This window comes from Mauremys reevesii, linkage group 2, assembly GCF_016161935.1.
Source record: "Mauremys reevesii isolate NIE-2019 linkage group 2, ASM1616193v1, whole genome shotgun sequence".
Taxonomy (NCBI): Eukaryota; Metazoa; Chordata; order Testudines; family Geoemydidae; genus Mauremys; species Mauremys reevesii.
In genome coordinates this window covers 75438461-75569992 of record NC_052624.1, presented here as the reverse complement: position 1 = coordinate 75569992, position 131532 = coordinate 75438461, and the positions used below count along the sequence as shown (strand labels likewise).

General features: G+C 42.7%; 3 protein-coding genes across 4 annotated transcripts; 1 reads left to right on the top strand and 2 right to left on the bottom strand.

The window, feature by feature from the left end:
* The first annotated feature begins 7084 nt into the window (after window positions 1-7084).
* CMTM6 (CKLF like MARVEL transmembrane domain containing 6) lies at window positions 7085-29382 on the top strand. Its single transcript, XM_039527004.1, has 4 exons — window positions 7085-7429; window positions 23392-23568; window positions 26038-26136; window positions 27939-29382. The coding sequence occupies exons 1-4, from the start codon at window positions 7313-7315 to the stop codon at window positions 28083-28085; spliced, it is 540 nt and encodes a 179-aa protein (XP_039382938.1). The 5' UTR covers window positions 7085-7312; the 3' UTR covers window positions 28086-29382.
* A 9344-nt stretch (window positions 29383-38726) lies between these two features.
* Window positions 38727-72685, bottom strand: CMTM7 (CKLF like MARVEL transmembrane domain containing 7). 2 transcript variants are annotated; one of them, XM_039524886.1, is made up of 5 exons: window positions 72247-72668; window positions 48992-49165; window positions 43970-44068; window positions 42624-42705; window positions 38727-42301 (listed from the first exon to the last, which is right to left on the bottom strand). In XM_039524886.1, the coding sequence occupies exons 1-5, from the start codon at window positions 72394-72396 to the stop codon at window positions 42288-42290; spliced, it is 519 nt and encodes a 172-aa protein (XP_039380820.1). In that variant the 5' UTR covers window positions 72397-72668; the 3' UTR covers window positions 38727-42287. The 2 variants fall into 2 exon arrangements, with proteins under 2 accessions (XP_039380820.1, XP_039380819.1); XM_039524885.1 differs by lacking the exon at window positions 42624-42705 and having other exon boundaries at window positions 72247-72685.
* A 5080-nt stretch (window positions 72686-77765) lies between these two features.
* Window positions 77766-127487, bottom strand: CMTM8 (CKLF like MARVEL transmembrane domain containing 8). The gene is made up of 4 exons (XM_039521799.1): window positions 126919-127487; window positions 93178-93351; window positions 82597-82713; window positions 77766-78258 (listed from the first exon to the last, which is right to left on the bottom strand). Exons 1-4 carry the CDS (start codon window positions 127078-127080, stop codon window positions 78175-78177), a joined length of 537 nt encoding a protein of 178 aa, XP_039377733.1. The 5' UTR covers window positions 127081-127487; the 3' UTR covers window positions 77766-78174.
* Between the last annotated feature and the right edge of the window lie 4045 nt (window positions 127488-131532).

Sequence of the window (131532 nt, the reverse complement as noted above, 5' to 3'; positions counted from 1 at the left end):
GGCCTAGACCCTCTGAAGGATTCATAGGAAAAAGTGGATCTTTAGTGGAAGGGAGAAAATTAGAAAGTTTTAAATAGCACTTTTAAAAAAAGTACTTTTCCATTGCTCTAAGCACAGTACAAGCATTTACAAATGTATACCATAAACTCTTATCAAATTCCTCCCTAGGAATATTACTGCAGCAACAAGCAAATGGACTAGCTAGTGCACTGGCCTTTTCCAAGTCTTGTAGGATTCATTGGGACAATGTTTTTCTGAAAGTCTCACAAGCTGCTTGTAAATTCTGGGAATCAGCTAAAGGGTCCCTTTATTTCCAAGCAACACTTATCCAAACAGATATCCTGGATCTTCCTAAGGAGGACTTTGGACCAAGGTATGGTTCAGAGAGAGCCGCTAGTTTTGCTTGTGACCTCTGAGCCACAGGCAAGTATCCATATTAATTTTTACTTCACTGTTCTTTCGAGTACATGTCCCTATGGGTGCTCTCCCAAAATATGTGCATATGCCAATGCATGCTGAAAAGTAATATCCAGGGGCCTGTGCCTGCACAGAGTAATGCCTTATGCTCTGAATAAGGGGATAAAGGAAGGCACAAGCTTGCCACCGCTTATTCCTTATCTGCTGTTAGCTATATTCAGCTTCCTCCTTTCACCTCATAAAAGCCATTATCTATTTTGTTGTTTGTTTTGCTGAAGCTTGGTAGCTCCTATTCTTGGACCTTTATTAGTGCTGGGGCACAATTTGTTATGTCTAAAACCTTGGAATTTAATCTCTGCTAGACTTGCCACAAGTCTTTTTCCCCACAGTGAGGGGCACTCTAGTTGCCTGCACTGTTTGAGAGACTCTCATCCCCTCAAGGTGAAAAGTCTGGCAGAGGGTCAAATGCAGGTCCAAAAAAGACAGGGAGACTAGACTAAAACTCCTATTTAATTATATGTGCTTGTGTTCCAGAGAGGTCTGCTTCCTCCCCTCTCACCCATGTATGTTAACCTCAATGTTGCAGGCCCCTCTGGTCACTGTTTCAGCTTTGTGGCTACTGAGACAGACTTCAAAGAAAAAGTACATCTCCCAAACCTGAGAAATTAAGAAAAGGGATAGGTCAATCCATAAGATTCATTCAGGAGAATTAGTGCTCCAACTGAATCCAGTACAGGTGTTGGGACCATGTAAGAAGCCCCATATGAATAAGCCCTCTGCCACCAGACCCATCTATCTCAGCAGAACCATCTGATCCCTTGCTGCACTGTAGTACACACAGGCTACCATGTGCCTCAGTACTGGTCTCTTACCTCATCTCTGAAATGAGACAAGACCCTGCAGCTCCTCAGTACTGCAGCAGTCTCCATCCCACCATTCAACATTTCCACTTCCAGTACCAACCCAAGCCTCAACCTTAGGCTATCAAAACCCTCTGCTGCCTGCTAGATTTCTGTCTTCGGAGGATCTTATTTCTGATTAGCCTGAGTCTCCATTATTACAGAGATCTATCAAAGCCCCCTCACCAGTACCATCCAGACAGTTACAAGTTAAAACTTATCTAAGTCTTCAACCTTTGGTACTGATGATGATACCTGAGCGCCCCTCTTGCTCCTTCCCCCCCAGCTTAGCTCAGGAGATGATTTATCAGACTCAAAGATTTTTGTACACAAATCCATCCTGGTACTGTACCACCACATTCCCATGAGTCCCTCTAATGAAGAGGACTCTAGGGGACCTACCAAACATTGTAGGCCAAGATAGTATGACCTTTCACCTATTCTCATTGGGGTTACTGGGACCCTGGGGGCCATTTCAATGATCTATTCTACAGGATAAGAAAGGACTACCAGCACCAACTGGTACTGTACCATTCATGGATACCAACTGACCATCTCCCATTACTGCACGCTTCTTCGGTACCAGATGATACACAAGAGAAACAAGAACCTCAGCCCAAGGAGATCTTACATCCTTCAGTCAGGTCCTCTTCATCCCCGGATAAGGGTGTAACACCACCAATGCCCTCCTGTGCTGATGATTTCAAGACCTTCGAGCACATCATGAAGCGGTTGGTAAGCTCTCTCCATTAGAAGAAATCCAAGAGTCACAACTCTTAGGTGGATATTTTGAATATCAATCCACAAGGGAAGATTGGTCTGTTAATGAGGCGTTGCTAGTTCTTGCACATACCCTGTAGCAAACACCAGCTCCAGTTCTACCCACCTGTAAAAAGTCAGGCAAGAAGTACTATATCCCACTAAAAAGAATGTAAGACTTCTTTTCCCACCCCAGCCCTAATTCCCTAGTGGTGAAGGTAGCCAACAAAAGAAGCCATCAGGCTCAGTCTAGATCTCCAATGAACAATGAACCCAAGTGGCTGGATTTACTGGGCAAAACAAGCTATTTGTCAGCTGTTCTTCAATTTTGTATTGCTAACTATAAGGCCTTGATGGCAAAATACAACTTTACCACATACTCAAAATTTACACATTTTATTTACCACCTCCCACAAGTCCAAAGAGAGCAATGTCAGTCCATCTTGGATGGGCAGTTAATCTCAAAAAGCTCCCTCCAAACTGACCTAGATGCCACCAACACAGCCTCCAGATACATGGCCGCAGCTGTGATTATGAGCGTGTCCTGGCTCAAGTTCTCTGGTCTTCCAATAGAGATGCTTGACAGATCCAAGCTCTTCAGTGAGTATACGGAATCCTCTCTCAACACACTCAAGGATTCCAGGGCAACATTGCAGTCACTGGGGATTTACATGCCTGCAACAAAAAGGCAGTTTAGTAGAACCCAAACTGCTCAAAGTTCCAGGCCATTCCAGTACCATCATCACTTCTTTTCTAAGCTCCATGAATTATTCAAGAGAAGAGCCAAACAGGAAAAAAAGGGGATCAACCACTCCTACTTCTACTCAATCAGCCCCTCCTTCTAAGGGCTTGTCTTCACTACTGCACTAAATTGGTGCCGCTGCCATCAATGCTCTTGCATCTGTTTTCGGTTCCTCCATAGAACATCTGGTTCAGTGATGGCCTTCACACTTATCTTTTAACACACACATTTCTCATTCACACACAAAACACATCAAGTTGCAATGCAAAAGAAAAACAATCATTGCATTCTTTTACTTATTTTAAAATGCTAAACCTACAACAAAGTGGTGATCCTAAAAGGTCTGTTACTGCCTTGAAATCAGCCCAGATACAGATTCTGACTGATGCATCTCTACCAATGGCACATTAGACCATTCCTTTCTGCTGTTCAAAAAGGGTGGCTGGCAGGATATGGTCAAATCGTACATAAATACATTTAATACATGATACATTTTTATCTTATTCTTTATCCTTCATTCTAAATTATACAAAATACAAACATAAAATCCTACTACTACACATCCAACTATAAGATAAGAGATTGAAACAGAGATCTTTTCTATTTCATTGTCCAACATATCAAGAAGAGTGAGACACAGACTTGTTCAAATTGCCAGAAAAGATTTTCTAACAAAAAGCAAGGAAGAAAAAATGTTCATCGCCCTGGGGGGGGGGGGGAGAAGGAAAAAGAGAAAAGTGAGTCATTCTAGATAGAAACCTGCCACCAAATTTTAAATATACAAAGGAATAAATAAATGATCCAGCACACTGTGAATCCATCTCCTGAGCAGGTGTTTGATGTAATAATTATATACCCAATTTATTGGGGAGCAGGGAATCATGTTTGCCATAGCTTGCACTGGGAGAATATGGTTCTTTGTTTTTTTTCTAGTGCCTGATCAAATTAGCTTAATGAATCTGCCACAGCTGCTAGCTGCAGCAGTTAGGCACTCATCCTGCAGCTACTTAGGTTCAGAAGTAACTATATATATATATGAGTTAGAAGCCAGTTTATTGGACTGGGACTCAGGAGACTTGGATTCTAGTCCTGGCTCTGCTGGACTGCTAGGTGACCTTGGTTAAGTCACTTTACCTCTCTGTCTGTTTCCCTATTTGTAAACGAGGGGTAATGATACCTATCTCTTTTGTAATGTGCTTTGAGATCTATTGATGAAAAGCACAATGTAAGAGATGGGCACTATTGTTTAATGTTTGCCAGTCCCATTGACTTCTAGGTAGAACTATGTTTGCATGTAAACGTAAGTGCATAAACGTTTTTACTAGAGCAGGCCCTTCATTCAAAGGGTAGCAGCATGTGCTTTAAAATTCCACAGTCAGCCCAAGTGGGGTGGTTTAGCCTAAGATGCCCTTATATAACCAATACAGGGACAGTCTCCAGCTTGCTTTCTCTCTATATATGTTGTGTTTCCTCATTTTTCCTCCCCTCCGCTTGTATGGCTTTAGTGTGTTTTGCTCCTTGGAGCAAGGGTCATTCCTTCTTTTCTGCTTGGATAGCACCTAATACTTGTTTGTATTGTAGTGCCTAGGAGTCCCAGTCATGGATCAGGACCCCACTTGGCTAGGGGCTGTACAAACACAGAACAAAAAGATAGTCCCTGCCCCAAAGAACTTACAATCTAAGTATAAGGCAAGAGACAACAGATGGATACAGACAGAGAAGTACAAGGAAACATTGAGACAACACTGATCAGTGCAATGGGCAGTGGTCACAGCACACCAGCAGCCTAACCATTGTCAAGTGTTTTGTAGGCATCGCAGTGAAGAAGAGGTTTTTAGGCGAAATTTGAAGAACAATGAAGTGGCTTGGCAAATGTTTGCAGGATGTACCTCACAAACGTGAGAGGCAGCATAGGAAAAAGCATGAAGGTGCTTGTCTGAAAATTGAACAAGTGGACAAGCTGATATGATGGGCCAAGTGAAGGTGGGAGTTGACTTTTGTTTACTGAATGAGAGGTGGGCTTTGAAAGTGAAAACATGTAGCTTACATATTTGATATGACAGATGAGGGAGCCAGTGGAGGGATGCAAAGAGGGGAAACGGTCAAAGTGACGGGCTAGGAAAATGATTTTTGCAGCAGCATACATATGTATGTGAATGGGATAAGACTGCATTTGTCAAAGCCAGAGAAAAAGATGTAGTAACTGAGATGTGAGATGAGAACCTGGATGAGAGTATCTGGTGTGGGTGGATAGGAAAGGCCACATCCTAGAGATGTTATAGAGCAGGGATCTCAAATTAAATTTACCTTAGTGCCAGTGGGCCAATAATGTCACTGAAGATGGTGTTCAGAAAAGAAAATGTTTATATTGTATTTTTTATTTAAAATTTCTTAGAAATAATAAAACTGTCATACAACTTTATACAATTCTTCACCTGCCAGAGAGTTTTTAGTGTTTGCCAGACACCTGGCAACACTTCAGTTCTGTCAGTTTGCTGATGTTTGGCCTCTGATTGCTGCAATCCTGAACGTTTCAACTGTTCAAGGTGTGCATCAGATAGTTGTGTTTGGTATTTTGACTTGTTTGTATTCATTGTGGGAAAAAAGTGATGCTGCCTCCATGGCTGACTCTGCCCGGCAACTATTAATGCTGCCTCCATGGCTGATTGCCTGGCAATTAATGATGCTGCCTCCATGGCTGACTCTGCCTGGTGACTAGTGATGATTTCTCTGTCCTCCCCCGGCCAATGAGAGCTGTGGGGGGACCGTGCCTGCAGCAGACATTGCCTGCAGAGTGTCTGCCTGTATCTCTCCTCCGCCAGCTGCAATGGGGAGGTTCTCGTGCTGCAGATGGCCTGCAGGCCGGGACTTTGAGACCCCTGATATAGAGAAAGAATCTGCAGAATTTTGGTATAGCCTGGTTGTGAGAACCTAGAGAGAGGTCTGAGTCTAAGATGATACCCAGATTATTGATTTAAGTGACAGCCAAGATACTACTGTTGCCCACAGTGATCAAGCTTGCATTGGGGTGTGGATTAAAGAGTTCTGTTTTAGCTTTGTAGAGCTGGAGCTGAGGGTTAGATGTCAGGAGGAAGGTATCAAACAGCCTGGCTGAGATTTGTTTGGCTGGAGCCAGCTTGGAGTAGAGATCTGATTCACCCACCTAGAGATGGTAGTTGAATTTGTGTTTGTGGATGAGATTACCCATAGGTAACCCAGTGGAAATTGGTCCAATAAAATATATCCCTTCACCCATTTCTCTCGCTAATATCCTGGACTTCCAAGAGCTAAGCAGATCAAAGCAAACAGAGCTGTAAACTTCAAGACTTCTTATGAGAAATGGAAAGGGAGGTGGATATGTTTTTTTGCTGTTTTTTAAATTAAATAGGCAGCTAGTGTTGTTTTTTAAAATTATTATGAAGAACAAGTTGTTTGCCTGGACTGCTCAAGACCTGAATGCTTGTGTAGGAGGAACTCTTTGAGTTGGCTTCTTAAATACCTTCATGCTGTTTCACATCTGATACTCCTTGATGAAACATAGGAGCCTTGTCTTACAACAGGCTTATTCAAAGTGATACAAGCTACAAAAGTGAGATCTTGGAAGAGCATTGCTGTTTTCATAATGTGATAAAAATACGGTAGTGAAAAACAATAATTAATAGTAAATAGTGTGTGATAAGCATATCATAAAAACAAATTTTATATGTCCACGATCACTGCTTTTATAATTTTACTCAGATAAAGGAGAAAATCCCTGGCAATATTCATTTTTAGGAGGGGGTTTGTGAGACTTGACATTTTAGTGCCCGGGGTTCACAGGTTGTTAACGTTTGGGAACCACTGTTTTAGTTGGATCATTTCAGGTTGGTTTTCAGGAGATGTTTTTACCTGCCTGGTCTCTCGCTCCCTCCGGAGCGGGAACAACAAAGAGCACCACAAACAACCCCCCCAAAGTTGAAAGTATCTTCTTTCCTTATTGGCCCTTCCAGTCAGATGCCAACTAGGTTATTTGAGCTTCTTAACCCCTTCCAGGTGAAGTGAGTTAGCCCAGCTTCCCAGGAGGGATTTTATGTTACCGGTTTCTGTATGTTTATGACAACTCACTATGTCATCCGGCGAAGTGGGTAGTCACCCACGAAAGCTCATGCTCCAATACGTCTGTTAGTCTATAAGGTGCCACAAGACTCTTTGCTTCTTTTACAGCTCCAGACTAACTCGGCTACCCCGCTGATGCTTGATATGTAAAACTCATACTGGGGGAAACGCCCCTCAGCACAGGTCAGGGCGTCTGGGGGCAGGGGCACAGCGGGCTCCGCCTCTGGTTTCCCCGCAGCGGGGAGGGGAAGTCCGGGAGGCGGCGGGACCCCGGGCGCTGCCTGATTCGCGCGTTTCCCCCGGTGGCGGAGCGACGTTCCTGCGCCCCGGTGGCGCCTCAGCCCGGCCTTTGGGGTTCGCTCGGCCGCAGCTCGGGCTCCCGGAGCCTGCCCCGCCCGCCATGGACAACGGCAAAGTGTACAGCCCGACCACCGAGCCGCAGCGCCAGCCCGCCGCCTGCGGGTGCACCGCCACCCGGCTCAGCCGGCAGCGCCTGCTGCTCAAAGGGGCGCAAGTGGTGAGTGAGCCCCGGCCTGGGCGCCGGGCAGAGAGGAGCGGGCCCGGCTGCGGGCGGCGAGAAACTCGGGGTGTCGCAGCCCTGCCGGGGTGGTCCCGGGCGGCTGAGCGCCTCTCGCCCCGCGCCCGCCCCGCTGCAAGCGCGCAGCCCGGGGGGTGCGAGGGGTGGCCCTGCTCCGGTCCCGGGCGTGGCCCTGTTTACCGCTCGCGCCAGGCAGGGCCGGTGTGCGGCAGAGCGCGGCGCTGCGACTTGTCCGCCCTGCCCGGCTCCCGGCGCGGGGGTGGCTGGGCTCGGGTTGTTTCTCCAGTGAAGCCAGACGGCAGCTCCGCGGCAATGTCGGGGGAAAGCCTGGTGCTGCCCCAGCGCAGGGGGCTGGTCGGGTCCCTCGCAGCCCGGCATTGCTGGGGTTCCTCCCTGCCCTTGCTGTTGTCCCGACGTTTTCCTGGGCCCCTGCCCTGTGCTATGGCGTGGTTGGGCCTGGAGTAGAGGGGGGGTCTGCTGCGGGCAGTAGGGGTGACACGTCTGTTGACTGTACAGTGCGGGGTCACACAGCAAATAAGGGGTTAACAAACGTTAATTAAGGAACCCAAGATGGGGGCGGTAATCTCTTTTATTAGGCCAACTGCTGCTGGTGAGAGCAGCTTTCCAGCTTACACTGGGCTCTTCTTCGGGCCTCCGAAGTGAAGAGAGGAGCGCGCCGTGCAAGCTTGAAACCTGGTCTCACCAGCAGAAATCGGTCCAATAAAATATATCCCCTCACCCACCTTCTCTCTCTAATATCCTGAGACCAAGCGGCTACGCCAACACTGCATACAACCTTAATTAATGTTTCTTAACCTGTTGGCTTGCACAATGTCACTTTTCCCCGCCCCATTTACAGTCTTCCTGCCTTTCCACACCACTGCCCTGCTCTTTGTTATTCCTGCTTTGACACCATTCTCCATTTGTGCTCGGACATGAATGTTCAACTAGATTAGTGGATTTTTTTTGAAAATCAACTAATCTAGTTGAACATTCATTTGTTTCAAGTCCACTAAAACTAAGTTTGTTTTTATGGTGGCTTTTATTTGGCTGTTGATACAAGTCTGCTTTATGTTAGAGGCATAGAAATCCTGGCTATTTTGGTTAAGTTTATAATTCTCTGTGATAAACTAAGCTGTCTAAATAAAAAGAGGACAAAATTGAGTACAACACAAAATGAATGTTTCCAGCTGTCCCTTCTTTGTGTTGCATGTGTTTTATTTGGCAATGAATATTGTTGCTATAAGTATGAAGTTGTAAATGTAGTAGTTACTGTCTACATTTAATGTTTTTTTCTTTTTTCATTAGTGAGTTTTCTGTGTTTTTTTTTCCTGTCTGCTGTCTTTTACTGCCTCTTTTGATTTCCATTTTGTAGGCTATATCTATCATTGCACAAAATATCGGTGGTATATAAAAATGACCAATAACATGTTAACACAAAACTTTACTCTAATAAACAAATCTTAAAAATAATATCCTAGACTCCTAAACAAAATAGAAGTTAGTACAGATACTTCTTTTAGGTGTAGACACAGAGCCACCATTTACTTCAGAGAAAATTTAGCTTGATCTAAAAAGTCTTAACTGAATTTAAAAAGTGAAAAAAATAGGCTAAATCAAATGGTAAATATATAACTCTTGGTAATATTAAATAGTACATTTTCAACTTTTAAATGCCAGTATATTGGTGAACTGGCATTGTAATTGTAATATTGTTTCTGCAGACTCAAACTATTATTATTATGGAGACATGTTCACAGTACCAGTATGACACATCTATTTGGACAGTACAATCACAGACACTGACTGTTTAGAAGTTTGTGCTAGATTTAGCAAGTGATTTCAATTGGTTTTGTAGGTTCGAATAATAAGCAGGATCCAGAGCTCGCAGTCCACTGTGGCACTGCTATTTCTGGTCTTAGCATTTTAACTTAAAATTAAACCCGTCTGAACTCATGTGAAGGCCTTAACATTCTGTACCAGAGGCTACATTCCATTAATATAGGTGGTAGAAAATCTTGGTTGAACCTCATTATATCGTGGTGAGCTGTTGGAGTGTTACATAGTGGTTCACTCTACGTCATAAGAATCCTAAGTCTTCAAAGGAAGGGATACTATTCTGCTGGCTTTTTATGTATATTTTGTGTAATCTTTTGATCCTTATTCATAAATGTGGGAGGCTATAAATAATCTCTCTCAAATTTCTGGTTAATATATAGAGGAAAAAAGAAAATAGCACAGCATGGTTTGGATTTAGAGAAGACAGTGAAACCTAAATGGGAAAGGGACTCAGCTAGTTTTCCTGAAAGCTGAGTGGGTTTTAGTTTTAGTTCTGAAATGTCATAATCACAACAGCATCAGGTGATTTCTGCCCATTAATCAGGCACTGCCAAAAAGAGGATCATAACATTTTAAAACATGAGTCATTTTTAAAAAGAAAAAGAATATGCGCAGTAATGGTAAGGGAACACACACAACTTCAGAAAGTTATGGTTTAAATTTATTTTTAAACAATTCTCAAAGCCCTAAATTGCTTTATATAAATATTTTTGAAGGTAAATTTCTTTGATTTGTTTTATTTTTTTTGTTATAAAACATTTATTGATAGATAAAGTGAGCCTGCTGAGTATTACTGCTATGCAAACACCTTTGCTCATATAAATAATCCCAGTAATTTATATAGACTACTCATGTGCCTTCATAAAGACAATTACAGGTGCATCCCTCTTGGGCAACAGCTTTTCTGGTTGGGGGAAGAGAGAAACTACTAGAGCTGTTCATAAACAAAGACAAGAAAAGACTGCTGGACCCATGTGGGCACAAACTCGATATGTTCTTAAAGCTTTGGCAGTTTATGGCCTTATCCTGTCACTGTAGGGACACCAGAAGGGTGTAGGTAACCAAAGCCAGATTTCTGCTAAGCTCATCAGAGAGAGACTTTTTTTTTTTTTTTTTTTTTTTTTTAATCTTTAGAGCCCTGCAAATCTGTGGATATCTGCAGACCATGTTTGTGGATCAGATGCGGATACAATTTTTTTTTATCTGCGCAGGGCTCTACCTTGCTTCCTTCTCTCCCAAAATGCACAAGTCTTTGAGTTCTTGGTCCAGACACAAATTAAAAAAAAAAAAATCTTGTACATTACTGTGGATGAAATTCAGGTAGCTTTCTATGACTGACATGCCCTTGTCAAAGGAAAGCATATAAATGCTGTGTTTTACTTAAAAATTATTTGTGAAATAGTTTTATTCATTTTGGAAATCCAGGTAAATATGTTAGTGTAATCTCTGCTATCTGTTGTACAAATGTGGTCTAATGGATAGTGCAATGGGAGTTGGGAGAAGTGAGTTCTAATCCTGGCTTTACCATTGACCTACTGTGTGGCATTGGGCAGGTCGTATTACCTCTCTGTCTCTTATTCCCCTCCCACTCTTTTGTCTATGTTGTCTGTTCAGCTCTTTGGGGGTAGCAACTGCCTCTTACTATATTTTTTATAGTAAATAGCACGTTGGGTTGCTAGAGACTACTATTGTACAGATCATATGCAAAACAGCGATTAAAACTTCAGTACTGCAATCTTAAAATTGCAAACTAACTACCGCTTGTCTAGGGTGCTTTTTAAATAGGATGTTACATACAGCAAATCATCTGATTCCATTATATGTATGGTACAATATTCTCTAAAATACTATAAAGCCAACTGCAGAGAACTACTTTCCAGTTTTTAAGATCATGGCATGATATTCAGGATAGAGGGAACACTTTACTTATGACTTATAGTTGTTAGAGATAAATAATGATAGCATATTGCTGACTGCTGCTGCTGAAGCCTCTTTTTGAAACCACTTGTGTATCACATAAAAATGTACCTGCCAAAGAGATATTTGAGTTTTGCATGGAGTTCTTTTAATTTTGGTTAATTCAAAAGGAATTTAGTTTCAATCCAAAACTGGTTCAAATTCTGTAGAAAGTTGGATAGGAGAAGGCACATTGTGCCAAGACCTAGGGTTCTAAATTAATATCTAAAGCAGTAATACTTGTCATTTAAGTGGCAGATTTAAAAAGAAAAAGTATTGCATGCAGAAACCTTTGTGTATAATGCTAGACTGAAAAGGAAAGTTCTAATTTAAGCTTAAAGATCTGCTCTTGCTTCTGAACTATTCATTCACTGCACCAACCCTGCTTTTAAAGACTTGTGAAATCAGCAGAATCCTTTGAATATCAACCCTTGTATGCAATTTTAAACCAGAAGGTTTCTGTGGGGAAATGCCCCAATTGAGGCTCTAGACAACAGTGGTTAAACAGTTACAATTTCATAGGCAAGTATTTCACTTTGTTTAACTTTCCTTTTGTTTTCACAACTTTATTTTGTATGTTCACACCTATCTAACATTAAGGCTATGCCAGAAACTTGATAGAATTATACATAACTACTAAGAGTGTATGTAATGTTAGCATCAATAAGTGACTATCATTCAAGTGATAAAGGAAGGTGTTAATATCAGGTGGATGGTTCTGGACACACAACATGGGGATAATGGTTTAAAAGTGAGCTGCAATACTTTTTTGACCACAATACCCTCTGCTATGCAGTGAACAGGGTAGCAAACTGGCATTGTAGAGGAGGGACAGAACTTGGGTACATTCTCCCTAGTGGTCTTCGGACAGTGTAGAACAGAGGTTCTCAAAGTTATTTGATCACACCCCCCTTCTTTATATCTGTAGCAGTTTACACCCCGCCTCCTGCCAGACAAATATATATACACTGATTTTAAAAAAAAAAATCAACATGCAGCTCTCACTAAGTATTTAAAACAGTAAGGCATAAATGGCTGTCTGAATCAAAGTATATAGGCAATACATATCATGACACCCTTACTTATGTGCTGCTGCTGCTGGCGGCAGCATTGCCTTCGGAGCTGGGCGGTGGGAGTGTGGTGGCTGCTTGCTGGGTGCCCAGCTCTGAAGGCAGCACTGCTGCCAGCAGCTTCTCAAGCCCCTCCCACCCCCCCAATTTGAGAACCTCTGGTATAGAAGACTCTGCACAGTAAAGGCTCTGCAATTCTGGAAAGGAAGAGAAGCTAGGGAGCAGCCATTCTCTACATGTGGTTTACCCAGGAGTCTAAGATTTCAGAGTGCTAATTCAAACAAAAAATTACTGCTGGTTGAAAATCCTGAGGATGATTTTCTGTGCTTGTCTGGGAGGGACCCCATGGCAGCACTTTTTTTCTAAGGAGCTGTGGTCTCATGGAGAGTGGATAACTAGGGAAGTATAGTGCAGAGACATTTGTTCTCCAGAGGTACTTCCGCCCCAGTTAGCTTCTAAAGAGCTGTGTGGCTGTGAGGACCTCTGCAGGCTTTAAAGGCAGGGGACCCTCGACAATGATTCTGAGGAAACTGAAACGTGGAATCTCTTGTCCCCTACTGAGGAAAATCCATGTGTTTATATAGCACCTAGCGCCCTGGACTCTGACTGGGATTTTTAAGCTCTACCACACAACAAATAATGTAGGACAGATGGTGGCCCTCTGTAAATATGAGAAATAATTATTTGACATGTTAAATAGCTTTAACAGAGTACTATGAATATACAGAGTGAAAAATATACAATTAAAAAAGAACTACACCGCTACCTCAATATAACGCCACCCGATATAACACGAATTTGGATATAACGCAGTAAAGCAGTGCTCTGGGGGGTGGAGCTGCGCACTCCGGTGGATCAAAGCAAGTTCAATATAACACGGTTTCATCTATAACACGGTAAGATTTTTGGCTCCCAGGGACAGCATTATATCGAGGTACAGGTGTATTTAAAGTCAGTTCTTCCTTCCTCATTTTGCTAGTCAACTCCTGTGTTTTTGTTTTTCCCCTTGCAGCAGTTTAAGGAGCATAAAGAGCATTGTGAGTAGTTAACTGCACCTTCTACAGTGTGTTAGGTGCATGTTGGATTAATTATTGCAGATGAGTACAGTTAACAGAAATGCAGGAGAAAATACCAATTAAGAACAGAGCAATTAAGCATCTTCATAATTCCAGATAAAGAACTCAGTTGTGGGGGGAAAAGGACAGTACATTTTCTTTTAAATAAATTCCACCTAAAACTTTTATTAAGAAATTGAGATTGAAGAAATAGTTACATAAATTGGCAGCTGTGTTTTTTTTGTAATAGGAAAAGCATGGTTGACACATGTTGTCAAATTCCTGCATGTAGGAAAAACCACTTTACCTGAAGGAAGTCATATACGTGGTGATAACCTTTCCTCTTCACTGATTTTAAATTTAACTGTGGCATGTTCATTAACATGCAAGCAGTTGAATGATTTTCAAGGACAAAAGGATGGCTGTTAGTAAACATTCATGAGCCATTTGGTTTTGGATCAAACTGAGGAGCATCTACCATTGCTCCAGAGATAGCGTCATGGTTATTTGGGTTTCTGAGCTCTGTTCAAAATGGGTTTCTAGGAGTTATGTTGCTTCTTTTCTGCTCTACTTTTTCACTGGGTGGCAAAGGTGATTCATACTGAAACTCTTCACTGCTGATAAAGAGCAGAAATTATGAATGAAAATGAAAACATGTGACTCACATTTTCAATATGATTGTGATAAACATCATAATAAGGAAATGGAAAGTACCTGTAATGGCTATCTTTGCTTTTTAAATTAAAAAGCAAGGGCAAAAAAGCACATCCCCCATACATCCTCAGACAATGGATTTGAAATATTTTGGAGAAATCCATAGCAATCATCATTTTATGCAGACATTGATTTCTAAGCAATCTGCCTTATAGCAACTACAGGAGAAAAAGGAAGTGTGCTGAGAAATGGCCTTACTGTTTTTGTTTCTTAGCTGTAGTTCTTTTCACTCTTTAAGATGCATCCTATTTAATACTGTTGCGTATTCAATATAGAATATTAGTCTGAAATGTTGCCCTCTGGCACAGTTTAGATTGGGAAATTTACAGTTCACATGTGCTGAGCTGCTAATATTCGTATTAATGAAAAACTCAGGCCGAAAATTATTTTCCTTGACTAGGACCCACTATGTAGCACACGGGTCTCAAACTCAAATGACCACAAGGGCCACATGAGGATTAGTACATTGGCATGAGGGTGGCATTTACTAAGGTAATAATTGGAGATATACCAATCTCCTAGAACTGGAAGGGACCTCGAAAGGTCATCAAGTCCAGCCCCCTGCCTTCACTAGCAGGACCAATTTTTGCCCCAGATCCCTAAGTGGCCTCCTCGAGGATTGAACTCACAACCCTGGGTTTAGCAGGCCAATGCTCAAACCACTGAGCTATCCCTCCCCACACTGCAATGGGCCCTGCCCCCACTCCACCCCTTCCATGAGGCCCTGCCTCTTCCCACCCCTTCCCTGCCCCCATTCCAACCCCTTCCCTGAAATCCCCACCCCAACTCTGCCCCCTCCCTGCCCCCAGGGGGTGCAGGAGGGGCGTGGAGGTGTGGCGGGGGCTCAGGGCAGGGAGTTGGGGTGAGGGGTGCGGGGTGCGGCAGGGGGTCAGGGTGCAGTGGGGGCTCGGGTCAGGGTGCAGGAGGGGTGCAGCAGGGGGCTCAGGGCAGGGGGTCAGGGTGCAGGAGGGGTGCAGCAGGGGGCTCAGGGCAGGGGGTTGGGGTGCAGGAGGGGTGCAGCAGGGGGCTCAGGGCAGTGGGTTGGGTGCAGGAGGGATGCGGGGTGCAGCAGGGGGTCAGGGTGCAGGAGGAGTGCGGGGCATGGCAGGGGGTTCGGATGCAGGAGGAGTTTGGGGGGCAGGCTCTGGCCCGACACGCACCGGGGCAGGGTAGGCTCCCTGCCTGCCCGCCCCACCCCTGCGCCGCTCCGGGAAGCTGACGGAACCTGGAGAAGGAGGGGCGCAGGGGTGTGTGTGGCTGTTGCTTCAGGCACTGCCCCCAGCAGCTCCCATTGGCCGCGGTTCCCTGTTCCCAGCCCCCTGTTCCTGGCCAATGGGAGATGCTGGGGGCGGTGCCTGAAGCAATAGCCACACACACCCCTGCGCCCCTCCTTCCGCAGGTTCTGTTGGCTTCCCGGAGCGGCGCGGGGGCAGGCAGGGAGCCTGTCCTGCCTCCGGTGCGTGTCGGTCCAGAGCCGCTCTAGGTAAACACTGGGGGAAGGCCGGGAGGGAGGGGGCGCGAGGAGCTTGCGGGCTGTGTGTTTGAGACCCCTGATGTAGCAGGTGCAGCAGCTTGGTGTAAGCTATTAACTAGAAAATAATCGGCCAATAGTAGCTGTTTTGAATTCCAACTCTTAAAATGGACACTGGCAACTAATTGTCCAATATAAGTGTTTAAAATATTTTTCTGCCTTTTAGTGAGTCCAAATACATATTATTGTGCTATTATATGAAAATCAGAAAGTGAAACCTAGTGATTATTTAGAGATGTAAAGGGGGAGATGGAGATATTATGAAAACCTTTGGATAAACTGGGAAGATGGCAACCCTGATTCTTAAGCTCGCTCTAAACTTAAAAAGTTTTACTGGTGTAACTGTGTTGGCAGGCTGTGTGTGATATTTTACCAATATAGTTACGCCAGTAAAAGCATTGGTGTGGATGTGGTTATACCAGTATAACTTATTTCACTTTGCTGAACTGGAATAAGGCCATGTCTGCACTACAGACTTGTGCTGGCATAGCTGTTCAGTCAGGTGTGTGAAAAGGTGTAGTCCCTGACTGACATAGCTCTGCCTGCAGAATTCTGTAGTGTAGACACCACCTGTACTGGGAGAAAAAAAAGTTTACTGATATAGATTGTACAGACGGGGATAGTTGTACTAGCCCCGGACAAGCATAACTTTGTTGGTGTAGCTGCATTCACGCTAGGAGTGCTTAGCCAGTATAGGAATACCGGTATATTATATTGGTAAAGCAATCCTAGTGTTGACATAGCCTAAACTATATCAATCTAAGCACTTTCATATGGTTTAACTGCTTGTACACTGGGGCGGTGGGGTTTGTCTCTTTAACTGTGCCAACAGAGGCAGTGTCAAAACTTAAGTGTAGAGAAGGCTTTGGAGAATACTGGTTTTCCCAAGGTTTTCTGTGTCCAAGGGCTTGTCTACACTACCAAGTTTTCTTGACAAAACTTATGTCGACACCCAAAAGTCAACAAAACAAAAATCGCCAAAGGGTGTTCACACTTGCTCTCTCTGTCGACAGATCATGTCCACATTGGGGACACCATCGACAGTGTGAGCAATGCACTGTGGGTATGTATCCCACAGTGCAGTGTTGTGGGACGGAAGAGCTGATTGCTGCCCGAGTTCTCCCACAGCCCCCTTAGCTGCCAAGAGCAGCATCATGAGCAGCTCTGTGAGCTCTCCATGCTGAAGAGTAGCAAAGCTGCGCAGCAGTCTGTCCCCCCTCCCCCTGCAGCAGCAATCTGCCTGTCATGGTGTTCCTAGTGCCGGGCAGAACAGGAGCGTTCCAATGATTTGCTTGTTCCTGTGACAGTGCACGACTCACCGCTGCAGCATCTCCTGATGGTCATCTCAGGGAATTAGCATTTCCAGCCTCCAGAGCGCCCTCTGCAGGCCAGTGTCCCGCTGCCACTGGCCCCCATGTCCCTCCCTGGACCCAGTGCCGCTTGTCTTTGGGGTGCTGCCCCCTGGCAATACTCCCCCGGTCTCAGGGTCTCCTCACCCAGGGGAATCCCCAACCCTCTATCCCCACCTTACCTCAGTTATGGGCTACAGCCATGTCACCATCTAGCCCCTGCTCACTGGGGCAGACTGCAGTGTCAAAGCCACTCATCATAGGCAAGGGGGGTTTGGACCTGCTGCCTCTGCCTACCCATGGGCTGCCCTCTGCAACTCCAGTACCTAATTGGCCTTCCACTAGGCCACAGGCTGGGGGGTTTCCAGCCTGGAGCTCTCCAGCTCCCTTGGCTTTCCCCCAGCCCACAAACTTTTGTAGGTTAATTTTTCTTTATAAATTAAAGATATTAAAACTAATAATGTTTTGTCTAGAGATGAGCATGCTGTCTGCATAAAGTCAAATCCCGGATTCTGGCCATAAAGTTGGTAGAGATAGGTGGTGCTGGAAAGGTGATGGCATTAGCTCTCTGTGGTCTGGTCTATACGAAATGTAAGACTAGGAGAAATATTTCCATGGGTTTTGTTTTGGTTTTGTTCTGAAATTTCAGTGGAAATCCCCCCCTCCCCCGAAAAACCCCAAACATTCTTCTGCAAACCAATTAAAAGTCCTAATTTCCTACTGTTGCATTCTGCCTTTGGTAGCACCACTAGATGTAGTTATGACAGGTCTCTTATTTTTACCTCCATGTTGCCTTAACCTGTTCAGAGTAGACTGGCACGTTGGTTAGATGATGTGCTGGTAAAAGTGCTGAAGACCTGTGTCATAAACAGATAGTTAAGGGTTAATGCCTCTTTTACCTAGCCTAGCTGACACCTGACCAGAGGAACCAATGGGATGTTTCAAAAGACAAAGGGAACTTCCCTCCTTCCTAGGTCAGTTTCAGCCGGAGTGGAAAAGATCAAGGAACCAGCCTCTTATCAGAGTAGTAAGTTTTAGAAAAGAATAAAATAAACATAAACCTATTTTATTCTTTTCTAAAACTTACTACTCTGATAAGAGGCTGGTTCCTTGATCTTTTCCACTCCGGCCAAAACTGAAACTGACCTAGACAAAGGGAACTCCCCCCCCTTCCTTTTGAAACATCCTGTCCCCGTCCCCCCCATTGGTTCCTCTGGTCAGGTTTCAGCTAGTCTAGGTGAACTTCTTAACCCTTTACAGGTAAAAGAGGCATTAACCCTTAACTATCAGTTTATGACACCCCCCCCCAAATCTCAGACAGTGTTGGACCACACTGGCTGTGATTTTTTTCCCCTAGAACTTTAGAATAAACAGATTAATAAAACACATGCACCTTTATATATACTACTAATTATGTAAAAACTACAAGATTTTTCACATTTCAAGGACAATTTTAACAAGTTAACTCTGGGAAACTTTAACGGGAGAGTGCATCAGCTACTTTGTTAGAAGCTCCTGCAATGTGTTGAATTTCAAAATCAAAATCTTGGAGAGCTAAACTCCACCGACGAAGTTTTTTGTTATTTCCCTTGGCTGTATGAAGCCACTTTAGCGCAGCATGGTCGGTTTGTAGCTGGAAAAGCCGTCCCCAATGTATGGGCGTAGCTTTTCCAGGGCGTACACAATGGCGAAGCATTCTCTTTCGCTGATTGCCCAGTGACTTTCTGTGTCTTTTCTTGCTGAGAAACATGACAGGATGGAATTTTTTATCCAGTCCTTCCTGCATTAAAACTGCTCCCACACCATGCTGGGATGCATCTGTGGTTACTAGGAATGGTTTGTCAAAGTCTGGGGCCCTTAGCACAGGGTCAGACATGAGTGTCGCCTTAAGCTGGTTAAAGGCCTTCTGACACTCATCAATCCACTGAACTGCATTTGGCTGTATTTTTTTTGGTCAGGTCTGTTAGTGGGGCAGTGATTTGGCTGTAATGTGGTACAAATCGCCTATAATATCCAGCCAAGCCTAAGAAGGATTGGATCTGTTTCTTTGACTTTGGGATAGGACAATTTTGGATAGCATCCACTTTGGCCTTTAGGGGGTTTATCGTTCCTTGACCCACCTGGTGTCCAAGGTAAGTCACTCTGTTTTGGCCTATTTGACACTTTTTAGCCTTAACAGTCCGTCCTGCCTGCCTGATGTGCTCAAAGACTTTTTCCAGGTGTTCTGCCCATGAATCAGAAAAAATGGCCACATCATTGAGGTAGGCAACTGCAGATTCTCCCAATCTCGCTAGGAGATCATCTACAAGTCTTTGGAAGGTGGCGAGTGCATTTCGCAGCCCGAAAGGGAGCACATTACATTCAGACACCCCTGCATGGGTGACGAAGGCTGACCTTTCCTTGGCAGGTTTATCTAGTGGTACTTGCCAGTATCCCTTGGTTAAGTGTAAGGTAGAGATGAATTGGGCATGTCCCAATTTCTCCAGTAGCTCATCGGTGCGTGGCATTGGATAGTTGTCGGGATGAGTTACGGTAGCCCACGCAAAAGCGTGTTTCCCCATCTGGTTTGGGAACTAGAACCACTGAAGATGCCCATGCACTGTTAGAGGGGCGTATTATACCCATCTGTAGCATGTCCTGGATCTCCCGTTTTATAGTAGTTTGGGCATGAGGTAACACCCGGTAGGGTGGGGTTCTAATTGGGTGAGCATTACCTGTGTCAATGGAGTGGTATGCCCGTTCGGTCCGTCTTGGGGTGGCTGAGAACTTTGGCGCGAAGCTAGTGCACAGCTCCTTGATCTGCTGTCGCTGCAGACGTCCAAGGTCGTGGAGAGGTTCACCTCTTCCACGCCACCGTCACTTTTCCCTTCATAGTAGACACCTTTAGGCCACTCCGCGTCATCTGCTCCCTGAGCTGTAAACTGGGAAACCTTTAATTCTCTGGAATAAAAGGGCTTAAGAGAATTAACATGGGAATTGGGAATTCTTTTGTGTACTAAGTTTTTTGCCCAGGGGAACATCCTCTGTGTTTTGAGTCTGTGAGAGTAGCTGGCTGGTATGCTAATCTCTCCTAGAGGTTTTTTTCTTTTACTTTTCTTTTCTTTAATTAAAAGTCTTATTTTTAAGAACCTGATTGATTTTTCCTTGTGTTAAGATCCAAGGGGATTGGATCTGGACTCACCAGCAGGAATTGGTGGGGGGAAAAGAGGGGGGATGGTTAAATTCTCCTTGTGTTAAGATCCAAGGGGTTGGATCGGTGTTCACCAGGAAATTGGTGAAGAAGGCTATCAAGACTACCCAGGGAAGGGAGTTAGTACTTGGAAGTGCTGGCAGCAAAACCAGATCTAAGCTGGTAATTCAGCTTAGGGGTTCACATGCAGGTCCTCATATCTGTACTCTAAAGTCCAGAGTGGGGGTGAACCTGTCTACACTGCAACCTTTGCTGCTGCTACAACAGTAATGAATTGCAAATCATGCATTTGCCAGTGTAGATACAGCCTGTGAGAGGATGGGTGTAGAGATGAGCAAAGTCTTGTTAAGGGTGATACCTGCAGGTTAAGATCAACATTAATAGAGTCCTGAAGTTAAGCCCTCTACCCAGGAAGGCTTGCTGTGGTCCAAGTATTATTTGTAAAAAAGTGAATAGTTGGCATGGAAACAAAGCCTTTGTAGAGTTACCCTTAATTTTATGACCCAGTCAGATTCTCCCTTCCTGGAATGTCCTACTCCATTGAATCTTTACTGCTGGGGTTTGTCCCCTAGGTCAGTAATGTAGTGTGGGGAAACCTAGCCATTGGGAAGTGGCCAAAATGAGAGAACTGAAAACAAAATGTTATGCAAGCACACTTGAGAGGATAGCAGTACAACTGTGTTCTCCTCTCTTCAAGCTAGAGGAACATTTCTTTAAGGTGACTTGTCCCATGGACAATCTAGTTGTCATAACTTCTTTTTTTTAGTAGCTCAAATGACTTCTCTTTTTAAAAAAAAATAACTTGTGTCCTTCCCTCAAAAATAAAATGGTCTGAGGTGAGTGTAGAACAGGGTTCGGCAACCTACGGCACGCGTGCCAATGGTGGCATGCGAGCCAATTTTTAATGGCATGCGGAGGTCCTGCATGCTGGAACTCCAGGCCAGCAGCAGGCTGAGCGGAGCCGGCGGCCAGAACCCCAGACTGGGAGCGGGCTGAGCAGGGCCCCAGTCTTGCTCAGCCCACTGCCATCCCAGGGTCCCAGCCCCCGGTCCCGCTCAGCTCGCTGCTGGCCTGGATGGACAGAACCCCGGGCTGGCAGCGGGCTGAGCGGGGCCAGCGGCTGTAACCCCGGCTGGTACGAGCTGGCAGACGGAACTTCAGACTGGCAGCGGGCTGAGCCGCCAGCCCCCCTCAGCCTACCACTGCTCTGGGTTTCCGGCTGCTGGCCCCTTGCCAGCCGGGGTCCTGACCACCCGGACCCCAGCTGGCAAGAGGCCGGCAGCTGGAACCCAGAAGTGAAAGTAAGGTGGTGCGTGCACACTTGGAGCCGGCCAATGCTGGGGCGCTCCACTGCAGCTGGAGGCACGGCGTGTGGCGCGCTCCCAGCTGGGGTCTTGCTGGCTGCTGGAACTCTCCGGCAGGCTGGCACTGGCGTCCCCGTGCACCGGGCTAAGCAGCAGGCAGTCAGGCAGGCAAGTGAAAGGGGCCAGCGGCAGGTGCGGTGGAGGTGTCCACATCCCAGCCTGTCCTGCTGCCCCTCTATCATCACTGTGGCTGGTTACCTGGGCACTACGGGCACAGCTGCAGCCCCTCGAGGGGGAAGGGAGCCGCAGGCCAGGGGTCTTCTGCTGACGCTCCCCATTTGCCTGCAGATGCAGTGTCCCCACACAGCTGGCCCACAGCTCCCTTGGCAGGAACAGGAACAGCGTGGGGCAGGGACCCATCCAGGTAACTTGGCTGCAACCAGGACTGTCCCACGCCAGACCCAAGCTCCCCCGCCCCGGACTCCCCCCCTACACACACACCGCAACCCCCTGCCTGAGTCCCTCATGCCACCCAACCCTGACTCCTGCACCCTCCATGCTCCCAGCCCTGATTCCTGCCTCATCCACATCCCCACCCCCTGCCCTAAGCCCCTCGCACCCCACCCACCTGCCCTGAGTGCTCCACCCACACATCCCCAGCCCCTGAGCTCCTCCCCCCGAGGGGGGTTGCAATATGACAGTACCTGTAAGAAATTTAAGTTACTTTCACCCCTGCTGGAACCCCAGACCAGCGGTGGACTGAGCGGAGCCAGTGGTGGGCTGAGCGGCTCATCCTGCTGCTGGTCTGGGGTTCCGGCTGCCGGCCCTGCTCAGCCCATTGCCAGCCTGGGGTACCGGCAGCCTGCCCAGGGCTCTGCTCCTGGCCTCGACCCAGCGCTCTTCAGTCACCCCCTGCTGTAGCCCACGTTGGGGAAAACTCAGCAAGGAAAAGCGAGGGCAAGGATCACACTAAACTGATAAGATCTGCATTTTAATTTTATTTTAAATGAAGCTTAAATATTTTAAAAACCTTATTTACTTTAAATACAACAATAGTTTAGTTATATAATATAGATTTATAGAGAGAGACCTTCTAAAACCGTTAAAATATATTACCGGCACGTGAAACCTTAAATTACAGTGAACTTGGCACACCACTTCTGAAAGGTTGCCTACCCCTGGTGTAGAACTTCTGGGTAGATTGACCATTTGGTGTGTCTGACCTTAGTCTCAGCAAAAAAAAAAATGTGCTGTTTGCTTTGGAAAAGAGCAACATCCCCCTACTGCACTGGGGTGGGGAGGGTGTGGTTAATTAGCTGTGTACATTCTCTGAAGTATGGTGGGGGCACAAATGGTTCATCAGCATCAAAAGTAGAATTTCGAGAAGCAGCTGAGTTGGATGAGCTGCTTCTGCCATTTATTAAAAGGAAGCTGGGGCACTAGTTTTCATTTTCAGCTCTGGGCTGTACATGCCAGCCAATGCGCCTGAGACTACATTCAGGTCTTGTAGCATTCCCAATAGGCAGAAAGAAATACAATTTTGATTGTCCTGAGTGAGCATCCGACAACCAAACACCTGTCTTCCTAGTCTGCTCCCTTCATTCTCATGCATTAAACCATGAATTGGTAATGTATAGCCACCAAGTGTGTGTCTGGTGTAATGTGTTCTGTTTAGCTTGATCTACTGTATTAGTTAATTTGAACAGCAAACTTGCATTTTTCTTTACATATCAAGTGTTTAATTTATGGCATTTTTGTATTTGTGCCATGGTTTGTCAGGTCAGAAACCACAAATACAAAATTATTTTGGCTTTGACATTTAAACTTTTTTTATCAGAGATAATTATTTTCACTGCTTTAATATCGGCTGACTGCCTGATACAAACATTGGAAAATTGATTAGATAATTTGAATAATCTTTATTTTTCCACAGCTGCTTTCCTTTTTGGCCTTCATCCTTGAAGAAATTGTGGAGAGTTGTAGCCTGTGTGGTGGGCTTTATTTCTTTGAGTTTATAAGCTTCAGTGCCACCTTTCTGAGTCTCCTGATACTGATTGTGTTTTGCACCTCTGCATATGAGAGGATTGAGGAGGATAGATTAAAGACATTGGTAAGGAACTGCTTTATTCTTAATTATTTTCGCTTCTAAATTTTAAGGTGTTTTTTGTTAAAGCAATTTAAGTTACATAACTGTTCTGTCCAGACAATATGTACTATTTGGTAACAAGACTACACAATGTTAACTGAGTTATCTTCTTTATATTAGCAACTATTTACACATTTTCACATTGGCTACGGTGAGGTACAGAGTTTCAGCTCTGGGCTGTGGAACTGGAAAGATGACAGCTTGTTTTCCAGGAAAGCTGACTGCTGGTTCTAAACCTGGGATAAACGACCCAGGGTTCAGACCAAAGCAGGTGTTTCTCCTCTGTGTGCCCCTTAACTAGCTAATAACATAAAGAGCGTGAAGAAAGGGGTTAACACTGCTTGAAAAGTCACTTGACAAAATGAGTCCTATGCCAGTGAATCTCCTCCCTGCATATTAAGGTGGGTGAGGGAAGGAACAGTGAATTATAGATAAAATTGGAAAATACTATCTGGACATACAGTAAAGATTTTCTTATGTGTGATAATAGGTTTAGTTAAGGATCAATAAGCATGTTTTATTTAACAAAAGTTCTCTTGAGCATGTGTGCGCATCTCTTTTGTTACAGCTAGGTTTCATAGATTTTTAAGTCTGCAAGGAACTATTATGAACAACTAATCTGACGTCCTGCATAACAAGGCCACATGATTTCACCCTGTAATTCCCATATTTGCATTTCTGGCTTTGCAGGAGATTGCCATGTCTGTTTCAAGATCATTTTTGTAAAGTGAATTGGGATTCCTTTGGTATGAAAAGCTATAGATAAAATCAAATTATATTTCTAAAGGGGCTTTCCTGTGTTTTCTTGTCTTTGATAAAGTAAGCAAAAAGAGTTTATAGAAAGGGGGGCGGGATAGCTCAGTGGTTTGAGCATTGGCCTGCTAAACCCAAGGTTGTGAGTTCAATCCTTGAGGAGGCCACTTAGGGATCTGGGGCAAAAATTGGTCCTGCTAGTGAAGGCAGGGGGCTGGACTTGATGACCTTTCAAGGTCCCTTCCAGTTCTAGAAGATAGGTATATCTCCAATTATTATTATTTATTATTATTATTATAACTTCTAAAACAAGAAGTGCAGGTTTTTCCCCTGGTATTGCCTTAAGAAGTAAAAATGAGTAGAGGGGAAGAACAAATCAGAACTCACAAAATGTAAGACCAGGAGAAATATTTGCATGTGTTTTTGTTTGCTTTTTGTTTTTAAATTTCAGTGGAAACTTTTTTTTCCCCAAAAAACAAACCTTCTGCCATCCAAACATGGCAATACTGAGAACCTGTAGTGAAAAGTAAATTAGCTTATTAAAACTGGGAATTCTTATAATCTGTTGTGCTAGTGGCATAGGTAAGATGTGTGTTTTAATGAGATTTTTAAAAGTGACTATGTCCTTTTCAATTAAAATATAAATGAGTCATCTCCACCACACATGAACACACATACCCATCTGAAACTCATTCTACCTCCCTTTCTGGGGTTTTCCTTTATTCTTAACTTAAAACAATAAATCTAAACTTTCACCTGAGTTTTCCTCTGAACTCCCTGTTTCTAGGGTTTGGCTTTGAAATGCCTCCTCTCTTGCCCTTTAGACTCTCGTTTTATTGAGCTGGAGCTATTGAGGCCCATTTAGTTTTGCCCTTGGGGTGGATCAGCAACATAGATCTGCATTTTCAGGCAGAGTCCTAGGACTTGGCATTCTGTTACACAAACTAATATTAAATGATATTATAGCCTCTATGGAGTGCAGTTTGTTGCAAGCACGTAATACTGGGATCCCTGTCTATCACATGGATTCACCCTGTAGAATATTTCATTTAATTACTTGGAATTTGCCTGTTTCCCTAATCTAATGTACAGAAATGTTTTCTTACCTCATGTCATCCTCCACCTCTTTCAGAGGCCAGTTATGCTCAGAATGCTTTTGAATTTCAGAAAATACAGTATTGGCAAGAACACTATTTTGTGTTGTGAGCATCCACCTAACTTAAGAATTGTGTCATATAGCAAACAATATGTAGATTCTTTGACTGAAGGCATAAAGGTAGGAGAGTATCAGTACCAAGAGATCTGAATGAATGCACTTACTCGTAAGGCTCCCTTTTCCCCAAGCCTCTAAGAACTTAATGAAACTACAATAGCTAAACAGACTTCTCTTGAATGTGGAATGTGCTGAGAGAATTTAGATGGATGTGAGTGAGGTAGGAAGGGGGAAGGCATAGAAAGAATAGTATGTCTTGCAGACTCCTTTCACATTGCTGCAGTTGACTGTTGTGCTGTATATAATTAGAAATATACATGTTTTCTAGATTTATAATAGTGCCAGGTTTCACATATGATTTCACTGTCTGATTAACTTGGGCATTTTTAATATACTGGTTCCCTTACCAACCAATGCCTCCACTAGTTTGTAATTTTCTCTCTTTTTTTTTTTGTTATGATTTGCAGGATTTCTGGGTCACTACAGTAGTGGGAGTTCTCTTTTTTGTAGCTTCCATTGTGTTTGCTGCAACCAATGACAAGTCATCTGTTGAAACTGTTGCAATTGTAAGTATGTGGAAAACACCCCGGACTCTGTACCATGTTAAACCTTCAGTCCTCTGCTCAAGGTTTAGATGAAGGGACGCTCTGGCCAGGTTGTGGGCAGAAAACAGAAGGCAATGCATTTGTTGAGGTAAGGATGCAGGAAGAGGTGGCTACCTCAGGGCTCCTAAGACCTGGTACATCAACCTCTGCTACAACAGAGTGTGGGAGAACCACATGATGGGCACATTCTCCAGCTGTGGTCTTCATAAGGTTTGCAGGAAGCTTGGTGCACCCTAGGAGCTCCATAATATTGTGGATGCTGGGAAAAGCTCTTAGTCCCTTCAGTTAGCTTTGCAACCTTGGCCCTATGTTTTCTGGCCCCTCCATGGGTCACTATCCTCATTTCACCCTTCCCTCTGACCTTGGCCCCCAAGGTTCTACACCTTTTCTCTCAGACTCACCAGGGTTTGTTCTTGTTTTCTCCACAACAAAGAGACACCCGTGACTGGCCCATGCCAGCTGACTCAGGCTCGGGGGGGCTTGGACTGCCATGCTGTTTCATTGCTGTGTAGATGTCTGGACTCGGGCTGGAGCCCAGGCTTTAGGACTCTGCGAGCTGAGGCCAGAGGTGGAGAGGGAACGAGGCTGGGCTGGAGGCAGAGCACGGGTTGGAGCGGAGCTGAGGCTGAGATCAGAGCTGGTCTGAGGGCAGAGTGGGGCTGGGTGGCGCACCCTCCCTGCACCCTCATGGGGGCTGGCCCGGGCCCTGCCACACGCCCCTCCCCCCCGAATGTTCCTCCACACCCCCATATGGGGGCACATACCCCAGTTTGGGGACCACTATCCAAGGGACTCTAGAACATTCTCATAAAGGCTGAGTGGGGAGTGGTAACAGCCATACAGCTGGGGAGTCAGTTATAGCAGGGAGGATACTTGCAGTGTTCAAGTGTGCAGAATATTCAGAGCATCTAGGAAGCTGTATGGTACCAGAAATAGTTCGACGAGCAGCAGGGCATGTAGCTCACAAGGAACACTGGAGGCTCTGCAGTTCTGGGATTCATGTGGAGAAGTCATAGTGTCTCGCTTCTCCAGCACGCTTTTTAAAGAGTCTTCATATTATTTTTGTGCTAAATTATAAAGCATCAAAATCAAAGAACATTCTTCTTGAATAAAGATTCATTAGAAAAGTAAAGAACTCTGATCCTATAATCAGAATGATCTTAGAATTTACAGGAAGAATACGTTTATCTTCTCCCTCCCTTCCTCCCCCTCAGAACAGGGAGATGGAAGAATTCTTTCACTCTTAGATCTAATTGTTTATATTCTATTGTATTGGCTCAAATCAACGGTATAAAACTTAACTCTCTGAAACTTCACTGAATCCCGTTAATGCTCAGGCACCAGTTTGACTCATTTTTAGTTGGCCTTGACTATATCTCTACTATGCTACTGCCTCACCCAACACTTTAAAAAAAATAGCATTAATCTCTGCTTCTAAGCTAGTATGTAAAAAGTTTTTACTCTGAATTCCTTGCAGTCAAACAGTAAGGTCCTGTACCATGCACACCTGATCCAAGAAATAAAAACTATAAAGTACAAAACATGTCACTATTATGATTTCTGATCTTTCTGTAAAGAACTGAACCACTGACTTCAAAAGACTGGAGACTGAATGTATATAGAAATACTACAGGAAAGCTGGGAAGGGGAGAGGTCGCATGAAGAAGATTGCTTGTTCTCTTGCTTCAGGTTCTCAATCAAAGTTGGAATATTATTAATGTTTATGTATACATTTTAAATAACTGTTTCTTTCACATTCACAGGTGTTTGGCTTTTTCGCAAGTATAGGATTTCTAGCTGATGGTATTCAAATATTTATGGAGAAACGTAAAGTGAAGGAAAATAAATTGGAGAACACTGGCAACACACAGAACACACCAGAAAATCAGCCGCTGAATAACCAAAGCTAAACTTTAAAGAAAAGTCCTTTAATTTCTGAGAGTTAAATTAATCAAGATGAAATACTTTCATTTCCCTACTTATTTCACTGCATTGAGGGTAACTTTGTCTTCTCTCTCTTTTGCATCTAGCCAGCTTTGTACAAGTCTGACCCAATCATAAGCTTTTATAGACTCTTAAGTTTTTTAACAATAGTATGTTGAGCATCAGGGTTTGTAATATTCTCCATCTAACTTGTCCTGACTAATAATTGTTAGAGGGACATTGTAAAAGGAAGATATTGCCTCCAAATAGATTTTTTTTATTTAAACATAAAATAGACATCAGTAACTGAAAGCACTGAGACTTCTGAGAAGAATGACTGTAATACAGGCGAACTCATCAGGCTTAAATTCTGAGTTATGTTTTTAAAATATTTAAATTTTATGTAAATACAGCAGGCTAGAATTAGAATTCTGTTGCATTAATTCACACCTACCTATGTTGGTGATATCCAGCTTCTTGCCTCTGATACTAAGAATGACTTAGTACAGGGGTTCTCAAACTGGGGGTCGGGACCCCTCAGAGGTTTGTGAGGTTATTACATGGGGGTCACAAGCTGTCAGCCTCCACCTCAAGCCCCGCTTTGCCTCCAGCATTTATAATGGTGTTAAATATATAAAAACATGTTTTTAATGTATAAGGGGGGTCGCACTCAGAGGCTTGCTGTGTGAAAGGGCTCACCAATACAAAAGTCAGAGAACCCCTGACTTAGTACAATAAAATCCCTTTCTTGTTTTATCGGTTAAACTGTGAATGTAAAAGGGAAACTAAATTTTGCAATCTCATAGAGGTTTCTATCCCCAAATGAGTTGTTGTTTACTTTGATTTTATCTTGTGTGTCTTACTCCATACTTCTAGATTTGGTTTTGTGTCTCTGAAAGTCACTGCTCTTTTTTAAAGGCAGTCGGTAAAACAGATACAGCTAGCTTGTGTGTATTTGATAGTCAAGTGGTGTATCACAGAGTGACTTTTGCACTCCATATATGTGGAAGTTTAAAGCTGTAAGCGATGCATTCTTTAAAAATATTGTTAAACCCATTAAAGAAAGAAGAAATTTGAAAATTAGCCTTAAGAGGAAGGGTTAAGAGGCCAATATTTTCAGCCTAGAGGAAAGAAAACTGAGAGGAGACTAACTGCCTACAAACAGTTAAAGGGATATATTTTAAAAAAAAAGAGGGAGCAGGGACCAATTAATCCTTTCAGTTCACAAGGGCAGCACAAAAAGTAATTAGCTTAAGTTTTTCCAGGGAAAGTTTAACTTAAAAATAAAATAATGAAACGTTGGCACCGTCCCAGTGCACATCACACATACTGTTAATGACATACAGTTTGTCCATGTGGAGTTGAAGATGAATGGTCATGAAAGTTGATTATTGTTTGTCCTTGGTCCTGCATGCAGCTCAGTTGGTGAACGGATAAATAAGGAAGCAAGCAGTTGTATAAACTTCTAGACTTAGGACAGCAGCCCCTGGGATGAAAAGGGAAGCTATTAGTGAGCAGCGGGTTAGGCACAAGCAGTGCAAGGATGCGAAAGACCAGACAGGTTGAGTCACATATGCAGGGCAGTGGTGAAAAGGCATTCTTCAGATGTTTGAAGGGTGGGGTTTTTTGCAGATTTTTTTTTTCCTGTGGGAGGGGAAAACAAGATTCTTACACCTGCAAGGGAGGGCTATGTAAGCAGGATAAATTGTAGTAAACTTCCAAGAGAGCATGAGGCGCCCCAAAGTATATATTTAACCAAAAAAAACCCAACCCAAAACACTAGTATCTTAGAGGCCTCATTATGTAAAAGTAGTTTGTTGTCTGACTTTCCATGACATTTGCCATGTCTTCCATGATTTGAGACTATTAACATCACTTTCCCAAAATGTATTATGTCAAACCTACAGCCCTTTAAATCGTTGAGGCGGCACTGGGACTAACCCCTCTAGGAACAGGTTGTCTTCTACCCTCGCTCTATTTTGAGGACCGAGTAGTAAGGGATTTAAAGTATTGTAAGTGAAATCAGAGGCTTTTTCTAAGGCTGCTACTTTCAGATGATCAGACATAATATGGTTGTAATGGTCTCCCTTTGTTAAATGTGTCAGCTCTCGAAGCGTTGATCCTGTTTGTGAAAGAAATCTGACACCAACACTACATTTTGCTGAAGGAATGCGGTTAGGTGGTGTAGAGCAGCAAGCTTAGCCTGAAGCTTACATTCAGAATAAATGTTCGCTTTCCTTAGTGAAATTTCCTCATTTCTGAATGAAATGTGCTTTCTTAAGACGGACATATTTATTTTCTCTGTACATCTGTACTTAAGGACCTACTGTCTCCTCACATGTATAGAACAGCTGTTGCCATCACTGGTAGTTACGTGCATAATAAGAGAGATACCTTTAAGTTACCTTTACAAGCAATACCCCTGAAAATATAAAACTTCCCAGTATTGGGGATCTCTGTCATACTGTGGAAGACCTTCATTTAGAACCACTACAATGAATATCATTAATCTTTGGCTCCATCCTGTTTTGTTAATTTCTCTGTGCATGGTTTTTACTAGAGTTTTACTTTTTGCATCAAAAGTGGCTATAAATACTGATTTTAAAAATAAAGACCTTGCTATAAGTAGAAAGTAGCATTCAATCCACCCCCTTGTTATGTCGGGACTGTTCCCTGCAGTGTGGGTTCCTAGTGTGTTGTCCAGTTTTAGTTTTAAATGTCCCAAGCAATGGGGCTTCCACCACTCTCCACAACAGATGGGTGACCTCATACAGATTTGAGTGTCACCTTTATTTCTTTCTAAAATAAGAGGCTGAAAATGCCTTTTTCCAATAGAAAGGAATGAAAAACATTTATCAATTATGTCATGAAAAGGGAATGGATAATGTTTAGGAACTAGTTAGCTCTATTTTCTAATCTGCCATAGGCGTTCTCTGGGAGATGCAAGGCCCACTACCCTCAAAAGCACACCCAATTCTTGTCAGACTCGCAGTCTCTCTCATGTGGCAATAGAGTGCTACCACTAGACCAGCCTAGAATTGGGTTCAAGTGAGTTTATGCACATTGTAGTGGACATACAGAACTGGAATTACTAACTTAAAATGGTGTGTGCATGTGTGGTGTTGGCATAAGTTTTATGAGCATGATGTTGGTCTAAAACTCTTCATTTTTGTTTTTAAAGACTTTGGGATTACAACTCTTGTTTGAAGAAAGAACAGGAGTACTTGTGGCACCTTAGAGACCAACAAATTTATTTGAGCATAAGCTTTCGTGGGCTAGAGCCCACTTCATCGGATGCATGTAGTGGAAAATACAGTAGGAAGATTGTTCTCTGTGTATATATCTATCTTCCTACTGTATTTTCCACTACATGCATCCGATGAAGTGGGTCTGTAGCCCATGAAAGCTTATGCCCAAATAAATTTGTTAGTCTCTAAGGTGCCACAAGTACAAGTTCTTTTTGCAGATACAGACTAACATGGCTGCTACTCTGAAACTCTTGTTTGAGTTTCTTTAAGTGAACCTATGAAGACTGAGCATATAACTTTTTCATAGATATTTGGAAGCAATTTTTACCAACTACTGTAGAAACCATATAAATAAAAAGAGCTGGATGTAAGTCCTTCAGAACCCAGCCACACTTGTACGTTGGCTGGAGTGAGAGACTTTATTGCTGTAAAAATGGTTTTGAATTTTTTTCACACTCTAAAAAAAATATCCTGTTTGTTTTTTTTGTCAGACTCAACTCTTTGTGCCCCCCCCCCTTTTTTTAAATTAGGCTTGGTCACAAAAGTGGAGAGGGGCAGTTTTAAGCAGGATTAAATGTCCCTGCAAAAATTCTTGCTTAATCAGTAATAAAATCTGTGGAAGAGAGTAATTACTATAGGAAGCCTACCTGTGCATTATGTCCTATCGCCAAGAGAGGGTCATCAGTAGTTGTCTATGGGATTATGGGCCTGCTGCCATCACTGTTGAGAGACTTAAACCTATTGCAATGGATCCTTCTCAGACACCAGAAGCACCTGAAAATTCCGTGGTGACAAAGCTTCCCAATTTCACCCTCCACACCTGGAAAGAAGTGAACTATCTTGCACTATTCCCAGAGTTCTGCAAAAGATGTTTTGACATAACAGCATTTGCCATCATGTTGATTTTTAGTTCCATTCAAAGCACAGAAACCAACTCGTACAAGAGAAATACAAAACTTCCAGTAAAGGGAAACGGTTTGTGAGGTTCTTTAAAAAGTATGTATTACTGATTGCCACAGCAAATTAGCTGGATAGTGTTCTATTCAAGATATAAAATGTATGTCTAAAAACACCTTTGAATATGTTCATTTGTTGCTGTACATGTGTTATGTATATCTAGATAATTTTTAAGTGTCAAATTTAATTTGTATTTTCATTGCTTTGAGATTTAAGGAGGGTTTTTTTATGTTTACTGGGTTAGGAAAATATAATGGTTGTATAATTATGTACCGTTCTTTGGCCTGTACCGCAAATGCCTTGAAATTCCAGTTGAAGTATTTCAAATTAGTTAAAGAATTTTCCATTCTAAACCTATGGCCTTTTGAATGTGCTATGCTTTTTTACTGGATTTCTAAAATATTTTAATAATTTTAAATAAAATATTAGTAAGTAACTTGCTTACAGTCTTTCGCATCTCATCTACTAATAATTTGGCATTAATATCCACTTCTGCTAGAGGAAAATGAAGGAAATTACTTCCTCCTTTGTTTCTAGTTAGAGCCATTTGCCATTTGATGGAGAGGGCTTCCGTTGTCCTTGGACTGGGGAGGAGTGTTCATCTTAGTCTTACGAAGTTGGATATTTTCAATGGAAGTTCCCACAAATTATCATCTGAAATATGCTTAATATTTGTGACATTGAAAAATATTGTGCTAAAATGGCTTGTATTAAGAAGGCTCAGAAACGAAAAGGTAGTTGTAGGGATGCATTTATCCTAGTTTAGAGAAGAATGATCAAACTACTCAGCTGGGTAAGATTGAAATTAGATGTCTGTTTTGAAAATGCTTCTCTAAGTACTAAAAAATTCTAAGTCAAACATGCAGGTTTTGGGGGAAATAGCTTTTTAATGTTTTTCTCCTATTTCTGTTTTCATTGTTCTGTAAGTTCCTTCCACTCCACCAAGTCTGTTATGTTATTGCTCCCATGTAATGGTGACAGAGATGCACCTTTCTCTCTAAGGCTTCTTTTTTTACTTATTTTTTCGCAAACCATGTGAGCAGGGTATAACTACACGCCTTTTTTCTTCACCATATGCATTGAAATTGGTATAAAGGGTGAAGTGTTCCTCAGTTTTTGTACCATGACCAGAGGGGTGAAACCTGTCTCCGTCTTGGTTTTCAGATGATGAATGTATCAGTCAGCATTCTGTTAAGGATTGCTGGGACAAAAAAAAATTCTTGTGAATTTGAAAAGGGTTTAACTTGAGAAAAGTATGACTGGAACAATTAGCCACAAGCACAAGAAATAAGGCACAATAATGTAACGGAAGAGTAACACAGCTGTGGATTTATAGACAATGAATGTAACTCAAGTAGTGGGAAGGGCAGTGCAGTTTGTTCTCAAGTACAAAGTCCATATTACTATTGACATACTGAGACACAGCAGGGCTTTGTCCCTGAGTAACTCCTGTACAGTCAGTGGAGTTATACCAGTGTAACAAAGCAGAATATGCCTTTAATCTGTTGGCTCACAAGATAATATGCAAGTAGCACCTGTATGCTATGATTCATCCATCTGCAGTTAATTGCAGAGGTTTCTTTAGGATAGGAGGGAGAGCTTCCTCTTTAGAGCAAGGAGTACGACATGCCACCTACGTGCTCATGCAATGCAGCTTGTCCTTCCCCTCTAACACTGAAGAGTGGACACCAAGCAGAACAATCACGTGGTTTTATTCCTAGTGAATTCAAAGGAGCAATTTCTCAATCTTAGATACATGAGAGACACAAATAGGTTTGTGTGTTAAGCTGTCAACATTTCTCAGAATGATATTCAGGTTAGATGTGGCCTTCTGCTTCCTGGTAAGCTGCCAATGTACCCTCCATTGTACAGGCAGGGCACAGCCATCAGGGTAAACCCTAGGTTTCTTTGAACCCTATGTATAGTGATACACACAGATCCTATCTATATCCTGTTTATGACCAGGTCCTTCCACCTCTGTGTAATCACAGCACATCCTGCTTTTCACTATTCCTGTCTGTATGAGATCTTCCCTACTTCTGCAATTATGCTATGCTTACTTTCTCACCCACCAGTTTGAGACTGTTGGTATGAGCTTGAGACCCACACCCACACACACCCCCGGCCAGGAGATGAAGAGCAGCTCCTGGTGATGGTGGCTAAGAAATTCCCTGTCAGCTGAGGCCCACCGGTGTTGGAGTGAGATGAGATCATAGATGAAGAAATGATGGTGACCAAGCTTGCGGGGTAGGGAGTGTGTGTCTGTGAAAAAGAAGTTGGTGGTTGGGTCATAGAGGCCTAAACCCCTCAATATACTGTACCTATAAAATTACTTCTCCCCCTTTTGACTAAATCCATCCCTTGTAAAGTCTATGGCCTTTAATGTTTTGTTTTCCATTAACTTTCAAAAATGTGCTTTGGAAGAATCCTTATGTGAGATTTCTGAAGGAGCCTATGGGAATTAGGGGCACACATCCCACTGACTTGTACTCCTAAATCAGGTGGATGTTTGAAACTCTTCCTTCTTTATCTGCCTGTCCCCTGAGCAAGACAGGCTTTCTTAGATCAGCTTATTCAGAAGTCCCATGTATACTTTAATTCAGTCAATATACTAATAAGAATCTTCTTTCTTCCTCCTCAAAGGAGCTGGGCAGTTGTGTGTGTGCTCCAAGCAGCCAGAATAGCTTGGGATCTCCCATTTGAAGAGGATGTTAGCTTTAGGCCTTTTTTGTAGTCTGTGCAGCTGCCTCTATTTTGCTGGTAACGTTTGTCAATTAAAGCAATTACCATTTGGTGCTGAGAAAGTGAGCTAATTTTTAGTGCCCTTTATTCCTGGATTATTCTGTTGGCACAAAGGAGCCTTCTGCTTTCTGTGTGGTTACCCACCCTCCAAATGTTAGAGGTGCATGTACGTTCTGTCAGGCCCTATGTGCTGTCAGCGCAGGCCACTGTTTTCATAGGTTACATTAATAAGCCAGCAGAGAAAGCTGCAGCAGAAGTTTGTCCACAAGAGGGCAAAAGAAACCCATCAATGAGAATTGCTTGGTATTAAAAGTCCTCCCCTGCCCCCTTCTAGTTTTACATTAGTGTTTGGTTTAACCTCACAATCCTCCTCTTGGTGAGTGTTGCTAAATGAGCATACTTGATATTTTTACTAGTGTGAACTGATTTCTAACCTGTAACACTAGGCCTTTTGAAAACGAAAGGATCAGATCAATGATTTTCCAGGGAGGGTTTTCGTGTGTGTGTGTGGGGGGTGCTTTTTATCTTCTGCCAGGTGGAAAAAAATTTTTTTTTAAATGGGATCAACTTGGGGTAGGGCTTCCGATGTCTGTAACTATCACTGTACCTTCTGTGGTTTCATTCCCCATGCTTCAGTAGAAACACAGAGGTTAGCAGAGTCACAATGCATTATCTGACTTTCATTTTGGTACAGTGATACAGCTTTTGCCATTTTCACCTTGTGATGCAGAAAAATTGCCATGACCATACAGCAGCCCTAATTACAGGGATGATGAGGTCATATGAACTAGTAATTAGTTGACTGTAAGGAGGGAAACAGGACTTGTCCTGCAACAGAAAAAAACATGCCTTTTTTTTTTAATTATTAAAATCAGTCCCAATGTGAGGGCTGTAGAGGGGAGAGGACTTTCCTCTTTGGCAGGCAAGGCCTAATGCGCTAGCACTCCTTTAGCTTGCTTTCCATCACCCTCTCAGCTAGACTAATGCATAGTAAATAGCAAAGCAGAGCCAATTCTGTTGGGTATTTATTACCAGATGGGAAAGGGCAATGACTTTTCTGTGTTGTATCAAATATGTGTGCCTTGCTGCAGCTGGGGTATGCGTAATAACTGCCATGAAGCCCCTCACTCAAACTTATCTTAAGTAGAGTACCTGGTTCATAATGTGTTCTGCAGATGGCTCAGCAGTATAGACAACTGGGTCTGGCACTCAGATTTCTCATCAAGTATTTAATAACGGACTAGTCAGCAGCCAGAATTGCTTGTCTTTAGCATATATGCATGTACACTCATGCTTTCTTGGACTGTTGGTACAAGCACAGGCAGGACATGAAATTCACCATGGTGTACAGTTCAATCAGTGCCCATTGTGCAGACAGGACCCAGGTGTGCTTTACCCTAGTGTTTTCTAGCCCCATTCAGAATAGGGGGTTGGTTGCTAAAAACACCTGCCTCCTGTCTGCACTCCAGCCTCTATTGTTGCTTCCACCTGTGGTAGAACAAGAGTGGGAAGATGGCCCAAAATTCTCAATGTAGACACCTGTATGTTTGTTTCTGAGCTGCAGTTAACCACCTGCTCTCTTATTTGCTTCAGGCTGGTAACCAAACCAATGATGTTACATCAGTGTAAGGAGCACCAGAGCTGTGTGTCTGCACTGCCCAGTCTGTTTGGCTGTAGGTATGCTTTGTGAAGTTGGAGGGCAGCAGAGAGCCCGGGGAGGTGTTCAATCAGGCCCACAGTTCCTGAAGCAGTGGCTTATGGGAGATTTTAGCAAGGAAATATGGGAGAAGGGGTTTGACTTCCTGGGCCGCTTACCTGGGTTTCAGGTCATATCCTCCACATGGAAGCCAGAAGTGTATTGTGTCCATTTTTATTTATAGTAATACACCCCAGCAAAGCAGTGGGTGGAATTATATACACAGGCCAGAAGGCAATGAGTGAGTGATACTCAGTTTGAGATAAGCCCCTCCACCCTCCCCGCATGCTATATTAAACCTCATTGTCATTACACTTTATGATAATACCAAATTTTAATAAAGCTCTGACTACTGGGATAAAGTGGATGCAGAGATTTGGCTTCAGGGCCTGTAAGATTCATGTGGCTGAGCAAAGGACATAATACTTTGATAAAAACAACAAACTTGGCTAATTTAGGTCAATTTATATTCTGGGCAGTAGGATTCTTATTCAGTAAAGTGTGTTTGAGTCAACAAAACGATGTTCCTAGCTTAATAGGGTTTGGATCTAACTGTAAAGCATTCAGGTCTGACAAACTACTGAACAGCACCACCCCTATAGTGCTGAAATTGTGGCATTTAAAGCTATGTGCTTGGTTTGGTCATGGTTCATGAAGAAGAAAGCCATGCATGAGTAGAGGACCGGAGCTGGTCTAAACTTACATTGGCATAGCTACGGTTCAGTGTGAAAAAGCCACATGCCTCAGAGCACGTAGCTATGTCAGCCTAACCCCTGCTGTAGACAGCCCTAGCTGGATAGAATTCCTCTGTCAACCTACCTACCACCTCTTGGGGAGGTGCATTAGCATGCGGTACTGCAGTAAGTGACTGCACGGCAGGTGCACAGCTGCCATCCTGTAGCATTTGCAGTGTAGACAGAGCCTTAGAATGTTTCTTGCTGATAGCCAGAGCCTTTAGATAGGCATACAGTATCCAGCTTCTGTTCCTGTGTGCTAAGCTCTTCTGGATCATTGATATACTGCTAACAGCAGTTGGTGATGGGTGCTCAAGGCTCAAAGAGGCCCCTCTCCATGAAAGGCCTACAGTCTTGTTAGCTTTAACGGTGCCAGGCTGTGAGACCCAAGTGAAGTGATGTGTGTAAGATAAACTGTACTAAACCCACACACATAATCTGGTCCTTCAGTGGTTCAGCTGTTGCAGCCAAAGAAACAATAACTGACACAAACAGTAGGAAATGTGAACCAGCCCAGGACAAAGATTTTGTGCCCCCCCCCCAAAAAGTGTGATGTATTGCACATCCTAAAGAAGAGCAGGTGGACAGGACAACCAGACCCTTTTTGAACTTCATTGCTGGGGTGAATGGCCCACCTGGTTCTTGTGCTTTGGACAGCCAGTTCCTGACAGTCCTCTTGGCCAACGTGCAGGTCACTGATAAGGTTTTTATTACATTGTTCCTATACAAAGGAATCCCTCACTGCTTTTCTTCAAGCACAGCTGTAACCCTGCAAGACTGGTTTTTTTAAATAAATCATCAGAATAAACATTGATAGACTAGACCAGGTTAACCACGGAACAGTTCTGTACACTCAGCACTTTGGGCCCTTTTCGACACACTAATGGCTTTTAGCTACACAACCTGTTCACAGATAAGTGTTTTCTCATCACGAGACAAACTGCAAAACCAATCTGAGGCCTTCTGTCCCTCCTCAAAACCAGCCTGTTGCTCATTCCTGTCCCCCTGCACGCTTCCTCTTGCACTTAGGCCTTGTTTGTCCCTGTCTTCCAGAGTCAGGGACACAGATACTCTTTTTCCACCTCTAAACAATAATATAGGGACCCACTTACAGCCACCAGCATAGCATGTGGGGGCACTCACGCCTGTCTGATCTCTCCCTCTGCTGCTGGCAGGTTGATGTAGAATCAGGCTCCAGTGCTGCTGCTGCTCCCTTGGGCTGCAGGCAGGCGGTAGATGGCAGTTCACAATTACCCCTGCTGCACAAGAAGGGGAGGCACTGGCCTGAGCGTCATGCCCTACCAGCGGTTGGTGTCTGCTTTGATCTTGGGTGGAGCAGTTTCCTTCACTTCCTCCTCCCGACCCTGGCTCCTGCACTCCATTGGCCACCACTGAGCTTGAGAGCACTGGGAACCAACACAGGCTCTGAGGTGGGACCTACGCAAAGTACCCTGAGGGTGAGACCTCCACTTGATGAGAGTTCCTGATAGTTCTAAGTGGAAATATAGCCCAGTGCCCTGATATGCCTAAGAGGGACAACAGGCGACAGGCACCAAAAGAGTGTGCTAAGCTTTAACCAGAACATCGACAGCAGTGTGTATAAGCCATGCAGCCTGATTGTCACCTCAAATGGTGGTATATACATCTTAGAGCAGGATGCCCCCACTGTACCCAGCTGAGTGTTGCATTATCACCTTGATAGCGCATAAAGCCTGAAGCTCCTTAAGTATGAATAGACCAGGCTGCATCTTTCCTCCTGTATGGGCTATGGCACCTACACATCTGAGCAGTAAATACTTCATCTTAAGGTATGTGATTCAGCTGCAAATTGATGCCACCTTCCTCAGGCTCAGGTTACGATTCATAACATTTTCCTTTGGCTTTAGCAGAATGTATACTCAGAAGGAAAGAGGATGTGAAATATGAAAATAATGGACGAGAGAGGCTCAAAAGAAGCACTTCTCCAGCTCTATCTTGTTGCTCCTTCAGTTGTGCAACAACTTGATGAGTGGCAATATTTGTTAGCATCTTCATTACCGTAGTTATGACAGGTGACAGTTAAATGAGACGCCCTGCCTGTGCTCAAGTTGGAATTCTGTAGTGAGCAATGTGTTTCTGCACCCCACTGAAAATCCTTCACTCACAGTATCTGCATCAGCTGCCATTGTTTGGTATCATCTCTGGAATTCTCCTAGCCTTCTTTGTCAGAGGCAGCATGCTAACTACACTCGCATAGTGATTTGCTCTTCGAGGGTGCATGTTTGACACAGTAATCTGCTACTCCTCCTCTCAGCCCTTTTCTGAAGAATGTTTCTCAACTGCTTTTACAGAACACATGCAACCGCTATTTGAAAGGTGTGCAATGAAAAACTGAACAATTTAAAAGCAATTAAAAGGAGAATTAAGCTGTCACAAACTGCATAGGCATCCTCTAACCACAAAGGCTCATTCTCAAGCCATAATCTTCTACAAGACAAATGTATCATTCATTTTTAAACATTTGTATTCAATATTATACAGCAAATTCACAGCATTTTGTTCTGCATACAGATGCAAGCCAAAGGGGGAGTTTCCATTAGTTTTCCAGAAAACACATTTCAAGCCATCACAGAATGATATCCAGCAATGCTATGGCCTTTAGGGTGCATTGAACTCCTAGTTGGGGGTTTTTTCAACCTGTGGCAGGGGGAGGTGTCACCAATGGCAATGCAGCACAGGGATCAGTGACATGATTGCAGTATGGAGGAAAGCTGTCTAGGAAGATGAATGGACTGAGAACTGTGGGAACCTGCTTTGTTCTGAGAGATCTCAGCTTCTTGTTAGAACTCTCGGCTAATCGCTGCTTGCCTTCAGGCTATTCTGCTTGGCTACTATGACGTAGGACAGTGTGTAGCTGGCTTTGCTGTGTCAGAAGTCCATTTCCACGTGGCTGGGTGGGAGAGAGGGCCTGGGGAATGTCACAGTAACTGAGTGAGCATTCCCTTCACAGGAGGGGAAGAGAAGTAGTATATCACTACTATTACATACTCATCTTCTGGGCCTGGAAGAAATCTGTCCTTAAACCTCTGGGGCCCTAATCCAAATCATGGTCAGTGACCAGCCACCAAAAGTAAAATTACTCAGGGGGGCTTAGTCAGGGAGCGAGTATCATCACACAGAGCATCAGCCCTGGTGTTGGCATTTTCAGCAGAGCAGGCACAGAGAATGAACTCCTCTCAGACCTGCCCAGTCATGGCTGAGGTGGACTGGCAGGGCACAGCAAGGAAGCATGCGCCCTTCCTACCTGGGGGCTGTAGATAAATAGGGGATTATGTTCTCTTGAGCAGAAGCACTATTCCTGAGCACTAAATTCACACAATCTAAAAAAAGAAATGCTATCTGCAGTGAACAGAACAAATACCAGACCCAGCTGTAAGGCACAAAGGCAGGCCAGAGAGGGATGTTGTTAAAAATCTGTAACGTTTAAGGCACATTTACCCCTGGCTGTTTCATGAGCCAGATTTACACTAGAATAATTTTCTAATACAAATATCAGAATTAGATCAGTCACAATTTCATTTACAAACTCAGGAAGAGGAGAGCTCTGCCACACTTCCCCTTTTCTTGAAAAGGGCTCTGGGAGTTTGTGGCTCTGTGGAGATAGATTAGGAAAAGGGCAGGGCGGGGGAGCTCTGAATTTGCTCATCTCCAGAACTGCAGAGGGGGATAGAAAAAGGTAAGTGCAGTATTAGGTTGCATTAACTGACACCGTTTCCCTCTTCCTGCTCTGAAACCCCACTTTAGGAGGAATCCAGGAACGGCCACACTAGACAGTGTCCCTGAAAGAACAGCTCTAACAGGGCAGAGGTAAGGGGTATCCATACAGATTGTAGGTTAAGTAGGAGGAGCCAGATGGTTCTACTCTAGGGGAAATGCACACAGGCACACACACACTCACTCCCTCACCCCCCCACGAGAGAATAATTTCTGGGAAACTCAGAGTTTCCCTCTCCATGGGTTATTTCTGTGGAACGGAGAGACTGGAAATATGCAAATACATATATATGAGGAGGAAAGCAACAGACTTAGTGCACCACTAAGCATATGTTCTTCCATACCTATTGTACAGTACAGAGAAAAGTTTTCAGGGGGGTTATAAATGACCGTATATTAAAAATGTAGGAACAAAATTAATTATTTTGGCATCTAGAAAACTCAGTTTACATTTGCGGTTAGAAGGGAGCATTCACAGTGAGTCGTCCACGACATAGTTCCTGAAAAAGTATTTGCTGATGCTGGCCAAACAGATGTAAAAATATCAATGACAATGAAAGAGAAAGTAAAAGAGAACTTAAGGCAGGTTTCCCAGGCACAGACTGGTGTGCAAGAGTTGCTTTGTTAAAGGAATTATCCTTGAAGACTAATAATCAGAGGTGAATTTGCAGAATTTCCCTTCTGCAAATGCATAGAGGAAATCAGAATTAATCTTTCCATCTTTAAAATTATACAAATCCTAATTAAACAACTCTCCAAAGGAGGTTTGAATATTCTCACTGCACGTAACTGGGAGCCACAGACCAGCTCATGAGACAGAAAGAGCACTTCTCTAAAGCTCAGAAAAAACAATTTCTCCATCAAACTGTTTTGACACCAAATTCTTTGGTTCCAACATTGGTTGTTTCTCTCCTTGCATAAGATGTTCAAGTAAATCTTCAAATCTACTGAATATAATCCAATCACACAAATGTCAACTCTCTCCTCATGGCACATGGTGGACCCTCTTCTTTGATATCGCTTTTAGAAACGCACAAACATCTTGCAGTGGCCAAACAGTCATACAGCTGCATCTTTAAAAAGGAAGTCAGTGTCAGTTTGGTTTGCCACAGGCAAATTAATTTATTTGATTAAAAAACATGCAGGAAGCCACTATGAACTCTTTTTGGGGGTACGAGGAAATAGAGTATTCACTGATTATTACATGTAGGTTATGTTATTGTTAGCTGTTAATAAGTTACTGTGTCAATTGAACATGCTAAAGTACTGTGTTGTCAATATATTGAGCTACATGATACAGAACATTAATAAATCCTTCCATACAAACTCTGCCATGGAAAATGTAAATTTTCCATTTGCGAAGTATTCTGCCTAGTATTAACATTTGATACTTACCTGTTGACTGAGTAATACATGAGATCTTGTAGGATAACCATATGCTCAAAGCGCAAAGGAATGTAGCTAAGAAACCAAACGTCTGTTAAAAGAAACGGTATATGTAAAAAGAAAGTGTCTTCAGTTAACAACACTGTAGAGAGTCCCATGCATTCAAATTCCATAATTATTTATTCATTGATGGAGAAATCCCCCCCTACCTCTCACTGTGCCTTCATGAAGCATATGAATCACTTAAGCCCACAAATTAGAGTTTACAAAGGCTTTAAATGGTACATAGATCTCATGCAGGATCTCTGTACACAAGTGTATTTAACCCTGTGCACCCAAAACTGTGCTGAATGCTAATACCTCCCAAGTATTTAAAAACAGAAACAAGCAACAATCTCGCTCTTTTTTTCCTTTGCTGCCTGTAGCTTGATTCATTTTTAAGATTTCTATAATGTGTGAAAATGTAAATCATTTACTCAAGGGAAAGCTGAGTCAAAGAGATGAGTTGTACATTTAGGCCCAGAGCTTCAAAAATATTTAGGAACCTAAATACCTCTGAGGATCTGGGCCTTGGTGGAGTGAGTTTCACAGTCTAATTCCCATATATCGGAGCCTCCCCCAATCAGTCCCTTTGGAAGTACATGACTGGGGAGGCAGAGGTAGCTCGGGCCAATCCCATGGCGGGCTTTAGTTCTCACGACACAGACCTTGAACTGGGCTTTGTTAAGTGGGGAGCAAATGCAAAGAGCAGAGCATTGAGATGCTGTGCTCATGATAAGTTTTGTTGCTAAACTGACAAACTGCTGTGTTTTGTAGTGAAGTAAAGTTACTTAATCCTTCACCAAAACCAACTGGTTCTTTGTGTTTTGCAGCAGCTAGAGCCTTGTGTTTTACCTCTTTAACATGTCTCATCTCCCCCAGTGTAGGGAACTGGAATCCCACAGTAATCAATTTTCTTTTATCAGAGGGGTGGCCATGTTAGTCTGGATCTGTAAAAGCAGCAAAGAGTCCTGTGGCACCTTATAGACTAACAGACGTATTGGAGCATGAGCTTTCGTGGGTGAATACCCACTTCGGCGGATGCATGTAGAAGTGGGTATTCACCCACGAAAGCTCATGCTCCAAAACGTCTGTTAGTCTATAAGGTGCCACAGGACTCTTTGCTGCTTTTACAATTTTCTTTTGTGTAGTTATGGTATGTTCATTGAAACAAGCCAAAGGACAGTACACCCACCAAGACCAAACAAGACAGGATTGTAAAGAAAATAAAGCTTCAAGCAATGAATTCCTAATGCATAGTAAACAAAGTAAAGTGTCAGGACTAGCAAACACTGTGATCTAACAAACAGCCTTACCGCTCCAGCTACGAGTCCTGCTGAATTATAGGTCTTAGACGTTGTCACAATAGAGGCAACGAGAAGCAGGAGCGTACCAATTAAATAATGGAGAAGTTCCTGAAAATACAAACATAGCACAGTTTAGAAGGGAAACTTATCAGAAAAGCATTTAAACAAACCAACAAGCAGGTAGACAAAAGGCAGGCTGGCTGTGGTGGCATGTTTCAGAGCAGCTCAGCAGAGGGAAGGAAACAGAATTAGATTTCAGGATGTGGTTGGTCAGATGTGTAGAGGTAAACAGAAGAACATGCTTCACCCCCCCATAGCCTCATAAGGTCTTTAACAGAGCTAAATTTTGCTTGATCTACAAGCAAACACAACTGGATATAGGACAGGACCCATAAAACCAGACACCCACCTCCCAAACAAACAAGCTTCCACATATCTAATGTCAAGTTTCCAAAGAATCTCTCCAGCAGAGTGTACATTGTATGTAGAAGAGCAGCTAAATGCTGGAGCTAGTTGAAACACTTTTTATGACAGCCTCCCCGCCCCCACTCATTTTTGTCAGAATTGAAGCATTTTGCAGGAAAATTTCAATGGCATTTTAGACGAGAAAAAGTTAAAACAAGTCGTTTCACCTTTCTCACTATGAATAATGTCAGAATATTTCATTTTGATAAGGTACAATGATTTGTTTTAACTCTACTGTTTCAATTAATTTCACTTGGGCTTTTATATTATATTAAAATATTACTTTTATTATAATATATACACAATATATTTTATCATATATATGCATATGGTTTAGATTATGTTTTATCATTATCTAAACAATTAGATAGTATCAAAACAAAATGTTGTGATAATTTTGAACCTATATTTATCAGACATTTTTTTTTTGCTGGAAATTTCAGCTTTTAATTCCAATTCAGAACAAAAACAACATTTAAAAAATGTTAGAATTTCCCATATGATGGAAATTCCAGTTTCTCTTTACACTTTTCTCAAGCCCTGAACATATGTGAAATCTCGTTCACTTCACAAACACAGAAGAACACTCCTCCCAGCTCTGCTCTCTATATCAGTACTGCAAACTGTCATCCTGCTATTTGTGCCTTTTCCTCCTTCTTCCATTATACCTTAGCTTCTTTGAACTCCTGATCACTATTTATGAGTTCTGTGGAGCAGAAGTGGATTCTTTCTGGAGATTGGAACATGTGCAACTGTATTTTGGAGGGAAATTCTTCTAGTTTAGGAGTCTCTCTCTTCCTGGCTGAAGGAACTAAATCACGTTCAGGAAACTGCAGCTAACAAAATCTAATATGCTTCCCTCAACACAATTTTTTTAAACAAAAAGCTAAGATATGAAAATGCATACAGTCTTTTAATCAGGTGATCTATGTGCAATAGAACATGATATTTTGAGAGGACACTGGTTGTAATGAGAGATAAGCCCAAGTGACAGTATTTGGATCAGGATTTTAAGCACTTCCCATGTATGAAGGGTTTCAATCCAGGAGTTTGGTTTGGTTCATTGTAAAAACCATGGGCCTCTTGCAAGATTTGGATGTCGGTTTAGATTTTAAATCCCCATGAAGTTTGGGGGGGCTATACAGATCCAGAATTTAGGTTCAGGTCCTTCTGTAATCACAATACTGAGAGACAGAGAAATTAAACATGAACTTCGGCCTACACTTTCAAAATTCTCTAGTAACTTTTACTAGTCAGTTCTGAGTAGTCAGCTGGTGAGTGACTCAGCTGGTTTTCAGATAAGGGGTTCTCAGCACTTTCAAAGGAATAAGTCTCCTTTAAGGTGTCTCAAATTGGTCACCCAAAGTCACTAGTCACTTTTGAACATTTAGGTTGAACTGGTCTCTCATACAATCCACACCTGTAACATTTATCTTTAGGCAAAAACAGAGGAGGCCTGAATAGTTGGGAGGTGCATTGGCGGGGGAGGAGAGGGAAAGATTGCAATTCTAAATATATTCTTTAATAAAAATGGGAGAAGATGTAAAATTAATGCTGATCTACAGTAAGAAAGGAGTAGGTGCACATTCCTTAATCTGACATCAGTCTAGTGAATTATGTATAGAGTCTGCATCAAAAACAATCTAACTCCTTCTTTAATTTCAACATTTCCTGGCAGGATTTTCCCCTTTTTTATTCATTCTGAGACAGATTAATATGTCATTAGGCATAATGAAGGCATGTTGTAAGAGAGTGGCAAGATCTAGGATCTCGCACAAGGATACAGAACTCATCTGTTGATTGACCTGCTAGTGAGAGTTAGAGCCCTGTGTAAAGCTGCTAAATAAGTTCTGCTGACTCACTGCAGTTTGTACAGTGTGTTAATTCCACCAGGATAAAAGAGGTGGACATGACCCTCTGCCATGGAAAACCAAGAGATGAGACAGGAACATCCTACAGGAAATCCTAGGAACGGCCAGACGGTGGGGTGGGGTGGGATGGGATGGAAAGTTGAGGGCTATATTTGACTTGGTACGGCATGGTAGACTATTTGGAACAGGGTGGAGTACATGAATTCTAATTCAATGATGAGGTAGTGTAACTAGTTCCTAGTCATGCAGTTGTAATATAACCTCCTCAATTCCCCTTTACTCTGTATCTTCTCCAGTTGCTAACACCTGTGCAAAGTGGATGGAAAATGCTACCATTCTGATCTGATGGTGTTTTGTACCAATTTTTCACAATCAGATCAGCAGTGAAGAATCAGGCCTGTAACTGTCCAGTGTAATGAACATGAAAGGAAAGATGCAATTGCCACATCTACGAAGACTAATAAAAGTTATATCAAAGTAGAAACAGGCTAAATACTTTGAAAGAAACTTGAAGAAGTCTTGCCTAGATTTTCTCCAGAAATTAACATAAGAATGCAAGATCCCTTTGTAACACTCATTATACAGACTAAAAGGGCCAAATTCTCATGTGGGGTAGCAGCAGATATACATTTGACTTGGCATTTCAGTGGATACCCAACAATCTCCGAGGAGCGCTTGCCTATATTTAACAACAGATCTAAGAATTTCTAATAGGCTTGTTTTCACATAAGCGTTATGTTATACGTAGTCACCAAATAATCACAACTGTGGTATTTAGCTTTGTGTTTCGTTTGCATTTATCTTCAATTTGTGGAGTTTGAAAACCAAAGTGATGTATAACATCGAATGTAGACTCCACTATATAATGGGTGAAATCCTGGCTCCACTGAAGTCAGTGGAAAAATTGCCACTGATTTCAATTTCACCAGCTATTCACTGTCAGCCAGTATATGTAATACAAGCTTACAGCTTTTTCCTGTTTGCGTTAACCAAGTACAAAATATCAGGTTATAATCAGAGAGTTCAACATGAGCCCCAGCTGCAAAATTCAGATCTGAATTTTGGCTATCTTGTAATATGCCGGCATATGGATCCAATATTTGACCAGTTATTAAGGTTGTGGCCATCTGGAAAATTCAGATTTCAAACATCTTGTCAACATGAGGATCTGCAGACCTGGGGTTTTGGATGTGGCTCATGATTTCTACAGACTGGTGACCCATTAATTTGTTTTGCTACATTTCATAAACACAGCAATTCCTGATAAAACAACAACAAATAATAATGAATCTGCACCAACAACCAACAGTACATTACTTTGGGGGAGGAAGAGAGTGGGACATAACACATCAACAGTATGGAGGATTTTGAAGAAAGGAGAATGATTAGAGGAAAATAAAGCAAAGAGGAAAATAGAAGAAAAAAGCTAGTGAAAGGGAATGATGGCATAAGAAATAATCCCACAGAATAACTATTTCTGATGGGAAACTTTCCTTTTCCCATAGCTGCAGGCATGGTCAGTAGAGCTGGCCAGACACTGTCACAACTCACAATCTGATGGAATTTTTCATTGGAATTCAACGTTTTTCATCAAAACTTGAAAAGACATTTTCCTGAAAATTACACCCCAATTGTCAGACAGCTCTGCAGAGGAGGAGTTGCTACCACTTTTCAGAGTAAGGTGAAAAAACCAGAAAAGTTTGTAACTGGCATGCAATCCATGTGGGAGAATGGTCCGATCTGGGTTCAGCTCTGATACTAATGTGTGTGTGATCTGGGGCAAGTCACGTAATCAGTCTGGACCTCAGCTTTTCTTTCTGTATTACAGAGATAATGAGGTTCGCCACCTTTGCAGAGGTCTGTGGATGAAGACTGGTACAGAAGTGTATTATGATGATGATGATGATGATGATTATGGTGCACTTGTCCCCTCACCCTGTCTTCTGTGAGTGTCATCAGTCCCTCCAGTGCTTGAGATCAACAGCAGAAAAAGCAATGCAGCTCAGCAGTTGGAAGCACAAGTAACAGGACAGTAACTATGCAAGTTGCTGAAATAAATCTTGCCAAGGAACAAAGAAGAAGAAGTGGAGATCAGCTCCAAAAACACCACATAGTTTAGAAGAAGTTTTAAAACCAGAAACAAATGCACAGTAAATACCAAACAAACACAACCCCCCCTACACCCAGAGACTTTTTTTCCAGCATGTCTTTAAATGGGCAATCTGTAGCTTGTCAATTACTCTGCCCTCCAGGAAGTAAAGCTTCCTTATCCCATGAGATGGGCTCCACAGCATCTGTATACAGGACAACAATTATGCATGTGTTTAACTTTCACTCATCCTTAACTTTAAAATGTTTCTTGACTCAGGGCCCATCTGCTCAATGGAACTTAAGAGCACAGAACATGAAGATCTCTAATTTTCTTTCATCTGCATCAAAGTAACTCTGTTGCCTTCAAATAAGTTAGTTCCAGTTTATACTGTGTAAGGGAGAGTAGAATCAGGCTCAAGGAATGTGGGAGAGTGCCAGCATGCTCCAGTTCAGCAGGCAGGATGAAAGATGAAGTGATTAGTCAAAGGATTCATGAAGGACAAGAAGAGAGGGAAACAGAGAAAACCACAAGTAACCAGACAGAGTAACTAAAGATGTTAGTGCGTGAGAGGTGCGGGGTAGCAATCCCACCAATGTCACTTACCGCAAGTGGCCAACTAATACAGGTGAGCATTCTGTACGCTCTGAAAAGGTAGACAAAATAAAAGACAAGAATCATAATCAAGTCACACATGGTGACAATTTCAAAGTAGATGGATGCACTGTAATTTGTCCATGGTGAATTCTTTACACAGATGAATCCAATTAGCAATGATATCTGAAAGACAGAATAAGAATAATACATTTTATTTAGCAACTCCCAGGTGCTCAGAGTGCTGTACAGAATATGAAGAAAAATTCAAATACATCATTTAAAAATCAAGCAGGTAAAAAGCACTTTAGATGGGCTCAGTACAGACAGAAGGAGGAAGTGATGAGCATAGAACCAACAGTGAGGATAATAAAAACCCCTTTGAAATAAATATCTTGAGATAATTTTTAAAAGTGTAGAGAGATAAAGGTCAGAAGCGAGCAAGTTCCACACCGCAACACCTCAGAGGTCTCAGAGTGTAGTGAATAACCAGAAACAGATCTCAAATACAGACAGGGTGTAACATTTTCAAAAGGCTCTCAGTGACTGAGGTGCCTAAATCCCATTAGCTTTCACAGGGTTTGAGGCACCTAAGTGCTTTTGAAAACGTTACTCAGGGCCTAAACTGTTAAAGATTGTAAAAACCGAGGCCCTGAAAAAGAATATATAAAAAAGTAGAGGAATTTTATAGTTTGTCCCATCACCTGTGAACTACATATAATTGTCACATTTCGATTTGAATATCAAGTAGCTTGTACTCACTGTGGTTTAATGTCATGTGCTGACTTACAAAGGACTTGACTTAAAAAAAAAAAAAAGAAAGAAAGAAAGAGAGAAAAAAACAGCTACTGTTATTTGCCTACTTATTCCTATGGCTGCTTCTAGCCAGAGTAGATAAAAATCTAGGAGTTAAAAATAAATTTAAAATACTGATTTTTTAAATTTAATTAAATACAGGTTTATTTTTAAAAATACACCTATTTATAGGTAAATTTGAAATTGACAACACATGTCAAGGCCTAATAAAATAACATTAAGCAGTACATGTTTGCTGCCAAGTTTTAAAGAAAATCATGCCAGTGGGCTGGTGGAAGTCACTGGCTAAGCATCTGGAACCAGAGTTTGTTGAAATGCTAAACCAGCTTTTGACAGCAGTAGCCTCTTCTGCAGATGCAGACAGAATATTTTCTTATTTCAGTTTATTCAACTAGTTCAGTTCAGTGATTAGTCCATTCAAAGTTAAGAAAACAATTGGGAATCGAAGAAGCAGGAGAGCCTGTTTTCTTCTTTCAATCTATGAATAAAAACTAGATGTGAGAAGATGAGATCCACCAGTTCTAAAATCTTGAAGGACATAGTGACCAGAAACAACTAGTTCAATTCACTAACTAGAGATAATATTGCCTTTGTTTAATAAATCAGTTAGTTTTAAATGCAAAAAAATGTTTTGATAACATTTTTGATCAACTTTTTTCTTCTTATGTATCCAGCACATTTAAGGCAGATTTATTTAATAATAATAATAAAAAAAAAATGCTTTTTTGTGCATTTCAATTGAATTTGAATTTCCATCCAAACAGCATTTGATATAAATTGCAAGTAAAAAATTTGTCATCTAATAAATAAGAAATGCATCATTCACCATTTTCTAACACAGTAAAAATGTAAAAATTAAGAAGCTGAATAAATGTAAGTTAAGCTCTATCACTGCTTATATATATCACTGGTTATCAAAAAGATGCACCAAATTTAGTGCAAAGGCAATATTTAGTTGCAAATCAACATGTTTTAATAGTTTTTAACCAATGACTATCAACCCTTCTTCAGGAAAATAACTAAAATACAAATGCAAAACTCAATTAAGATCAATTATTTAAGTCAAGACTTTCTACTGGCTGATTTAAATCACGATTGAAATCAGTGATTTCACTTGCTTTGATTTAAATCAACCCACCTGCTCCTACCTGAAAACCACCTAGAAATACGTTGTTTTCCAAAGATCGGAAGTGAGTTTAATAAGATTAATATATAAGAATGCACTACTGTTTAAATAAAAACTTAATAAAGGAGTATCAGAACATCTAATATAGATTCACTCACCTAAAGAATTTTTTGTTTTATAATTAAAATTCTCAAGAAAATAGCAACATACACCTTGAGGTGGCAGTATTGAAAATATTGATTTTTTTTAAATGGCAGTTTTTCATTCTGTTTTTTAAGAACATTTGTTCACCTGACAAATCACAATCTTGATAGATAAAATAGTCTTAAAAATCCCCAAAGCTCAAAACAGGCTGAATTTATTAAATATTTATACTTAATGCACAAAATTTTGCCCTCATGTATACCCCCGGAATCCCACTGAGCTGCACGGGAGAGCACAATTTAGACCAATCTGTCAAAACAATTCCAACCATGACATATGTCAGCATATTCTTATTATAAACTTTGTTAGTATTAATTTTTTTAAGGCCTTTTCACTTTTTCAGTTCCTCTTAAGTCAGTTAAGTGCAGTAAAATACTGATTCTGCAAAATGTTCAAGAGTTTTCTATTTAACACTACATATTACTCTTTACATTGTTGCACTGTAATCCTTCAAATTTCCATTGAATGGATCCTTTATCAGAATAATTTAAACATGCTCAGGAGAAAACTGTAGTTCATATTCTCATCCACAGAAGACATCTGTATTTTGGAGGGAAGAGGGGGCTAAGACCTCAACTTCTAAGCAACTGCAACCAAAATCTACATAAGTTAGAATCTGAAATTAAATTACACCCTTAGCCATCTCTACAGAGTGAGGACACACTCACATAAAAGGCTAATATGTATGTATAATACTGCCCTCTACTGAAAGAATGTCAGTCCAGCCTATCGTCTAACTCAGTGGTTCTCAACCAGGGGTATGCATACCGTGGGGGTATTCAGAGGTCTTCCATGAGGTACGTCAAGTCATCTTATTTGCATAGTTTTACAACAGGCTCTAGAGCCCTGCTCTCTAACCTCCCCACCTCCCAGCTCAATAAGATTCTGGCCACTGATGTCTAGAATGGTCTGTGAAAAAGTGAAAAAGTTATTGCATTACATACATACAGATACATGTCATCAAATTGAGTGTAAGGTCTTTGAGATAGCCAAGTGGACCAGACATCTGGAAGAACTGGAGAATAAAACTGAGAAACTGGGGGCATAAGAGAGAGGGGAAAGGACATGGAACTAATACCTGTAGGCTGAAAATATTAGCAGAGAACTTCTGAAATCAACGATGATGCTCTCTACTAAGATTTCCAAGCAGCCAATGCAACACGAGTGCAAGGCTGACTGAAGTTCCATTAGAAAAAAAGGGCTTAGACTTAAACGCAGATTTGCATGAGGAATCGAGTTACATAGTAAGACTTAGAAGACTGAGACTTAATGAGAAATTCCGGTGGCAGTAAGGCAGGGGAAGCTGCGAATCTGAATCTTGCAGCTAAACCAAGATAAGGACAAAATTTCTTTTTCAGCTTTGGCTGTAACAGAAATCCTTTATTCGAGTGTCAAATAGTACTTCATCCTCAGTCTCCGCCTTACTGTACAAATCAAGAAAGAAAAGCTAACCGGGATCAACCCCATATTGTCACATCTTTTACTTGGATTGTAAGCTCGTTGGGCAGGGACTGTGTTTTTTGTGCATATAAAGTGCCTAGAACAAGAGGGCTGGGGTCTTTATTTGTATTATGGTAGCATCTAATGAGAGGCCCTGGAAGAAATTACTGATTTAGCAGTGCTCTACCCTCTCCAAAATTGAGACATAAAAACTGTTGAACAAGCAGAAAGAGAAGAATGAGCACTCCGAAGACTAGGACAGCAAAATCCATCTCTGATGTGACTCCACACAGCCCACTTATCCCATAGGTGTAAGGCAGTAGAGAATCAGGCTTAGAACCATCTGCTACAGTTCTTCAGAGTGAGTGGACATGGGATTTGAAGACAATCAACTCTCTCTTCCCAGTGTCCTCCCAGATGAGAACAGAATATAAGAAACAATTCATGGAAATTCTTTCATTCTGGAGGTGCCCCACAGTGTTCCTGATAGCTGGGAGGCAGTTGCTGCAGGGCTGGATATATTTCAAGGATTGATTTTTTTTATTTTGTTTTTTGTGAATATCAGTTTAATGCCAGAAGAGATTTAAACTGGATTTCTAACAGATTTCCTAATGGGAGATTTGTAAATCATAAGCGCACTATTTCCCTGCCTACTCTACAGGAAGTATAAGGGAAGGGATCAGCCACCCTACTAAAGCTGTAACTGTATTTGACACAATATGTTAGTGGCTCCAAAACAGTGGGTCATGACTTCCAAATGGTGTCACATCAGCAGATGGGGTCGCAGAAATCCCAAGTGTGCAGAAGACGCCATTTTGCTCCGCAGAGCAAGACTTTGCCGCATGTATGGTGTGTGCACGTTCACACTGTGCAGCGGACACCATTTTGAGCAAAGTGGCATCCTTCAATGCTTTCCTTCAATGCTGCTCCACACCACCCTCAAGAAAGGGCTGTGCCTAACAGGAGGAACCGCTGAACCCAATGTTAGGCAAACTGCTAATACAAAATCTAACTCTGGCATGAATCTGTTACCTGTGCAGGACAAAATTTGTATTTGATTTTTATGCTAGAAACTGAACATCTGTAGATAGTCTTGAATTTCATTAGGAGATCTGGGCTGCCATAGAACAAATCCCAAAGAACAGTAACTTCCCCTGTAGTATTGGACTGTAAAATTCCTCATTTGGAAAAAAATAAATTAGCTTTCGTTCAGCTAGCAGCCCCATTAAGTATTCTCTTATTGCCTGCTGAAGGACTACAATTCTTTTGACCACAGCGAGAAACAATTTTATAACCCAAGAATAAATCTGTGTAAATGCTTACAATGATCTTTCTTAATGTTCTGCTGTATTTGATGTAATAAATAAAGCTATGGCTCAAGTAATAAAAAACACTGACTCTGTTAGAACATCTGGAGGGAATTCAGCTTTCAGCTGACATAGCCACTTGCAGTAATACAAACCTTGCATGGCCTGGGGTCACTAATACTGACAGAGTTCTGCTCTAAAGGTAGGTCCCACACCTAGTTTTTCTGAACTTTAGAAACTGGGTTTCATGAATTAACCATAATGGGTTAGTTCTGGGGTTAGGAGTTCCATTTCTGTCACCATCTCACTTTATGTCAGAAAAAGTACTTGACCCCTAATATCTCACAGATTTAGCCTATTAGTTAGGGTGAAAAATACCTTTGTTGTCATGCCCCATGCAGTTTAAAGCACTTGTATATCATCTGCTGGGTGCAGTATTTAGTTGTGAAATTGTCAGTCTACTTTCTATTTCATTATTTTTTAAAAAGTAACTTGACTACTTCTTTCCCTTCCTGGCTTCACTCCACTTTTTCCTGCTTTTCTTTCCCAGAATAGATAATGGTGCATCTTTTCCTGTGTTGTCTGTTTCCTCTTCCTCCCACTCATTAAATTCCTCGCTCTTTCTTTCCCTGCCTGGTGTTCTGTACTCCTTCCCTTACATCTGCTGTCTCTCATTTTATCCCTCTTCAAATCTTTCTAGATATATACATCTGCACCACCCCCCATACCTCTCTTTTTAAAAATGTCTCTCTCCACTCTCCAATCCACCAGTTTAAACATAGGGCTTAGCTAGCTGCTAAAGTTTCTAACCGAGGACTAAACCTACTAGCCAAAGAATTATTTAAAAAGGTGTGTGGGGGAGCTGACACTACCTACAGGCAATATCCAGGTGAGAAACCAACCTTCCATGAACCAGGACATTACCATCAACAGGCTCGGTGACTCATGCCGAGATGAAACCTACTTAATAGTGCCTGTGCATTTCCAAACATTATACCCTAATGGTATGTGAGCTGTGAGCGTGTCTCCCAGGCCGGGTAGACAGATTTGCACTTGTGCTCTAAAAATAGCAATGTGGGCATTGTGACATGGGTGGCAGCTTGGCCTAGCTGCCCAAGTCCAAGCCCTTCGACTAGCCTGAGCCACCTCCTGCACTACAATATCTATGCTGCTATTTTTAGCATGTTAGGTCAAGCAAAGCTAGTGGGTGAGACTTTGTCTACCTGGGTTAGGAGGCATGTTCCCAGTTACAGTGTAGACAGACCATACACAGCAAAGGTGAAACTAGTACATTTTAAAATTACACTCTGCTGGAAAGAATGAAAGTATTTGTTTGGATGGCTTCCCAAACCAGAAAAGTGTGCAGGGCCTCAAGACCAAGGATACAAATGTTGGTTGTGAGTGACGGGCTCAGTTATTTTGAACAACAAAGCTGATTTCTGCATGATCAGTATTTCCTTTTACTACACTGTAAAACTGGAAACTTGAGATGTAACAGCTGAGCTTCCATTAGAAAGAAAGATGAAGAGCCCAACCAGTTTAAAACTTCAGGAATTAAGTATGGAATCAGTTGCCTTAGACTTTATGATTCTATGAAGCAGTAAGTCTTTATTTGCATATTAATCTCTCAACCATTTCATCTAGGCAGATTCTCTTGTTTCTTGCCTGCATTTCTAAAATAAGGAGATCATTAGGTAGTGGATAAGGGATTTGTGTGTCTTACCTCCTTTCCAAAAGTATTTATTGAAGATAAAGGTGTTAGAAAAAAAATTAATGGATCTTATTCATATCCTTTAAAATTCAGATAGTAGTAATACATCAATTAAAACATCATGTAACTGGAGTACACAGTTTTGTTATTTCCCCATGAGTTTCAAAACACTAAGCTGAATTACATTTAATTTTAAACTATTGTATAAACGTCAAACAAAGAAAAATCTACTATCACTTCTGTAATCTATGACATGGTCACAGTTTGTGCATCTGGAGAGAAACTTCACAGGAAGCCAGGGTTAATGGGGGGGGGGGGGGAGGGGAGCGGATTCGGGGCGGAAGGGGGAAGTGAACCCTCTGGGGGATTTCTAGTTATTTTACAGGATTCTGGTAAAATACAAACAGAATATAAACATGATAGCGCTTTCTTTGTTTTGGCTCCAACCAGCAACCTGTTTTCTCCTCAAAAGTAGTCTAGTCTCTAAGGTCTGTTCTACACTACAGACGTATATTGATAAAACTACGTTGCTCAGGGGTGTGAAAAATCCACATCCCTGAGCACAGTTAGTTAGAGCAAACTAACCCCCCAGGTAGACAGTGTTATGTCAGTGGGAGGGCTTCCTCTGCTGATATATCGACCATGTGTCAGGAAGGTGGATTTAGCTGATGGTAGAGTTCTCTCCTGTTGGCTTAGAGCATCTTCGTTAAAGCACTACAGCTGTGCCAATGCAGCATTTTACGTGTAGCATGGCCTTCAGATTATCTGCCTAAATAGGTATAGCAGAGTCTAATTAACAAGGCCATGTCTACACTAAAAAGTTAAGTTGACACAAGTTACGCTGATGATCATAAACCGCTATAATTACTTTGCTTGTGCATATTCACACAATGCTCCTTGTATCGGTGGAGCACATCCACGGTTGGTGCTTTAGCACTGAAAGAGAGCAGTGCACTGTGGGTAGCTATCCCACTGAGCAACTCTCCACCTTCTGCAGCTAAGAGTTCTGGGAATGGATTGTGGTGTATCCTGGGTGTGGGCTCATGATGTAGTTTTCTCCATCCCATCATTCCATGGGCTTCCGACTATGCTGTTTCATGCCATTCTTCAACAGACCCTGTAAACTGTGTGCCTGCCATCTCTGTCTGAAAGCATGGATCCTGTTTAGTGCTCTCCAATCTTGCGATAAGCGTTATGAACACAATGCGGCTGATCCTGCAGTATTTCATGAGCTGCAAATATGAACAGGAATGTGCAGTGCCTGCACTGCTGTGTGCCATGGAAAGAAACAATTCCAGATTCCTTTTGGCATTCATGGAGCAGCTGCAGATGGTGAACCATTGGGCTTGAGAAACAAGCACTGAGTGGTGGGATCTAACCTGCCTGGGTTAGGAGGTGTGGGATGAAGAGCAGTAGATTCAGAACTTTTCAGATGCTCAAAGCCACCTTCCTGGAGCTGCGTGCGGAGCTCGCCCCTGCCCTCTGGCATCGATGCCAAAATGAGAGCTGCCCTCGTGGTGGTGAAGTGAGTAGAGATCGCTGTGTGGAAGCTGGCAACTCCAGACTGCTACTGGTCAGTCACAAATCAGTTTGGAGTTGTGAAGTCCACCGAGGGAGTTGCAGTCATGCAAGCATGCAGAGTCATTACTCTCATCCTGGTATGAACTCTGGTGTGACTCTAGGCAATGTGCGGGGATAGCTTTGCAGCAAAGGGATAAATGGCACGCATATACCAATTTTGGCCCCAGACCATCTTGTGACAGAGTACAATGGAAAGCACTACTTCTCCGTAGTAATGCAGACACTGGTGGATAACCAGGGTCATTTTGCATTTGGCAGCTTGAAGGGTCGCTGGCACTGCCTTTTTGGCAGGTTAGACCTCAATAAGGACAATATTCCCATGGTCACAGCAGCCTGCTGTGCTCTGCATAACATTTGTGAAGCCAAGGGGGAAAAGTGTCCATGGGGTGGAGCGTTGAGGCAGATCACCTGGTGGCTGATTTTGAGCAGCCAGATACCAGGGCTACTAGAGGGGCTCAATGGGGAGCTATGCAAATCAGGGAGGCTCTAAAGCAGCATTTTGACAATGACTCCCAGTAATACGTCTTTCTGTAATGCATTCAGCCAGGCATTGTTTACTTGCCGCTTTGAATGACCCTTGTAATGCTTGGTGCCTGATCATTAATTGTAGTCTGAAAAAGTGCTGATTGCCACCGTGTATGAATTCCAGCAGCAACCACCTTTTGTAGGACACAAATAAAGATTCATTTTATTTGAAAGGAGTATACTTTTATTATACAGCAATACATAGATTTCCATTTCTTACAAGGGACAGGACACTGGGGAGGTTCTCAAAGCTGTGTGTAAGTCCAGCTTTCATTCTGAAACCTGTCCCTACGGGTGGAGCATAAGGGATACTGTGACAGGCCGGGAACTTACAAGGAATGTGTGTGAGGAGTTTGAGGAAGGCATGGGATGCAGTTCTGTTTGGGGTGCAGGGGGAGTCGAGCATGCATGTGTTCTGACTACAACACAATCAGGGACCTTATCACCTCAGTTTGGTCCTCCATCAGCTTTATCATCTGCTTCTGCCCCTCCATCATAAACTTCTGCCTGTTTCCTCTCCTGGCTACCCATTTTTAAATTTTTGTTTATTGTCTCTCTCTATGCCCTGTGATCGTGATCTGCAGCATCAGATGATTGCAGCACTTCTTTAAACATGTCCTCCTTGCTCCTCCTGGTTCAACTCCTTATCTGCTAGCAGCGCTCCACCAGTGTGTAAGAGGTGTCCTTCAAAGGCACATCTACAGAAGCAGAAGAAACAACAAAAAGAAGCAGTACTGCGAGTGCACTCACAGCCTTGAATCATAACAGCGAAATACACTTCTTTCTCACTGTCCCTTGGCAAGCACACAGCTTGGCAAACGCCCTAAACATGGTGAGTTCGCTCCAGGGTGGGGAAATGGCCAAGATGGGGCAAAGGGTCTGGGTAGTTAACAAAGGGAATCACAACTAGCGCCATGGGGCCTTATTATAAATTCAAGCACAATTTTCCACAGGCAGAAGTGATCAAAGCCGATATCTCACTCCGGAGGGTAACTGAGGATGCAAGGGTGCATCTCCTGTATGCATGCAGCTTCAGAAGTTCCTGCAGCAGAAATTGCTGATTAGTGCAGTAAAACTGCCTACAGTGAGGGAAGAAACAAAGCAGCTCTGCCAAGGAATGGTCAGCAGAGGACTGCAGAATACCTCCAGGAAAGTTTCCTAGAGATCTCTATGGAGGAGTTCTGTGAAATCCTGGTCTGCATTAACCAACTTTTCCTAATGTAGCTGCATTAGGGAATGGGAAGCAAACACAAACCGTGCTAGGCTTATTAATTCTATCCCTTATCCCTCTTCTAACATCTAACAAAATAAAGGAAAGCTCTTCCTCATGGCACCGTGCAGTCTCAAATCAAAATGAGTACTTACCAGAGCTCCCCTCTCCTGTGTCAGGCATCCAAGAGCCGGACTAGTGTGACTAGCTAGATCCCTCCAGAGTCAAAAAAGTCCTGACTTGCCACGCTACTGGACAATCCTCTCGCCTGTCCCACATCCTCCTCTAACTCTACTTCCTCATCTACCACTTCATCCTCAAGGTTGACTCCACTGGCCACTGCCTCCAGCCCCGCTGAAGTGTCCGCAGGGCTCTTGAAGGTGGAGGTGGGGTTGTTGCCGAGGATGGTGTACAGCTCCTTGTCAAAACAGCATGGTTTTGGTGCTGCACCCGAGTGACGGTTGGCCTTCCTTGCCTCTGATATGACTGCCTCAGCTCCTTGATCTCAGCATGGCACTGCTGCATGTCCCTTTTATACCCCTTCTCCAACGTGCCATGAGCATTCTGCCTGTAGGTATCAAAGTTCCTACAGCTGGAGCAGAGCTGCAACTGCACAGCCTCCTCTCCCCCTAGACCCAGCAGATCCAACAACTCCAGTGTACACCTGCTGGAAGCACATTTGGGAGTCAGCATGTTCAGCTGGGAAGATGTGATGTGAGCTGTTCATGCTGAGCAAACAGGAAGTGGAATTTCAAAAATTCCTGGGCCATTAAAGGGGGAGGGGCACATACCTGGCTGCAGGCAGCGGAGTTCAATGGGCATTGTGGGATACCTCCTGGAGGCCACTTAGTGCTACATAAGCAAGTGCAATGTCTACACCAACACTGTGTTGCTCTAACTTTGTTGCAAAAAGCTCTATGCCTCTTGTCCAGGTGATTTTATTATGTTGGTGCAGCAGGAGAGTTAAATTGGCAGGAGGAGCACTGCAGCGTGTATATCTCCACTGTTTAGTTGACGAAAGCTGATTTTTGTCGACAAAACTGTGTACTGTACACAAGACCTAGGAGTGCCTCCCTGACCAACTCTGAAACATCCTGCAGGGATTTAATTAAAAACCCCATCCGTTTGGTTTGGCGGAACATCCCCATCTAAGGGTATTAGTGAAGCAGAGTGCACCATGACTACAAGGGGGCTCTGCAACATGTGTAAGCCATGTCACATGAACCATGATCTACTCTTAGGGGCTGTCTACGTTAGAAAATCTTATTACATATGAATGTGAATGGAAGCACTAGAGTAGAGGTGATGAGGTAGAACAGGGGTTCTCAGACTTTTGTACTGGTGACCCCTTTCACACAGCAAGCCTCTGAGTGCAACCCCCATTATACATTAAAAACACTTTTTTATATATTGAACACCATTATAAATGCTGGAGGCAAAGCAGGGTTTGGAGTGGAGGCTGACAGCTCGTGGCCCCCCCATGTAATAATCTTGTGACCCCCTGAGGGGTCCCAACCCCCAGTTTGAGAACCCCTGTGGTGGAGTATGGCAACAACCACAGCAAGTCGTGTTGGGTATTCTATCATCTAGTTCTGGTAAGGCCCCATCAGAGGTATAAGACTGGGACCAAGGTTTAATCACAACTAGATAATGGTGAATAGGATTTGCTTTGATTTACACTGTTCAAAGCCATGGTCAGCATCACATCTAACTAGAATGCTTAGTCATATTCTGATCATTTTTTTTTTTTAAACACAGATAAGCTCTCAGTGGACACAGTCTCGTCTTGAGGGTGGTGTGTTCCTTTCTCATTTGACCATCATGGAGCTTAGTGTCTTCAGAATTTTTTCTTTCACACCTAGTGTTACTTCACACTAAATTCCTTTTGGATCATGATTAGACCTGAGGGCTATTTTCAAAAGTGCAGCAGCCATGGAACACAGTAAAGGATGTGTCTGACAGGATGGGTTTTATTTTATAGAAAGGATACACACTGATAAAGAGCACATTTGCTGAGATCTGATTTCCTAGTCTTTATCTGAAGTGATGAATCTATGGCAGTGACTGATAAATGAAGGGATACCAAAGAGAGGAGAGTGAATGCACTGCTTTGGAGCTGGTTACACGAGAGTTAAACACTACCAAGAACCATGCCCATTCTGCCACATCCAGTATTCACAGCAACTTTGTACAGCTTACTTCTATTTTAAAATGGTGATTGTAAAGCTAACTTCCGGTAATTTAAAGGTGTTCAGGAAACCACTACCAATATATCCCACTGCCCCTTCAATCATGCAAAACAAATGGCCCAGGTGATGTATTGACTTTCAAGGCTTGGTTTCCTTTTTTTTTTTTTTTTTTTTTTCAATAAATGCACTCTTTACCCTTTGTCTGATCATTTCTAATATGGTTTCCTGTACACTAGCATGCAACGAGGCTGCCAATTAGCAGCAATACTGCAGGTGTTATTGGGCGGATCAGCTGCACAAAGCCAGCTGGCTCTAATTCACTTTACTCTATTTGGGGTATGTAGAGATTACCCACCACATACATTTATAACCGAGATTAAGAAATGCAACTTTAATTTATTTAACTTTTAACCCTAAAGGTAATTCCAATAATTTAATAGCAGCCTACAAAATGTATTGGAGTCAATACCTCAGCCTTTGCAATAGCATAATTACTAGTCTCCTTTTACAAAAAGTAGATCAGATTTAAGGAAAAAAATTAGAAACAGTAAGTGTACAAGACCTCCAGTCTACACAAGGAACAGAGTGGATCAAAACTTTTCTTTGTTCTGCCATCAAACACTTGATGGTGTGCGACTTGGCTAAGAAATTTAAATGCAAGGGTCCATACGGGGATTCTTGTACAGCAGATACACATGAAAACACTGATGACTAGGGCAGAGATGAAAAACTTTGGGGAATTGTTTGCTTTTAGTTACTGAATTTGTTATTCCTTCCTTAAGCCCTCCTACATTCCCTGGGTCCCCGTCCCTGGTGGTCAATGAAAAGTATAAAGGTGTTAAGGAATGCCTCAACATTAATCCTGGCTGTTGTCATTCAGCAGATGTCATCCAGGTTCCAATCAGCAGGTCTGCTGCTAATGTACAAGCTGTGCTCTCATTGCCCATCCCGGACCACAGAAAACATAACGTTAGCTGGCTTTAAAAGGGCCAAAGTTTCGAACATGGCGAAGGATTTGGCTTTCCCTGTCCAGCGCAGTGGAGTATGAGAGTGGCCTTGGCCAACCCCAAACAGAACTGAAATCAGTTAGCTACTTCAATGTGTATATTTAGTCTTGATCTGAAAATTTAACTGTATTGTTGACAAACCCATTCTCTCTCTCTGCTATTGTCAGGGCTAATGGTTTGTCATGCAGTCATGGGGCGAGGTCACCTGCACTTGTTGGGAGTCTTCTTATGTTTACTCTATAACTTGTGACTTTTGCCTCCTCCACCACCCAACTCAGACTCTTTAGATACAGTTTACAATTTCAAAACTCCGATGGCTATTAGTTCTACAGGTAACATTTTCCATGTTTTCTGATATCAGCTAGATCAAAAATTTCTTTTATTCAAAAGTTAATTTAAGTATAAGCATAATGATACATGTAGGTGCATAGTCCTTCTGGCAAAACCTGTAAACTTATTATTGACTTGGAGAAGAACTATATGTGGATATGACAGCAGCATAAGCGAAGTTAGAACCCTAATATATACCAAGGATCAAAAGACCAGTTTAATGTCTCAACATTTTGGCACACCTTCAATTCCCCCCACCCCTCTGTAGGGTAAAGAGAACAGAACTACCTGCTGTGTGGCAAAGTCACTTATATTTTGTTGGAAAGAATTAGAAGATTTATTTCAATCACCTCCAAGAATAGAAAAAACATGTACATCTCAAGGCCAAGATTTAAAATGTAGATTGAGTAGTTCTAAGCAAGTCGTTCAACACAGCAATGTTTAGTTCTGTACGATTGAGCGATTAGGATTTCCTTTTACTACATGGGTGGAAAAGCAATATTTCCTCCTGAGCTTCTTTTGAAGGGAAAGGTATGTCTGACTACAGCTTAAGATTTGGAAGCCTAACCAAAACAATACAGGGAGCATCAGAAGTGCATGCAAAGCTCACGAGAATATTTTGTAATTAGTTACTCATTTTAGCAGTTCTGCTTGTGTGAGTACATACAATACTACAGCTAATTATTTCAGAAGAGACAAAAAAAGAAATCACACTGGGAACAGAGACAATAAGGGACTTGAACAATGCTACAGTTAGCAGCAAAGGCAGCAGTAGAATACAGATCTCTTAACCGCCCAAATCTGTGCCTTAACTAGAAGGTGCTCCCTTTTTCTCTCTCTCTTCATTTAGGCGCTTTTCTATCTGTTCTTGCTAGCTTTCCCTTTTTGATTATGTAACCAGAAACAACAACAAAATCATAAACCATACTGATGGAAAGAAGAAAGATTAACTGAACAGGAGAACCCAAAAGGAATTCTGCAGTCCTCTCTCTTCTGAACTTGTCTTTAAAAAAAAAAAAAGAGTGCTCAGATACCATGCTCCTCACCGCAGTACAGATAACTAAACAAGAAGAGTTTTCTGACATCTCTTTTTATTACGACATGAGTAAACACTATCTCTCACACACATCCTGTTCTGTGCAGATCAGCCTGCTAGCTTCAGCATCTCCTACCCCCTTTAAAAGCAAGCAGCTTTGCACAGAAAGCTGTGTGTGTAATATAGGCAACCTGCAAATAAATGGTAATTGGGTTCAGATATAGAAGACTTTCACACTTAATTGACAAAAATATAGATACAAGGTCTCTGTCCAGAGGAGCTTACAATCTAACTTGTTTAATTTTCAACCACTGAAGTTATTTTTATGATTAATAGCTCTTGAAGCAGGATGGAAATTTCAAATGAGGATTTTCATGATATCTAGCACCCAGAAGCAAGAGGCCTGATCCTGTGTGGTGCTTGATAATGAATGAGGCAGGGGATGGCAGAAAGAGAAAGGATAGCCTCATGGTTAATGCAGTTGGATGGGGAACTGGATTCTATCCCTTCCTCTGCCACAAAGTACTGTGTGATGCTGGGCAAGTTGCTTATGTCAAACTTTTCACAGGTGGTCACTAACTGTGAGTCCCTCATTTTCTTATTGTTTGACTCCAGGGCCGGCCTTAGGCACCGGCAAACTGGGCAAAAGCCCAGGGCATCGTTATAAACAGGGCACCTCCAGAGCAGGGGTGCCCCTCCCCCTGCTGCTTTCCAGGCATCTGCAGCCCCAGGGCTCTTGCCCACTGCCTTAGAGCCTTCCTGGCCAGATGCTCTTGGGAGCTTCCTGTTTGCTGTAAGGAGGGAGGGAGGGAGGGGGCAGCGGGGGCACTGATGTCAGGGTGTCCCCTGCCCCCGCACCCATGTACCCCATCTCCGCAGAGCGAGGGGGGCATGTGGGGCCAGGGCTCACCAAGAGAGGGACAGAGCTGCTGGCAGATGCTGCTGCTGTGACTGAAGGAGCTTTCAGTCAGACTGGTGAGTGCCGCTCTCTTAAAGGGGCAGCGCACAGTCTCTCTCACACTCTCCCAGCTCGCACACTCCCCCAGCTCGCACACTCCCCCAGACCACACACACACACACACACACACACACCCCAACATATACCTATATTGTTGTTGTTACTTCCTGCAATGCACATATAGTCTCTGTAATTTTATTCTTTCAAAGTGCTGTTATTTTAGTTTTTTGACTGGTCTGTGCATTTCATAATTTTATTTCTCTCTTATGCTTACATTTAATTTTTGAGTAGTGAGTTCTAAAATGCCTAACCTGTCCTGGCTGGAGTAATTATCATTATTACTTTTATTATCATATTGTGCTTTGTCATTCATTATTTAAAGTAGTACAATCAAATAATAGTATCCTCCTAGAATGTAACTTTAGCTTGTACTAACCTTAGCAGTGCCAGTTTAAAAAAATATTAGCTAAACGCACAACTTTATACACTGGGCAGATGAAGGCTGTTTATTTTCAAATGTATTTTTAGCTATATATGTAAAACATGAAAATAAATGCAGTTCCATCTATGATACCAATAGCAATTATGGAGTCAAATATTAGTGAGTCACATACATGACTGTGATCGGTAAACATAAATGCCAAAATAATTAGAAAAATAAATGCCCTTTCTTAATAAAAGAGAAAAAACCTTAATCACATATGTTAAAATTATGTTTTTAGTGAAAGACAATTGACTAAAATAGAGTAGATAATAGCAGTAATACAGAGTGTTTCTGTTAGAGAAAGTAAGCAGATTGTATTAATTTTTATTTATCTCTACTAAAGATAGTGTACAAAGTATCAAATGTGTGTTTCTGATATCTGTGTTAAAGCTCCAGAACTGATACCATAAGGCTTGGGATCGGGAATATCTTGCTGTATTATCGCCTGATTTTTCTAAATGTACATATAAACTTTAAACGTGGCTTTAACTGGAGTTTGTATATATTTTTTCTTTCCTTATATAACAATTAGATACAGTGCTTCTGTCAGCTAATTCCTAAATTATTACCTGCAAAAACCCTAGAGTTTTCAGGTGTCTAAGTAGTCCCTGGAATCACAGCTAAAGTTTCCTTCCAGCCCCACAAAATCTGAAATGGTGCCCTGGGTGGGACAGGAGTGGCCAGAGGGCTGCAAGAGGGCCGTGCCTCTGGCAAGATGCAGCCCCAGTGTGACAGTGCAAAGCCTGCCTTGAGCCACATGCCAAGCACCAGGCACCACAAGCTGCAGCAGCAGCAGCACAGAAAGGTGGCAATACACCATATACCATGCCACCCTTACTTCTGCGCTGCCACTGCTGGCAGTGGTGTTGCCTTCAGAGCTTGGTGCCTGGCTAGCACCCACCAGTATCAGGCTGCCCTGCCAATACTTGTGCCAGGGCTGAGCTCTAGCCTCTGGCATCTCTTTCAATACAAATTAAACATTGGGGGAGGCAGCGGGGCAAAAAGGTGATGGGGGATGGGGAATCCCAGAGAGCCCGTGGGGGCCAGGAGTGATGGGAGGGCGCCAAAATACAAGTTTGTCCAGGGTGCCATTTTCCCTAAAGCTGGCCCTGCTTAAGATCCTGGGGTCTGATTTGCAGAAGTGCTGAATAGTGTGCAATTAATAAGGCCTGGGGGGCCATAACTGATTGAGGAGAAAACAAAATATTTAATAGTTGCTCATTAAGTAAACACCATCCATCCTGTGCACTGAATGAGGCTGAATCAACATTGTACAAGCCTCCTTAACTCTGGCATTTCCTAACTTTTGAGTGCTTCACTTTGCAAACTTAATGTTCTCTTAATATAGCTTTTGTGTATGTGTGTAAATTACACACACACCCCTCCTAAAATTTTCAGAACACTTTATAGTAAAGTTATAAACCAAGCTAAGATTACTTTTATTAGAATTAGAGGGTGCCTTGTTCACGGTTCAAATATCAAGCACTTAATTGCTTTTGTCAAGACAAAACTTGGAAACTACATATCTACACAACAGGAAAGCTATGTCTTTTGTTATTGCATTAGTGCTTTTCCAAGGAGTTAAAAAGGAAGCTGTCAGGTCATTTTTTAATTGGTTCTATTATTTTTTACCTCAGGATTGTTTGTAAAAAACCTCTTCCAGAACCTTGAAAAGATAATTGTGTTCCGTATTGATTTTGTTCTTTTCCATCTAGTAAGGATTGATTTTTTTGCCTGGTTCAGATTGAGCTGAAAATATCATCACTGTTTTTAGCTTAAGCACAACTTCAGTTTACAGTCTCTTATCATTCTACAACAGGTTCTGTCTGCTCAGGAACAACGTCTCTGTCATGGGAATAATAGCCTGGATTCTGGGTTGGGGCCAAGCTCAGTTTGACTTTGCCCAGAGGGGAGTGCTGTCTGCCACCTTCACACTTCTCAGACTCTATAGGTAGTTTGGGAAGAGCTGGCCCTGGTGTAGACCAGAGTGGCCCCAAGGACTACACTAATTTATATTATGTTACTGTGGCCTATGTACACAATAGCTCTGGCCATGCCTTCTTCCTCTCTTGGTGCACCACACTCTAGCATACCCCTACACCATGGCGCTTTGTGATGGTAGTGCAATCAGAGCCATTCTACTGGCCCTACACAACTGAGGAATCCCCTTAAACTGGTTTTATACTAGCTTTGCTGCCCACCGGGCTGGCATACATGGGCTTTCATGGAGGCCAAAATCTGGCCCAGTGTCTGTAAACTCCTTTAGACAAATGTTATAATCAAGTTATAATCTGCTTTTTTAATGATTAACTTTTGGATATAAATTTCTACTAAAGCGACACCATCAGTATGGAATCTGGTCACTTTTAAAAGACTAGAGTCCCCTTCTCAACACTTGTGGTTTTACAATCACATGCTCATATTTAAAAAAGAAAAAAAAAAGGGGGAGGGTTTCTCTCTTTCCTGTTGATATGTAAAAGAACCCCTCACAAAAAATGACACAGGAAACTGACTTGTTTACCGTATAAGAGAAACTGTGAAACTGACTATAAAGAAAATGCTGTCAAGTGCACAAAGTAAACAAACTGAAAAATAGAGAAATATTTGTCCCCTTACTCTCTTTTGGTTATATCAGTTTTAGACCATGATCCTGAAAGCTCAGACACATGGGCAGATCTCAGGGACTCAATGCAGGCACAAGGGCCACCCGTGAATATAAACTTACAGGATCAAGGCCTAAAATGTTACATGTAATACTCATAAGGTAAAACATTTACAAGTAGAAGTATATTTCTGTAGAATGTCCCTTTAAACAACAAAAATGTAGGACCCTACTGTACAATGTTTGTTCCCTCTTTGGAGTTGTAATTCTTTTGCAAGATTAGAGAAATTATATAGTGGAAAAGTATCACAATTTCCAGTAATCTTATAGACGGGAAACACACTTTTGTTACTTCCTATTTCAGTCCAGGTTAACCATCACAGACGACCATGAGTGCTTTGATACCCGTAGCAGAATAATCCTTTATCTTCAAATTGACTGCAAGCCAGTATTCACAACAATGTAATAATATTCAGATTGCCAATCAGGCTTTCAAACCTCTATTAAACCTGATCTTGTTGGTTTGTTTTAAAACCTTTGACAGAAAGCAACAGCTGAAAAAGCATACGTGGCAGAGGGATGCCATAAAGTGGTCCCTCTTCTCTTTCCTGTGTGTGATGACTTTCAGAACATTCAGGCGATGTACTAGAATTATTTTATATATATTAAAGAGACACCATCATCTTAAAAAAAAACAAACCTACTTCTCTCTGAATTTTTCCTTGCTAGTATTACAAGGACCATCTAAGGTTACTGTATATTAAAAATGAAAGTAAATATTTCTCTCTCCTTTTCATTTTGTTTACTTTTTGGCCTGAGAAGAGTGCCTGGGGAAGCAGGGACATGGCCAGGGCTGCGTTTTCATTGCATAAATGCTAGCATTCAGAGGGCCAGTCAGTGGGAGTGCACATGGTATACCTTCAAAAAGGATACAGCAAGTGCTGCTAGTAAGCATGGTGCTCCCAGAAGGCATTATACCCACCTTTGGCCTCCACTGGCATAACACTTCTATCACTGATCAGACTGCTACTCTACCGGCATTGTAATTTATCCCTGTATAATTAATTAAGGAATGTATATTGCTTCACTGTATACAGTGCTTTACAAACTCAGGTCCCAATCCTGCAAAAACTTACTACGGCGTGAATTAATTGGCATCATGAATAATTTCATGGACACAATGGCATAGGCACCAACTTTCTCCAGCGCTGGTGGGTGCCTGCGCCCCCCACCCTTTTCCCCGCCCCGACTCCATCCTTTCCCCGCCCCTGTCCCCGCCCCCATTCCAACCCCCACCCCAAAGTCCCCACCCTAACTCCGCTCCCTCCCTGCCCCTATTGGATCCCTTCCCCAAATCCCTGCCCCGGCCCCGCCTCTTCCCCCAGTGCACCATGTTCCTCCTCCTCCTCCCTCCCTGCCCCACGAATCAGCTGTTTCGCGGTGCAAGCGCTGGGAGGGAGAGAAGCAGGACGCGGCAGCACGCTTGCAGAGGTGGTGGAGGTAAGCTGGAGCAAGGGGGGCGGGGTGCTGCCGGTGGGTGCTGAGCACCCACCAATTTTTTTCCATGGGTGCTCCAGCCCCGGAGCACCCACGGAGTCAGCGCCTATGCACAATGGAACTATTTTATGAGACAAGATAATATGATTTAAAAAAAAGTTTCGCAGAGAGAATATTTCATTGGCTCATTCAGAACCAGATTGTTCTGGTTATTTCTAACCCTAGTACAGGGGTCGGCAACCTTCAGCACATGGCCCATCAGAGTAATCTGCTGGCGGGCCGCAAGACATTTTGTTTACGTTGATAGTCCACAGGTGCGGCACCCCACAGCACCTAGTGGCCGTGGTTCACCATTCCTGGCCAATGGGAGCTGCGGGAAGCAGCGCGGGGACATGCTGGCTGCTGCTTCTCGCAGCTCCCATTGGCCAGGATCAGAGAACCGCGGCCACTGGGAGCTGCAGGACTGAGGACGATCAATGTAAAGAAACTGTCTTGCGGCCCACCAGCAGATTACCGTGATGGGCCGAGTGCTGAAGGTTGCCAACCCCTGCCTTAGTAAGTAATCTTTCAACAGAATGGATTCAAGTTTATTAAGCATCATGACATCACTTCAGAAAGAGACTCAACTGTCCAAAGCTCAATAGATTCCTGAGGTCACCTCTACCGCTCACACTAATAGTGAAGCTGACAAGCAAATCGTCTGAAGGAAATGGAAACACCTCATCCTCATGATTTGCTCGGAAGCCAACTGATCTTTCTTTACCTCTGTAGTTTCACAGTTACCTCAAGAGTGATAAATGACACCCACTTTCAATCCAAGAAGGTTTGCTGCGTCTTGTTAAAATCACTGCAGCAAACTGCCTGCTTTAATTCTGATAGTCTCAGCCACTGTACACCATGATAACACTCAGAGAATGTCGTCATGCCCTGTGAATAACCCCCACTATCAGAGTTTGAGAAAAACAAGCCGAAGAAAAGAGAGTGCACTAGAGAACAGATCTTATACAGTGACCTCAACTCATTGTGGGAGAGGACTTTGGAGTTTAGTGACCAAGGTATGATACTCATTGAATACATATATGTCCCAATAATGTTCAGTTACCTGTCTCAATACAGAATAATAGAAAATAGGAACTAGGACTGAAGGGACTTCAAGAGGTCATCTAGTCCATCCCCATGCACTGAAGCATAATTGGACCATCCCTGACAGGAGTTTGTTTAACCTGAGTTACAGGTTGCAATTTTCAAAGGCAATTGATAGATTAAGCTATATAACTCCCACTGAAATTAATGGGAGTTGCGAGGTTAAATGCTCAAATTACTTCTGAAAATCAAACTCATTGGTTTGATTTCATTCTGTCGTGACATGAGACATTACAGTTCTTAGCTTTTACTTTGAATTTATCACTGTGTTTTTCAGCAAGTCACTTCATCTCCTAAAAACTTATTCTAGCCAAGACGTTAGGTGGAACATAAAACACTGTTCATAAATGTTGCTATGCTAGGTACATAATCTGAATATGACTTTGTATCATATGCTTTAGAAAAATCAAAAAGACTGTTTTAACTGACAGTTAATTTGAGTTTCACAAGAACAAGACGTCTTTTTGTTCTTTCTAAAACCAAGAATAAAAATTCACACAAATATCCTGTAGTTAAATAGTAACCCGGGCGAATCAGTGACAAAATAAACAAACACAAATTTATTTCCAAATATGTAAAAGAGTAACTAAAAAATAATCCCTCATTATCTCAGCTAAATTTACAGCTGAATGCCTAGGAACAAGAATTCTGTAAAAGGGTTGGCCACTGCGGGGTCCTGGTCCATGACTGGGTTTCTAGGTGCCACAAAAATGCAAGTTAACAACAGTAACAGTGAGTGCCTTAAATGGTTTTCTCCATGTCCAAGAGAGGTTGAGGATCTATGGAATGAGGCACAGGATTCCTGAACTGGAGTCTGAAAATGACCTCATCCTGTAGTGCTTGGAATCCAGACCCAAACAGGACTATCTGCAGGGTGTGTGAACCCCACAGCAGTACGTAATTTGAGAGGCTTTGGATTTTTAAATGCAACAGAACATTTCTAGTGACCACCCAAAGGAGGCAATTAGGGGGTGAGAGAGGGAGAGGCCAGTTATGTGGCCAAGAGATGCTTCTCCTGCTACAAAGAATCATAGAAATGTAGGACTGGAAGAGATGTTGATAGGTCATCTAGTCCAGTCTCCTGCACTCAAGGCAGGACTAGGTCAAGGCAGGATTACGTGGTGTTTGTTTAACCTGTTCTTAAAAACCTCCAATGATGGAGATTCCACAACCTGCCTAGGCAATTTTCCCAGTGCTTAACCACCCTGACAGGAACAGGAAGATTTTCCTAATGTCCAACATAACCTCCCCTACTGCAATTTAAGCCCATTTCTTTTTGTCCTACCTTCAGAGATTAAGAACAATTTTTCTCCCTCCTCTTTGCAGCAACCTTTTATGTACTTGAAAACTGTTATCATGTCACCCCTCAGTCTTCTCTTTTCCAGACTAAACACAGGAATTTCAATCTTTCCTCATAGGTTATGTTTTCTAGACCGTGAAACATTTTTGTTACTTTCCTCTGCACCTTCTCCAGTTTGTCTACATCTTTCCTGAAAGGTGGCCCCCAAAAGTGGACACAATATGCCAGTTCAGACCTTATCAGCAAGGAATAGAGCAGAAGAATTAGGGACAACACTCCTGCTGGTACATACAGGAACTATGTTGGCTTTTTTTTTTTTTTTTGCAACAGTGTTACATTGTTGATTCATATTTAGTTTGTGATCATCCACTGTAACCCAGACCCCTTTGCACAGTATTCCTGCCTAGGCAGTCACTTCCCATTTTGCATGTTCGCAATTGTAGGGTAGCTAGGGATGTGATTTATCGCGTTTATACTCTCCAGCCCACAGCACAAGTTAGTCCCCGAGCTCAGCAAGAAACTTCCCCCAGCGGCTGCTGGTTCCGGGTTTCTGGCCCTCGCCTCTGAGGCTGTGGCCCAGGGGACGAGACACCAGGCGGGGGCGAGGGGCCCCAGCTGAGCCCAGCCAGAGCGGAGCGGCAGTCGCCGGGGCTCGGCACGGAGACAGCAGGAGCCGCCCCGGCTCGCAGAAGGGGAGGGGGGAACATGGCGCCTCCCTCGGGATGCTCCGCGGGGACCGAGCCCGCTGGCTGGGTACCCCCCGGGGGCCGCCGCTCCCCGGCCCGGCCCCCCGCTCCTTACCATCTGGGCGACCTTCAGCATGGCCGAGCAGGAGCGGGCGTAGCCGCCGTCCAGCAGCCCGGGCTCCGGCCCCGGGGGCGGCGGGCAGGAGGAGCTGCCGGGGCCCGCGCTGCTGGAGCCCGTCCGGATCACCCGGGCCCCGTGAGACATCGCGCCCCGCTCCGCGCTCGAGCGGCGGCGGCGGCTCCTTCCTCCTCGCGGCTGGCTCCGGGGCTGGTCAGTCCCGCCGAGGGCAGGGCGGGGCGGGGCGGATGGGCGGCCCGGCCCTGGGGCAGGAGGCAGAGCCGGCGGCGCGGGGGCTGTGGGCGAAGGGGCGGGCGCAGGCAGCAGCCAGAGCCCGAGCGGGGCAGGGCGCGCAAGGCTAAAGGCGGGAGACGTGGGGGTGGGCTGGGGTTTTCCGGGGACAAGACGGTTCCAGCGCTAAACAGGAGACGGCCAGAGACAGACACGTGGCCGGGACACTTGCTTGGCCCCAGCTCTCAGAAGCGGGGGCGGGGAAGGGAGCCCCTGCGGCGTCCCCAGCGCGACACATCTGCCCGCAGACTGCTCATGTGACAATTACCACAGGAACCCCCCACCCCCGGCCCTCGGCCACGCAACCCGGCCTCGAGTCTCTTGGGAGAGGCACATGGGTGCGTGCCAGGGCTGAGATACAGCGGGCTGAGCCCCAGGTGGATGAGTGGGGCATAGACAATAAGATACCATATAAGAGGATCCCTTGTTGTCTCTCGCTTATTTATAATCCTCATCCTACCAGTACTTCTTGCCAGCCACTCAAAGCATTTTGCAGTTGGCATCAGCCCTGGGAGGGGTTGGATCATTGCCATTTTCCTGATTGGGAAACTAAGGCCTGCTCTCCACCACGAAGTTAGGTCAACTTTAGCTGCCTGGCATCAACCTAGTTGAGCATGTGTCTATGCTTACATTTGTCTCCCAGGCTCCTTTACAGCAATGCAGTACCACCACCTCCTGGAGCAGTGTTGAGCCATGGGTGATGTATTATGGCAGTGGTTCCCAAACTTGTCCCGCCGCTTGTGCAGGGAAAGCCCCTGGCGGGCCGAGCTAGTTTGTGTACCTGCCGCGTTTGCAGGTTCAGCCAATCGCGACTCCCAGTGGCCATGGTTTGCTTCTCCAGGCCAATGGGAGCTGCTGGAAGTGGCACGGGGCGAGGGACGTACTGGATTTTCCAACTCCAAAATGATTTCTCACTGACCAGTATCAATCCAGTGTTGCAAGTTTCCGCAGTGCAATCCCCACTTGCTTCTCCACTGTCAGTGCAGCTTTCAGTTTGATGTCCCTGTGCTGGAGAGCTGGGGCAAGCTCAGTACACAGATCCAGGAATGTGACCTCGCACATCCAGTTCTGCAGCCACTGTTTGTCATCCCAAACCTGCATTATGATGTGATCCCACCAGCCAGTGCTTGTTTCTCAGGTGCAGAAGTGGCGCTCCACCCTCTGCAGCTGCTCCATGAACACCACAACTAACCTTGAATTGGTTTTTGCCATGTCCCACAGACATCTGTCCTGCATGAAATCAGCATGTTCCCTACTGATTTGGTTCTTGCAGCTCTGCAAATACTGGAGGAGAGTGTGTCCTGTGCTTGCAACACTCCTGACACTAGTGTCAGAGATGGTGGACAGCAAGGAGGGCAGCACAGGGTTTGGGTTTTTTTTGTTTTTTTAAAAGATGCAACAATTATGGGATACGGATGACATTATGGGATGGAGAAAGTTGCCTGCTGAGAAGTCGACCCCTTGCTCCCAGTCACCCCTGCATGACTCTTTTCTGTCCCAGCATACATAGGCAAAACTTGGACAGTGGCAAGTTTTGGATGGATCAACAAGTGCACATGGCACACTGTGGTATATGTTGAAATGATATTCTTGCAGTGAGGGTGCTCTCAATATTTTACCTGAAACTTAGTTTCAGGTAATACTATAGCTTCCATGGAAGACTAATGCTAACAAAAAAAGCACACTTTCTGATTCATGTATTGTTACTCACAAAACAAATGTTTGGAAAATGGAAGCATTAGTGTTAAATGGTCACAGGAACCAATAAAGTGTAATGCTCAAATCATTATAACACCCACACAGCTGGAATGAATTCATGCAGAAAGTCTAGCAAAGCACAAGAGAGGAAATTATACATTTCCTCATGTTTAAAAATACATGCTTGTTTTTCTTTTTTGAACACATTTTCTGTGTGATTCATCACAATATGTTATCTGGTTTGGAAAGGCAGACATACCCCAGAAAAGGGAACAGCCAGTCTCTCTGCATGGCATATGCCAGGGGTGGCCAACCTGTAGCTCCGGAGCCATATGTGGTTCTTCAGAAGTTAATATGTGGCTCCTTGTATAGGCACCAACTCCAGGGATGGAGCTACAGGCGCCAACTTTCCAATGTGCCAGGGGGTCCTCACTGCTCAAGCCCTAGCTCTGCCACAGGCCTGCCCCCACTCCACCCCTTCCCACCCCCTCCCCTGAGCCTGCAGTGCCCTCACTCCTCCCCCTGCGCCCCAGCCTCCTGCATGCCACAAAACAGCTGATGGGGGGGAGGGCGCTGATCGGTGGGGCTGCTGGTGGGTGGAAGGCGCTGGGAGCAGGGTGGGGTGTGTGTGGAGCTGATGGGGGATTGCTGATGTATTACTATGGCTCTTTGGCAGTGTACATTGGTAAATTCTGGCTCCTTCTCAGGGTCAGGTTGGCCACCCCTGGCATATGCTGTTAGGTGTAGTAATTATTCACAAGTACTATAGCACTGGCCCTCTGTTTCTCACTGTGCAAGAGATCTATCACTCAAGAGATTTCCTTGGCTAGTTGGGGAGGAGAGATTTGAATGGTTGTAGGAAGAAAGAACCTCAACATTAATGAGGCTTCAACATGGATCATGGCTTAAAGTTAAGAGTTTACAGAGGAAAATATCCCCTCTATTCTTTGCTGACCAGTAAGATGATTTCTTCCCTCTGCATCTCTCTCCGGAGTGCAAATTCAGCACTCTTGGGTGTGTGTTTTTCTCCTCCTCCTTGGAAGAAGATTCTAGTAGTGTCTTTTCTCCTCTTTCTGTTAGGGAATCGGGAGATTTCTAAACCACTGGCTCAGTTTTCATAGTTCTCCCCCATTTTCCATGAGTAGCTGGGGTGTACACTATGTTGAGCTCAATCCATGTAGAACAGTATCACCACCACAGTAAGGCGAGTAATGCACGTAGTCATATTTTGCATGCACAGGAATAGAGGAAACAGCTTACAGTGAAGATTGGTACAAATTCCCCACTCTAGAACATAGGTTGAGGAACCTCACTGTACTGAGTTTTATGTTTAACATTTGGTTATAATTTTCTTTATTTGATTTACTTGCATCGTATCACATGCTTTACATATGATAATAAGGGGTAAAAATGGGGGAGAACTAAGCTTTTTGTAAAATGAATCCTGGTGACTATAAATTGACAGCAGCATCCCACAATATACAAGCACTTAACTTGAGTAGAAGTCTAGATATTTTACAGTGAGAATTTGTTACACATTAATAGTTTTATATTGCGGATTAAAAAACATTCTAAGTGGAGAAAAATATTAATAAAATATTGAAGTAGATAAAATAAGTATTTTACTAACAAGCTAATTACATAATGGTTGGGGGGGGTTAAATAAACTTTTTTTCTATCTTTAGGAGTGCACAGATGTACCTAAAGCCACAACTCTTCTGTTTTAGCACTTGTATGACAGAATCCAAACTAATTTTCTCATCCATATTTAATTAGGGAGGGAAAAGAGCATATATACATCTGGGCTAAGATTTTGTAAATCCAATTACACCAGAGAGTAAATTTCTATTAGATTTCTATAGCCATTGATGGGAAATCACTGATAAGGTTTTTGATTTTAGCTACATTTGAAGGCATATATACAGGTTTTATCATTTGGACCATTTTTATATGTTTGATATTTATTTGACCACCAGAAGACCCCATACAATTTTAATGACAAAAATATTTGATCTGTGTAGATAGGCCAGCAACTATGCATTTGTCTTCACTGCCTCCGCAGGGGGCAGTCCAGTATTTGATCTTTACTGCACAGACATGTAATAAATGCAAGTATTTAAATAACTTGGCTTCCCTTATGTTGAAGGATTTTGCCACTCAACAGATACATCAGCTGTGTGATCAACATGTGAAACATGTGAGAAGGCAGAGTAGTTAGCTTATTTAAAGGGAAGCAATATGTACTTCAAGCAGGTTCTATTCCTTTAACCCTCAGATTTCCCTAATACAAATTATAATGAGTAAAGATATGATTTTTGTCACAGATTCCATGACTTTCATAGACCTCCATGACTGTTGGCTGGAGCTGCTGCCCAAGGTAAGGTTGGAGCTTCGGCTATTAGTCCTCCCCCCTCATATTTTTAGTAAAAGTCATGGACTGGTTGCAGGCTTCTGTGAATTTCTGTTTATTGCCCATGTCCTGTCCTTGATTTTCACTAACAATACCAATGACAAAAAATCAATCTTAATATTGAGCCAACTAGATTTTCAACAGCTGGAAGGGTCAAAGATTTCTGAAGTGCAGGAGAAGGGATTTATCTGTTACAATAGTACTAGATGCACAGGATTGGGGAAACCTAGCTCTTTAAGGAGGCATGAATCAGGCTAGAGGGTGTGTCTATATTATGAAGACTGCACCTGCATAGCTATGCTGGCAGAGGTTTTTCTGTCAGTGTAGGAACACCACCTCCATGAACAAACGTTAGTTACATTGACAAAAAGCACTCCCTGGGGCTATGGTAGCAGAGCGTTGTCAGTTATGAGTCACTCGCTTGCAGTTCTACTTCACCAATACAAAAGATATGTAAAAAATGAGATACACAAACGTAAAAAAGGGTAATTTACAAATTAACAATTTGGAGGTGCTGGTGGTAGGCGGAGGAAAGTTGGAGGGAATTCTTCATGCTTATCACCTCCACTCTGGCGATTACCCTAAAGAGAACACATTTATATTTTTACTAGCATTTAGGTGACCCTGTGGCAGGTGGGATAGATTTATTTACTATTCAGTGCCCATTGGCAAAAAAGAGGCAACATCTTCAGTAGGTGTTTGATGATATACTCAATATGTTCAACTTAAGCCAAGTGAAAAAAAAACAAGAGACCTGGGCTCAGTTCTTGGCTCCACAGCTCGTGATCCTTAGGCCTGTTGGGTACAAGAACACTATCAAAAGGTAATGTGCTCAGCTTCTGGAGGCAACAGTTCCTCTGGCTAATTTTGAAGCTCAGTTAATAGGCTCTGTTGCAGCCCTCCTCGTTGGAGAGCAGAAAGGTGATTGTAGACTAAACGGAATACACAAATTGGGAATATCAAGGTTTTGCATATTATTTTAATGAAAAAAAATTGTCTCTCCTCCTATTCCCCCCCCCCCGCCCGCAAAAAAGTTGAATACATGCAAAATCAGGACATTTATTTTAAAGCATTCTTGTGCTTAGTTTTTCATGCAAACAAAAAATGAGACAATATCTAAATCTCATTTTTTATTTTGTGGCATTTATTCAGAAAGTACATCCGTGACAAAAAATAGTTAAATTTGAAAAAAATTGGCACATCATCTGGGTAGATTTTATTAGCAGCTTAATTACTATAGCTATATAAAATTTCTAGGAAAATACCATGTTAATTTTAAAAGATAAAAGACAGTATGAAATTTTGCTACTTGTACTACTTTATCATACAATACAGAGAAAATCTGTTAGTCATTACTAAAGGCAATAGTATATTATAAATAAGTATCCATTTTAATTACAGCTTAAATAATTTTCTCATCAATTCTAATGAAAAATAGTATACAAAACCTCAACCTTTCGGTCACATAGTACAATCTTCCTGAGATCTTATATCCACAATTTATTTATTTTTTTTAAACAAAATATTTACTGTGAGGTCCGTGATCTCCAAGATATAAAACTAAAATAGGCATTTCCTGCATAGCAGAAGGTAACCACAAAGGCGAAGAACTATAGAGAGAGGGAAAAGAAAAAACAAACGTTAGAAAAAATTGTATCTATTTAGCGCATTTTAATTTTATGAACAGGATTCGATAGAAGAGAAATAGTTACGTTAATAAAAATGGTGCTCATTTAGGATCTGATCCTGCCAATTTAACTCACAAAGAGAAGCAACTTATTTTATTATTCCAATAGGACCATATTGATGGAGGAAGGCACTACTCAAAGTGAATATGGTGACAGAGTCAGTGGTGAGCTGGAGCCGGTTCACATGAACCGGTTGTTAAATTTAGAAGCTGGTTTAGAACCGATTGTTAAAGGGGTGGGCAATTGGGAGAGGGAGGTTTTTCTGTTGTTACACCGGCCCGCGGGCCACATCTGGCCCTGGCCCTGGCCCCTCCCCTGCCTTCCCTCCTCTCGCAGAGCCTCAGCGTACCGCACCGCCAGCGCTCTGGACTGCTCCTGGGCATCTCGGCAGCTCCTGCTGCTTTGAGCGGCATGGTAAGGGGGTGGGGCTGCAAGCTCCAGCGGGCCACGTGTCATCCATACACACTGCCCTGAGCAGCGTGGTAAGGGGGCTGGGAGGAGGGGTTGGATAAGGGGCAGGGAGCGGTTGGAGGGGGTGGAGGTCAGGGGACGGGGAATGGGGGGAGTTGGGTAGGCATGGGAGTTCCAGGGGTCTGTCGGGGTGGTGGATGGAGGGGTCAGGGCGGTCAGGGGACAGGGAGTGGGGAAAGTTGGGTGGGGGTGGGGTCCTGGAGGGCAGTTAGGGTGGGAGGTCTGGGGAGGGGGTAGTCAGGGGACAAAGAGCGGGGGGGGGGTTGATGGGTTGTGGGTTCTGAGGGGGGCAGTCGGGGGCAGGACATGGGTGGGAGGGTCAGATGGGGGGAAAAGGCTGTTTTGGGAGGCACAGCCTCCCCTACCCGGCCCCTGATACAATTTTGCAATCCCAATGTGCAGGGCCAGCTTTAGGAAGTGCAGGGCCTGATTTGACGGGGCCCCAGCAGGAATGACTTAAAAAAAAACAAAAACAAAAAACCACCACGTAAAAAAAGCACACACGGCTTGTACTCACCGGGCGGTGCTCCGAGTCTTCGGCGGCACTGAAGGATGTGCCACTGAAGTGCTGCCGAAGACCCGGAGTGAGTGAAGGACTCACCGCCCAAGTGCCGCCAAAGACCCGATAGGGAACCGGTTGTTAAGATTTTGGCAGCTCATCACTGGACAGAGTCAGACCATTACTGTAAATACAGTACTTAACTTTTGCAAGCTTTTACTGTTCTTTTCCCAATTTCTTACATTGTATACTTCTTCCCCCTCCTCCTTTAAACTTTTTATGTATTACTCGAATAGCTGCACATCAGCTATTCTATATATTTTAATACCACGCAGTGCCAATGGTAAGGCTTCTGTTATCACTGAAAGTTATTTAAAATAGACAGCTTATGTTAAGCAATGATGAAAATTTAGGACCAAACAGGGTTAACAGGTACAATGTATCTGGTTCTATATGTTGTCATGGGCCTGATTCCGTCACCCTTACTACTGGCGCAAAGTACCACTGAACATGTATAAGGGAAGAAGAATTAGGGCTCAGATTAGACACCTTTATAACGATGCTAAAGAGTACATAACATCTGTTGGTGAGCTTTGTTTAATCAGAAGCACCAAACAAATTGTAGGAATTGGTGTAAAATATGGTTAATACATAACACTGTGAGAATGTTGTTGCATTCTTAGTTTTGGGAAGTTTTGAGTCTTTCCTGAACTGCTCATAAACAAAAATCTGAATACTTTCTTTTAGTTAAGAGAGCATGTTGGGTGGAGATGATTTTGTTATTACTGAATTCTTAAAAATCTCTTTTTAGGAATAAGCAGGGGATGGAGGAGCGTTTAACAAGCTCTCAGAGTAATAATCCAGGTTTAACAGTTAAACAGCACTATGTGCAAGTAGCACTAAAAGCGATCAGAAGAGGTCCCAGGACATCTCAGATGATCTGACTGATCTGTGGAGCATTAATGCATTCTGCTTAAAAACCCGAATCAGCACAGAAACTTGTATAGCACCAAACAAGTTCCTGCCAAAAGCAACACCCATTGAGTGACAGGCCTTTAGTTATGAGGTGCCAAGAGGGAAATAAAACACTAAACACCAGAGAGGTGAGAGAGAAGAGGTCTTCCGCATGGGTGGCGGGTGACATTTGCCGTTGTAGAGCCTAGCCCCTGCCTAGTCTCTTCCAACTGCAGCCCTGCCTCTTCTGGCTGAAACCCTGCCCCCACTCACTGCTCTCAGCCCTCCCATGGCCCTGGTGGGGGGAAAGGGGGAGGGGCGAGGGGGCCTGAGACCTTGGTGAGGTCCACAGGTGGGGGCTGAGAGCTCAGCCCCAGCCAGAGCTCTGAGCCCGGAGCCCCTCCCCCATTCTGCCCCTTCCACACATGGCCCCACTCCATTTCACCTCTTCCCCAGGGGCCCCGCCCCATTCCACCCCACTCCACCAAGGCCCTGCTCACCCCTTTCGACCCCTTGTGCCCCTCCACTGTGGCCCCCAGACCAGAAAAGCTCTGTGCCCCAGGGCCCTGTTAGGGGGAGATTTTCCAGGGGCCCCAAATTGGCAGGGGGCCCCTGATCAAGGCCCGCGTGTGGTAATCTGGCACAGTCCTCCCTCCCCGGTAGTGCAAGGTTATGGGGGAGGGATAGCTCAGTGGTTTGAGCATGGGCCTGCTAAACCCAGGGTTGTGAGTTCAATCCTTGAGGGGGCCATTTAGGAATCTGGGGCAAAATCAGTACTTGGTCTTGCTAGTGAAAGCAGGGGGCTGGACCCTGACCTTTCAGGGTCCCTTCCAGCTCTATGAGATAGGTTGTTAAAGTTTGGGAACCACTGTCCTATGAACCTCTTTCACTAAAATGTCAACTCTCATGAACCACCTCCTAAAAATGAATATTTCCAGAGATTTTCTCTTTTACCAGAGTGTAAGTTATCAAAGCAGTGATCTTGGAAATATAAAATTTGTTTTTATGACATGCTTATTACACACTATTTATTATTAATTACTATTTATCATTACAGTATTTTTATCACATTATGAAAATGGCAACACTCTTCCAAGATCTCACTTTCATAGCTTATATCACTTTGAATAAGCCTGTTATAAGACAAGGCTCCTATGTTTCATCAAGGAGTATCAGATGTGAAACAGCAGGAAGGTATTTAAGAAGCCAACTCAAAAAGTTCCTCCTACACAAGCATTCAGGTCTTGAGCAGTCCAGGCAAACAACATGTTACAACAAAGCTTAAATTTGTTCTTCATAATAATTTTTAAAACAATACTAGCTGTCTATTTAACTTTAAAAAACAGCAAAAAATATCCACCTCCCTTTCCATTTCTGATAAGGAGTCTTGAAGTTTAAATCTCCTCAGTGTGATAGATATGCTTGCTTTGATCTGTTTAACTCTTGGAAGTCCAGGGGCTCTGGGCTGCTGGCCCCGTCCTGCCTGGGGTCCCTAGGGACAGCTCTGTCCACCATTAGGGAATGTTCCCCCCCCCCAAGAACCCCCTGTAACATTTTGTGAACCCCAGTTTGGGAACCACTGAGATAGGGGAAACTTAGCCTCCCCCAACCTCCATTATGCGCTGCCCGTCGTCCTCCAGTTGCAAGAACACAGTAGAGCTGGTGTCAAAGTCGCTATTTTGATCACTGCATTTAAAAACCACACAAGACAGGAATTGTGACTATCTGATAGCAGAGCAGGTTAGAGAGCCACCTGAAGCTGCACTAATAACCTATAAAGTAGTTGTAATTTGGAGCTGCTCCATATAAAAGAATCAGATTAGGGGCATCATAGCAGCCAACGGGTCATGACCTAAGTCTCACCAAATCATTGGTGGTCTTTTCGCTGACTTCAGTGGGCTCAGGATCAGGCCCAAGGAGAACTTCCAAATCTACTGTTTTGGATTTGCAAACATTGTCTTCCTATCTATGGCCAACAATTTCAGAGATGACCAGTGATTTTGGGCACCTGCCTTAAATCACCTTGAAGAGATCTGATTTTCAGAACATGCTGAACACCTCTCTGAAAATCAAGCCACTTGAAAGCATCTTTAAGTTGGGTACCCAAAAAACAGACACTCAATATCACTAATGTAACTTAACTAATGGTCTAAATTTTCATATTCTCTTCCTCTGAATTACGGTGCATCATGCACCATCACCATTCTGTAGATTTACAAAACCTAAAACAGGATATTCCCATTTCAGCTCACACTTTTGAAAATTCCATTCTCGATGTAACATTGTCATACATAGAATATATTAGTTTTTAAATTAATTTTTTAAAAATAACTCACTGAAGAAGCTGCCCAGCTGTTGTAATTGTGGCTGTTCTGCTCATTGGTAACTGAAGATGCATCTACAATGGCAGCAATGAGGTACAAAATAAAGGCACTTCCATTAAAGCATAGACCCTAGGCCAGGACAGGAAGAACAACAACAACAACAAAAAGATTAAAAAACATTTGATATTGAGTACATACTTTTACTTGCCATTCTCCTCTCAATTAGATCTGAAAACCCTACTGAATTCATGGGGGATGCACTGATACAATTGTGAGGAGAAGTTGGCCTCTTGTGTGAACACCCCCACACCATGCAGCTGAAATACAATTCCCAATTATCCTTACTACTGCTGTAATTAAAATAACCCAACAGTGTTATAACAATAATGGCAAGTGCTGCTCATGAAACTTAATATAAACAATATTTGAATGTAATCTTAATTGTTTCACCTTGTAACTCTGGATATTAGTAAGAACACAGCCAAATTTTATGTACTTTAATACAACTATTGAGCCAAAATCTGCTTTCCTTTACATCATAATAAATCCAGAGTAACACCATTAAAGACAGTGGAGTCCGTGGATTTCCAACAGTGAAAATGAAGGCAGAATTAGACTTTATTATATCAATATTTTAGGCAACAGAAATACAAATACCAATACACCAAACAAAAACAAAAGCCACTTGATTAAGTTTCTAAACATGAAGAAAGTTCTGCATATGAATTAACCACAGTCAGAATGCTTGCAGTTTTATGCTCCTCCATTTTTGGGGAGGTCAGGTAGGGAAGGGAGTCACTCTTCCAAGATGAAGTTTCCCATCATGCACTCTGGCCCCCTTTCCGGTGACAGAAGCAGGGGCGGCCCGTCCATACAGGCAAACTAGGCGGTTGCCTAGGGTGCAAAGTTAAATGGGGTGCCAAATTCGAGGGAAAAAAACACAAATTAAAAAAAATGAAAGATGAAAAAAATACAAATAAAGATGTCATTTCAATTCCCATGCACGTATGGAGGAAATATTAATTGTAATTAATTTCTCTACATTTCTGAGAATTAATATGCCAAATCTTTTATTTACTGTAAAAATAAATAAGATTTTAACAAAACCTTTTTCAGTTTGCGACGGAGGGTCAAGATGCCCCACTCCACAATTTTGATATGCAATAACTCAGCCACAATTAAACACATCTGCCAGTGGCAAGATCTGCAATGCTAGTGACACCTAACTCGAATATACATCAAGGTCGCATAGCTGGAAATTCATGTGGAGCAAAGATATCACAAGAGGATCCATGTCAAATGGTCATTTTAACATTCGTCGCAGGTAGATGGTTAAGAATTGAGTGAATACTGTGGAAAATTGTTGTTCTTTATTCTTTGACACCAAAAAACACATCTTTCAGAATTATAAATCCAAAACATGAGTGAATATCTTTAAGCGTTATTAAACCTTAGTGTTATTATCGGGCTGTATAATTATGAACTTTTCTTTGTTATATCTGGTTCACATGTAATAAATAAGGTCCATAAAACAAAAGTAATAGCATTAATGCTTAATAGACTACGAAAGTGATGATGTCACACTCCAAGCGGGTAACCGTGAGGAAGGGGATTACTTTCCAAACAACCGGTGTCAGGTTATAATGTTGAAAAAGGTAATTTTGTTTGCGTGTAAATGCTGTAACTGTTTTAATAGGGGAGTGTATGTTACTAATCATTGAACCTTTAAGCAGTAAAAAGACGTGTTGGGATGGCTGCAATGTGGTTTAAATCGCCAACCATGTGGTGGGTGTGTCAGTCATCCTTAATACTATAATACTTGCAGTTGGGAGCACAGTACATAATATTCAAATACCCCATGGCAGAAAGAGGAAAAAGAAAACCCTCAGGAGCTGAATATTGTAAATGAAAGGCCGAGAAGGAAAAGGCCCAAGCAAAACAGTAGAGATCCTTCCTGAAATATCTTCTCTTTAATCCAAATAAAGATGAAGCAGTTCACAGCATCCAGATGAAGGAATTTTACTTTGAGATGAGGATAGCTCACATCCACACAAAAAAAAAGCAGTTTGGAAACTCAAGATGATGGAAACTTATTTCTAGATGAAGGCAGCTCACAGCATCAGACTGATATGGAAGTGGAGAAAATTTATTCACTTTCAGAGAGATGCAGAAATTGAAGTAAATGAAGTAGAAGGAAGAAAGGATGAGGAAGCTACAAAAAAGTTACAGTATAGGGACCCATATTCATGGCCCAGATCTGATGACAGTGTGCGGCAAATTCTTGTGGAACATGGACCCGAACAAGTTCATGAATTTCCCTTCCCTAAGGATGGAAATAAAAGAAAGTTCTCTGCTCAGCATTACAAGAGGAAACTCATTAATGGGGAAGAAATTCATCAAAACTGGTTACAATATTCAGTGTCAAAGGACTGTGTTTTGCTTTTGCTGCAAGTTGTTTAGAAATCAAGCAATTGGTACATCACTTACTCAAAATGGTTCGAAGGACTGGGAAAACATATCTTCAATTCTCTCTTCACATGAAAGAAGTATAGAACATTTGGAATGTTTTCAAAATTGGAAAGAACTTGAACTACGATTGAAAAAAGGAAAAAAACTAAAATCGAAGAAAATTTATGTGTGATCAAAGAAAAAGAAGAATATTGGCAACAAATATTAGAGAGTGTCTGATTGCTTTAGTAAGAGTTCTCAGTGGGCAAAATTTAGCATTCCGTGATGGCTAAATGGTAGAAATGAAAAAAATTATACACTCCAGGTTATGGAAATCTTGTAAAATTTGTTGAATACCTAGCTTTGTTTGATCCAGTCAGGAAGGAGCATCTACGTAAAATAACTGATCATGAAACACAGGTTCATTACTTAGGAAAAAAATATGCAGATGAACTGATTCAAATCCTAGCAAATGCCATTAAAAAGAAAATTATAGAAGCTGCCCATTCTGCAAAATACTTTTCAATAATACTGGACTGTACACCAGATGTGAATCATGTTGAACAAATGAGGACGATCATTCGTTTTGCGGATATGGAAAAGTCTACAGATGAAGATAATGTTGAAGTGCTCATAAAGGAACATTTTTTGGGTTTCATACCACTGAAGGAGATGACTGGAGAATTTATGACAAACTATTCTACAAGAGCTTGAAACAATGTCATTATCTGTTGAAAACTTACAAGGCCAAGGCTATGATAATGGGAGTAATATGAACGGTAAATACAGTGGTGTGCAAAGGAGAATGATGGAAATCAATCCTAGGGCCTTTTTCATTCCTTGCACTACGCATTCTCTGAATTTGGTTGTCAATGATGCTGCTAGAAGGCAAGTTTCTTTGACCTGGTGCAATATGTTTTTTCTCAGGCTCAACATGCCGTTGGGAGATTCTGACTCACCATGTGAATTCTCTAACTGTAAAACCACTTAGTCAGACAAGATGGGAGAGTCGCATTGATACTTTGAAGCCTCTTTGCTATGAACTTGGAAACATTTATGATGCCCTAATTGAAATTTCTGATACTATCTTTACTGGATTATCTGGCAATATGGCATGTTCAGATGCAGAAGCTCTTGCAAATGGCCTTTCCAAGTTCAAATTTGTGACTTCACTCATTTTGTGGTATAATATCCTTTTTGAGATTAACATCACCATTAAGCAGCTTCAGGAAAAGAACTTGAACATACATTCTGCTATCCAAAAACTGCAGCAAACTAAAAATATTCTGGAAGAATTCAGAAGTTATGAAGGGTTTGAAAGAACACTGGTAGATTCTCTCGAGCATGCTGAAGAAATAGACTTTCCGACAGAATTTGAACCAGAGCCAGTTCGTATTCTGCAAAAGAAACAGCAGTTTTCATATGAAAGACAAGACACATCCATTCAGAACCCAAAACAAAGGTTCAAAGTGAATTTCTACTTCGCAGTCCTTGATACTGCTAGTCACTTGGTTGATGAAAGATTTCAACAGATGCAGGAGCTAGAGTCAGTATTTGGCTTTCTAAATGATATCCACAGCTTGCAAAAGAAAACAGCAAAACAGATAAGAGAATTTTGTATAAAACTGGGGTTGGCATTGACTCATGAAAATTCAAAAGACACTGATGCTACAGATTTGTGTAGCAAGCTTCAGGCTTTTTCAAGACAAGTTAGGAAACATTCAACTCCTGAAGAAATACTGAAGTTTGTTTGTGAAAATAAACTCTCAGACAGTTTTCCAAACATTTTTATAGTTCTACACATTCTTTTAACTTTGCCAGTTTCCATAGCTAGGGGGGAACGTAGCGACTCAAAGTTAAAAAAAGTGATAAAAACATATCTGTGTTCAACAATGGTGCAAGAGAGACTTGTTGGACTTGCCACAATGTTAATAGAGCATGAAATCGCTGGAAAACTGGATCTAAAAGAACTAGTGACTAGTCACGTTTTAAGAGCAACAGAGTTTTTTATTCAGAGTGTTTTGTAAATACAGGTTAAAGTTCATTGAAGTGTTTTCTTATTTCTTTCTATATTGGATGTGGTGGTAATGGCAGTTAAAGCAGGATAGTGTAATAATTATTTTTATTACAAATCCAAAATCATCTAACATTTTTAATGCATTTTTATTTGAAATTGGACTGAAATATCATCTAGCTGTCATGTACAACTCTATTCTGAAAATTTCGTGTCTTTATTTTATCTGATCTCAGAAACATTGGTTGGACGGATAGACAAACCGAATAACTACGCCTCTGTTTAAAAACACTTAAAAAAACATTCAAAGGAAAAAAAGGGGCAAAATGTTTCCCAATTTATCAAAAACCTCAGCCTAGATCTGCCCTTGGGTCTTGGGGGTGGGGGCTCCGATTGCATGGTTCGCCTAGGGCGCCAGTTGCTGGCAGCTAATGTAGGGCTGCCCCTGGACAGAAGGGAGATCCCTTTTGGGCTGTACTCCTCCTCACACTCCTAGACTGGCTAGCTAAGTTTTAGAAAGGTAGCAGCCTAGACACTTCCTCACCCTAAAAACAAAGTGTGCTACTTTGCTTTACCCACAGAGCCCACAGTAACTTCCGATTCACAGAGCAAGAGACTAAGCAGGGGAAGTTACTTCAGACTGAGAGGAAAAAAAAGAGTGGGGGTGTTTTTAAATTTGTCATCATTTAAGTACTCAGTATTTCAAGATCACTACTTGAGGAAGTTAAGCCCTGTAAGAAAACACTACTTATACAAGGCTAATGAACATGCCCTTTTACAATCTATATATTGTCCTTCTAATTAATTGATTGAGGATACATTGGATTGGAATTATTATGATGTACTCTATGTAAATTCATAATAGCAGGAGTTCCAAGCAGTCACTTCAGAACCAATCCCGAGTGCACCCAACTCCCATTGACTTTTAGGCCGTACATTTGCATTTTAAGATGTTATTGTGAACATCCTGTCCCCTAAACCACATTCAAAGATGTCCCCAGATACATCTGGTGTGGCTCCAATGGCTGAGTGTTTGTGTGAGCACAATATTACATGGGCGCCTGTAATAGTCCGAGGTTGGGGCCGTGCCCTCTCAGGGGGGGGCGGGAGCCAGCCACCCCTCCACACTCTCTCTCAATCAGTCCGTTCTGTCTGGTGGTCTGGGGTTGCCCCCCTCAAGCACGGAACAGAAGGCACACGGTTGTTGCAATGAGTCCCCCAGCCCTCCGTCAGGGGAGGAGAGCAGACAGCAGTCCAGGCTCAGACCCTTCAGGCCCTTGAGCACACAAACACAATATAAGCCACCCCCATCATTCAGGGGGGGCAGGGGGAGTCTAGGCTCCGGTCCTGGGTCCCTGGCAGCTGAGCAGCACAAAGTCAGTAGGCCCCCAGCCCAGTCAGGGGCAGCAGCACAGGCAGCACAGGAGAGCTCAGATCCTGCAGGAGCTGCAGCAACAGCAGCAACACAAAGAGACCAAGCCTCCACCCTCAGGGCGGGCCAAAACACCAAACAGGCAGCTCTCAGCTCAGCCAGAGCAGCTGAGCACAGCAGTTCAGTCAGGGCTCAGGTCCTCAGGGGCTGAGCAGGGGAGCATCAAAGCCCCAGCAAGCCCCTAGGGTCAGGTGGGGGGGGGCAAAAGGTCCCAGGGGGGGGGCTCCTGTCCTCAGGAGCTGAGCTGAGCTGGCAGGCAGGCTGGCCCCGGGGCTCAGGTCAGGGCGGGCAATAAACAAGTTCAAGGGTCAGCAGTTTTTAGCAGGAGCAGGGGTAATAGTCAGTCAGGCAGGGCTCAGAGCCTTCCCTCAGAAGCAGTGATAAGAGATCAGATCAGAGCAGCCCCAAAGGCCCAGGGCCTTAATCAGGCACAACAGGCACAGTTCAAGGCAAGGCTCAGCTGAGCGGGAGCTGAGCTAGAGCCATAGTCTCAGGTAGGGTCCTTGTAGCCAGGCAGGAGGACCAGCCCCTGGGGCAGGGCCCCAGGCCCTTAGTCAGAGGGCAATAAACAATAGTCAAAGGCTCAGGTCCTCCTTGGCAGGCTGAGCAGTCACACCACCCTACAGGCTCAGGCCCCCAGTGTAGCAGGCACTGAGCAGGCTCTCTGCAGTGCAGGCTGGAGGTCCTGAGCTGGTAGTGGAGTGGGCCACCACCGTGGGTGGGGGGGGGGGGGGGCCCACCACCCCCACTGTGTCCCAGCCCCGGCCCTAACAGCAGCGTGGATCTGCTGCAGTCAGTGCAGATCCTGGCAGCTGACACCTGACATGGGCACGCCAGTGCCCTCAGCCCTCCCCAGCCCACCCCCTCCTCCCCATCCCTCCATCATCCTCTCCGGGCTCCTGCTCTCTCTGGCTCCGGGCTCTGGGGCTCCTGCTGTCGGCGGGCTCCTCGCTCGGGCTGCTCCTCCGGTGGCGGGCTCTCGGGCACTCGGCGGGGTCAGCAGGCGGGCGGGCAGGGGGGGGGGCCTCTCGGGCGCGGGGGTACGGGGCTCGGAGGAGCCGGGCTCGGCACGGTGTCGGGGGGCTGAGAGGATCGGGAGGTCCGGCCGGGGTCCCCGTCGGCCGGGGGAGGCCGGTCCGTCGAGGACCGGTCTCGCCGGGCAGGAGGCTCCGATAGGCTCGGGGGCGGGATACCGAGGAGGAGGCCTCCTCCTCCGGCGGGAGGGCTGCTGCGGAGGCTGAGGCGGGCCGGCCAGGCTTCTCTGCCGCTCCTGCTGGAAGAGCTGCTGCTTTTTCCCTTCTGCTGTCCCCCTTGACTTCGCCGCGTGGCAGGTTGTGGTGGTCCCCGCCCACTGAGGAGCTGCTCGGCCCACTGGGTCCTCTCGCCTGTTTCCAGGCCGCCTCACTACAGCGCCCCTGCACACTGTGGAGCCCAACTCCATTGCAGCTCCCTGTATGTTGTCATAGGGGCTGGGGAGAGGGCAGAGGCTACTGAATTCACCAGTCAGTCAGTCACTGACCCTGGCAGAATTCACAAAAGCTACTGCAGCCTCAGAATTGCAGTACAAGTCACAGCTGCAGAATGTCTGCTGCCATTCCATGGAGTGATGGGGAAGCAGCACTTATCCACACACTTAAGCAGAGAGCCCAGCCTGGCCACTCAGGTGGAGCCCTGGGGCCCAGGATTTAGGATTAAATGAATGTAATTAGTCAGGATAAAATTAAAATGTGTAAAACATATGATCGTCTTTGTTTTAGTGCTTGTCTTATTCAGAAGCTTTCAATTTGCACAAATACAGTATCAAGGTAGCAATTTAATGACTGGATCCCATGAGTCATCAGGCTCAGGTGGAATTTCATGAAGTGGCCCTTTATTTCCAAGTCTTCAAAGCTGGTTTGTTAGTTTTTTGTTTTTCCCTCCAAAGAGACCCAATTATCCTAGAAAACTGCAAATCCCTGCAGTATCTTGTCATGTATAAAGGAAAGAAGAACATCATTTTTGTAAAGTGTTGCTTTGGGAGATAACATTGTGGGGAAGAATGGAGCTGAAAGCAAGTTTAGTTTACTGTACCTCTATTGCCAATGTATATCCAAAACAAAGGGTTCAAGTTACCACCTGCTTCTTAAATCCAAATTCACCACAGTTTAAAATCTTCCATTCATTATTCTTGGTGAAGACACACACACACAATTTTGGAGCAGGTGTCTTTTGGTTAATTTGCAGTAAAGTAACTGCATCTTATATGGTTAGGTGATGTACTTACCCTGCAATGAATTAATTTATGAAATAGGAATCCATATTAAAGTTTGGACACTGCATAAAATAAATGTGTCTTTGGGCTAACAATCCCCTCAGGAGACAATTTCTGGAGTATAGGGAAAAAACCCATTTAATTTGAGATATGCTGGCATCTTGCCCTCCCAAAGGAAGGCATTAACAATTTACACTGGAAGCAGACCCAGGACTGTATTTCTTCTGACCAACCACAAATGGCATGGGTCTAGTTCAGGGGTAGGCAACCTATGGCACGAGTGCCAGAGGCGGCACACAAGCTGATTTTCAGTGGCACTCACACTGCCCAGGAACTGGTCACCAGTCTAGGGGGATCTGCATTTTAAATTTAATTTTAAATGAAGCTTCTTAAACATTTAAAAAACCTTATTTACTTTATATACAACAAGAGCTTAGTTATATATTATAGACTTATAGAAAGAGACCTTCTAAAAACGTTAACATTACTGGCACGCCAAACTTTAATCAGAGTGAATAAATGAAGACTCGGCATACCACTTCTGAAAGGATGCCGACCCCTAGTCTAATTAATTCATAGGTCATATCATAAAGCTCTTCTAGTACCACTGTGCAAAACAAGGGGGACTCCAAGCATTTGCATGTGTCCCCTGCCCCTACTTCTTCCCTCTGAAGTTCTTCTGTCATGGAGGTGGGCTGCCATATTGGTCTACACCTAAACAATCTTATCTGTAAAGCAGGTTGAAAACTTCTCACAGCAACGAACACTTGGCTCTATAAACAAGTGGAGACATCTAGGTGGTAGACAACTTGACATATCAGAGATCAGTTCTGTTGATCTGCAAGCTACTACCTTGCCTGATTCTGCTGCTAATAGATAAAACTAATGGAGGCAGTGATCAAAATGATCCAAATTGATGGCAGCTGTCTTACCTTTGACTACATTCATGCCAAATGTAATTTAGAAAATAAAACCTCTAAACACATCAAGATACTAAAATGTTGGATTATTTTACAGCAGTACTGTAACAGTGTTATAATTGTAAAGGCAAGTGCTGCTCATGAAACTTGAAAATATAAAAGCTATTTGTACATAATCCTAGTTCTACAGACCAGTATTGCTACAGCAAGCTATTTCTCATGGCAACACACAGGAAAGTCATGGCAAAAAGTAATACTCTAACTCTTACATTTTAATAGTCACGGCACACAATATTTTAATTAATAGCAAGTTTGTCATGTGAAAGTAAAATATCCTTTATATTACAATAAAATGGTTTAAAACCGTTTAATGATCTTTAAGTATAAAAATAATATATTAGACACATACTACAATAAATTATAATACTTCATGAAGGAGTCATGGTGAGTAGCAGCTGGTTGAGGTAACAAAGGCTTCTAGGTTTTTTTTTGTTTTCCTTAAAGTGTCTTTGTTATGGAAGTCTTGACTGTAACAAATATACTGCCATTTCTACTAGGGATTGCTCAAACTAGGATCTGGATTTCAGTTAGCCAGGAATTACAGCAGCATTCAGATTTTTAATTGCTACCTGCCCAAGATTTACTGTGAACAGGATAAACGACTAATAGAAAGGATTTAATAAGAGAAGGTTGGACTGGCATGCAATTTAAAATAGTTCACACAAATACACTGCAGCACTATGTCCCCCTCTAGTGGCTAGACCATATATGCGTTTATGAGTCTGCTGCTGCCTCTGAGTCCATCACTTGGTCCTTTAGCTCAAAAAGTGCAGGCTCAGGCTTTCAGATCCAGAGGTTCTAGGTTCAAGCCCTATAGATGATTCAACAAGAGTCCTTTATGGCTTACCTACAGAGCCAGGTCCATTAGCTCAGAGGCCAGAGTCAAAACTCCATATGGGGTCTAGCCACTACAGGGGGACAAAGAGCCACATTGTATTATAGCATGTGTAACAAGTACACATTTCCATTCTTGGAAAATAAGACATTGGATAGACCAATGACTAAAAGGAAATGAGTTAAAGGAACCATGATGGTTGGGCAAATAAAGCCTGACAGTGTACTACACAATATGGATATTCCTGCTGGTTAGTCCACATAGTAAGAGTAGCAATAACTTCACAGTGAATTTGCTCCTCCGGTCTTTTGAGTGAGAAAGTGGGTATTGCAGTCTAGGAATAGGAAGAAATGAAAATGAAGATAGAAGGATCTCCAAGGTACACCCTACCTAGTCTGGGTGTGAGGAAAGGGGTTTTGCAGTAGACCAAGCTTTAGATGAATTATGTGACAACAGCCAGTGTCAGGAACATGGATAGATGTTAATTATAAATAAAAAAGGAAGTGTGAAAGCACATTATAGTTCCTTAGCTACAATTATGGAGTACATCAATGTCTTCTTCTCTCTTGCACAAAGTAAACAATAAAAAAACCCCAAACAAACGCAGCAACAACAAAGATTGTGCATACTTACCATCGTGGTCCATGGCACCTGGGGAATCCTAGTGTAGGTCATTGTCATGTAGATGATTAAAAAGAAGACCGTAAGAACCCAGTAAAATACGGCTACAAACATCACCCAGCCGAAAGCAGGATACAGGAAATACTCTGTTCCAGCGATCAGTGTCCATACCAGCAGCCCTAGCACCTGTAAAGATTGTAGAGGGAAAAAACCATCATACAGATTTAGAACACACACACACACACTTTAGAAATGTGGTTTTCAAGTAAACATCCCTAAGGACCTTTGAGTCAACACTGTACAGTGGAAAAGGCATTGCCCATCTCTTTTATGCAACAATAAAGAGCTCTAATTAAGAGATGTATTGGACTGGATGTTGTGTAGTAGAAATATGGGCACAAACATCCTTTAAAGAAGGCATGAGTCAATGTGATTTTGTAGCTATTGAAGAGATGGTTCATTTCTTTCTGAATTGCTCCTTTCAATAAAATTGGGGGATGGGGAAGGGAGAGAGCGGAGGAGGCAGGGAAATGGAACATAATTGAAGTCACGCCTGGCAATAATTAAAATAATGGAAAGGAGTAAAATTCTCAAAGTATTTTATGGAACTGAAGAGACTAAAACCTGAGTAGGCTGATGTGTGATATTTGCCAGAATAGGGAAAAGGAGATAGACTGACATTCCTGCACAGAAATAATGGGAGACAGCATTACGGTGAATGTTAGTAACTGTGTTTGAATACTAGCTTATTAGCTATAGTGCACCAATGTACGTTTTGTTATAGTAGCAATATCAGTGAAGTGACATTTCTTATATTGAGATTTCTTCCATTTATACATTTTTGTGAGTTGCCCATAAATTATAAAACCTCAAGTATAGAGAAGAATATAATTTTAAGTTCTTCACAATGGTAAATAATTGATTTCAGCAGGGCCAGAATCTGGACTTAAATTTCTTATATTTTAAAAGAAAAGAATTTTGATTTCTTCCCTGTTCCACACCACTCAGATTCCCCTGCAAGTCACCTAATAGGGAGAAATGGAACAAGATGATGGTTCTCCTGCCTATTGCATATTTATACAATTGGGAAAAATGCAGAAGAATCAGATAGTTTTGCCACGGTTTCACTTCCATCAGGTTTGTTCCTGCTCTAATGCAATTAAGTGGCCACACTCCCACTGACTTCAATGGTGCAGGATTGAGTCCATAAAATCACTTGGATCGTGTGATGTGGTCTGGATGGAAGCTGGAGTCATGTAGGTAAGTATAGCGGTCAGCAGGTTTCCAGTATAGGGTGCTGTTTATGTGACCATCGTTTCTTAGCACTGTAGTGTCCAGGAAGTGGATCTCTTGTGTGGACTGCTCCAGGCTGAGGTTAATGGTGGGATGGAAATTGTTGAAGTCATGGTGAAATTCCTCAAGGGCTTCTTTTCCATGGGTCCAGATGATGAAGATGTCATCAATGTAGAGCGAGTAGGGGCGTTAGGGGACGAGAGCTGAGGAAGCATTGTTCTAAGTCAGCCATAAAAATGTTGGCATACTGTGGGGCCATGCAGGTGTCCATGGTAGTGCTACTGACTTGAAGGTATATATTGTCCCCAAATGTGAAATAGTTGTGGGTGAGAACAAAGTCACAAAATTCAGCCACCAGGTTTGTCGTAACATTATTGGGGATACTGTTTCTGACGGCTTGTAGTCCATCTCTGTGTGGAATGTTGGTGCAGACGGCATCTACATCCATAGTGGCTTTTAAATAAGTACTGTACTTAGTCCTGGAATATATCTCTAAGAAAGATATAACAACCTGTGATTAGCATCTACCACCACTGGAGGTCAGCATTGCCCAACAAACATTTCAAGCAGCATTAACAGAATAGTTCTAGATCTGTTTCTATAGGGTGACCAGCTAGCAACTGTGAAAAAACGGTGTGTGTGTGTGTGTGTGTGTGTGTGTGTGTGTGTGTGTGTGTGTGTGTGTGTGTGTGTGTGTGTGTGTGTGTGTGTGTGTGTAAAATAGGCCCCATATAAGAAAAAAAGTCCCAAAGAACAGGACTGTCCCTATAAAAATGGGACATCTGGTCACCCTATATTGTTATCCTTTTATAAATGTTACCAGCTGAATATCAAGGTTTCAGATAGTTCTTTATACTTCTAGTTCTGACAACATTCTACAAGCTGCAGCAACTCAGTTATCTAATGCCTCAAGTTGCACAAACTACGATTGATTACATTAATACCAACAATCAAATGCTAATACAGCAACCACTTTAAAAATCTGTTTAGCCAATTAAATTTCATTATCAGCTTCTCTTTCTTGGGGTACAAAATGTATTTTTGTGTCTAGTCATCACTTTATTCAAAATTTATTACCTAGAAAAGTTATATCAATAAATAATTGTGATATAGGTTTAACAAGTAATTGTCTGAACCCCATTTTAACATGGACCTAATTATTGGCAACATACCAAGAACAAAAACATTGAGGAAGAGACCAAAAACACCTGATAAGAGTACAGCATTATCTACTTGCCAAAAGCGTGTTAGTTTCTGACAGCTTTTAAAATAGGCACTAGGCACCTAAGAACAATCATGGATCACACCTTAAGTCTCATTTTAAAGCACTTGCATCCCATTTTTAGGCATCACTGATCTGCAAAATGCCCCATAGCTGCTGCCTAACCCTGTAGATGCCTGTGCTTCTGCCTCTGGGCATGTGCGCTGCTGCCCGGGCCAGCACCCCCAGGGAGGGCCACCTATCAGCGCTTCGGGGGCCCCGGCCAACCAGCTTCTATCTCTGAGAGGGATGAAGCTTAGCACATTCCCCTCCAATTGGCATCTTTATTGCTTAGCTGCTTAGGCAGCTCCCCAACAAACATGCTGATTTTACAGATCTTGTTCTAAGGTGCCTATCTCTCTCGATTCATTGTACAGCAGTCTAGGCACCTAACTCAGGCTTTGTGGATCACAGTGTTCTTGCAATTTTCTAGGCACCACAATGCTCAGCAAATGTCGAAGTCCCTTTGCAGATTTGGGCCTTACTGCTTTTTGCATATTTTTGTTTCTTACAAAAAAATTTCCTAAGGCCTAATTCAACAAACATAGGATGACCAATAATGGGACCCCCATTTTCTACAGGAAATCATTTGTGCTATGGTTAAAAAAAAAAAGACACACAAACAGTAAATTATTTAAAAAACTTCTTTCAGGTTATCGAGGATGTTAATCTTATACAATCACAAAATGCACCTAGCAAAACATATTAGCTAGTTTGTATTCTTTTTTGGCTGATCACTGTTTTTCCAGCAGTATTTTTAATAGATATTACTCACTTCTCTCAGGAACGTGTGCATTTTAATACTTGTTTGGCATGCATTTCAAAGAATGGATTTTGAATTTGTATTTTATTATTCCTTTGCTAGTCCCCATCAGTGGCAAGGCAATTTGTTTAAGTAGTAATTAAGATTCAGAACAGATATTATTCCAGGAAACTTGTAAGAGATACACTCTAAAAGGTTATTTGTTCATATTATTCAGAATGACAATAATTAAGTATTGGAGTATATTTAACATTTTTAATTGGACCAGGAGACGGTTACTGTATATTATAGGAGCTGACAGACTGAAATAGTATTTCAGAGGTCTAGATTAGAACTAAAAGGTCAGACCATTTCATGGTCACTGACTCACACTGGGAACCATAACTCTGTTTTGTTAAGTTATACAGCAAATGGGTTTACTGCAGATGTAGATTGGTACTGTAAATTGGTTGAGTTCATAGTGGCAGTCAGCATTTAGCAAAACAACATCTAAGAAGTCAAAACAACATAGATGTCTAGGATAGAGAGACTAGAACAAGCCCTTTCATTGTTACCCATCTTCATATTGAGCTCAGCATGCAAAGTAGTTAAGAGTTTCCACAATGATGAGAGCCTGTCTCATAATATTCTGTTTGTCCCTGACATTGGGCCACTTGTTCTTTCAGTGGACTGGTTAGAAAATGGCTGCACTCATGCATCTGCTAAAGCACAGAATGCTTTGCTTTTGTAGTTCCTCCTGCAGACTAGATAACAAATCTCAGCTGGGGAGAGCTGGACTATCCTCAAACGCTATCTCATATGTCAGGAGTACAGAATTTCACCAATAACAGATAGGTACCATAAAGAAGAGGATAGCAACCAAGGCACCTAGGGGGCCTTTTCACATTGCTTAATTCAGCGTGTATGTAATAATATAGGACTGAACTACTTCAGATGCACTGTGAGACAGGGGGCTGAAAGCTCCATACTTGAGAACGCCGCAGATTATGACCAGATACTCTGGAGTGTAATATTAGCTAAATATTTGCTTTAAATTTAGAAATTAATAATACAGAATAACAGGCTTATTTATAATTGTATAACAACTCTGGGATCCTGAAGCAAAAAAGAATTCTGAAAAAAGTTAGCAAGAAAAGAAGAAACCAATGCACGTGTGAGCTAGCGAGAGAGGCTACGGGCTGTAAAGGGTAAGTGCTTTGTGAGTTTGGTCTTGTTTTGCCAGTTCTAATAAGGTGTAGGGATTTTGCTCTGCAGTACATCATATGGGCAGGTAATTCTTCCTCAATGTGCATTAAGGTCTAGGATTTTACCTAGGATCTCAATGTTGTGACAGTTTAGCTGTTCCCTGGTTAAGTACCTCCATTACTTGCATGCATTAAACAAACATACAGTATTAATATATTTTGTAAGTACCAAACAGATACCATAAGGAGGAAAGGACTTTGTGACAAGGCCAACATTTTCAAACTTGGGTCTCTAAAATTAGGCACCTATGTACTTATCCCTAAATGAGTGTCCTGATTTTCTGTACCTTCAGCGCCTGCTGAAGTCACCACCTCATTAAGGCCTGGTCTACACTATGCGTTTATACCGAATTTAGCAGCGTTAAACCGAATTAACCTTGCACCCGTCCACACAACAAAACCCTTTATTTCGATATAAAGGGCTCTTAATACTGATATCTGTACTCCTCCCTGACGAGGGGAGTAGCACTGAAATCGGTATTGCTATGTCAGATTAGGGTTAGTGTGGCCACAATTCGATGGTGTTGGCCTCCGGGCGCTATCCCACAGTGCACCATTGTGACCGCTCTGGACAGCAATCTGAACTCGGATGCACTGGCCAGGTAGACAGGAAAAGCCCCGCGAACTTTTGAATTTCATTTCCTGTTTGCCCAGCGTGGAGCGCTGATCAGCATGGACTGTACGGGAGATACTGGATCTGATCACTTTATGGGGAGACAAATCTGTTCTATCAAAGCTCCGTTCTAGAAGACGAAATGCCAAAGCATTTGAAAAAATCTCCCGACAGAGGCCACAGCAGGGACTCAACACAGTGCTGCGTAACAAGCGTAATGGAAAGCGAAAGAATCAAATGGACGCTCATGGAGGGAGGGCCGGAGGGGGGACTGAAGACTCCAGCTATCCCACAGTCCCCGCAGTCTCCAAAAAGCATTTGCATTCTTGGCTGAGCTCCCAATGCCTGAAGGATCAAAAACATTGTCCTGGTTGGTTCAGGGTATGTGTCGTCAATTTACCCCGCTCACCCCCTGTGAAAGAAAAGGGAAAAAATAGTTTCTCGCCTTTTTTCAATGTCATCGTATGTCTACTGCATGCTGCTGGTAGATGCGGTACTGCAGCGCTGAACAGCAGCCTTCCCTCCCCTTCCTTTCCTGATGGCAGACAGTACAAAAGGCTTGGAAACCGTCATCATCATCCCGTGAGTGCTCCTGGCTGGCCTCGGTGAGGTCGGCCGGGGGCGCCTGGGCAAAAATGGGAATGACTCCTGGTCATTCCCTTCTTTAAGCTTCTCCTGGAGAGGCAGATGGTGCAAAAGGCTTGGTAACTGTCCTCATCATAGCAGCAGGAGGTTGAGCTCCTCCCCCACCCCCTTTCATGTCTAATCAAGATTCTGTCCTGCCTGGACTATCACAGCAGCTGGAGGCTGCCTCCCCCTCATTTTATCTCACTAAAAAGTCAGTGTTTCTTATTCCCACATTCTTTATTACTTCATCACACAAATGGGGGGGGGGGACACTGCCACGGTAGCCCAGGAGGGGTGTGGGAGGAGGGAAGCAACGGATGGGGTTGTTGCAGGGGCACCCCCTAGAATGGAATGCAGCTCATCATTTCTGCGGGATATCTGGGGCTCTGACCCGGAGCGGCTGTGCTCTCTGGTTGTCTAGTAGACTTGCCCCATATTCTAGGCAGGACTGACTATTTTTAGACAAAACATAAAGAAGGGAATGACCTGGGGAATCATTCCCATTTTTGTCCATGCGCCCCTGGCCGACTTCAGTGAGGCCAGCCAGGAGCACCCATGACAACAGCAGACGGTACAAAAGGACTGGTAACCGTCATCGCCAATTTCCAAAGCAGCAGATGGTGCAATAGGGCTGGTAACCGTCTCTGCTACCTTGCAAAGGCAAATGAATGCTGCTGTGTAGCACTGCAGTACTGCCTCTGTCAGCAGCATCCAGTATACATATGGTGACAGTGACAAAAGGCTAAACGGGCTGCATGGTTGCCATGCTATGGCATCTGCCAGGGCAATCCAGGGAAAAAAGGGCGCGAAATGATGGTCTGCCGTTGCTTTCACGGAGGAAGGATTGAGTGACGACATTTACCCAGAATCACCCGCGATACTGTTTTTGCCCCATCATGCATTGGGATCTCAACCCAGAATTCCAATGGGCGGGAGAGACTGCGGGAATTATGGGATAGCTACCCACAGTGCAACACTCCGGAAATCGACGCTAGCCTCGGTACATGGACGCACACCGCCGAATTAATGTGCTTAGTGTGGCCGTGTGCACTCGACTTTATACAATCTGTTTTTAAAAACCGGTTTCTGTAAAATCGGAATAATCCCGTAGTGTAGACATACCCTAAATCAGACAACTTTAGGCACCTAAGTATGAAGATTCTGACCCACTTTTTAAATGAAAAGTTTTGTAGCACTGTTGGTATAACAAGCAGCTAGTCATATGTCATGGGTGCCATCAAGGACGAAACTATGTATGAGTTAGAACTTGGATGGCTAAATCTGGCTGTTTACAGCTATACTGGAAATATGAGACTGAATCTGTGCATATGAGAGAGAGAGAGAGAGCGCGAGCGCGCACGCACAATCACAACAGCAAACTTACTAAAAAGCAAGAAGTGGATTATGTGAATGTACCATCCTTGAACTGCCCTATGACACCCATGTTACAAACACTGTAATGCTCCACTTTAAAACTGGTATCTTCCATGGTTTGTAGTGTTGTAGCTGTGTTGGTCCCAAGATATGAGAAAGACAAGGTAGGAGAGGAAATATCATTTATTGGACCAAACTTCTGTTGGTGAGCCCTGAAGACAACCTCTGTGAAGCCTGAAAGCTTCTCCTTTCCATCAACAGAAGTTGGTCCAGTAAAAGATCTCTCACCCACCTTGTCTCTCTCACTAAAATGGATGTCATTTCCCTTTTGCATTCACTTGTTGGCTCAGCAATGTAATTTAAAATCGCTGTTCAGACACCCTAAAAAAAACAACCCACAACACACACCAACCACAATCCCCTCTCCCCCTCACCCAAAAAAACCCCACTCATCATAGCAGAGAGACAATGAGGGGAAAGTCCAGATTTCACCCAGTTTCATAAAATGAAAAGCGTGGCACAGTTGCCTGAAACTTATCACACTTTTCCATCCCAGAAGTGCATCCAAGGGATCCTTTAAGGGCTCCCATGTGCAGGTGCATTGTGGGATACATACAGGGTCAGCACTAGTATGGACAGAGGGCACAATGGAAAGAACCTGAAAGTGCTACCAGCAGGTCTGTTCATTTGGTGGAGGAGTGATTTCCTGCAGCTGCTAACATGCAAGAAACTTAGACATGGCCTGAATCTAGCAGGGAGGAAATGAGGCACCAGATCTCTTTCCTGAGACCAAATCTGCCAGCTGAGACACAGCAGGGGCAGCTGAAGCTAATCTGCCTCTCCCACTCCCCTTTCCTCTTCCCCAGGCTCCTTCCCCAGGGGTGCAGGAAGCCCTGGTAGCTCCTCCTCTTCCCCTTGTGGAGTGGTCACTCTCTCTCATCTTGGTTGCCCTGTGGCACCCTCAGTCCATATTTCTGGCCTTTGGGGAGGGGAGGACTAGAGAGTCTGAAGTCCATTGGGCCACTACATGGTGAGGAAAGACCACCAATTCTGCATTTTCAGTGACTTCCCTTATTTCGTGGTAAACATCCCACACAACCTGTATCCAACAGGGAGCATTTGATCTGATTTAAGAGTAGATTTCCTATCAATGTTAACAGAATGGGTCAGACATTGATACAAGACACCCCAAAACAAGACACCTTTGTCCTTTATTTTTCATAAAAGATGGGACACAGAAGGGGTACCTGTGACATTTGGGTGGTGGGGAGAGGCAGGTGTGTGCTAGAAATTGTATAATGTTTTTTTCCTGCAAAGCCAGAATATAATTCACATGTAGTTTTTTTCCTCAGAAACACTATTCAAATAGCTTCTCCAAGAAGAGTTTTTGAATCCAATTCCCACCATCCTCTTGGTACTATATGTAACAAAAACAACTTCTTGTTTAGCCACTAGAGGGAGCACAATCACTGCTCTTTCTTAAAAAAAGATTTTGGAACATTTTAGTATAGCACAGAAAGAGTGACAGTTTTTCTTTCCTCTGTTAAAAGAAAACACTCCTTTAAACACTAGAATTATTTTTATAAAAATTCAGAGCCAAGTCTTAGAATACCTGTAATATACAAGTGGCAGTTTACATGTATATATGTATGTATGACTCTTACTGTATGTAGATCAAAAAACTAGATACAACAGAATAAGGCCATATTCCCAATACTTAAGCGCCTAAGCCACCTGACTCCAGGAGACAGGCTCCTGTCTGTGGATTGCTAAGCGGGAACAAGCACTTCCCACAGCCCTTAAGTGATTTCATGAGAGGATCAGGGCTTAAGATACACCCCTCTGGCTGGCATCTCCCATCAGGTAGCTTAAATGGCTCCCCACCTACAGTGCTGGCTTTTGTGGATTGCATTCTAAGGCACCCTATCTTGCCCCACTCAGTGTATAGGGAGGCTAGGTGCCTAACTCAGGCTTTGTGGATCACAGTTTTGTTCCTGTGATTTTCTAGGTGTCGGAAAGTTAGGTATTTCAGTGCTGAGCATCATAGCACTTAAGTCCCCTCGTGGAACTGGATATATCCCGTATGGGCAGTCTTTCATCCACATTTCCTCATGGTAGCATGAGATTATATATAATCTCCCTTGCGAAAATGTGGATGAAAGACTGTCCATACTGGATAAATGAACCAGAGATCAATCTAGAGATTGATCAAGTCATTATCTTGGAGAAAAGAGCTTTCAGGAATTAAACTAAGTACAGTAAAAACCACGTGATCAAATACCAGAGGGAAAATTTCTTAAATCTATTTTAAGGATACATTTAATTTAAACTTCTTTTGGAGCAGTGTCAGAGTTCCAGAGTCAATTATATGACAGAGAGATATTTTCCTAATCAGCTACAGTGATGCAATTGCTCAGCCTATCCATCTTCTGTTCTAAGTCTCATACAAATCAGTCTATTGTTAAATGTGAAATTTAATACAAGTACTTCACAGTACAAAAAGTACTGTAAATCAGTCCCTCCTCACCAGCCAATCAGCATTCAGTATGCATCAAAATCCTGAAGCAATTACTTTTGCTGAGGGGAGTGGGGTGTCTCAGAGCTTTCTGCAATGGGGGGTCTCTTGATTAGCTACTTAACAAGCTGGTTGTCCTCTTGGGGGAACAGCCCTGTATATAAAATTAATAATTCTACATACAAAACAGAAAGTCACTCCCAATCATATATAGTATTTTAAGTATTCACCCAAAGGACCATAAAAAGTCACTTGCCTTAGATTATAAGCTTTTTTGGAGACAGGGACCGGGTCTTCCTAATGAGGCTCAAGCTTTGCATCAGGGCATGACACGTCCCCGCTACTTCAGAAAAGTCTTGTTGCACCTCTGCATCAAAGGGGGGGGGACCATCAGCCTCCCACCCCCAGCCATAGACACTAATATAAATTCACTTGAGCGTCTTTGCCAAGTCACCATCTCTCCTTCCGGAGCAAGCTCAGAAGTGGAGGAGATGGCAGCTCAGGGTTTCTGGGAAATAGCTGAGTATGGCGGGGAGGTGACCCAGGAGCTGGAGCCCCTAATCTGGCTGGTCACTGACAGCTTCAATTACTGCTTTTTACCCATCTTCAAGGGCTGGCCTGGGGTGAGAGACTGGGTGGGACTCGTTTCCCTCATCACCCCTCCCACCAGAGAGACCTCCCAGACCAGACTCCCTGTCTCCCAGAACCCTGCACTGTTTGAAAGAGGGCTACGTTAATGTGAACTAGCTACCTTTTAGTTCCCTCCAGCAGCATTCACACAGGGCAGTTAGCGTGCACCACTTTGGTGAGCTCTGCAGATCACACCATGAGGCGGTGTAGACAAGACCTTAGATAACATTGCAATATTAATTATTAATATTTAGATAGGACACTCGTGCCTCTTTTCAAAATAAAGAATAAGGCCTGGTCTCTACCCCAAAGAGCTCAATATCCAGCAAAATATTTTTCCAGTTGGGGCGCATAAAGAATGGGTCCTCACAGATCATTTAGATTTGACAGCAGTTCATTTTCTAATATAGAAGGCTAAACTGCAGATGACTGATTACAAGTGAATTGATATTGCCATCAACAACACGCTCATCTATGACGCGTTTGAATGCAAAAAGCAAGAGGGATGGGGTGGAATGTGGTGGAATGTTGCTGATGAATAACGGTCAACTTCATAGGGAAAAGCACTATTCTTCCCCATTCTCCCTCTGGAAGGGCACTTGGTGGTAGAACATTTAGAATGCTGTAGCCTCCATCCCCATTTATCTCTAAACCTGACCTTATTACAAGGTGATTGTCTGGTCCATTCGCTAACGATCATGACAGATGTGAATGAAAGGAATAGTGCCTCCTCCCTTTTCCTTCCACCTCCATGGTGGGTCGCTATGGGAATTACAACTCCCCTCCCCCATCTCACATTTGTAGATTACTTAACAAGGAGAAGGTGCTTAATCTTATTGATTTAGAGTTCAGCTTTTAGTGTAGCTACATTTTCCTGACACACTTGGGTGAAACGGCATTAGTAAGGCAAATATTGTGGGCTGCACCTCATGACAGGAATTCCAGTGAATAACTCCTGAAAACTAAAAGTAACCTGTTATGCTTTGCTTTTTAGTGGCAGAGAAACAAATTTAAAGCAAGACAGGGATATTAGACCCAAAAATAAATAAAAATTTCAGCACAGTTACCTTGTGCTGAAATTCTCTCCTTAGTGTTTCCAAAAGGTAGATTTTAAAGATTTTTACACACACACACACACACACCCCGGGGGTCGGCAACCTTTCAGAAGTAGTGTGCCAAGTCTTCATTTATTCACTCAAATTTAAGGTTTTGTGTGCCGGTAATACATTTTAACGTTTTTAGAAGGTCTCTTTCTATAAGTCTATAATATATAACTAAACTATTGTTGTATGTAAAGTAAATAAGGTTTTCAAAATGTTTAAGAAGCTTCATTTAAAAATTAAATTAAAATGCAGAGCGCCCCAGACCGGTGGCCAGGACCCGGGCAGTGTGAATGCCACTGAAAATCAGCTCGCGTGCTGCCTTCGGTACGCGTGCCGTAGTTTGCCTACCCCTGCTCTATAGCATATTACATACATACGCCATATGTAAATATTTTAAAAGTGTTGTATTTGTACATACCATGGATGTGATTTTGATGGAAAAGAGCATGCAACAAAGATTTGGTACAAACAACTTCAGTCTCAAGAAAAATTGAGGGGGAAAAAGGCATTGTACATCAGAAAATTCAGGTTTAAAAAAAAAGTCAGATGAAGTAAAAAACAGCAGCAGCACCTGAATTTGTTTATTTTTAACATAGATCTCCAAAATGCATCATCATTTTAATTCCAAAGTTGTAGCTGGTTTCTCCAAAGAACAACACACATTATATTTCAATTTGGTGAGCTGACTAGTCATTACTCCCATCTTCAGTGACTTCAATCTATATCACATGATTTTGTTCAGGATCAGCTCTAATTCTTAGATATCTCCATGCAATACAAGCATAATGCATGTTTGAGGGTGATACATTGGTGGGCTCCATCAGCTCCTCACTGGCAGTGAGGGAAAGAGCTCACACAGCTGCTTCACTGCAATAGTAGTGACAGTGGACATTCAATGGCTAGCTGAAAACCCTTTACTTGCAAGCTAGGTGACGGCCAACATTGATATTTAAGCCACTGCCTTTTATTAGCTTGGCCAGTGTGGGAACATCATTGGCAAAAGGTCCAGGTGTAACAAAAAAGAAGAACCGCACAAGCAACTTGTAAAAATTCCACATTTAACTCTCATTTTGAGATTTGGATTTGGAGTGGAGTTTGGATAGAAATTTATTTTTTTTCACATTTAGAAAGAGTCCCTTGCCATACAAAGTTTGAGTTCTCACATTGGAAACAAAAAGGTTTTTAGTCTCAGCTGGAACTGCTGAGAAAGATGACCTGAAGATTAAATAAAAGATAGGATAGGTGTAATGTACCAGCTTTGTGTGTCTGACTAAGTGTATAATGTTTTTCTAGTACTGGCCCACAGAGAAGATATAGAGGTTTCTACTGGAGCAGTATTAGGGCCTAAGGTCACGTGGTAGAGGCTGTACTTCTGGAGATGAAGACCAGGGTTCTGGTCCAAGATCCCTGGGTGTACATCTGTGATGCACACAAATTCTGTGCATGTAGTCTGCAACACAGATTCATTACAGAGTTTTCTAGAGGCTTTCAGAAGCGTGTTGGGAGTGAATTCCCCTAACACTGCCAATGGAAAAATTGGATGGTTTATAAAAATTTGTTAAAATAAATTAAATTACTGGTGGCAAATTGTGTGTGCAAGCAGGGTCTAAATTGGGGGTAGGGAAGGTTAAAATTGCAACTTACTCTCTTTTAAGGAAATAGGATAATGTGCTTTTGGCAGCATGTGGCTTTTACAAAATTTGGAATATTAAAAGTATTCAGTTCCTGTTTGTTGAGGGAATATGGCAAACTTTATTAAATGTGTATAACTGGAAAGGACTAACAGTTACCTAGATGTGTTCTTTTACCTTGATCTTGTCCCTCCTAATTACATCTGGCTGTTGGCAGTCATCCCCATCCCCCTCTTCCTTGTTAAGAGCCTAGGCTATAAAACGCATCTTTCCTCTCCATCCCACCCCCATATGCATATTCAGGATACTGAATTCCCATTGGGATGTAAATTACAACTGCATTCTTAATTAGGTGGTGGAAATTGGTTTAGATTATTTTAAAGATTTTGTATATACTACAAGAAAAGCTGGCTCCCCCTGCTCCCTATTCCACTTATTCGGATGATAAATTGAGAAATAACTACAGCAATAATACTTCTTCCCCTCTCTAATCCCCTTCCTCCCCACTATATTCTTCCAACAATAGTTATTTTGGATCTCTCTCTCTTTGCAGTAGTTTTGCCATTAAGTGTTTGTATATACATTAGCGCAGTTATTTTTAAAAGAATTCCTAACAATGGTGGTTTGTGACTGAAGACCTGAGCTTTATTTATGCAATCAACTTTGTTTAAACAATATTTAAAAAAATTTCTTCAAGAGAACAATGCTCTATACAGCTGCTTTATTAATAAAGTCACTGATTCTTTGTTATTTTTAAATCTCCACCTTCCTGTTAGGCCATGTAAACAGAGATGCCTATATTTAGCAGAAACCAGTATTGTTTCATGGATCTCAACAGTTCTTAATATAGGAAAACCTTTACAAATATTTTATGGGAATAACTGTTCTTTTTCTACCCCTACAAAGCTGTCTATGACATAATGGAAAATTAAAAGCAAGTATCTGCTAATGAAGCCTATCATTGTATTCTACCTTTAAAATATGACTTGTTTAGAATAATTTGTTAATCACACTTTAAAAAGCAAAGTAAATACAAAGATCTTTCCATTTCCAGATCGTCTATCTCTCTATCTGACCCATAGACAGACTTGCTGTCCCAAGCAAAAGGAAATCACATCACCCCCAAAGCTCAATCATAGTTCCCCTTGTAAAAATAAGCTAGTTTTATATGTAAAGGGAGAGAACAAATGTGAAAGCGAGTCTGGATATGGGCCTATTCCTGCCTATCTAGGTACTTATATATGCCCCTATAACTGAAATATCTGAGCATTTATGGATCTATTCTCATAACACTCCATGAAGACAAGATTAGGACAAGCATTAAATACTTGCCACTCAAATGTGACACCATGCTCATGATGCTTCAGGCTCAGGATTATAAGTCTTTACTGTCATCACTTATATTGCAATTCACGTGCCATAAAAAAACATAACTGAAAAATTATTTGCCATCACCTTTAAAGATTGTTTTCCTTCATGAAAACATTGAGGATTATTAAATGACAATGTAGAAAGGGTGAGGATGGGTGGCTTTGCTGTACACATTCTATATTTGTACTTGTTTTCCTGGAGTAATTTGGATTAATACATTTTAAGGACAGGAAGGGTCATTACAATAATTAGTTCTGCCTCCTACATTACACTGTCCAAAGAACCTCACCCAGTACTTTCTGAATCAAACTCATAAATTTTGTTTAAGATATAGCATGTATTTTAGAAAAAGATATCCCAGTCTCAAATTAAAGAGTGTAAGTGGTAGAGACCCTACCACATCCTCAGATAAATTGTTCCAATGGTTAATTACCCTATTTTAAAAAAATCTGAGATGTATTTCTTGTCTGAATTTGTCTAGCTTTATCTTCTAATCAGGCCTTTTTGCCACCATGTCTTTTTGTGATAGATTATGACTAACTGAATAGTAGATTACTTTGTACCAAGGGCAGGCCTGGTTAGAACAGCTAACAAGACACAAATGGACAGGAGCTGGTAACTATATTTATATTGGGGGAGAGGCTAATGAATCTCTCACTCTCTTATTATTTTTCGATAGATGAATGAATCTCTCATTTCTCTCCCCAAATTTTTCAAAATTTGGATGAAATTTTTTTTTTAAAATTAAAATTCAATCTTTGAAAAAAGTCACAGTAATTCAATGAAAGTTTCTGTAAAAACTTTTTGGAGATTGGTTTTTCAAACAAGTTTTGGTTTTTGACCAGCTTTAAATTGGCCTTCATTCTCAAAGGGAATGAAGCACAGGATTAGCCTCACAAAACATGGGTTCGATACCAAACTTCTTGTATGACCTTAAGCAAATCACCTAATCTGTCCACGCCGCAGTTTCCTCATCTGTAAAATAGGATTAATAATATTTTTATTTTATTTGACAGCATAACAAAACAAAACAAAAAAAACCAAACCAACTATAGCACTAGCAAGTAACTCCTAAAGTATCCAATTTTATCTGAAGTAGTCTGGATAAGATCATAGGACTAAAACAAATTCAAAATAATCGAGACAGAGAAGTTTTTTATATATGGATTAACCAGTGAGTGTTAGAAGCCTTATTTAGATGGGGCAGAGACCATCTCTCCCTTTATGTTTATGGAGTGCCTAGCACTTGGAGCTTCTAGGAACTATTGAATAATTTTCAGAAAGTGAATTACATCTCATTTTCCAAAGTCTCATATCTCAGAATCCTTTTCTCCCCTCATTCACCTTAAGTTTTGATTAAAATACGAGCTTCGGAAAGACCATAAATGTGGAATTTTGAGAGAAAAGGGCATACTTTGAGAAAGGGAAGGTAGGATAAGACTGGAATTGAGCTTTTAGTAGAAAGCTATTAAGAACTACTACCACAGTTCCATAATTTATGTTTGCAAAGGATCTTGGGATCCTCTGGGATAAAAGGGTCTATGCCTCTGGGATAAAAGGGTCTATGCAAGTGCAAAATATTAATGCAGAGGAGTTAAAACTAGTTAGACAGACTTGACAGGCATATAAATAAACTCCAGGCATAGCAGCTCAGTAATGCTTTTAAGGACCTTCTTGATTCAGTGCCCCATAATTTGATTTTTATGCCAAAAGAGTTGCAAAGAAGAAGTTGCAGAGCCAGCCTGCTCTTTGTGATAAACAGAAGAGTCGTCAATCTAGCATGGGAGAACAAAGAAAAGCTCAGTGTGATACTTGACACTGACGATCCCAGGAGCAAAGTCATAAATCAGTAATGTGTGTGTGTGATGCTCTGCAACAGCTTCAGTGGGCCTTGTGTTGATGAAGAACTAAACATTTAGCTTATAAAAACAACCTTCTAGCACGAAGAAGAAACTTCAGTCAAGAGAATGCAAATCAAATAAATAAGGATACTGAGGGAATATCTACCCTGGAATAAAAGACCTGTGGCATGGCCTGGGCAATTGACTCAAGCTCATGGGGCTCAGGATGCAGGGCTAGAAACTTGCAGTGTAGATGTTTGGGCTCAGGCTGGAGCCAGGGCTCTGCGACCTTCCCACCTCTTGGGGTCCCAGTGCTCAGGCACCAGCCCAAGCCTGAACATCTACACAGCAATTTTACAGCCAGGCAGCCTGAGTCAGCTGACCCGGGCCAACTGTGAGTATTTAATTGCTGTATAGACGTAGCCTAAAAGTCAATTTTCAATGGTGGTCTAGATATGCCTTCTCGGGCATTCAAACACAGCTAAGTGAAGATGCAAAGAGTTAATATTCCTAACCTGCTCTCCTAACATTCACCAGCTTTCAGAGTTTGGTTTTATTAACCCAGAAATTACAAATACAAAGTTCAGCCCAGACCTTCCTTTTTGGCTTCACCTGCTAGCACAATGTTTGGGGTATTTTTCCCCCAGGCAAACACAGATTAAACAAATTGCATTGGAAAACCATGATTAGGAAAAAAAAAAAAATGAAATGCAGCCATTTACCCATACTCTTCTTTCCCTCATATATCTATATCTACAGATACTTGAAATGTTGCACTCTGAATTAATGTCTTTAGAAAAAGAGGCATTTATGGGAATGACACATTACAGTGGTATGCCACAGTGTCATTCTCAAAAACATTACTCCTAGTATGTCATCTCCAGGAACAATGGCATACCTTGGAAATTAGTTTGTTATTCTTGTGCAGGGTGATCCTGGCGTATGTAACCCCCAAAACACTAAGCTAATTTGACTATATTCCTAGCACAGGTTGGTACTTGTTTCATTAGCAGTAAGTGAACCAAGCAGCAGGTATTTGTAAGAAGATCTTTATTAAGCATGTATAGAGGCCTGTGTAACCAGCTGAGTGGCCTGTGTTTGTTTAGTAACATCTTGCACCAGCTTGTACTCCTTAGTCCCTGGTGTCCCACCAAACTCCTGTGTGATCTTAAGCAACGTGAGCCTCTTTTTCTAATTCTACTCATACTACATTCCTCCCCACCCCACACACACATTTTATAAACCAACACACAATAGCTGATGAACTTCTGTTTCCACAAAACACCTGTAGGCCACAGGTTACTGTACTTAGCCTAGATGAGCCACATCTTTACAGCAGACTCAATTAGGCCTATACTTCCCAAGATAATTTAGTTTTTTCAAAGGTGACCAGACCTGGACCACACTACTTCTGCCTCTTTCACTCTTTTCCATATCAGTTCTCTCGATTCTCCTCCTACTCTGAAAGATTGTCCAAAGAATTAGTCTGAGCGTCTATGCTCTCTGGTACTTGTGGCATTTCAATGATTCACATGCAGTGGTTTCCTGTGCTTCCCCACTCTGTTGGTTTGTAGATGCTTGCAGTTTTGTCATAAAACTTGTCCTACTGAGTGTTCACCTCATGTGATCTGGGAGCCACTGCGCTACTTACAACTCCATTAGTTCACCTTTTCCTTTGTCTTTCCAGAGGTTGGATCCATTCTGGAGTGCCCTGTTCCAGAGCTGGTAATTCTTTGGCTGAGCAGTTGTACTGTGTCACTTGCTTCCTCTGACTGGTCATCATTTCCATTCTGCAGTTTTCTATTTTCTGTATGACCCTACTGTAATCACTCCAGTGCCCAACTTTGTTCTTGCACATGCAGCTAAAAAATTGTTCCATTTCCCCACACTGATGTTGTCTGAGCACAGGGCACTTTTGTTTCACCCACTTAGGCTATCTACCACAGTAAATGCAACTCACTATAGGTACAGACCCCTGACTGCCCTGGTCCTGGCCTGCTTTTCCTTTCTCCACCTCAAAGCATGCACCACTGTGGGTGCTTGAAATCCTACAGTTTTCTGTCCTGTGTTGAGTCCTCTGCTGCACAGGCCGTGTCCAGAGATCTATTTGAGATGAGATCCCCTCTTGGAGCAACAGCTCAGGCAGGCAGTGGTCCCTTGTGCCACAACCCATTCAGCCCAAGTCTGCTAAATCTTCAGCATTGCACGTAGTCACCGATATCCATAATGCTGTCACATAGGGATCTATTCCTTCCCCCTCATATTTGTCCTTTGTGAAGAACATATGCACCCCCACAGTTTCATTGCACTTGGGAGAACAATGGTCTCTACAGCTCTGAACAGTTGCTACTGCTGAGGCAGTGGTGCGCTTCAGTCTGGCTTATAGTTCTCTACCATGCTCCCACATGAGATAACACAAGATTAATTTCTTCCTTTACTCCTCATCTTGGTTGGCAAGATCTGTGTATAGCTCAAACACCTGCTTCCTTCAGGTCCAAACCTGGGCTAGGTTCTTGTCTGCAATAATCAAGGGCACCTGGGGGTGATGTGTGCAATGATTCACGCTGCTACATGCTGTGCGCCGCAGCTTCTTACAGATAAATCACTGTCACCATGTTAAAAATAAGTGATGTGGCAGGCAAGCAGGCATTTGTAGGAAAGTTATCTTTACTGAGCATGTATAGAAGCCATTGTTACATTTGTCTAGTGGTAGCTTGGCCCAACTTGAGCCTTTTGGTGGCACACCAAACTAGGTCCCTCCTGAAATCTGACCCTCTTCCTCCAGTTCCTCCATCATACACAGTGTTGACCTTGTCAGTGGCATTCTCTGTTTACTTGAAGTCCAGTTGTTGATTAATCAACTTGTGATGTCCCCAGCTCTCATGAGGAGGTATACGAAGTGGATTTCATCCTGTCTCCAAGCACAACTTCAATAAACAGTACATTTAGAGCTCCAAGAAGTCAAGTACAATGCCTAGTCCAAAGCATTAAATGGGGATACGTTTAACAGGACAAGATAAAAGGTAATACCTTATCAAACAAACACCTCCTACATCCCAAGGCAACCTTGTCCCTAGTCCCAGAGGCCCAAGTGTGACCCTATTGTCCTACTAGAACAGGGGTTGGCAACCTTTCAGAAGTGGTGTGCCAAGTCTTCATTTATTCACTCTAATTTAAAGGTTTCGTGTACCAGTAATACATTTTAACGTTTTTAGAAGGTCTCTTTCTATAAGTCTATAATATATAACTAAACTATTGTTGTATGTAAAGTAAATAAGGGTTTTAAAACATTTAAGAAGCTTCATTTAAAATTAAATTAAAATGCAGAGCCCCCTGGACGGGTGGCCAGGACCCAGGCAGTGTGAGTGCCACTGAAAATCAGCTCGCGTGCCATAGGTTGCCTACCCCTGTACTAGAACATCCATGCATGTTAAACACCTGTCAGGGATGGGCAAACTTTTTGGCCTGAGGGCCACATCAGGATTGTGCAACTGTATGGAGGGCTGGTTAGGGAAGGCTGTGCCTTCCCAAACAGCCTGGCCCCTGCCCCCATCCACCCCATCCCACTTCTCACCCCCGACTGCACCCCTCAGAACCCCCAACCCATCCAACCCCCTCTCCAGGTTCCTTCCAGTCCTAGGATTCTATGCTCAATCCTTTTCTCAGGCCAGACAGGAGGAGCTGAAAAGTGCAGTCAATGGTAGTGATGCCAACTCTGAAAGATTCACAATAAAATTATGAGTATTTGATTATTTTCTTTAGGCCCTAGCTCCTGGAATCACATGATTTCATGAAACTCGGCTTTCATTAAAAAAACAAGCACATTTCTAGCCTTCATGGCTGCAGAGAAAAGCTTGAAAGTGTGAACCCTAAAGGCTCAAAAACTACAAGGCAAATAAGAACTCAATATGTTGCTTTTTTTAAAAAAAAATCTCATTCTCTTTAAGTAAATAGGATTATTTCTTGAGGCCTGACTCATGATTTTTGAACACTTGGGGTTACCAAAAAGCAGCCTTAAATAATGTGGTAACAATGCTGAATGTATCTCACAAACCCACAGTTCAACACAGCAAATCCCATGTCAAAATTCCAGGATGTTCAAGTCCAATAAAAAGCAACATCCTTAAGTGTTACACATGACTTCAGTGGGTGCTGTAGCCAACAGAACTTGTAGGTTCTCAGCACATCTCAGGATTTGACCCAAAGATTATTTCAAGAAAGAAAAAAATAAATAAGAAGCAAAGAGTTAAAACAGTTACAGATACAATTGGTGTTAAAAGTTTTTGTTTTTTCCTCATTTGCTTATTTCAACTACTTAAGTCTGATTCAGGACTCACTCTTGAGTTCTGGTGTTTCCATTCAATGGAAAAAAAGACATTCAAGTCCAATAGATGTCTAATGAGTAGTCTTGTACATTTTCAATTAAGGAATGTTATTACAGGTAGCTTGTGTTTGCTCCATGTAATCTATTAATACCACCAAATAATAAAATGTTATCTGAAGTTAATTCACTTTAGTAACATTTCCTAAAGTGCAGTTTATACTCCTCAGGGACTTCTGCACCACTGAGCACATGCATAATTCATGTCCGGCGCAGAATTTTTTTTTCCCCCTGCACAGAAAATACATTATTTCTGAGAAGTGCTGCAGTTCCTTCTTTTGCCCACCAGAGGCTGCTGTGGCACCAGTAGTAATACCCAGCAGCCAGATGTGTTCATCAGAGCACCCTGCCCACAGAACCAGGTTAGGAGGCACAGGATATTGAGGGGGGTGGGAGGAGAGAGAGACACAGACAGAGTAGCTTCAGAAGGGCTGGGGGAGGGGGAAGACTGGGTCAGGAGCTCAGAAGCTAGTGGGCTGACAGCACTGTGCCAGTGGTTAAATGGGAGGAGGGCTGCGGGGCCACATATGGCTGACTGAATGGGACAGACATGGGGTCAGTCAGGGCCTGCATAGGGGAGGCTCCCCAACAATCCCCGCCCCCTGCCACAAGAAAACCCTGTTCCATACTTTTCCCACCCACACCCAGCAACTCTCCAGGTTCACTCCCAGTATCCTTCCCTCTCCCTCAGCTCCTCTGTTACCCCAACTCTCCCAAGCGTTTGCACTGCTTCTGAGGAGGGCAGGAAATAAGTTTCTGTATTATAGTTTAAATGAATTACTCAAAGTTCTGTATTGATTTGCATTGTAAGGAATCTATTTGTCCAAAAAAAAATTCTTGAATCTTTTTTTTCCCCCCTGTATTATAGACTTACTTGCTAACAGGTATTTTGAAATAAATTACCAAATTAATTGAAACTAGTGTGATTATATTGTGTTACTTTGGCAAATAAAATATGCAGAATTTTTAAATATTGTGTGCAAAATTTTTTTGCACAGAATTCCCCCAGTAGTAAGTTTAGCTCGGAATATAAAAATGGCATTTGTAGTATTCGACCCTCAACCTATCAATCATTCCCATATCAAGTATGCTGTTGACAAGCTGTATTTTTCTAACCCCAAACCTTAAAAACTCAGCCTGGGATTTTGAGCTATGACATTATTTGTGTGAAGCATGTTTTTTGGTGTGACTTGGCAACGTTCATTCCAACCATTGAAAACATCAGTCTTTCCTCACCATTCTGATATCTTCTACCAAATACTTAGGGCAAACATCAGAAACAACCAGAAATATCTATTGGGAAGAAACTGTTGATTCATAAAAATCAGACAATCAATACAAGTGTTGATCACTAAACCCAAATTCCTCTCCAACTACTCTTTGATGTCCTTATCTCTCAAAATGCACTTATTTTATTTTGTACGTGGAGTCACTACGGGCAAATCCTGGCCCCACTGAAGTCAATGGGAGATTTGCTATGGATTTCCTGGGAATCAAGAGCTGATCTGTTATAATCACATCTTTGTAATGAATGCAATGTACATACAACTTATCTTAGTTATTGAAAACAAATCTAGTCTGATTTGGACGCTCTCTGTACCTTCAGTTATTTGGTAATCTTGTTTGCATGCACCATTTGTATAGTGTTATGATAAAAAAGAAAAGCAGTATGTTAAAGGAGAATTCTCGCTCATACTTATTTTTTATTTACATAACTTGTAAAACATTTATTTTGGAGATCTAAATTAAAGTTGACAACATCCCCCTAAATCAACAGAAAATGCAGGTTTTTAACCTTTAAAATGAAAGTTATTTATCTAGACAGATCAACTCTGAGACTGACATTCCATTATCTAGATTGATAAGAACGTGAAAAAATAAATGTAACCAAGCTTAAAGAATTCTGTTTCATTTATTGCTTGTGTGGTCTACTGAATTTTAACTCAGCCCGATGGGGGACTTTCTAAGAACGCCCTTCACCTTTAACAGATTATCTTGCCCTGCTTATCCAAGGCAAATATTTGCCAAAAAAGTCTCTGTTACTGCATGAAAAGGCAGACCAATGTGTCTGCTTGACCAGACACATTGTACAAAAGACAGGGCTTCTGTACAATGTGTCTGGTCATGTTTTATAATTACCAAATTCTGGAAAGAAATCTCTAAAGAGCTTATTAAAACATTATATAGAACATTCTAAATAAAGTCTGGATAGATTACTCTAGTGTGTAGAGACTCAATAATTCTTGCCTTTGAAACAAATATTTTAAAAAAAGTGGAAAAATCTTTTAAATATGCTGAATGAAATTTCCTCCTGGTAAGATAACTTTACCTTCTGAAGAATAACACGGCATAAGCATAATATCTTAAGAGTAAGGCCCTGAATCCTGGAAACACTTATACATGTATTTACCCTTGTCCACCTGAGTAGTCTAAATGAATTCACTGGGATTTCTCAGATGCATAAAGTTAAGCATGTGCTTAAGACAGATTGCTGCCCAGTTGTAACATACCAAATAATGAGAGACAGATTTTCAGGAGTGGTTCATTTAAAAAAAAAAATGTATTGGATACCCTCTGTCTTGTATTAACATAGATGAATTACCAACTTGACTTAAAAAAGTTGTTTTATTATCCCTGCCTCATGAACTATAGATATTTGTGAGTTCATGTAGCATGCCTAATACTAGTTTTGCACAGTCTTTGAAAAGGTTAACCTTTTGCTATAAAATAAAATCTAACACAAAGATGGTAAATTTGTAAAACAGATACATTTCAGATGTATACATTCACATTGTACATTAAATCCCCAAGCATTGGTCAGCAGGACTTAAATAGATAAAAATACATAAAGAGACTTTCCATTCTCTATTATCTCCTCATGTATACATTAAACTGGATCATTTAATCAAGGTATAATTTTAATCTCCTCCCACCCATCACCCTCTCGAGTCAAACCGTGTCAATGCAAGAATCAACCCCAAACACAAAGGTCAGTTTTACTGGAACTGGTGTGGTTTGTGTAACAACATTTATTCTTAGAAGGAGTATTTCCACTTGGAAACTTTACAGGAATATAGAAACAGCCACAGCATATACCAGAACAACAACAACAAAAATACTCTGTCTAGCTTAGTATCCTGTCCCTGACAATGGCAAATTCCCCTTGCATTAGAGGATGATGCAGAACACCTATTATGCGTTTACTTGTACTGCAATATACTTCAATACAAGCCCATAGGGAAGAGGAGATTTTTTTTTTTGAAGGTCAATTGGTGGTCAGTTTATTCACTGACACAAAAGGATTGACAGCACTTGTAATTCAAAACCCAACATTTTAAAAATACCAGTCTCTTCCTTCAGCAATGGTAGATAACCACTTTTCTACACCTGCACCTAATGAATGCACTATACACCCAGATACACAAAATGTTTGGAATTCCATCAGAGAACCTGCTAGTGATTAAGATAGCTAAGAACTTTTTTGCCTTTTTCTACAGGAGTTCTAAAATAATCAAGCTGCAGGGGATTTATACTATTAAAGGAGTTTGGAGATAAATAAGGCGCCATTGTAACAAAAACACAGTTTCTGGCTGACAACACCCAGCTAGTGGCAGATTTTACAAAATGAGCCTATCCTATCTACCAAATGCATAAGACATAGAATCATAGAAGTGTAGGGCTGGAAGGGACCTCATGAAAATGGCAAAATTTTATATTATGATGCAATTGTAAAAATTGCATCATAATATATATGTACAAGGGGGCTGAACAAAGGTTGTACAAGAAACATTAATTCTGGCACCTCCTAACTTTTGAATCCTTGACTTTCCAACTACAGTAATTTCTTTAAACATAGTTGCATGTATAATATATGTATATGATCTTGATGCAAGCAATTAAGTTACTTGTAGTAAGATGCATTATGTTTACGTGATCTTTAGATCTGTTGTTGGTCTAATGTTTTAGATGTATTGTATTCAGTAAAATATTTGAAACAAAAAATACTGCCGTCTTTTAACAGTTGGATTCCGAGCATTCAGAGGACAATAGTGCATTTGTTTTTACGTTCTATTTCTACAGCCGTGGTCATGGGCATTCAAGCATGGATTCACCCTCACCTCACCTAACCCTTGCTAGAGTCTGTGCTACCAAGGTCCTCAATAGTCTGAGAAAGTAACTCAGAAGTGCAAGACTGATCAAACAGTATCATGAGGTTTTACCAACTCCTTAATTCCTGGATGCAACATTTTGTCCAGTTAGATCTCCTCTACTCTTTCCCATACTTAAGTCACAGCTACTCTGCAGCATGACACAGCTCAGAGCCTACGGTTTACTGTTTGCAGCACTGAAGTCTTGGGAATGTCACTCACAGTACAGAAGAAAATAAACAGAAAGGGAATTCGTTATTGAAATTTCTGTACAACACATGCACATATACACCGCACACCTCTGTATTCTCTGGCAGTCTAACTCCCTGACTAAACAAACACATAAACACAGTCTGAGCTGCAGAGCCTCACCAGAAGTCTCCTTAAATCCTGGCCTGGACAAAGCAGTCATGGAAAGGGATGTTGACTAACAAGGTAAGTCTTGTGTTCAGGCATTTGGTAAGAAGCAGAGGTCCTTCATAAGGGTCCTTTTCAGTTGAGCGTGTCAAGTCATCAGCTAAAACACAAACAGCCCCTGTTATGCCTGTTGATGCTATTCTCTCCAAATAGACATTCACTCCCAACAGTTCTACAGGATTTTTCAATATATATTTTGTATTTTACAGATCCCAGTCAACAGATTATTAATCTAGTCCCCATGATGACATTTTGTTAACTTGGTATTAGTAAAACTAACTGGTTCTCTTAGTCCCTTTCACTTTCATAGTTTAAAGTCTAATACCAATCCCTCCTAGGACCTGATCCAACTCCTAGTGAAAGCAGTGACCTCATTCTCCTAGCACTGTGTAAACCAGGAGTTGCTCCCCTGAAATTCCATCACTTATACCTGTGTCACTCTGTTAAGTGACAAAAGAATCAGGGCCAATGACGCCAACAGGAATTGTCTCCTACCCTTACTGAGCAGTGCTGCTCCTTAGAATATGTGATAGGTTATAAAATTTATTTGTTGTTTGACCCTAGGAAAGAGGGCTTGGTGCTCCTTCAGACGCACAATTTCTACTGCTTTATTGGAACTAGAATAGGAATGAGTGTGGAGAATCACATTGTAATGCTTTGTACCCTATTTTTCTTATACTTTTGGATAAAGCTAAAAGAAAAAGACACACACACACACACACACACACACACACACTTAATTTATGGCAGTGTTACTCCCAGCAGAGAACAACAGGCTGAATGAGAATGCATACGCACCAGCAGAGGAAAACATGCCAAGGGACAGACAAGGATAATGCTTGGTACCTTTTCAGTTCTGAAGGTCTCAGAATTCATGTGAGGAATTTGTGTTTGTTTTGAAACTTTAATCTTTATAGCAGTAGTGAGAGCTTTTGCAAGTGCTGCTTTTAACTCAACCTTTTGCTATCCACTTTGCATGTGTGTGATGTGTGTGGATTGACTTCAGGAGTGAACAGAGAACTCCCATAATTGCAGGGCAGGAAGGGATGTTCACCAGCAGTGCAAGGCAGCTGCTGTTGGAGTGGAAGAGTTGTCTCATGGTTAACACACAAGGCTAGGAGTCATAGGACATAGGTTCCATTCCCAGCTTTGCCAGAGTTGTGTGTGATTTGAAGCAAGCCATTTAACCTGTCCGTGCCTCAGTTTCCCCAGGTGTGAAGTAGGGTAATGATGCTTCCCTACTTCCCAATGTGCTGTAAGGCTAATTCATTTGTGTGTGTAAAACACTCGGAAACCCTCAAATGGAGGGTCCTATAGAGGCACAAGGAATTTTTATTAACCAACTTATTTTTTTAATTTGGGAATGGGGGCGAAGAAGGAAAATATTACAGTGATAAAGGGGAAAGGCAGTGATGAGAGGGAGAGGCATGGAAGAGGACGCACCAATAGGAAAGGAAGTCCAGGATTTTGTACTATTGTCTTAGCCCTATGTTTAACATAACAGCAGGGTAAGGAATCTGCATCCCTTGTGTTGTAATTCTACCCATACTGATACCCAGTCTCTTCACTAGCAGTCGAGTTTCAGTGGTGGATTTTAAAAAAGCCCAACTCCCCCAGGAAAGCCTTCACACCACCTAGCAACAGAGCACCCCTCAACAGCCTCCGATGTCACCCTCCTCACATATATTGTGACACTCAGCCACTGCACCATCTTGAACTAGGGCTGCAGGAGACTGGATCTACTCCACAGGAACTGCTGGGAGCCTGGGAGGGCTATAAATTACTTCTTCCCTAGCAGAGCACCACACTGGTATCAGCACTTCAGAAATGAACAAGAGTCCATCCGCTCCCTCTGTACCATAGAGCCTTCATTCGGGCTTCTGAGTGAGCTACAAAAGTCCCCTAATCCAGCTCTGTACTTTAATTAGAATTAAAGCATTCAAAGATTACTGCAGAGATTTTACTGCTCATCTCTAGAATAAATGCCAACAAGAATTATTTCAAAACTGACATTGAAGAGGCATAGAAATTTTGATTAGACTCACTACCCATCCAATGACTGAATTTATGTTTATGAATATTTTTAAATGCATTTTTCTCATGACAAAGTAACAGCACTGGAGACAAATTCTACCTTAAATTTTGAGGTATCGGGAATTTCTCACGTTCCTGAACTTTTGTAAAGTGTCCCCATTCATTTCAAGTTCTGTTAGATAACACATCCCTGTCAATCCCACTATTGTTTCTGTTCATGCTCCGGGCACATTCCACACATCACCTTTCAAACTTAATTTTCTTGTATTTCACCCACATAGTCCTCTTGTTCCAAGGAAATACACTGATCTAGTCCAGGACACTACAGACCTTTCAGGAAACAGAGCTTTTAACAATGATGTGATCCCAAAGGAAGATGGAAATTATACGTATATATTTGCTGAAGCAGTGGTGGTTAGTGGGATGATGGAATAACAGTCTAAAACGCAGCGAGGTCTGAAACCTGACTTCAGCGGGAGTTTTGCCTGATTAAGGAGTGCAGGACTGGGCCTAGAATTCATGCCATGCATTTTCACATTCAGTGTGTATAAAAAGAATCTCTGAAGTTGACTGCTGCAGAGGTAATTTGTTACACTCAGTAATAAGTGATTAATTTTAAGCATTTGCTTAAGTCCATCCCTATTCAGCAAAGCACTTGCTTAACTTTAAGAATGTGCTTGAGTTTCACTGACTTTACCCAAGCATATGTGCCCAGTTACTAGGGGAAGTATTGAGAGTCACACCATTCCAGAAGCCGGAGAGCAGACTTCCTGCTACTCCTGGGAGAAAGGAGCGGGGCTCATGCTGCTGTCTCTGCCTCTCTCAATGGGCACTCCAAGTTGGGCGGGGGGGAATAGGGCCATTGCCTTAATCAAGCCCTGATAATTCATCTATGTGATGTGCAAAGCATAGGGCCAATGAGGAGATGCTGCGCCAATAAAATGTTTTTAAAATGGAGTAAAACTTTTGTTTTACACTTGCCCAAGTAAAGGCTCTCACTGAGTCATTCCTGTCCACAGTTCTTACTATTTTATTTATTTCATTCCTCCTAGTACTAGCTAATTCACCGGAACAGTGCTAGAATTTGATAAGACAGACAGTGTGCCTTCTAGGATGAATTCTATTAAACTGAAGAGATGTTTCAGGGATGCGTGTTATAAAAATGCTCTCTCACAACTCTGGATCTTTTTGTTCTAGTACTGTGGTGAGCCTCCAGTTTTATCAAAGCAGCAAAGAGTTCTGTGGCACCTTATAGACTAACAAACATATTGAAGCATGAGCTTTCGTGGGTGAATACCTACTTCGCTGGAGGCATGTCATCAAGTTTTATCACGAGAACCAAGTACACGTGATACCTATTTAATCTGAGACTCACTGTACCATCAGAATGAGAGATAATTCATTAGGAATCTTTCTGGATTATACCCCAGAGTCAGACATCTTAAATTTGGATAGGGGTAAATAAAATAAATAATACCTAGTTACTTAATTGAGCCATAATCATGATGTATTGCCCGGAAATGCAATCAAGGTACAAAATCCTGTATAGCTGCAGAACTGCAAGAATAATCAAGTTAATGAAAAACCCAGAATAAGGATGTAGATTCATAAGCACTACGTAACCCTGAAGAGTGTTTGGGTGTGATATATATGTGAAAAAGTGAGTGATCAGCCTGGTCACACTATTAAAATCTGGTAAAAAGAATGCCAACCCATTTATCCACTTGCAGCAGCACAACAATCTTCTAAATACTTTAAGCTGTATTTGTTTAAAATAAATATCCAGCATAAAGACTAAATGCACTAAGACAATTTTTAAAAAAAGAATACTGTATCCAGCAACATGTTCGCGGCAGCAACAACCTGGAGGAATCAGTGTCATTATTCAAAGTAAATATTTTTATAACTATGCTTAGCAACCAGAAAATTCTCCACTCCTGCAAAGTGTTCCGTAAGAGTTGGCTTGAAATGCTGATTTAGTACTCTGAGGGGGCACTTCTAGTCATTGTTTCACTGATCCATAAAATTCCTGAGAAGACAAACATGTCTTTCTAAGCCATCATCCTGTCTTTTGAGAGGATATTTCTGTTCTGGACAACTCTGGAAGTGGTTTTTCTGACTTCTTTGAAGATGCAACATGATACCTTCATGGGGTTATACTAAAGAAATATCTGCCACTTCCTTCTACTAGGCCAGGGTATAGCTTCACTGCAGAATGAGTCTGGGTAATCAGCAGCTGGATTTGAACATGAAGTATAGTTTATCTTGGGTTTGAGTAGCTGCACAAAAAAGCCACACTGAAGTTACTCTTGTCTTCACTGTCTGTTGTCATCTATGTGTGTTGCTAAACTTCTGGATGGGGGGGTGCTATCCCATAGTTCTTTGATCTCCATAAGCCAAGCTGCTCTATGATTCTTTCCCAGTGAATCATGGGAGAACCCATCTGTTCTTCTGCCCACAAACGAGAGAATTGTGGGAAGGCACTGGAGAACTATCATCACTGGTGGGATTTATCCTGTGTCCAGGTTATCTGAGCTTTAGCTTATACCCCCAGCAGTGCCAGCAACCCAAGGTTTAAAGCACCACTAAACTCAGAGGAGAGGGTTGTGTGTGTGTGTGAATGGGAGGTGGGGGTTAGAGGCAACACCTAACTAACAGCGTGGCCTAACTCTGCAGTGAGACATATTCCTAACTGGTACAATTTTGATATATGTTCAAGTGCGTATCCATTTTCTTTGCTAGTTGAACCTGTGGCATTCATCCTTTACCTCACACCAGGTAAGAGATCTGTAATTTTAGAACTACAAGTGATTAATTGTATTCTCACTGCTACAGGTATATGGTTGACTGATAATTTATGCAGCAACATAGTAATAAAACTGAGCTTTTAGAATTCCTGATTAGGGGATCTGGATTAGTTTTAAAGTGGACTTTCAGTGAGTTTGGTACACTCCCATCCAGAAGTGTACACAAGAGCCTGTATGTGTGGATTGTTCAAGCAACTAAGTTTAACTATAATCTCAGTCTCAAATGGAATTCATGCCATTGTACCTATGCTAGAGGCCCTTCACATAGTACTTTCATGAGTTCTGGATCACACTTTACTGAGGTTCCAATTAACCTATTCAGATTTCTCTTATCAGAGAAAACATGAGTGGGCTTGTGAACCTTGTTGCAATAAGAAGTGGAAAGGCAATGGGAAGGAATGTGGCATCTCTTTTGAATAGTTAGTGACTATAGCTTGATTCTTTTTATTTGCCTAATGTTGATACTGGAATGTTCCCAATATTTTAAAACTTGAATTTGTTTACATTTCAGGTGCCTAAGCACTCTGGATTGTTCTGACAATATCTAATAATTACAGCTCCACACAAGTATTTTGGTTAGTAACAGAAGTTACTTTATATTACTTCCTCATACTAGGTAGTATCTTGTAACATGATTCTTCTCTGGCTGTTTCTGCCAGAGGTCCAGTAAGGATCCATACTGCACATAAGCCCGGAGTTCCATTTGGCTGGTTTGCTTTGATGATAATGGATAAGATAATTATGCCACTGCTGGGTCAGACTTTTGGAAGTTTATAATAGTTATAGTCTCAGCCCGTGAAAGTGGTTGTGGTCAAATAAGTAACCTTTCCACAAACCATCCTCAAAGCAAAACAGTCAAGCAGAAACTTACATGGTGGATTGAAATGCTTAAAAAAATGTTTAAGATATCTAATCATTAATTAAATACATAGGCTAACTTAAAAAATTACAAATTAATTTACAGAGAGGCAGTGTGTCTAATGATTCAGCGCACAGGACCAACAACTAGGAACTCCCACATTCTAATTCCTGCTCTACCATCAATTTATTATTTGGCCTTAAGCAAGCAACAATCTCATTTTTGCCTGGCACCTGGTATAGTTATTTACATCTGTGCAAAGTAACAACAAAAGACTAAATCTGTTACCATTTTGGGCTGAGCTTGCAAGACTTCTACTGCACTTGATGGCATTTCTGTTTGGACATTTGGCTGTTTAGATGTAATGTGATGATTGGATGCGGTGTTCAAAAGTTAATTCCAAAAGTTCAGGGAATGTTTGAGGCAAGTTCCTGACACCTTGAATGGACTTGTCTCCCAGAAAACAGAGAAATAATGGTGGGGGAGTGAGGGAGGCACAGAGCCATGGGGGGGGGGGGGGGAAGAAAAGAATGGGAACCCTGGTATTGGGGCAGGGGGAGAATAGGAGCGTATGCTCCTATCTATGCCACAGAACCCTTGGCATAGATTGTAATAGGGGAGAACAGGGGACCATGGTAAAGGGGAAAATGGGGATATGGGAGGGGAAAGCAGAATGGGGGGGAGTAGAGGCATACACAGCACCTGGCATCGAGCAGAATATAGGACACACAGGGCCCCTGGCAAGGTGTGAAATGGAGGTCACTGGTAAAAGGGTGAAGGGGGTGGAATGGGAGTGCACACAGAGCCTCTGGGGGGAGGAGGGGAGAGGAGCTTGGAATGCACACAGAACTCCTGCCATGGGGACAGAATAGGAGAACCTTAACTGGGAAAATGGGGCACAACCAACCCTGGCATAGAGGGAAATGTGGGGGCACACAGAGCCCCTGACATGAAGTGGGGGTGAAGAGAGTTCCAGAGAGTCTCTGAAATTGAGAGGGATGGAAGGGTGGCATGCAGGAGCCAGGAGCAGAGAGGCAAATGAAGGAATACAAGGAATCCCTAGTGTGTGCAATGAGCTTGATCTACAGAAGCTTCAAAGCACGAAACCCCCTACTAGAACAACTCTGCACAGGTGCAACTAAGCACTAATACAAAGAGCAATGAAATGATGAATTAGTCCCTTATCCATCTGTAAAACAGGACTGATGTGTTACTTAGTTTCTTATAAGGGTGTTGAGAGAGTTAATTTATTAATATTACCAATGCAGTGTATAAACACGTAAAACAAAATATTTGAAAATCTGGTCCTGATTGGCCAAGACTGTTTTTCCCCTGCAAGAGTTGTTGACATTACAAACACTAAAACAGACAAAAGAACACATCCCCTGCTCTGTGTAGGTGTTTATGTCATCAAGTTTTACGTCTTTACAAGACTAGAACTTAACATTTAGCATTTAAAACTACTTTTATTTTGTTACTTAAGTCAAATGCTCTGTTACTGATGAGATTCCAAACAGAATATTACAAGCATTGTACTCTAGAAGCACCCAAACCACTGGCCTGCAGAAGTTTTGATTGTAGTGCAGGAAGCATTGCAGCTTTTGCAGTCAATGAACTGGGGGAAAAAGTTTGATGGAGGCTAAAAGCCACATAAAAATGAGCTTCTCTGTGATGATCCTAAAGAGCACATTTTGGGGGCCAAACTCTCAACAGTCCTATGGTCGGTCTATAAAATGTGTAATTTAACAGACCCTGATAGAATAGAAAAGTTATTGTTTCTGGATTACTCATTTAGACCCCACCAGCTGATCTGTGTGGATAGGCCCACATGGTGTGTGTGTGGGGGGGCATAATTGTCTGCACATATGGATCTGTTTGCAGGGTCTGAGACTAAAACATTAAAGTTCTTCATTGGTGATTATTCAACTTTAATTAAAGCTGGATGGAAATTGATTTACAACCTCTGATGCTGACATCAGAATGATGTTATATTTCTGTAAGATACACACAAGAGATTCTAATATAATTGTAATTAAAATAGTTAATTGCAACCAGGCTCAGCATTTACAAGTATTCAATGCATGACATATTAAAACATCTAGCATTATACTGTGCAAAAAGGGTGTATCTGACTTTTCAGTATTAAAAACTATTTTGTTTTTTGCATTGGTCTGCAAAATGCTTCAATCTCCAATTGTCCTGAACCTGGAAGCTAGCATATTTGAATGAAGAAACAGAACAACATTGTTTGAAAAGTTTGTTAGACTCATCTTTGAACAGGTAGTGTAAAGGCATAGGCTCCAGCCCCCAGTCTTGCAATGAGCTCCACCCAGGCAGATCACTACACTGGGACAAGTCCTTCTGAAGTAAAAGGGGCTATCCTCCTACAGTCTGCATGCTGGAGAGAGGTTTCTACAGGGATAGCCTCACCAGCGGTGGCTTCTTTGTGGGATTAGATTCTGACTCAGCGGTAAGGCTTAAGCTAAAGTGCATGGGATCGATTGGAGCTCATCGACTCCGGAGTCGCTCCACAGCTGCGCTCACAACGCAGCCCGGAGTAACCCGCTACTTAACAGAATCATCAGCTCACCTGTAACCAGCCTCTCTGGCAGCTGGGTTTCTCCCCAGCAGCAGCGTGCTCGCGAGGAGCTTTAACGTTAAAAGCAAAGTCACCGCAAAGGCGGGTCCTTGTGCAAAGCCCCCATCCCCAGGCTGCTGGAGAGAAGCCACAAAGCGTGGGAGGGAGAGTCCAAAAGTCCCCAGGAATCCTGCCCGGGAGCAGCAGCAGTCAGCCCCGGCGGCTCCCCCGCCCCACAAGCCGAGGGGACTGGGGTTACTCACGATCTCGGCCAGCATGAGGACGCCGGGCGCGGTTCGCAGGAACTCCCTGTCGTAGGCGAGGGTGCTGGTGCTGGCGCCGGCCGGGGAGAAGCTGGCGGTGAAGGAGCTCCTGGTGGTGGTGACCATGTGGGCGCCAGGGCGCTGCTGAGGCGGTTGCTCCATCCTCAGCCGCCGGGACCCGGGCTGGGCAGGCTGCGGCGCAGTGCAAGCCCGGGGTGCGCCGGGCTCGGCCCGGCCTATGGGCGCCGGGAGCGGGGCGGCGGGCACGTGAGCGCAGAGCGAGCGCGGCTTTGTGCGGCTGCCAGCCCGGCGCGGCCCCCGGCCCCGGGGCACCGCAGCCCCCTGCCGGGCGGGGCGGGGCGCAGGGCGGGGTGGCCGGAGGGAGGCGGTGGGACCTGGCTCCACGGGCTGGTCACTTTAAGGCTTGTACCTTAGGGGTGGGGGGCGGATTCCGGCCCCATTGAGGACCATGGCAAACCGCCCCCTCCCCTCCCCTCCCCAGGGCAGGAGCGCAGCCCTGCCCGGGAACGATGTCAGCTTTGTGCTGGGTCCACGGAAAGGCGCTTTCTGCCTCCGCTCGTGTAAACCCTTGTTTTGGGCGGGGTTTTGCCTTAGGGAGCAGGCTAAGGGTCGAGAGCGTCTCTTTCCTCCAGCGGAGCCGCCTTCCGGCGCTTTGCTGGGGCTCTCCCCCGCGGGGTGTCAGGCGCCGGTCAGTGGACACCACATTTTGACCATGAGCCCCCGACGCTGTTCCCTACCCACGCTGGCTGTCCCCCGCGGGTAGCCACGTCTACCAAAGGCGCACGGGACGCTTTGGAGAGGAGAAGCATTTAATCCCCGTAGCTGCTGCTGCAGGGTGCTAGCAGCAAAATAGAAAGTGGGGTGTGACAGGTTGGACCTCCCCTTTCCAGGGTGCCACCTTATGTGCTGGGATCCCACTGAGCCCCCCTGTCCCACCAGCCTGGGTCCCCCAAACTCTGTGCTGCAGTGACAGGCTCTCAAGGCCCCTTCCAGCACACACACAGGTTGGGACACACCCAGCTGTAGAATCCCACACGGTCTACAACAGTGGTGGGCAGCCTGCAGCTGTGGCTGCCCACAGCTCCCAGTGGTTGCATTTGCCATTCCAGGCCAATGGCAAGTGCAGGAAGTCGGGAACGGCAAGCTGCAGCCACTGGAAGCTGTGGATGGCCATGCCTGCGGACGGTCAGTGTAAACAAACTGTCTCGTGGCCCGCCAGTGGATTACCCTGACGGGCTGCAGGTTGCCCACCACTGGTCTACAATCAGCTCTCTGTGGGAGGACTCAGCTAGGGGATTGCCAAGCACGCCAGTGCAAACACCCTCTGTAGTGTAAACCCAAAATTATACTGTCTTGCATTGTGTGGAGATCTATATAGTATGAGCTAATTAAAATCACCCCCTCCCTCAAAGTGGAGGAAGATATGCACAGCTTTTTGCCTCCCCATCTCCAGTTATGAATTGCACAAACTGGGTTTTGGAATAAATATGAAACAAGTTTATTAACTACAACAGTAAATTTTAAGTGATTATAAGGGATAGCAAACAGAACAAAGCAGATTACTGAACAAATAAAACAAAACAGGCAAACTAAGCTTAATACACTAAGGAATACTGGCTACAAATAATAAATTTCTCACTCTAAATGTTGTTTCAAGCAGGTTGCAGAGTTTCTTGAAGGTAAACTGCACTACTAGCAGCTTAAATCTTCAGGTATTCCTTTTACAGGCTGTTCTTTCTCACCTGGACTCAGCCCCTACCTCCCCAGCTCAGTTTCTTTGTTTCTTCAGGTGTTTTCAGCAGTCTTCCTTCTTGGGTGGGGAGGCAGTGGAGAAGAGCCCTGATTACCTCACTTCCCAGCCTTAAATAGGATTTACCTATGGTGGGTATCTTTTGTTTCCTAGCCTACCCCTTTCCAGTGGAAAAATACCAGCCCTGGGACCATGTACCAGGTGACATGATCACATGACCGTGTAGTGTCAAAGCAGCATCCCATGAAGCTTCTTAGGAAGGTGGGAGATTAGTATCTTCAAAGTTCTATTGTCCTTAATGGTCCATCCAGGCTGATTGCTTAATGTCTGGTGGGAGTTCCCCCAAATACACACACAGTTGTAATTGTTACATAGTCAATATCCCTAACTTCAGTAACAGAAATGGTACATGCATACAAATCAGATAATCACTTTCAGTAAACCATAACCTTTCCAATTATATCTCACATGACCCATCTTGCATAAAACATATCATAGTTATGCCATATTCATATAACAATATGTTTATGAAGAATATGGGGTGCCGTATCACAGGGTGGGGGAAAGAAAGTATGTGTAGAAGATTTCAAACCTCATGAAGGGTGACATTAGGATTTATCTGGGTCTTCAAAATAATCAAGGGGCGCCTGCTTACTCCTCCATATAGAAGATTCTGATGGGTTTGCAAGGGTATATACCAGGGTCGGCAACCTTTCAGAAGTGCTGTGCCGAGTCTTCATTTTTTCACTCTGATTCAAGGTTTCGCGTGCTGGTAATACATTTTAATGTTTTTAGAAGGTCTATTTCTATAAGTCTACAAAATATAACTAAACTATTGTTGTATGTAAAGTAAAATGTTTAAGAAGCTTCATTTAAAATTAAATTAAAATGCAGAGCCCCCCAGACCAGTGTCCAGGACCCGGGCAGTGTGAGTGCCACTGAAAATCAGCTCGCGTGCCGCCTTCGACACCCGTGCCATAGGTTGCCTACCCCTGGTATATACAAAGGCTGTAAAAGTCAGACAGGGAAAGTTATCAGAGACTCATAATGACCTAACATTTTTCATCTATCTTCATGACAATACAGGACTGTTCCCTGCCATCCATTGTCTAGTGGTTGTCCAGTCCAGTTTTATGTCCCAATAATAATAAAAAAAATAATTATCATAAGAAGAAATAAAAATCCTATACAAGTCACTTAAGAGCTTCCTATGTTCAATGTCCTATTCAGAAAAAGAATCAGCAGGCATGTGTTACATAAGAATGGTCATACTAGGTCAGACCAAAGGTCCATCTAGCCCAGTATCCTGTCTTCCAACAGTGGCCAATGCCAGGTGCCCCAGAGGGAATGAACAGAACAGGTAAAATCATCAAGTGATCCATCCCCTGTCACCCATTCCCAGCTTCTGGCAAACAGAGGCTAGGGACACCATCACTGCCCATCCTGGCTAATAGCCATTGATGGACCTATTCTCCATGAACTTATATCGTTCTTTTTTGAACCCTGTTCTAGTCTTGGCCTTCACAACATCCTCTGGCAAAGGGTTCCACAGGCTGACTGTGCGTTGTGTGAAGAAATACTTCCTTTTGTTTGTTTTTAACCTGCTGCCTATTAATTTTGTTTGGTGACCCCTAGTTCTTGTGTTATGAGAAGGAGTAAATAACACTTCCTTATTATTCCATGTTATTTTATTTCCACTTTCAGGGATTTGCCCGTCATAGAAATATGTATAAATGGCAATTGCATTTAAAGGTTAAACACCCCCAGAAGTGTCTAACCCTCCCATTGCCACACACACCCAAATTTAAAAATTAATGTTAACTCCTTCCAAAAATGTAAAATGTTCTCTATAGAGCTGGTTGCCGTTTTCCTTTCGCTGTTTACTGATGCTATCCTACCAACTCATGAGAAAGCCATTGGTTTGATTTTTCAGTATCATCTTTCATTGAGGGGTTGAATTGAAAGGGGAAAAAAAGGTGATGGTACTATTCTAAGCTTTGCCCACAATATAAGTTCTGCCCATGTGAGCAGAGCAGATGGTGGTGCTCGCAGTAGATTGGGCTGATGTTTAAAATAGCATTGTGTGCTACCATCTGAGCTCCTCGAGCTTGGCTCCCCCTCCTGCAGGCTTCACTATGTCCATGGCTTTGCTGGGTTCCTTTCTGACTGGAGGCGGGGAAAAGTGGTGGCACCTACCAAATGCCACCCTTTGTGGCAGTTAAAATGATATGTTGCTCATAGTATATTGTGCAGATCTGTGATTCCTCCTCCTTTGTTACTGGAGCAATGAAATAGCACTGTTGACATTTATATGATCATTTGGGGCATTTGACTTAATATTTAACAGAGATGAACAGGGCAGTGCACATCTGTCACAGCTACTGTTGCAGGCTCTCTGTAGATTCAGCTGTGTCTCTATTGCTTACACTCTATTCTCCCTTTTATTTTTTTTTAATGAAAGCTGAGATTTTAAAGAAAAAGTCAGCAACTTCAGACAAGTATTGATCTGTGTACCAGCCCTGCTTTCAGGCAGCTTCCAAATAAAAAAAAGGGCTTTAGCTGACGGGCACTGCCACTGCTCCCCAGGAGCTCTTCTTTCACAACAACACTGAAGTTATTCTAAGACCATACTCTTGTTGTTAGTAAGGAGCCACCATAACAATGCTAACTTTCTGTCTCTCCTTTTTAGAGCTCCCAGCCCACCAGATCTGGAAGTACAAAAACCCAACAAAAACAAACAACACCGGTGTAAGATGAACACTCGTGCCTACAGCACTCCTATAAACAAGACAAATTACAAATACAGGACCAATCCTTCACATGACTTTCCCTTCTTGAGAAAC

What these genes read in the sequence shown, in the direction of transcription:
- CMTM6 (XM_039527004.1), top strand. Translation starts at nt 7,313, where the DNA reads ATGGACAACGGCAAAGTGTACAGCCCGACCACCGAGCCGCAGCGCCAG. An exon ending in TGCTCAAAGGGGCGCAAGTG is followed by an intron (nt 7,430 to 23,391) that starts GTGAGTGAGCCC and finishes ATTTTTCCACAG; the next exon opens with CTGCTTTCCTTTTTGGCCTT. An exon ending in AGGATAGATTAAAGACATTG is followed by an intron (nt 23,569 to 26,037) that starts GTAAGGAACTGC and finishes TATGATTTGCAG; the next exon opens with GATTTCTGGGTCACTACAGT.
- CMTM8 (XM_039521799.1), bottom strand. Translation starts at nt 127,080, where the DNA reads ATGGAGCAACCGCCTCAGCAGCGCCCTGGCGCCCACATGGTCACCACC. An exon ending in TCCTCATGCTGGCCGAGATC is followed by an intron (nt 93,352 to 126,918) that starts GTGAGTAACCCC and finishes CAATCTTTACAG; the next exon opens with GTGCTAGGGCTGCTGGTATG. An exon ending in AGGTGCCATGGACCACGATG is followed by an intron (nt 82,714 to 93,177) that starts GTAAGTATGCAC and finishes GTCCTGGCCTAG; the next exon opens with GGTCTATGCTTTAATGGAAG.
- CMTM7 (XM_039524885.1), bottom strand. Translation starts at nt 72,396, where the DNA reads ATGTCTCACGGGGCCCGGGTGATCCGGACGGGCTCCAGCAGCGCGGGC. An exon ending in TGCTGAAGGTCGCCCAGATG is followed by an intron (nt 49,166 to 72,246) that starts GTAAGGAGCGGG and finishes TCTGTCTTTCAG; the next exon opens with ATATCATTGCTAATTGGATT. An exon ending in GTATTAGTTGGCCACTTGCG is followed by an intron (nt 44,069 to 48,991) that starts GTAAGTGACATT and finishes TTGTATTTTCAG; the next exon opens with GAACTTCTCCATTATTTAAT.